At 40.5% G+C, this 143,637-nt stretch overlaps 10 protein-coding genes across 11 annotated transcripts in view; 5 read left to right on the plus strand and 5 right to left on the minus strand.

The window, feature by feature from the left end:
* Positions 1 to 20,897: 20,897 nt before the first annotated feature.
* LOC134879515 (uncharacterized) lies at positions 20,898 to 53,589 on the plus strand. Its single transcript, XM_063906062.1, has 11 exons — positions 20,898 to 20,922; positions 22,321 to 22,473; positions 25,855 to 26,055; positions 27,981 to 28,057; positions 29,194 to 29,293; positions 35,173 to 35,403; positions 45,251 to 45,321; positions 45,529 to 45,639; positions 46,340 to 46,437; positions 49,913 to 49,982; positions 50,743 to 53,589. Exons 1-11 carry the CDS (start codon positions 20,898 to 20,900, stop codon positions 50,992 to 50,994), a joined length of 1,389 nt encoding a protein of 462 aa, XP_063762132.1. The 3' UTR covers positions 50,995 to 53,589.
* Positions 53,590 to 54,999: 1,410 nt separating this feature from the next.
* Positions 55,000 to 56,813, minus strand: ascl1a (achaete-scute family bHLH transcription factor 1a). The gene is made up of 2 exons (XM_063905768.1): positions 55,957 to 56,813; positions 55,000 to 55,852 (listed from the first exon to the last, which is right to left on the minus strand). Exon 1 carries the CDS (start codon positions 56,582 to 56,584, stop codon positions 55,970 to 55,972), a length of 615 nt encoding a protein of 204 aa, XP_063761838.1. The 5' UTR covers positions 56,585 to 56,813; the 3' UTR covers positions 55,000 to 55,852; positions 55,957 to 55,969.
* Positions 56,814 to 60,065: 3,252 nt separating this feature from the next.
* Positions 60,066 to 69,171, plus strand: itfg2 (integrin alpha FG-GAP repeat containing 2). Its single transcript, XM_063906137.1, has 12 exons — positions 60,066 to 60,477; positions 61,066 to 61,161; positions 61,239 to 61,280; positions 61,374 to 61,551; positions 61,635 to 61,774; positions 62,136 to 62,284; positions 62,384 to 62,478; positions 62,626 to 62,679; positions 64,079 to 64,170; positions 64,485 to 64,602; positions 66,206 to 66,379; positions 68,274 to 69,171. The coding sequence occupies exons 1-12, from the start codon at positions 60,382 to 60,384 to the stop codon at positions 68,366 to 68,368; spliced, it is 1,329 nt and encodes a 442-aa protein (XP_063762207.1). The 5' UTR covers positions 60,066 to 60,381; the 3' UTR covers positions 68,369 to 69,171.
* Positions 69,172 to 76,804: 7,633 nt separating this feature from the next.
* Positions 76,805 to 100,066, minus strand: nrip2 (nuclear receptor interacting protein 2). Of its 2 annotated transcripts, none has more exons than XM_063905960.1 (6): positions 99,514 to 100,066; positions 86,335 to 86,625; positions 81,018 to 81,100; positions 80,242 to 80,339; positions 79,837 to 79,889; positions 76,805 to 78,908 (listed from the first exon to the last, which is right to left on the minus strand). In XM_063905960.1, the coding sequence occupies exons 1-6, from the start codon at positions 99,667 to 99,669 to the stop codon at positions 78,798 to 78,800; spliced, it is 792 nt and encodes a 263-aa protein (XP_063762030.1). In that variant the 5' UTR covers positions 99,670 to 100,066; the 3' UTR covers positions 76,805 to 78,797. The 2 variants fall into 2 exon arrangements, with proteins under 2 accessions (XP_063762030.1, XP_063762028.1); XM_063905958.1 differs by having other exon boundaries at positions 81,018 to 81,163.
* A 1,460-nt stretch (positions 100,067 to 101,526) lies between these two features.
* klhl42 (kelch-like family, member 42) lies at positions 101,527 to 105,755 on the minus strand. Its single transcript, XM_063906101.1, has 3 exons — positions 104,601 to 105,755; positions 104,079 to 104,272; positions 101,527 to 103,680 (listed from the first exon to the last, which is right to left on the minus strand). The coding sequence occupies exons 1-3, from the start codon at positions 105,362 to 105,364 to the stop codon at positions 103,232 to 103,234; spliced, it is 1,407 nt and encodes a 468-aa protein (XP_063762171.1). The 5' UTR covers positions 105,365 to 105,755; the 3' UTR covers positions 101,527 to 103,231.
* Positions 105,756 to 107,122: 1,367 nt separating this feature from the next.
* Positions 107,123 to 119,705, plus strand: LOC134879250 (endosome/lysosome-associated apoptosis and autophagy regulator family member 2-like). The gene is given in 23 exon segments (XM_063905658.1): positions 107,123 to 107,359; positions 110,076 to 110,196; positions 110,283 to 110,472; positions 110,587 to 110,734; positions 110,887 to 110,976; positions 111,063 to 111,168; positions 111,608 to 111,757; positions 111,993 to 112,081; positions 112,850 to 113,030; positions 113,273 to 113,401; positions 113,801 to 113,891; positions 114,090 to 114,192; positions 114,345 to 114,482; positions 114,746 to 114,866; positions 114,869 to 115,017; positions 115,645 to 115,818; positions 116,249 to 116,438; positions 116,536 to 116,632; positions 116,925 to 117,026; positions 117,374 to 117,500; positions 118,176 to 118,354; positions 118,894 to 119,056; positions 119,264 to 119,705. Coding segments are annotated over 23 exon segments (3,006 nt in total). The 5' UTR covers positions 107,123 to 107,257; the 3' UTR covers positions 119,330 to 119,705.
* A 696-nt stretch (positions 119,706 to 120,401) lies between these two features.
* On the plus strand, positions 120,402 to 124,656 carry LOC134879214 (tetraspanin-9). The gene is made up of 9 exons (XM_063905579.1): positions 120,402 to 120,606; positions 121,640 to 121,681; positions 121,967 to 122,046; positions 122,177 to 122,368; positions 122,518 to 122,592; positions 122,682 to 122,783; positions 122,998 to 123,129; positions 123,592 to 123,675; positions 123,956 to 124,656. Exons 3-9 carry the CDS (start codon positions 121,984 to 121,986, stop codon positions 124,025 to 124,027), a joined length of 720 nt encoding a protein of 239 aa, XP_063761649.1. The 5' UTR covers positions 120,402 to 120,606; positions 121,640 to 121,681; positions 121,967 to 121,983; the 3' UTR covers positions 124,028 to 124,656.
* On the minus strand, positions 124,223 to 129,755 carry amdhd1 (amidohydrolase domain containing 1). The gene is given in 10 exon segments (XM_063905578.1): positions 124,223 to 125,299; positions 125,575 to 125,735; positions 125,820 to 125,913; positions 126,111 to 126,180; positions 126,183 to 126,234; positions 126,828 to 127,053; positions 127,134 to 127,411; positions 127,762 to 127,826; positions 128,454 to 128,560; positions 129,491 to 129,755. Coding segments are annotated over 10 exon segments (1,296 nt in total). The 5' UTR covers positions 129,628 to 129,755; the 3' UTR covers positions 124,223 to 125,193.
* An 85-nt stretch (positions 129,756 to 129,840) lies between these two features.
* On the minus strand, positions 129,841 to 131,971 carry snrpf (small nuclear ribonucleoprotein polypeptide F). The gene is made up of 4 exons (XM_063905580.1): positions 131,815 to 131,971; positions 130,981 to 131,106; positions 130,473 to 130,537; positions 129,841 to 130,120 (listed from the first exon to the last, which is right to left on the minus strand). The coding sequence occupies exons 1-4, from the start codon at positions 131,815 to 131,817 to the stop codon at positions 130,054 to 130,056; spliced, it is 261 nt and encodes an 86-aa protein (XP_063761650.1). The 5' UTR covers positions 131,818 to 131,971; the 3' UTR covers positions 129,841 to 130,053.
* Positions 131,972 to 135,240: 3,269 nt separating this feature from the next.
* Positions 135,241 to 143,637, plus strand: part of ntn4 (netrin 4) — a 19,844-nt gene continuing 11,447 nt past the window's right edge. Inside the window, exons 1-3 of the mRNA XM_063906055.1 lie at positions 135,241 to 135,595; positions 137,246 to 137,799; positions 142,894 to 143,172. Coding sequence (XP_063762125.1) covers positions 135,550 to 135,595; positions 137,246 to 137,799; positions 142,894 to 143,172 — 879 coding nt within the window. The 5' untranslated portion in view covers positions 135,241 to 135,549. The remainder of the gene's footprint in view (positions 135,596 to 137,245; positions 137,800 to 142,893; positions 143,173 to 143,637) is intronic.

Here is a 143,637-nt window from a genome sequence, read left to right on the forward strand (position 1 = left end):
CGTCACTCTGCGGCAGATAATCACATTTGAGTTTGACAAGTCCTTTCCTCGCTATAAATGTGATGCACCTCACCTTCATGGTCAGTGCCACACTTATTTAGCATATGAATTTCACAAAAATGGGGAATAATACATTTATATTTAGAAATGATCAGAATTAGAATTCATTTATTCGTCCCACTGAGGGGAAATGTACTTTGTAACAGCAAAGTATAGATAGGGACGAAAAAAATATAAAACACTGTAAGATAAAAGATGCACATAGTATTTCAAATAATTATTATTCAAATGTACAGAAGTACACATTCCAGTAGATAAGTAAGTAGCAGCAGTATTTATAAAAAATAAATAAGTGTATCATCAGTTTATATTCATTATAAGTATCAATACTACCCATAATAACCCCTGTGTGAGTGTTAGTTTTTACCCAGTTAAAAAATATACATGGAGTATTTATTTTAGATTCAACTTTACATACGGAATACTTATTTTTACATCCTTTTGCCATGTCCAACAAGTGGCCTCTGTTGGAGTAAACACTGATGTGTTAGGGGACTCACTGTAACTCTCTCCACCAGCAGAGGACGACATTTGCCCAGCAGCCTCCCACCCATCCGCCCCCCCCCCCCCCCCTGCCCTTTCCTCCGATCCTCTCTGTCCCCAGCAACAGCCCCTCCCATCAATGCCATAACCTCTCCTAATCCCCCCCACCCGTCGTTGCCCTGGAGACGGCTCAGACGAGCAGGTGATGCTTTGACGGGGAGCAGATGGTTCCCTGTGGAGGTAAGCATGGCTGAACAATGCTTCCATATTCATCATAAAGTCTCGCTTACTCTCTGTGTCTCCCTCCTTCAACTGCGAGTACACACATAACTTCAAAGTTGAATGAAATATGCTACACACACACACACACACACACACACACACACACACAAACACACAGATATTTGCTCAGTCGTGCTGTTTGAAGCAGACGACATTCTGATGGGTCTGTCAATACAGCGGAGTGCATACGCAGCGAGGTGATAATGTTGTGACAGGTTATTCTACAGGATGAATAGACGCTCCTGCATTCATACAGTTCCTCGCAGGGACATGATGTTATTTTGTATGTAGGACTCCCCACTCTCAAAATATCAATCCCTTAAGATTTACCACTTCTTTTAAGTGTTTAAATAACATATTTAAACTTCTAAAACTATTAATAAAAAGCTTGATCAAGGACTATACTCCAAATGATTAACAATGAAATCCTATGTATTTATATATAGGATGATATATAAATAAATTGGATCTACTAGTTTGATTCATGTTAATCCAATGCAAGATAGGGTTGAATTGACACTTGTAAGAGTGGCTTATGAAGTCACAACTTGTGGAAAATGTTGAACTGATGGGTCCGTCAATGCAGCAGAGTGCAGACAGAGCAAGGTGATAATGTTTTGACAGGTTATTTGACAGGACTTGTGATGAATAGAAGCCTGTGCATTCAGAAGAAGCTAGTTTACGGTACCTCCGAGGCTATACAAGTAAAGTAAAGACGAACAATGGGGGTGCGTTGCCTCGGCCTCGTGTTCTGCAGGTGTTTTCGGGCTTTTTGCCGCAGTAACTCACTCCTCTAAAGAAGCTCCTTTTTCAGCCCCTGTCTCCCCTGGAGATAAAGTACAGACACCCCACTCTCCCTGTCTCTTTCTCTCAGCTAACTCCTGAATAATCCAGCAACAATACAGGGCTCTGAGGCAGTGTGCAGCGATTCGCCGGAGGCCTGACTTGTTTTGGGGTGCAGCGGGGGCGGCATTATGGAGATCAGCTAATGCATGTAAAACACTGCATCCATTTTATCTTATTGGAACAAGTGGTTAAGAAAAAGTAGGCACAATAGAGGTTTTGGAGCGCTACGCTTAACCCACCACACCTGGAGCACACAACAGGGGGTGAGAGTGGCTGCCCCCCCCTCCCCCTACTGCCTCACCCATCATCACCAGCACCACAGCACCTATCAATACAAGCTGTAAGGAGTTGGTTGGGCTTCAGGAGGGGGGGGGGTGCCTGTATTCAGGGCCTGACTATGATAAAGACGCACAGTGAGGAGCCATTCAAGAGCCCTGTGCCCATAATGGAGTCACTAATAGGTGCCTATTCAGCAGGGAAAGTGTTCTGGAGGAGAAAAAAAGTTTTAGGGAAGCAACAATCACTTTGTGCTGCTGCCTTGTGTATGTAAAATGTATGCAGCGCTCCACCCCTCCACCCCTTTCCAACTCTTTCTGCTGTCTTTATTTCTTTCTTTAAAGAGCGTCAGCAGTGAATAGACGACATGCATAGTTTGGAGTCTTCCTTTCATCCTTACTTGAAAATAAATTCAATGGTCTGTTCTCGAGTGAGTCCAGTCCAGTGGCAGGAGTACACTCACACACTCTTTTTCCCCATCTCCATAAAACTGTTTGCCACATTCACAGGTGGCCAACTTTTATTTATACTATCTTTGTTACTCTGTCAGTATTAAAAATGCACATTTAATTACTGATGGGTTTTATAGTAAGCAGATGTGAAAAAAATGCTCAACAGTTCATGAGGAAGCCTTTATATTTTGTTAAAATCTCAGAGAGAGGTAGACATTTGAGTTACATTGTCATCATGCACTGTACATGGAGGTTAAAAAAAAACTAACTTTAAGTATACTCAGTATATACTTCAAGTTTCCACTTTATAATATTAAGTTGAACCTATTTAAACTTAACAATATTGCTTTCAACTAACCCAATAACGTTATGTGAAAGCTGTTGATATAATACATTTAATTAGTGTCCAGGTTTGATTTTTTTCAGTGCATCAGAATTATGTTAATATTTAAAGCAGTATTTGAGTCTGAAATTAAAAAAGCAAATAGTATGTTAGCCATATAGAAGAACACATTTAAAGATCCTACTTTAAAAATGTAAGAAGTAAAAGTTTGAATGACTGCATGTTACAAAAGTTTTTCAGCATGATCAAACCCTCAGTCTCCAAATATCAATCCCTGAAGATTTTCATATTATTTAGATGTCTGAAAAACACATTTTAACTTCTAAACCTTTTGATCAACAAGCTTGACCAAGGACTTTACTAAAACTGTACTCATTTCAAACTCTTGGGTATTCATCAATATTATGACATTAGTATGGATCAGATAGGGTTCGATTGACCCATATAAGTGTGGCTTAAGAGAAAATAACTTACAGCTTGTGCAGAATTTGAACACGTTTATGTTGAAACTTGTTTGTCATGTTTAAATTTGAGAGTAAGTTATAACATAGATTAGGACAATTTGAATGAAGAGCGTTTTGGAATACAATTGTGTTTTGAAATGACACCTCTGGCTGCTGTTCAAGCCCGATTGGTGCCCTCAATTTTCTTGCTAGCATCTATATTTGCTGCAGACCCCCCAACCTCTCCCTTTGATTGGTCCCAAGGCACCATGGGAGCAGGCCTTGTTGGTGAGCTGACTAATCTTGAAATGCTGAAACCATATTGAAAAGAGGGAGAATGAACTGAGAAAATACTGGGACCATATTGTGCTGCGTGTCAAAGGGCTTAGCTGACAGATTGATGGGATGAGGAAATAACGGAGCAAACCAGGGGGCAGCAGGAGGGAGTCGAGGGAGGGGAGGGAGCTCAGCATGGCATAGTAAGCAGGGTTTGGAGTCGAAGCAGGATCCCCGCAGGCCTGCCGGGCAGAGCTGAGGCAGGTCAGCGCTCTTTGATTCTGGGTCCTGCTGCCGACAAAGGGCAGCACGCAGTGGGCTGGGCAGCTTTCCTTAGAACAGCATGAAAGCCCATGTAATTGTATTTTTATGTGTTTGGTGAGAGACTTTGTCAGCTATTGGGTGCTGATATATGTGTTTATTTGTATGTGCAAGTGAGCTGTTTTGACTATTACTTAGTCTAATCAAGATAAAAGATTGAATGTGACACTTATTAGATAACAGGTATTCAGTAAGCATGTGCCATGTGTACACCAGTGTTACTTCCACCCGCAGCCAGATGTTTTATAGTGGTCTATAGAATGGGACTAAAAAAAGACGATTTTTAAGTCTCAATGAGTGAAGAGATTACAGTTCTGGTATTTTAATTTCTTTGTTTTAGTTTTTTCTGGCCCGCATTTGTACCGTTTTGTACCAGTCTCAGCATTCTATTACTGTGCTTTGCTGTATCTGTCCAGCACCACGTTACAGGCATACAAAATGAGCCACAAGCTGATGAATAAAGTCTAAATATTGAGCATTTAGCAGCTAAATAGACAGATAAATCCTTCAGGAGGAGGTTTCAAAGGATAACAAAGGACAATAAACAGTATTTAATTTAATTTTACTGTACAATATTACATTGTACATTCTGTTCTTGTATATCTTATTCTATTTACATGTATGTAGACTCCTGCATTTACTTGGTCACTTAAAATATTCTCTGCATTATTTACCTTATTTTATTTTTCTGACATGTACATAGGTTGAGAGTTATTTCACATCTAAAGTTCACCCTTAAGAGCTTTTGAAATGTTTTTCTGACCAGTTACAGCTTGAATAGAGATGAAACACAACAGTAAATCAGGTATCAAGTGAAGCAGTTGTATTTCTCAGTTATACATGGCCTTTGCTTTAAATTGGTTTTAAATTTCCCAAATTGGGATCAATAAAGTACTTCTATCTAAAATACATATACATCAAAGTTGATGTGAATGTACTAGTGTTCTATTATTTAGTCAAATAATAAATTAGCAATTAAAATAACAATAAAACATACCACAAGTTAGATCAAATCAAATCCAAAACAGTTTAGATTTAAAATCAAGAAGAACAGAAAGTATTCAATATATGAGAAAACCAGTTTGCATTATTAAGATTATAATAAAGCATATCGTAAAGATACACTAGCTTGCACTGAAACAGGAATTACGCTGTTCTTCATAATAAAAAAAACGTTCACATCTATGCCACAAAACTCTTCCATTTCCAACCAAACATCCCCTCACACAATGCATTTTTTGGCAGTGTCTTAGCAACTGATATTGTGGCATCTAGATTACCCGAAAAGCACTGCAGAGCCCCTGTAGGGTCAAACAGAGGGAGACTTTGGAGAGAGTGTGCTTTAGGAAGGAAGATATAAAGGAGAGTTTGATCTTAGCGGGTCTCAAGAAGCTTTAGTACATGTCATAAGTCACGCTAGGATTTTCTTGTTTGTTCTTTTTATTCCCTTGTCAGTTTTAGAGAAAGCATATTCTTCTTTTTCTTTTTAGGCCCTATTCTGTAAAGGAGACATGTCTTTAAAAACTACAAAGAAGTTAAAATATTCGTTTTTGCAGCTTTAGTTGGACATGGGGTGTAGTAAAGGGGTACATGCTTGCTTCTCCACTCCAAGTGTTTGGTCTGGTCACCATGGGAAACACAGGCTACTCCCCACTTGTCCACAGCCCTTGTTAATATCACACCAAGAGCGTATTTACTCAGTTTTTCCTGCACTACAAATCTTAAGATGAAGAACCTCCAAGTCACTCAGATAATGAGCTTTGATTGGAGATAGAGAGCTGTTGAGAACGTGCACACACACAGGAGCACACACACACACTCCGCTGAGCTCTGATTTGTGGAATTGATAGGGTCCATTGTTTCCACAGAGCCCGCCACTATATGCCCTGTAATGTAATTAAGGCCAGGAGATTTATGCCGCTGTATAGCAGCCCAGAACCTGATCCATGTTGTGTCTGGAGTTGGCCTGAAAAGCCCTCTCTCTGTCCAGCTGCCCCTGGTTTCTGCTCTGTTCTCTATCACTGTACGGGGCAACAGTGCTGTTCACTTCTTAATCGAAAGCTTTGTTTATTGTAGGACTGGTTTTTCTGCTGCATATAGAAGGAACACAGTGTTTAAGTTTATTAGAACTGTGCAAATTTGCAATTTCAGAGGGGATCTTTGTCTTGTGTGCTTTTTTCTCTTTACCAGGAAACGACATGCATGATAGAGTTGTACTAGTTCAGCAGGGTTGTAATTATTAACAGCTATAAGCTATCTAAATAGAGCACATTCTTCGAGTCTCCCACCAAGGGGTGTTGCTCAGTTCCTTGATCAGTCCGCTACAAAGCGTCAAGGTATATTACTGAACTTTTCTCTTAGCACAATGGCAGTGTTTTCCTATTACTTCAGGACTTCTATTGTGTTTTTAATGAGAAAATTAGTAAAATGAAAGACTAGAGGTCATTGGACATGTCTGCTATCGGGAGAAGAGGAGCTCCGGAGCCTTATTGGGGAAACACACCATCCACAAATCAGGATTTCAAGCGACCCAAGAGGCTCCTGGCTCGGCTCATGCATCCTGTCAGCACCTGGCTGCCTGACGGTCCCCTCGCTGCACACCACACTCACAGGGTGAGTCCATCTATGCCCACCCAGCTCTTCTAAATCCACAGCTGAGTGGCCTGCTGCCGCCACCGCCCTCAACTCCAATATCCCAAATGAAAGACACGTCAAATGCTGCTGAATGTGCCCCATGTGGAGAACATGTGAGAGAAGATCCGTAAGACCCGGAGCATCTGTCCACCTCTCTGACACTAATGAATGTTAAGTAGGTTAGCTGCTGGTGTGCCACTGTCCCACAGGTCATTGTGGCTGGTGGTGGCAGCGGGGCTGTGCTTTTGTCAGGGTGCGCCAACCCCCTGTGAGACATCTAAAATGGCTGGACCGCTTACCCCTGCATACAATTCCAGCACCAATAGTTGCCATATTGATCCTCCTTGCTTGCAGATTAAAGAATAAAAGGAGCTCTGTCCTGCCAGCGGGGGTCTCCACTGTCTCCCAGAGCTCATTTCAGGGTCAAAGAGTCCTTGCAGCCCCCTGACCCGAACCCCAACGTGAACACACAGGACAGAAACCTTTCCGGGGATGAAGCCCATTAAACAGGATTGGTCGGATGCTCACATTCACGGCTCATTATAGCTGACCCCGGGCTTTCTCTCTCTCAATCTGGGTGCTCTCCTCTTCTGTCCCTGCCTCTAACCTGGCCCAAGGCCTGCTGAGGTGGTCACACTCGCCTTTTGTAGGCCATTGATAGCTCGGCCGTTTGCCTTATTGTCTTCTGAACTGGATCTGCTCATCAGTTGTGTAGCGCTGCATTGTCGAGTTCCTGTGGTGTGCTTTTAAAGTTTTTGTCTAGCCTTTAGTAACTGTATAGCTCTTTTGTCTCACAGATAGTTGGGTTATCAACAAATCCGGCAGCTGATTTATTTGTTGTGATTTCAAGCGCTGCAGCCATTATTTCAGTGGCTGAGTTGAATTGAATGCATTTATTATAAGAGTAGGAGCAGAGATGTTTGAGTTATCAGAGTTGGTAGTCTGTAAAAGTGGAAGGTATTCAGAGCGCTTGGCAGTCTTGAGTTATGAGGATGTAAAAGAGTAACTAATCAACCCAGTAGGAATTAACTTGCTAGCTCATGCTTTTAATGATGATCTATATATTTATATCAAATGAGAGGATGTGAAATTGCATACTAAAAGTGGATCTTTGGCTGGGAAACAAACCGACTTAACAATTTTGTTTCGCTTTCACTGCTATCATAATGTGGTTGTACACTGTGTGCACAGTTAGCCATAAGTTGGTAGACACTATAAACAGCCTAAAGAGACAGAAATTACATTTAAAATCAACATGTGGACAGAAAAACGATGACACTGCACCCAAAGAAAAACAACCAATCAGTTGAGTTGAGGAGTCTCCAAGGCAGCATCAGATTTTAAATCCTTAAACTAAGCATCGCTGAACAAAAATGAATCCAAATTCTGTTACTTTATTGCACGTCCCTCCACTCAAATATTGTCAAAAACACATTTTAATAAATTGGTTAGCTGCAAAGTAAAACAAATTGCTTATGTCAGTTGGCGGTGAATGGATAGGCTGAACTGTTTTCAAAATAGTGGCCGGGTACCAACTTTTCTCATAGTCACAGCAAAGTTTCAGCAAATATGACAGAAAGTGATTTTGATAAAAGTTTCCAGCTGAATTTCAAGTCTCTCGAAGGGGAAGCCCTTTAATGCATCACAGTGTTACACATGAAATGCCAACCCTGTTATGGCGCCTTGTTTGTTTTTGCCTACGTTTATGTTACATGTGTTAGTGTGTCTTTGGTGCTGGCCTCAACAGGATGCAGCATGGATCTGCGGCCCTCTGTTTAATGCCTGCTCCTGTAATTAAACGTTGATTAAATGCCTATTAATGTGCCCTGACTCCCAGACAGGGTGTAATCAGGTAAAACAGAATTAATAAAACATCCAGTGTAGTGCTCAGCAGAGAAGGAAGGGCTCCCATGAGAAAGACAGACAGATGGCGACAGGAATCGCCAGAGAGAGGAGAAAGCAGAGTGGGAGAGGGGATAAAGCAAAGACCAGTCACCACTTTGGTGATTAGCTCTAAATTGGTAATTTGATCTAGCCCGCTCCACCTACTCATTATTGATAAGACCGACCATATTTGACCATATTTCCCCCTGCTGGCTCAGCCCGGCACCACATCCCTTCCTGTCAGTCCCACGCTGCTCTGTGCTCAATGGATCTGACAGGAAGTACCTTGAGGTGGAGTTTTCGTGGGGAAAAAAAAGAGAAATGCACGTCATGGACACATCCCATCTGCTAGGAATCTCCCTAAGCTCATTATCTTAATTGAACAAGGAAAAGAGGAGCAGCAATCACTTTAGACAAACCATATATGGGATTATGTGCTGTATTGGCGATGATGGGTCAAACGATGACATCAAAGGCAGAGGAGACCATTGAGTAATGCATTTTCATTGCAGCTGACAAAACATTACCTCTGCTTTGGATGTTACTTAGATTTATTCTTTATTGTCATTAAAATTACTTAACTAATCATATTATAGTTTTAAACATTAAGATCCATTCAGTAACGTTGATGGAACTTAGGCGATAGAGTGGAAAAGCTCAATTAAGTAGTATGTCATTGTTATTTCTGAAGTTACAGGTTGCTGTACAATAAAATAATTTAAAATAAGAATAAAACTGCGAGAAAAATGTTTCCCTCTATTGAAAACATTTGGCTCCAGGCTGCACTCTGTTTGGTCTGGCCTTAAATAGTGAAAATGTCATACTTTTAATATACATAAACACTTTAAAAAATGTGTTACGGATTATTTTATTTCTTTACAAAGTAATTTACATTTATTTCCTTATTTTTGCTCACTTTGCTTTGCTGTATTTATGTTTCAGTTCACATGGGCAACCCCACCCCAAGCCCCTTCATCCTTTACTGTCTCAAAATGTACTTGATTTTACATTCAGCATATAATTAGTTCCAACAAGGTCATTGAGCAGCAAGCACCCGTGATTTGCTGGGAAATTGGCTGCTTTTCATTATTCTGCTTCAATTAAGGGGGGAGGGCTTGCGAAGTATTTCTGGCATAATGTGCGTAATCACATGTGATGGGCTTTGTTAAATACAACAGGTACGGTCTAAATGAAGCGGAGAGACAAAGGTGAAGAGATGGCCAGACCCGACGCTGCCCTCTAGCCTATCACCAGGCCGCTGAAAGGCTTTTGAGAGTCTGGCACAAGCTGGCAGAGAGCTCCACACCAGCGCACTCCAAAGGAAAGAGAAACCCACACATGTATACACACATCAAGCTCCATTGTCCTCCCACCCTGCCAGTCCCTCTTGCACCCTGTCACCCACTCTGGTCTGGGGTTACAGCCCATGAAAGAAGGGTGAGTCCTGGGAGGATCTGCTCTCCTGCTCCCTGCAGTGGCTCGACTCTGGTGCTGACTCGGGGCTTCTGGGAGCTGCAGAGAGAGATGGATGAGCCACTCTGCTGACTGCTGAGCATCGGCTTGTGATGTGTCTCCAGTGATTGATGAGTTAACACATTGCCCCTTGCTCCACGGGTCAATCTGACGCACCCTCCCCATTAAACCACCATACTGTCCCAAGGCAGCTACATGGTGAAAAGAAGGGAAATAAATGAGGAGCAGGCGTTTTTGTTAACTGAGCAGATGTTGGAGAGCAGACTCCGTCATCCAGACTTCTGCTGCTCAAACCACTGGAAGAGTTCCACAGCAGCTCAATAAGCAAGACAGATGGGTTATTAATGCACTGATGGGGGTTTAAATGTCTCTGAAGAGACTCTCACTGTGTGGCTTTGCATTTGTTTTGCCAGGCTTCAGGCATTGTTCTCAGCCTTGGGGCCCACAGAGCAGGAGATTGAGCTACTCAACGCAGTGCATTTCTGAACTCTTTAATAGATCAATCTCAATCTGACCAATCTGCTTTTTATTTCTTAAATAAATGTGTACCCTTCTTACTGTAATTTCAGTTTTTTTATTTTTATTATTAATTTGTGTTAATGTTGTCATTTTCTTGCAGAGCCCCAAATACGTGTCTTTTGTCAGCAAGGCCATCTTGTGGGATAGAGGACTCTGCCACTACACTGTGAGTGCCAAAAAACGATTTGAAGTTCATAATAAGAAGAACTTTTTATGTTCTTTTTATGAAATGGTCTTGCCTTTTTTCTAAGGCTAAATCATATGCCTATTCATATCCACCAACTTATTATAAAACATGTTTATCATGAATATCACGCTTTGTTGTGCTGTTGTGCTGTTGTGCTGTTGCGAGACAAAACCCTTCATTTGCATAGACAACATTTGTGAGCACAAACACTTTCCCAACAAGCTTGAAGTCCTGCTGCTGGAAATCAGATAGGGAAAACAAAGCAAGTTTAGCAATGGTGGAGGGATAAAAAGAAAACAGTACAATATAACAGAGGTTACCTCTGATTACCTGGACAGTGCCCTGCATAAACGTTCTGAGATCTTTTCAGGCAACAACTTAAATGTAAAGGGTTAAATCCATAATCCTCATGCCAAAATAACACAGAACAAATAACCCTTTCGTAAGTTGGTATGCTGTAGTGTACATCTCACTGATATAGTGAACAGAATAATGATACTATTTCGTTCGGTTTTATTTTACAAGTCAGAAGCCAAAGTGAAATTGTTTTTGAACTGTTTTTTTAAAGTTGAAAAAAGTCCAAAAAATCCTCACATTTAATGAGTTGAATCCAGAAACATTTCAGGAGAGGTTCCAAAATAAAACTCAATCCTAATATTCTTTCACTGCCTTCACTCTAACAAGCTAAAAGAAACACACACACACACACCCACACACCCACACACCCACACCCACACACACACACACACACACACACACACACACACACACACACACACACACACACACACACACACACACACACACACACACACACACACACACACACAAACACACACTGTTCTTCTTTCTCTCCTCTAACACTCAAATGTCCCCACCTCTCCCCTTCACTGAAAAGACTCTGGGAGTGGATGTGCCACAATTAACAGTGGGGTTGCCATGGGGACAGCAGAGTTGTGTGGGCTGGCTTCCTGTCTTGGCCTCTGGTTAAACAAACAAGTAAAGTCGCTAGACAAAGACGCTGGCTGGTCCTTCCAGCCTCATTTACATCCTCAACTGCCTTCAGCACTTCTACATTCAGCAAGTTCATCGGGCCTGGCATCTCCCTCTGCCATCTTCCATCCCTGCCACCCCTGGTATATCTAATAAATCAGGGGAGCATTGTGATGGTGAAACTGCTCCCGTCATACCGCAACACACCCTTTACAGCAAGCGGCTCCCTGTCCAAATAGACACACAGCCGACGAGAGGCTGTTGACCCAGCAGCCTGCGTTATATAGGCGTCAAAGCTCCTGTACTGTCGCCCGGGACACGAGCTGCAATGGGATGGTGCAGGTCAGAATGCACAGGGGCCCAAACAACACACAGAGCTGCAACCTAACACTTAATATATGACCCCAGGAGTTCAACTAAGGTTACAATAATGTTTTTGTTGAAATTGAGTGAAGCCTCATCTGAAAATCCTTAACAATAAACGTTGTAGCATTTATCAGACTTGTTAACACGTGTTTCTCATGATAAACGTGGTGGTTTAAAAGAGGATGAAACTTGGTGTTACAGAACCAGAGATTTTGGCTTTTCACAGCCACTAAAGAGGTGATTTTCAGTGTCAAAAACACTGGCCTGATTTTTGTTCAGCATGAGGCAAGAAACAACCCATCCAAACCCGATCCATTAAAGTGGATCCTAAACACCGGACGGATAAGGAAATTAGTTTTCAGTTTTGTAGACCTTGTGGGATATGGAATTAGGCCTTAGTGGCGGTCTGACCTCCCTGATTGGCTTTACAGTTGTTTTCATGCATTGTTTTTTTTTTTCTTTTAAAGTCCAGGCGCCTACATTACTCAGAAACCCGCAAAAACAATGCCCGACATTTTGGTCAAAAATCGAGTGTGTTATTCTAATATTAGCTAATGTAGTCTGGATCTGCTAGCCTCAGTCATAGGTTGAAGTTCTCTTAATCTATGCCTCCAGATAAAAAAAGGAAAGTAATAATATTGATGGATTGACAGTTGAATAGCTTCCTAAAGATCCACAACATGCTTATGTAATGTTACATGTGCTGCAGTACTCCCCAACATCTGTAAACAGACTTTGATGTAAAGTAAAGTATTTCAATATTTCTTACACCCCTGAAGGAAATGCTCGAGTCATGTCATCCTGTGCTGTGTTGTTTCAGAATGTGGGGGGCTTCAGGGGAAAAGTCGCTGGGCCCTCTGGGGCTGCGTGGGCCTGTGAAGGGGGGTCATTGTCTCACCATCGAAAGTAGAAAGTTGCTCTGAATGCTAAGCTGTATCTGAGCCTGGCTTCTGACACGAGCTGATAATCAGATTTGCTCCCCTGAATCCGCTGGACTCCACAATGCACCTCAGTGTCGTCGGCCCCTTCTCCCCTGCTCGCCTCTCGCCGGCCCCCTCGCCAGCATCCCGACCCCTCAGCCACCCTCCCTCCTCCCCCGCGGCAAAGCTAATTACACCCCGCAGAAACACAAATCTCCATGATTTAAAAAGTCACTCTTTTTCAGGGGTTTAACCTTGTTAGGGCCTAAGCCTGGCTTTCTTGTGCATCAGCTCTGTGAAGAATTCTCTGTTCCGGCAGACACTGGGACATAGACACACTTCTGTCTCTGCCTGTCAGAGGGTTCAGTCCGAGGCAGTGTAATTAACTCTGTGTGTGCGTGTGCATGTGTGTTATGTATATGTGTGTGTGTTCAGAGGTGAGGGGGGTTGAAGGAGCACACGCAATTCTGTCCTCTGTTTGCCATCTGGGACTCTGACTAACTAATAGACTTCCTACATTCATGGAGGCTTCTTGTACATCTCAATCAGGGAGCTGTTGACCACAAACAGGCCCGTAATGACATTAGGCAGTTCTGGCTGTGTGAGGACAGCGTGTGGGTTGCCTGACGCCAGGAGGTCAGCCTGCTTCCTGGGGGTCTGCAGGGGCCCCAAGGAGCCCACATGAGTGTGATGGGTGTGTGCAGGCACTACACCATTACCTACTGTCTGCGATGGAAAGGCCTTCCGCAATGCCATGCAGGGTTAGGGTTATTATTAATAATTGCTTTCCCTTACTTTTGGATTACCTCAAATGTATTGCAATTGTAATACTGCTCATTTTAAAAAATAATCACAAATGATCTGATAAGATATTTTTTCTTCAACTGAAAGGGAATACAGTTGCTTTTTTTTCTGTACCCTAATTCTGTAATCCTGTTACATGTGTTATGTTACCCTCGATGCCTGGTGCCATGTCTCGGTAAAAAGTAGTATATAGTATAGTATGACATTCTAATTTTGAGTTCCTGTAAATATTAGTGAGGCAACAAAAAATATACAACACTCAACAGTTAATGTTTTCCAGAGCATATTGTCTTTGGGATAGGCACTCCTTTCTGCTTCAATACACACACTTTTTTCTTTCTCTACATCTTATAATTGTACATTGATACAGTTAAGTTTACCTGACCATTCAAAGAAGCACACATTTAAAGAGGGATATGATTGAATGTAACATCCCTACACTGAAGTATTATTCTGGTTCATTATGACTGGGATATTTTTCCTTTTAGTTTAGTTTTTCTATCTATCACGAGCAAAATCGCTATTTCAGACAAAAAGACAGATGAAGTGACAGCAGCAAAAAATGTGACTGGTTGTAAACAAAACAACAGTTTAATAGACAAGACCTTTTATTTAGGTGTAAAACAAAAATGTGAGCGCACCACACAAATCAATATTACATCATGATTGTATTGTTTCTATGGTTTTGTTTCTCTCTGTAAGTTTGGCAAAGCTAAAGGGATTTTATAATCAGTATTTTTTATACAAATTCCAAACACAGTTATAGTGCATTATTGCTTGAATGCAATTAGTATTTTATGAATGAACAATTATTATTTTGAGTAATCGGTGAACTTATGTGTGGATCTTGCACGGAAACGTATCAATGTGACTGTACGTGATGAGAGACTAACAGCTTTGTCCTGTGCGATAGTGTTTGTGTGTGGATGCATCAAAAGAGCTTTTGCGTAGGTTGTAATGAGACACACACGTCAAGCACTCGTGCCCGGACCTGTTCTGCAGAAGGTCGTGAGTTTGATGACACCAGGCGAGTCTATGCTCACAAAGCCCTCCTCAGCCTTTTGACGGGCCTGAGTGACAGCTAATAAGAAGGCCGTAGGGGAGGAAGAGGATGGAGGAGGAGGAAGGGCCCCCATCAGAGGCTCATGTCGGCCTGTTTCTACCTCACTTCTCCCTCTTTACATCACAAGAATGCAAATCTTTAAAGCCTCCAGATCTGAGAAAGGGACTCAGTGGAGATGGTGCAGGGATTTAAAAGTTGATCCTCCCTGTGTGAGTCACAGACAGTGACCCCACCTTCCTCCCTTTATTTCTCCCCTTCTCCTCTCCCTCTTTTTCTCCCTCCTCTGGTCCTTCATTGTATTCAGACAGATGTGTGCATGTTCCGTTTGTTTATATAGTGTGTTAAAAGGGTGAGGAGCTGAACTTTGTGTTGGATGAAGCCTAAATCCAAGGCAAATAAAGTGTGTGTCTATGGGCCATTTATTACAGCTGTTTGCTCTCTAAAAGCTATAGAGGGACTGAATGCTGTACGCTCGACTCATTTTCACTGGCTGGCGTGCTGCCGGCAGCCGTCCTTCCCTCCACATTTCCAATATTGACCCTCCTGTATGCTTTTATCTCCCCTGTCCCGACAGTGTACAGTGTTTTATCACCCTTCAGATAATCTTCATCCTCGTTTTTTTAACGAAGGAGGAGGGTTGTGAGAGGAGTAAACTGGAGGTACTGTGTGTGTTGAGGAAAGGGATGTGTGTGATCTGTTTTCACAACACAAGGGGGCAGTAAATGCACCATGCATCATTTGAAATCTCCACTAACAGCAGTAGGGTTTCTCCATCAGGCTTTCATGGGACCCAGATGTGTCTCAGAGGGCCTTTTAGTTTGTATATTTATTGAAATCTAAATTATTTTTTTATTTTTTTTGGATCAGAATAAATGTCAATCGCCACAGTCTTTTAATAGGTTAAACAAGAGAATAACAAGAATTTAAAGCTGGTACAATCAAAATGTCAAGATCATTCAATTTGAAAAAATATTAAAGTTTAATTTAAAAGCTTTAATATTTTGCCCAATATGAGTCAATTAGTCAAAAGTGTGTTCTCTCAAGTAAATTAGAGGAAAATATAATGTTGATGAGGATAATCTTTATTTTTTAAAGATTTATAAAACAAATGTATATTTCAGATATTACAGTGATATTTTACTTTGAGCTATTTACTTACCTTTTTTACTTAAACCTTATAGTTTTTTTAATAATAAAAAAAAGAATCAATATTTATTAGTTAAATTATTCGTCAATAATTAGTTATGAGCCTATATTGACTACTTTTAAATTTTATTCTCGTTGTCTTCTCCAGGCCCATGATCGTCCAAATCATCGTCCCTTAATGTGTCCTCGGTTCCTGTCTCACATCAAAGCTCTTCCCGAGGACCGAGGACCTCCTTGTTTCCTGAGCTCCAAGTCCAGACCAGCGCCTCCATCCCAGGGGAGGAGGCTGAAAACACACACTCTCATCACTGCCCCGCGGGCACAAGCGCTGGATGGTGAGGCTTATCAACAAACACCTGGTGCTTTCACACCATCACAGCCACAACAGGAGGAGGGCTCTACCTCTTTTGACTCCACAGCACTGCTCATTAACAAGTTTTCTCGCCTTTTCTTCCTCTCCTGGAGCAGTGGAGGTAGAGGCCACCAGGCTCGTCGTTAGCTCTTAATCTCTCTATGTGGTTGTGTTTGGTTAAGTGCAAATTTCCTCTCTGGCGAGGAAGTGCCCACAGCGCCGCCCTCCTGGTGCTCTGCTGCTGGGAGTGAAAAGCCCGGGGCCGGGGAGACCTGCCGCTCCTTTCAGAGCCTGGCCTCTGATGTGAAGGCATTTCTTCCCGGCACACACCTCAGCCCACAGCAGGGCCCTGCTTTCACCATGCTGGGGTGTGTGTATGAGTGTGTGTATGGAGGAGGGGAGCATTTCTCAATACCGGGGTCTAATACTAATTATTCTGCCATATGGTGGTCGGCTCACGCACAATCGCCCTTAACCCGGCTCCCTGAAGAAACATGCTGCGCCCTACGCCTTGGCTTTGCACTCTGACACATGTCATTCACATGCACGTCGGTGTGTGTGTGTGTGTGTGTGTGTGTGTGTGTGTGTGTGTGTGTGTGTGTGTGTGTGTGTGTGTGTAACAGATGGGAATGGCAGGGCATTGTAAGAGGAGGCAGTGCAGAAATTTGCTCTCCAATGTGTTCTTTTTATCCCCCTGTGCTGACTCCTCTTGGCGGCAGACCCCCAGGAAACAAGAGCAGATTGTCTGACACCCTCCAACCCCCCATCACACATACACACACACACCCTCTCAGTGGTCAACAAAAAAATAGGAGGGAAGAGAAAGGAAGGGGTGTGCAAAGGGGGAAGAATGGAGGAGGCGATGGGGAAATGGGCGGCGCTAGTTGGAGTTGATGTTTGTGGAAGAAAATCTTAGAGGGATGAAAGGAGAGGTACAGAAGAAGAAAGAGGAGTGGGAGAAAGGGAGATAATTATTTTTTTAAGAACAGAGAAGGATGTGGAAGCGCTTTAGAAATTAGTTCTCTCTTTAGCACTCAAGATGATTAATCAAGTCATTGTTTAGGTCACTAATCCAAAAAAACAAGTATTATATATACAAACGTTGATTTTTAAGACATTCAGTTATACTTCATTACATTCCTCAAACACTTGTTCCCAAACAAAGTGTTTTAGGACACCTGTAACCGACATGATATTCTGCACACAAACTCCCCTGCCCTCAGGTCTGATTGCGGTTGTAGATATGGAGTTCAGAAACAGGCAGCTGCTCCAGTGGGGCGATTTCTCGCTGTCTTTGTTAGCAGGCAGACGCTCCCAGCTGGAAACAAACATTTACTCCAGCACTGAGCAAAGCAGGAACGAGAGTGTCACAAGCAGACTTTAAAAAAATGACCCACACCATGTTGAAAAACAATCTTTGTGAGAAGAGGCATGCTTTTATAAAGCTCTGGGTCCAACACCAAAACCTTAATCAAAGTTTAAAAAAAAAGCTTTTTGAAGAGGTTATTTTCCAGTGAAGGTAGGAAAACCTTTATTGGAATAGCCAAGGAATATATACACAGAAAAACATGTTGTTTCATATTCTGGGATAAGCAACCAGTATTTTAAGTCAATTTTAGAGAGGCCCTCTATACTAAACATCTGTTTTCCTCTTCCTTAAAGGTAACTTCCATCTTCATGCAGACAGAAATCATGTGCAGATTAGAGGAAGGCCCTCCTCTGTCATTGTTCCCTTTCTTCCACTGCCTTCTACTCCACCATCATCCACCACAAATCCAACACCTCCCCTCCAAATCAACCTTCACCCTGACTTTGAGAGACAACAAAGCAGGCCCAACTCTGTGCCAGCATCTCCCTCCTACCCTCATCTTTCTCAGGACGAACAAAATGAACTTCAGAAGGAGGAGAGCGCACCACAACCTGCTGTGGTGGAGTCAGACTGGAAGCTTGGGCTTGCTGGACCTGACCTTTCTCCGCCTCCAGCTTCCACGATTTCACATGGCTCCCTCTCAGATTTCAGTCGTCCACCGTCCAGTCTGTTCAGCCGCAGCACCAACCTCGCCAGTGGCAGGAGCAGCGTCCTGTCTGGTAAATCTCCTATCTGTGGAAATTGTTTTAGCATTAGTAGTTAGGAAACAGAGAAAAACAGAATTATGTGTTAATAATACACTTTATTATTTACAGATCACAAAACCATAAAACAATAAAACATGAACAGTGAAACCATTAAAATTACCCAAAATTAAAAGCCACAAAAAATGTCATTAACTTTTTTAAATTTCAAGGGTGTTTTCTCTCATTAAAAGAAGCTGATAGAGACAAAACACTTTCAGCATCTTCAATTTTTTGGTTCATTTTGCATCTGGTATTTCACATGGGTTTCAGGACTGACTCAGTTAACCAGGAGTCTATTTCTCAAAATAACATTTATTATTTCTTGTACCATTTTGCATCTTACAGCCTCTAGCAGGCTAGTTCTCAGATACAGTTTGAAGTTTGTTTTGATGAGTGACATGTTTCTAAATGATCTGGACAGGAAATTATCTCATGTTGCAAACAGAGCAGAACACAGGATGATGAAAATAAAGTGAAACTGGATCCAGAACTGATAATCAGTACTGATGAATTAGTTTTTCAAATGATTCTTGAATTAGTTACTTCACTAATGCTTTGTTGATTGATTTTCCTTTGTGGTTTTGCAGCAGATTTCAGAGACTCAGACCCAGACGGCGTCTTTTCTTCTTCACCACTCCAGCCTCTTCCAGAAATAAAGACACCTTTGGCTTCTCCCCCTCCAGCCGGATCCAAACATTGCCATTCACCCACAAATGCTACAACCACCCCTCCACTCTATAAACCTCTGTTTGGTCAAACCACACCCCGAACACCTCGCCCAAAGTCAGGTGACCGTCCTCAGTCAGATAAACCTCTGAGCAGGCGTGAAAGTGCAAAAGCAGAGAATCTTCACCGAGATGCGTCTATAGATCCTGGTCTCCACCCATCCTTAGACTCTGATCATGGCCTCGTCTCCTTAACTTTCCCCTCTGCTACTTGGTCTTCATGCCCGAGTCCACAGATGAACACTCCCTGCTCACGGTCAGGACCAAAGCTGACCCCCTCCCCATCTCTGCTGGAGTCTAATCGCTGGCCTGTCCTGCCTCCTATCTCCCCCGTCAGAGGTGAGAAATGAGCTCTGCCACATATGGCTCTTTCACAGCCTCCTCCCTGCCAGGCGCTACGCTCCTGCCCATGTTCTTAGGGGCCTGATTATACTGAACATGGCTGGACATCCACCCGTAGACAAAGAGGCTGGGCCAGACACAGAGAATTCAAAGCCTGCTTCCATAGTGAGGCGTTATGATGCTCCTGCCCCCATCAACACGTTGTGAAAGCATTGCTGTCAGCCTGTTTTCCCACCTCCTCCTACCCCATAATAAATAACACAGAAAGCCTTTATTTTTTTTTCTAAATCAGCAATAGAAAGGAGGCCTTTTGATGAAAAGCTGGTACCGTTTGATTCCCTGTTCAAAGGCATGAGGCCCCAACAATAGAAGTCGTGGTGCCTACCTCGTGTGCCGCGGCTACCCCGTGCCCTCACTATTCTTTGGGCTATGAGAGGGAGACGTGTAGCCGATGGTCATAAATCCACACTGACCAACGCTCGCTGACGGCAGAACACTGCAGAGGGACGCCACAATAGAATACCTCTGCAGCTTTCCTGCGGACACTAATTTACCGTTCCCAATAGGGATAAAGGACGGGGCCACTGACATCTGACTCCTCCTGGAACTTTATGAAAGACAGCAAACAATGTGGAAATTGTGTAGGGATTTTCTCTTTTCTATCAGAGATATGTACTGTTCTCTGTGTGGTGCTGTACTGCGGGAGGGCCCGTGCTTTATCGTAGCACGCTGTTCTCTTCACAGCACACACAGTGCGAGTGTCACTGCTTCATTTATTTCCCTGCAGATGGAGGCACCTCGACTTAATATGGCCTCAATGTAGCAGTGTGTCAAGCTCAAAGGAATCTGGTTAATCACAACTTGGGTCTATTTTCATGGTTTTGCCAATCATTTCTAATTGTTATGATGACTAAATTGGGCTGAGATCTCGGAACATAGCAACACAGCGAGACAGAGAAATGAAAGAGAAGGAAAAGGCAAAGTCTCTGTGGATACAGAAACCGGCAAACACTTCTAGTGGGACAGAAGTGATTATAGGGAGGGATTTTCCCTAGGGAGTCCTTGTGTTTTTTTCTTTAAATCACAATCAGAATACCTTCATTAGTCCCACACAGGAGACATTTAAAAAGTTACAGCAAAGAGCCAAAGACAGCTTAATATCACTCAAGAAAATCCTACTCATTGTACATTTAAGGCCCAAGTTCTTCTTAATCAAAAATATTTAAAGAAGTTTTCTAGAGGGATATTTGTGGTAAAATTGTATTTTCTTAGAAATCAAAGTCAACTTTATTGTCAATCTTTCAGTTTGTGTGTACAGCCAGAGAGATCGAAATACTTAGAAAATACAAATGTATATATATTTTTTAAAGAAAGAAGATATACATATATGTATTTAAACATACACACCTGTACAGCCACTTATATAAATAGTAAATGTAAACTAAATACTCCCTGGAAAATTAGAAAAAAGCAGTAGTTAAAGAAGTTTCTGCAGTAGCAAATAGGATAACATTTTAACCCTACGTTCAATACACACTGTATATGTCTGATGGGAGTCTCATAATCTCACTCAGCCCTTTTTGACCCCCGGCATGGTTTTTTCAGACCCCCTACAATGTACAGCATGACCCTGAGCTGACCTGTTTTGAGCAACATCTCCAGAGTGTAACTGTCCTTGACAATGAAGCGGGGCCCTGTCCTGGCCTGGCCTTTCCTCTCCACTCTGGTCCTTTTAGCCCCAATACAGAGAAGGCCTTGTTTGCCTCTAACTCTGTCATATCAAACGCCCTGACCCCCCCACCAGAACCTTTAACCCCCCGAAAAAACTCTCCCTGAGTCGGTTCAGCCTTCCTCATCTGCTGCGAATGACAGCTGAGTTGACGGCAGCAATATGCTTTGAAGTGTCAAGTCAAGTCCCGCCATTGTCTCCCTGAGTAGAGCACCGAGCCGCTCAAGTGCACAATAGTGCAGCGGTGTGTGTGTCGCTGTTCAGATACTTGACTGCGTGAGGGTGGCTCCATGTGTACATTTAAACTTGTCCATGTGGGCAGACACCAAGGAGCTGAGTTTGCCTTTTCCATTTAGAGCTTCTGTATAAATTATCCTTTTGTCCGAGCCTAGCTGTTGTGCATTTCTAAGTGAGAAAAGCCCAGACAAGCCTCTTTCAGGAGAAATACAAAACACACCACCCAGTGAAACAGTTTCTCCCACTAATCCTCTGATTTCTAAACCAGGCAGAGGGAAAACGTTTCTTGTTTTGATGGTTTAAAGGAGATAGGTAATCACTGATTAGCCCGACAGTTTTAGCATTCCTTCGAGTGGTAATTTGAGTTTAGGTAAAGAGTTTGTGTTTAGTGAAGGTGAGGTGAGGTCTGACTAAAGCACTGTGCTACTTACCTGGCCTGGGGGCCACACTCAGGGAGGTCCTGGGCTTGTGTGTCCACTTGTCAGAGTGTAAAACCTGGAAGGGACAGCTTTAACTAACACACACAACAACATGCAACCCAGATTTAAGATCTGATAGCTGCACCAGGAAACGTCCCGCTTTAGCTCTCTTCTTCTGTGGTATCCTTAACTAATTTCCATCAACTCTGTAAATAATCCAGTCTACATCCCTGAGATTTACTGAAATCATAACAATGGGATGCAGAGCAATTTGAAACATTATTTTTCAAAATATAGATTTGAGTGTCCTGCAAATAAATATTGAATTATTACAATCTTACTAATTAAATAAAAAAAGATATCTGACCTCACAGCATTTAAATCTATTTATCTTGCATAATGAAAAATAAGATATATCATTCATATAAGTATATAATATGTCTTCCTGAGTTTCCCCTGTTGCATTGTGCCAGTAAGTTCTCCCAGTACTTGTATTATTCATGCACCTCTTTGCTGTTTCCTATTATTTCCTAATGAAACAATCCACTCTGCCCACATGTGTCGTTAAAGCTGCATCTAATCCTCATCATTGTGTTTATCATCATGAGTCATTACTCCCACTCTGTGCAGGTCGCTGTGTCTCAGCAGCATCTCGCTACTCGGAGCTCAGCTGCAGTCAGTCTCATGCGTTCGATGAACTGGAGGCCATCGCCCCAGGGTCCCCTAACTGTCAGTCACTGGACCTGCCCTCAGACTCATCCTGTAGCCCCTCACCTAACACAGGTACACACACACACACACACACAAACACACACACACACACACACACACACACACACACACACACACACACACACATACAACACACATGATTTCGATTTAGCAATACTTCTGTTTATAACAAATTCCTGAGAAACAAATGACATCAGCCTCAGTGCTATTCTGTTGGTTGTGTCGTTTGGTCCTGATTAGCAAACGTTAGCGTGCGAACATGCTACGCTATGATGATTTTTATGGTAAACACTATACCTGCTAAACATTGCCATTGTTGTTGACAGCACAAAGCATGCTGACATTGTTGTTTAGCTCAAAGCACCTCACAAATTGCCAGCTCTGTAGAGTTTTAGTATTTTCCATTATTATATGATCTAAAAAAGACTTTTATTTTTTATTTTTTACCAAAACTCCAAACCTGAATAGTATTTCATTCACAATGATATAATACAGAGAATACTAGCAAATGTTGGGGATTGTTGCCATATCAATGACAATAATATACAAATTATACCTTTATTGAAACTGTTGATAAAGGTTGGCATTTTGTACGTTGATTAATTGACTGATTGTTTAGGTTCATAACGCGAAATCCCAACCTCTTCATTATGAGATTAACATTTTACAGGAAATCTACTATGTTGTTTAATTAAATCTATGATAAGACAAAACTATTTGTATAGTTAGAAAGTGATTTTATTTATTTCTCCTCTTTCAGTTTTGATTAAGGAAAGATAAATATAAGATATACTTTATTGATCCCGAATTGGGAAATGTTCTCGTTGCAGCAGCATGTAATTAGAAATGAAAAAGTATAAAACAATTATACAATATAAACATCTCAAAATAGAAAATAAAACCAAACTAAAAGAGTGAAAATATAAAAGTTGACCGTGAAGAAAAATATGTAAACTATATGACAAATAAAACACTATTGAAGGGCTAAATTACAGCTAACACAATACAAACGTTGGATATTATTTACGTTTAGTGTACAACCGTGTTATTAGTCTACATATTAAATACAATCAAAATGTACCGTGAGCAGTTATTAGTCCGGTGAACAAAACAGGAATTATAGAGCAGTGAGTTCTCGGCCAGCCAGAGGTGAGTTGTTGTACAGGGTTATGGTAGTAGGCAGGAATGTTTTCCTGTATCTGTCCTTGTGACAGCATTACTGGAGCAGTCTGTTAGAGAAGGATCTCCGCTGTCTGTCCAGCTGCTGGTGGAGAGGGATAATTCTGACAAAAAACAAAACATAATGTGACTGAGTGTCTGAGCTGCCAACAGGGTGATGTAATCAATGTTTTAAACGTTTTGCTGTTTGTTTGTTGCTCTTTCCATCTCTTTGTGGCTCTAAGTAAAGTCTCAATTAGACTCTGACTTCGGCCGTGTTACAGACGGGGACGGGCTTATCTGAGCGCTCACTGTGTCAGCTCTTTGTGTCGGCCCATGTTGCCCAACAAAAGCAGAGTAGATGCAATGTGTGTGTGCATGCCTCTGATAGATAGCATGTGTATGTGTGTCCTGGAGGTGCTTCAGTGAGCTGCAGAGAGAGACATTAGCCAATGAAGACTTCTTCCACCTCCCTCATAGCCCGCTAATCCCTGACAAGGTGTTTAACCTGCTTGCTTGACCCAAACCTCCGTCTGACCCCGAAAACCTTTGCCTCGAGGATGTGGAGGGATCAGGGCGACCGCTGCCGTAGCAACCACATAGCGATAACATCAATCCAAATGCTCTTCCCAATGGAAGCTAATGCCTTAGACTGATTGTTATCAGAGAATAATTTGCAATTCTATGGAACGAGGCTGATTTAAAGCTCCACTGAGCAGGATTTGCACTGAAAAATACAGATACGTTATAAGCCAGTCAGTCACAAACTGGCAGAACTGAGACCTGACTTGACTTTCTTTTCTGGATCTTTTTTCTCAAAGCTCTCTTGCAGTTTACTGATTCCGGTGCATAAACTCTGGGTATTGAACTCTGAAGATTTCAGACGTTTTCACATGCTGCATCTTCTCAACGTGTAAAGCATTTGAACTACAAGTGCGACCGTGCTCTTCTTCCTGTCTGACTCTGAGTGGGTGGTAACAGTGTGTCCAACACCTCAATCAGAAGATTACTTATTTGTTATCTGCCACTGTATTTACTAAGTGTCTTTCAATCTTGTGGCTTCTTCTGCCTAATGATGGTCTAATCACCGGCCTAACTGAAAGTGTGTGCCGCCACATTATGTTACATCCGCAGTTATCCCCGGGATTTCCTCTTAACAACTCCTTCATTTATCAGTTCCTCTTTCAACTGAGGGATCACCTTACCAAGCGTCAGCACTCCTTCAGATATGTGTGTGTGTGTGTGTGTGTGTGTGTGTGTGTGTGTGTGTGTGTGTGTGTGTGTGTGTGTGTGTGTGTGTGTGTGTGTGTGTGTGTGTGTGTGTGTGTGTGTGTGTGTGTGTGTGTGTGTGTGTGAGAGAGAGTAGACATGTTGCATACCAATGTTTAGGTCTGCAGGATTTCGAAAAAAATACAAATTGTGATTATTTTTGACTGATATTAAAATTATGATGGTGTTATTTTTTGAAGAAGATCTGTTCATGTCTTTATTACATCTGTAGATTACAATGTGTTGCCAGGGATATCTCTTCGGCTCCACAGTATTTCATCCAAAATGGTATTTTAACCAAGACATTAAAAAAATATTGTGTTTTCTGCATTTGAATATTGCATTATTACACTCTTTATATTCTAAACTAAACTACAATAGCTAGCAGATTGGACAGGTTGCATACCACAAACTGGAAACTTTCTTTATTGGGAGCTGTGTTTGTGTGTGTGTGTGTGTGTGTGTGTGTGTGTGTGTGTGTGTGTGTGTGTGTGTGTGTGTGTGTGTGTGTGTGTGTGTGTGTGTGTGTGTGTGTGTGTGTGTGTGTGTGTGTGTGTGTGTGTGTGTGTGTGTGTGTGTGTGTGTGTGTGTGTTGTGTGTGTGTCACGGGGTACCTGCAGCAGAGAGTGTTGAGTGAAATCCCCACATGGAGGAAAGGCATCTCCACACCCAGCCAGCGTGGGCCGGGGATTTGCATGAGCAGCAAGCCACACTGTCACTGATCCGCTTTTAATTGGGTGTGACGAGGAGAACTTTGGAGCCTGGGGGGAGCAGGGGAGGCGTTCGGGGGTGAGTTACTCTGGGTGGAAGGGGGGTGGGGGGGGGGGGCGAGACAGGTTGCTTTGAGAGAGAACACAGTGTTGTGTACAGTAAAATCCAGTTCAAAAAATTAATTGTGGTGAGTAATTGCTTGTAAAGGTCAACTGTTGCTCTATATAGAGTCTCTGTTCCTGTTTTATGTACAGGATATTTTCCAGTATTTCAGACTCTTCTGTCTCCCTGCAGAGCTGTCTCCGGGCCTGGCGGCACTGACGGTGGGCTGTGACTCGGGGAATCTGGGCTCCCTGTCCAGGGTCCAGCTGCTCCTCCTGGACCGCCCGATGCCCGAGACCCTGCTGAGCCCCTTCCCTCCGGAAGAGGAGCTCTCACCGCTGCAGGACTGGTCCGATGTCAGGATGCAGAAGGAGCAGGGATTGAATTCAGGAGGTAAAGCTCTTCATGAGAAAGGTGTAAAGAGAAATTGAGAGCAACTTATAATAACGTAAAAATGAAAGCCCATTTTTTAAAACATAATAAAGAAAATGATCTTGCTACAATATCACCCAAAACACAATAACATAGATGTTTTTTTCCCCTAAAAAATACAATTTGAGCAATTAAAGTTTTCTTTCTCACTATTGAACTTTGTTATTCAGTCTAACATTTATTTGTGTCCTTATGAAATATTTTTTTGTGATTTTATTCACAGTATTTCATCGTTGACAGGCAATCTCAGTTCTCAGTTCAGTTGACAAATCTCTCTTGGCAGTTTGAATGAGGTCGTTTGATAAGCAGAAACCGTCAACTTTAAAACAACGTGCAGTCAGACAGGTGTGTGTGTGTGTGTGTGTGTGTGTGTGTGTGTGTGTGTGTGTGTGTGTGTGTGTGTGTGTGTGTGTGTGTGTGTGTGTGTGTGTGTGTGTGTGTGTGTGTGTGTGTGTGTGTGCGTGTGTGTGATGTAAAATCCCAACATTGTAGGCCGTCTTTGAGAGTAAGCGATGCCTTTATGGCTTCGAGCGGCTTTTCTTTTAATGAGCACGATACCGCCTCTCCTCTGCTCCCAGGCATGCCGCTGCGAGCTTTAACTGCCTTCACCTGAAGGTGTGGCCGCTCAGAGGATGGGGTTTACAGGGATATCACGGTGTGCCATATTCATAAAGATCAAACCGCAAAAGTGGATCATTAACTGGGAAAGTCCGACCAAGATATCCGGAGACACTTAGAACCAAGCGGTGCTTACATAAGAGAGGATAAGAAACTGAGACGAGTGTGTGCAGAAAAACTATTCAGTATAGCGCCTGTCGTTTATAGGCTGATAACATGAGATAAAAACTGTAGACGTTTAAAGGTTCAGTGCAACCACAATACATCTCTCACTTTGAGATATGCAGATGGTTTAGGGTTTATTTATCCAGGTTTTAAGATAGGTTGCAGAGATTTATCACCAATTCCATTGAATATTGACTCTGTCAATTCATCTAAAACCAATGTGAAAGAAAAGTCCAGGGACTGATTTTTAGTTCTTGTTTGTTAATCCAAAAAGTTTTCATGATTTGCAAATAGAAAAAGCTGATGCTCTGGGTTAAGAAAATGGAGAAACTCTTCGATTATTTGTTGACCTTTTTACAAGTGTCCTCAGGCTGGAATAGAAGCCAGGACATTGCTGTAATTGTTTTTGCACTGATGGCAAAAAAGTGTCAGTATACTAAAATTGTTTTTCAGATGGCAAAAGAGCGTCACAGAAAATTCCCACAGTTTTCCAAGGTTGGACAAACAACTTCAGCAACTCTCAGATACCTTAAAGTCAATACTCAATGAACAAATGTGATAATCATCCAAACCATTGGCATTTCATTTAGCGCCATTGTATCGGCATAGCTGCAGAAATCTCTGTGGCAAATATCTCAAAAATAAAACGAAATCCATATGCCTGTCTAGATTTCACCAGAATTGTTAAATGTTTTTTTTTTGGTAGAGGGAAATTTGATAACCACAGTGATTTGGTGTTATTCAACATCTGTGCCCCCCATGTTTCAAACTAAATCTGTCTTTCCATCTCTCTGTTTCTCTGGAACAATGTTTGCACCTGGAACACGTCTGTAGACAGGTGCTGCTCCAGGGTTTTGTGGCTCTGTGTTTAGCCATTATTTGCTCAGAGGTTAAAACCATAATTGAAGCTTATACTTGACATTACTCATATCTGTGCACACACTCAAGTACAAAAGATAAGTGCAGCTTGGTGTGCGCCGGGGCTAACACTTGTGTACACACATGCACAGGAGAACGCCTGCCTGCCGACACCGCCACTGCAAACACACAAAACAGCTTCCTCTCCTTTTAGCCTGACGCTGTCTCCTGTGTGGCTTTGTCAGGTGTACTGAGGTCCCTTACAGCTGGCAGCATCTCTGAAAGGTGTGACTCTGCAGGGAAAGTCCAGGAAAACAAATCGGTGAGTGCCGCTGCCCCTTGTGAAACCGCTTTTCACTCTCTACCCCCCTCCTCCGTTCATCTATCAGATTTCCTCCAAACGCAGGACGTCTCCTTGTCGTGAGCAAACACTAGACCTTGGAGAATCAACTCCTATCACACAATAACCTCAAACCTGCCGCACACTGCCACACAAAGACCCCCTTTTAGGAACCTTTACTGGCATGCATTTATAACTGTCGTTCCAGTAAAGCGAGCCAAATTGTTGTTGATAATTGAGACACAATATAACAGAGGGCATGCGGCGTGCAGCAGGTGTGTGGTTAATCAGTCACGGGCTGCAGGAGTTGGTAGGGGTGGGGTGGGGGGGCGACTGTACAGAAGCAGGCAGGCTTTTACACCAGCTCATTGCAGGGGGGGTTCACTCAGCTCAATGCTCGGCACGGAAGGATTCTTTCAGAGGATGCACCAGCAGTAGGATCAGACAGGGGCTGAGGGGTGAGAGGTCAGGGGGGCAAACAGGGCCAATGCATGCTGCGCTGCAGTGGAATGGACGCAGGTGCTCCACGTGATATACGATTAATCTCCCCTTTATGACGAATGAGAGAGGGCCCCTGAAAAGCATGAATGAGACTCATAAGCCCCCTGCAATTATGTCAAACCACAATGACGGGCTGGAGTGCTCAGAGCAGGATTCATACCAACATTTGCATAATGCACCTCACTGAAGCAAGTATCAACACACTGGATTATTTATAAAGAAGAGAAACTGATGAACCAGGGGCATGTATGAGATGGGGAGTGGGAGGAGCTGCTGGTTCTTGGTCAGGCTAAGGAATATTTGTTATGTTCTTTGAAACCCTCGATGATCTGCAATATAGAGACTCAGGAAAAAATGGTTGGCATGAGAGAAAATAAATATATATATACAGTTTATACATATGCAGAGTCAGATAGGTAGATTGCTACTCAAGGATTTAAGAATCATTCATTTTCATTCAGGGTCGCGCAATGAAAAGTCCATTAATGCACAATACAAAATTGTCTTGTGCATTTCTGTAATTTATCTGCAGAACATTGGACACAAACAAAATTAAAGGCAGGCCATGGTCCATTATGGTTTAACACTTGCTACAGGTTCAGTCTGTCTTCTTGCAGGATCGGTCTGACGGGGGTTCTGGGTCCCCATCATCATGGATCATAGATCTGAGTCCATCCTGCAACATGTTCACATCCACCTATCCTCCCTCCAATCCAGGTACTGTATCCCTTTAACCTACCTAGAGAAACTGTCTCTTGATCTGTGTGTGCTGCTATGAAATATCGCCTCTGTTAAAACGCTGTCTTTAGAGCTTTTGACAACAATAGTTAATCAATACAAGAGCCCCTCTTCACCATTAGCGTCTGATCCAGTAAAAGCCCACTCAGTCCCGTTCAGCTCTGGTTTTGGAGGAGCCATTGTTTCCTCACTGTCAGCGCTGTGTTTGGTGTTCCCTCGCCTCCGGTACACTTAAGCCCGCTAATCCTTGCTAGGGCCAGCTGGCTCGCAGTATCACCTATACCTGTGTGGCCGGCTTGTGTACACTCATGAATGATGGTTCATAGGAAGCGCTTACTGTACGGGCCACAAACACTGGAAAGCTGGCAGCCAAACGCAGGAAAGATGTTGCTGACGTACCACATGGAAGTGGAGAGCCATTCTTTAGCTCAGGGGTGTCAAACTCTATTTCACTAAAGGCCACGCTAGGACTTGAGAATCACATCAAGGGCAATAAATATATATTTTATTGGCATTCTTTCATTTAAATGTAAAGAAATCAGATGCTGTTAAACTGAAAAGTTGCTATGCCATCATAGCATTTAGTCAAGCTAATATGATGCATCAGTGTTGGTAAATAACATTTACAGCCACCACACATATTTGCTTTGGATTTATGTTGAGCCAAACTCTATTAAGAACCTAAACAAACCAAAATTAGCAGATTTGCTCCTAGGGCCTTGAGTTTGTCACATGCTTTAGCTGATAGCTGTGTCTTTTTCCTCCCATCTTCATTAGACCACATCTGTCAGACTTGTATCTCTCGCTGGTGAATCACTCCAGTATCAGTCATTGCCCTGTATCGCTAATGGTCCGTGCTCTGCTTTGTTCCTCGAGGATATTACAGATACATCCATCATGTCCAAGATTGATATGTCTGAGGGCCAAGCAGCAGCTAACCGTTTAGGACAGAGGCTCTGCGATCTGTCTTTCTAATCCAACATCGCTTATGTCAAGTTTCAAGGCTTCTAAACTTAATGATTGTATTGCTCAGTTATTTTTGGTGATAAAATACATCCAAGAGTGGAATTTTAAATCAGGCTGTGTTGTGGTAATCTATCTTTATATTTATATTATATTTTTAAAACATTTTGGAATCAGGGATCAAACTTTGTTCCTTCTTCACTGACCTCCTTTCGTCATATTTTATGTTTAAAAACGTTTGATACACTTTGATTAGAGTTTCCCCCGTTATCTCGATCTGTACTGGTCCCTTCTACGACAACAGCCTTTTTCTCCCCTTTGAGCCTGGCAATTGCGAGCAGCTAGAAACACTTTTCCTCTTTGGTAGACACTTAACACGACTCGGTTAGTTTGAGCCCATTAGAGATTTAAATTCAAGGTCAAGACTTTCCGCCTAAACATAGCAATTCAGATATTTCCAAAACAATATCACAGACCCTTGAAGGCCTTATGCAGTGTCTCGGCTCGTCTGGTTAGATGGTCAACAATAACTGTTGCAACTTAATACTGTACAGCTTAAGGGGTGCCTGGATCATCGCATCACAGGAAAATATTAGTTTCCAGGGCTGCTGAAAGATGATCTCCACCAATTTAAAGGTCAAAACCACTTGACTAGTCATAGCAATTATTACTTATCCGGTCAAAGCAGTAGCTATATTCATATACTGTAGAGGCCTTTTTACTATTCTGTGCAATATGTTTCTTGATTCCTTGTGTGACCATGCCTCTGTCATCCCTGTAACTAGGAATGAGCTTTATATGTTCGAAGTGTTTCTTCATTAGGGAGAATGATTGATTTATCAGCTTGTTAAATGAATACAATGTACATCCATTGTCATGGCACACAATGTTTTAAATTCCCTGCAGCTTTAAAAAGCTTTTTTTTCAGCTCCTTACGCATTTTACGACAAGGCTTTCCCTGTTTAACTGCCCAATAAGAATTAGGCAAACCTCGTCTAGGGAAAAAAAGATGTCCCTCAGAGGATGGCTTGTGTGCTTTGACCCTTTGTAGGCCAAAGGCATGGTCACACTCTATGTGGGGCAGAATGGATGGGTGGGGGTCATCAGCAGGGCGTGTAGAGGTCACGCCTGAGGTCACACCATCTCTTAAAGATGCCCAGTGTGTGGCATGTCTTTGTGTAGAAAGGTGAGATTTGGTTTCCCTGGAGGTGCGAGCAGTTCAACCTTTGAATAGATCTTCCTAGTAATGGAGGGAATGACCCCATCATGTCTCAATGTATATGAGACGGTTGAGCAAATGGGACTGAGACGCTGTTTGCATCTGGAATAGTTGATCAGTTCACATGACCAACTGCTAATTAATATTTAAATTTAGGGAAGATAGGTTGAAAATGTGTTTTTGTGTTGAAATGCCTGAAGTTCAGTTAATCATTTGGATTAGCAAAAATATCAAGAATTTGCTTTCCTTTAGTTGTATATCCTTTAGTTACTTAGTTATCCTTTAGTTATACATCAAATGAGTATGTATCATGTTGAAATTGGTCACTTGGTGAGACAAACCAACAGAGAATTACCTACTAACTTGATTCCAAATTGCCCTGGAGAGCATTTCACTGTCAACAACACCATAACAACTTCGTAATGGGTCAGTGTTGTGTGAACAGCATTGAAAAAGGCCTCTTTGGTAAAAAAAAAAAAAAAAGAAGCAATTTCAAGAGTTTTTTCCTCTCTTTTCACTTTCTGTGAAATATTGCAAACTAAACGATTAAAGTTGTACTTCTATGATTCATTATTGCAAGTTGGGGAAACTCACAACTAATTTCTTAACATTTTGGAAAGCTTCTCCAGAGTCACAGAAAACATTTTGCAATGGTCTCAAAGGGTGAGAAATAAACCTTGTCATGTCAACTGAGCATTGTGTTTGAATTCACCAGACTGACCCTTCCAGAAGAAGAAGAAAAAGAAGAAAGCTGACTTTAATATTACCCAAGAGGGTTCAGGTTTTAAATCATATTTAGTTATTTCATTTTTTTATGCGATGATAAACTATTTATCTGATGGCTGTTCAATTTCAATCAATTGCCCCCCTGTCTCTAAATATATCGTCAATTGTCGAGCAATCCTGAGATTAAAACACAACCAGGAATCAGCTGTGATTAGATGCTCCTGCTCCCCAGTGAGGCTCATGTTTAGACCTTTGTCCGTTTCTGCTCATCAGGAATTCATAGGTAGAGTAATCCCTCCCCTCATAATTGTTTCTTGACTGTTTCCCCGCTGCCCCGGTCACTCTGCCTTCACTCCAGTGTTTAGCATTCAGCTGCTACTAAAGATGTTAGCATCCAAATGAATGTAGCGATGTGCGTGGTCACAAAGAGCACTAATCTGAACTGACCCTGGTGGATTGTTCCAGAAAGCTGAGGAAGCTACGGGACAGATTAGCCTCCAGAAAGACAGATATGGTGCAAGCAGAGATTAGTCGTGTACTAAGCAAGGATCGTTTCCCCCACCAAAGGACCACACACTGACAGTGTAGCCATGTCACCATTGTCTCTAAGCCACCATCACTGTGGACTCATTGGCTATTGTCTCTGAAATCCTCCAGCGTTTCCCCAAAAACCCGGACTCAAGCCCTTTGATTGGCACTTGTCAGGGCTGATAGAGAGAGTGACGTGTTGGGAAAGGCTTCGATAAAGGAGCCCTGAAAGGAAAATCCCCTCCCCATGAATAATAAATTGGTGAGGATTTTCCTTTTTACTCCACCCCATTTCTATGCTCCCATTCTTCCATCAGATAGAGGAGTGAAAGCTCTGGGTGGCATCAGTGAATAGCCTCTGCACGCTGATTGTCTCGCTGATGCTCATCCCTTTCCCAAACATTGGAAGAAAGAGATACAAGTCCGACCTTCTTGCCTCTGCCTGGTGCGCTGGATGGTAAAGGGCAGGCAGTGTGTGTGTAGCAGTGAATCGGACGTAGGGTGGGCAGTGTGTGTGTGTTTATTGTCCTTGCCGGCCTTTTCGAGATCAGCGAGGGGATTTGACTCGGCCGCTCGCAGCCAAATCCAGCTATCTGCTGTGTTCAGATGCTGCTGTTGGTATGGTAACCTGCTCTGTGTGTTTTAACTGGGCTCTTGTTTCCAGCTTTAACTGACCAGTAATCACTGCTGAGCATTCATGGATTAGGCCGCGGTGGAGGTTAGGATAGGAGGGTTTCAAAAGAGGGAAATCAAATCCGGAATAATTTGAGTTGCGATTTTAACCTGCTTTAAATTGTACATGACAAGATCTGTTTTGGATTTTTACCAGTGCGAGAAGACAAATTGTACAGTTTTTTCTGTCAGTTGTTAATTGATCCAGAAACTATTCCCTTTTACTTGATTAATCCTTAGGGTCATTGTATTGAGAAAAAACTCCAAACATTTGATGCAAAAAGCTTCTGACGTGAGAGAAATGAGTTGTTCTTCTCTGTTTAATGTCTGCCAAATGAATAGCATTGGATTCCCTTTCTTTTTATCAGACAGAACAACCAATGTGAAGGTGTCACTTTGGAGAGCTCAACACAATACAACCAAAGAAAAAAGGAAGACGTCTTCACCGGTCTGACACTCAAGTACTGCATATATAGAAAACCCAACCAAATACAGAAATGCTGCAAGTTGAACAAGTTTACAACAGACACTAAAAACTGAGTTATCCTCTTTGATTGTGGCTCAAGGGCTGTGTCGAATTTGCATACGGACATGCTTTTCATACTAGTTTTGAAGTAGAATTACACGGCATAGTATGTGGATGTTGTGTACGTGAGAAAAAGCTCCTATGAGTACTTAAGAAGCAGAAGTATGTGGCGAAAACTTACTGCACCAACTTAACTGCCCCACAATGCATTCTAATTTGTAAAACTTTCAATCAATCAGTTGTAAAATCCATAAACATATCAATATAAAAATCTAAGTAAAAGAAAAAGATTTCGATTTATGAAAAACTGTTTCTTCCCATTTGTCCTAATTTCATGGAAGATATCCTAGACATTTACTTTATGTTGCATACGAAAAGACATTTGGAATTTCCTGTCAAAAGATGAGTGCATTTGTCATCCCGTCGTCTGTTTTGGTGACATTGAGACGTGTGCAGGACGTGGAGGCGGGTGCGAGCGTGTGATTATGTGCAGCCTGGTGGAAGACGGCCTGTCAAATGAAACATGGCTGCATCAATCTGGGCTGCTGACCTCTGTGCGCTCGCTGGCGGGATAAATGAATCCACTCCACCATGTGGGGAAGCCTCAATGAATCTGCTGCCTGTCAGCTCCTCCACCGGTCAAGCTTTCGCCTCCTTATAAATGAAACCATAACAAAATTTGAATTATCGCTCATGCGCATACACAAGTGCCACTCACATTTGCAAAAGTAACAGGAAGAAAAAAGTCCAACACTCTGAAGGAGACTGTTGCAAAACACAATCAAAGCCCTCCTTAAGCTCAAGTCTGCATTGCTGGCTCTTTGTCTCGGCGCTGCTACACCTAGAAGTGTATTCTGTGGACTTTATACTCACAGATAATGGGACTCTTAATTGGCTGTTTAAGTTTCAGGGAGGGCGTCCGTTCCTTAGTGAGACCCTGAAAGGGCTGAAGGGAAATGTGACTGTGGCATTTAGGAGAACAATGTGATGAGAATTAGTGTTTGTTAAAGGAACTGAAACTTAAACTGAAGGAACTTAAAGGAGCTGAAAAGTTTTCAGGGCTAGTGGCTACCTACATCCATGTGGACGACCATGAATACAGATGTGTTTCTCTTGTTCAGGACAGTATTGATAACCCCTGGGCGATGCAATAAGAAAAAAGACTGCTAGATGCAACACTATTAGATTTCTTAATGTATTTTATGCTGTATCTCTCCGCCTCAGATTCAGATGAAGGGGGCCCAACCGATGAGGAGTCCAATTATCCTGGACGGGGGGAACAAGTCGAGTCCTCTGACGGAATAAGGAGGCCCGGGAGTCTTGACATCAGAACTGAGGAGATACACAGAAGGATGGAGGAGAGGAAAACAAAGGTGCTGAGCATGCTTTCCAAACTGCAGGACGAAACACCTCGTCAGCAAAATAGCAACAAAGGTCACTCCAACTTTGAGGACTGTGAGTTTGTTACATTATTATTACATGGTTATTTATTGCTTACTCAAAAGTGTGTCCATTTTAAACCCTCTTCCTATGTTTTTAATCATATTCCTTGAAGCTTAGATGTTTTGAATTCTTTAAATGGTCACATCTTTACATTTTTCGTACTGGTTTTGCAAAACATCTGCTCATATTCGTGCATTAAATGAGACATGACAAAGCAAAACAAACCTTTTTAGACCTTGCGTAGACTAAATCAGATTAAACCTTTTAGTAAACCTATTGACCTTAACCTGTCTTACATGTGTAAACCCAGATCTGGCCGCACTCCAGAAGACAGTTAGCTGATAAAACCAAACTAAATATACGGAAACTGCCACATTAGGTTGCAACACTTCTGTCTTTCTTCTCCCAGTGTTGATGCCTCACAGGCTATTTCAGTCAAATTTAAATAATACTGAACATGGGAAGTCATTTTTCAACCTCTAGCCACCGCAAGTTTAAACAACCTCTCTTATTTCATAAAAGTATTATTTGGAAGGCTTCTGGGATTTGTTCATAACTATAGGCTAATTAAGACTCCTGCACCAATCAAACAAGGCGCTCGCTGATTCATTCAAACATTCCCTTTTTCATTTTCAATATTTATTTTGTAGGAATTGTTACTAAATCCCGGGTTCTCCTTCTCAGCCATGTTTGAAAGCTGGTTCTCTCTGCTTGCCAACACTCTTCTTTGCCCCGTGGTTCAAACAATAGACCGTGGAGGGAAAAACACACCAACACCTGACACTTTTACAAATACTCCTCTCGACTCTAAAAATGTCCCCCTCAATTACAACACTTGATTTTTTTTTTTAGAATTGCCTTTTTTTTTGCAAGCAGGACTTTAGCCAGGAGTTCTCCAGTTTCCCTCAAGTGCCTAATTTCTGGCTTCACAGCCTTTGTGAAAGCGCTGGGGCTGGTGAGTCCGACAATAAGCATCCACACCTCGGGTCAAGGCTGAGGGGCCGGCCTCTGCAGGGGTCAGTCAGGTTAGGGTCCTCCCAGTGAGTGCTCGGACCATGAATGGGACTGATTGGACTGGTTTGTTCAGACGGTAATCAAGCAGGATGAAGAACCCTGCAGCTGTTCTCAGGTTTCTACAGCAAGGTTATTACTATTGGAAGGCTTTTGTTGTGTTACAGGAGTATGGGCCTGGGTTAGTGTATGTCTGTCGGTGTGTTTGTCTAACAGCCAGGTTGTTTTAGAATGTCAGCTTCTGGTTTAAAGTTAGAGAATTAAGTGAACAAAAATGCACAATTACTCAGGATGGGATGCAATCTGTTGATGGATCCATTACTTTGGTACAGACTGGAACATCTATTGGATGGATTGCCATGAAGTATGGAAAATATATTCTATTCCTCAGAGGATGAAAGGACTTTGTGGAATTTTTGACTTTTTCTCTATCTGTATCTGGTTGATATTGGTGGATTTCAGTTTAATCTAGAACATAAAGTTTCATTACCACTTTACAGTACAATTTGGTTCAGACATTTATTTTCCCATCTGGCGAAAAACTGTAAGTTTTTTCAGTGCCATCTTTATGTTTATACAACTGTAACGTTAAAGACACTCCCATCAGCCTCAGCAGTACTTTGTGTTGAATAATCAGCAACCATTAGCACGCTTAACTAGTGAAGTGAACATGGTAAACAATAAACCTGCTAAACATCAGCATGATAGCATCCTTTGTTAGATATGTTTTCTCATGCCTATTAATTATAAACTTTGCTAAGATGTTTTTGGGAGTTCCTCATAACACTTGAAGTACAAGGACAATTGTCAGTGTGTGTTTTTTTTGTGTGGTGCCCTTCAGAGAAAGACTCACTGACTGCTTGTGTTGATGGGTGTGGTGTATTTCCAAGCTGTGTCCTGGTACAATCTGTCATTATTCACCATTGAATATTCCCCCGGGTGCTTTTGTTTTATTGTGTGAGTCTCAGAGCAAGCATGTACACACACCTGTAGTTTGTGTTAGCACAAAAGTGTTTGTGTGTGTGTGTGTGTGTGTGTGTGTGTGTGTGTGTGTGTGTGTGTGTGTGTGTGTGTGTGTGTGTTTGTGCTGACTAGCTCTTGTGTAGACACTTGTAACTGTGGTCCTCATTAGGCTGTGAAAGGGCCTAACTGGTCATAATTGTCCCTTTTTCGGTCCAACGCTGAGCACTTGCCAAAGGCTTCCCAAAATAGAGAATCCCCCCTCACACACCCATGGACACACTCACCCAACGCTAACTTCCTGTTCCCTGCCGCCATCCATCCATTCAACTCTGTGACCCTCCAGGTTGTCATCAGTCAGCGGTCGCTGCCATGGGGCTCGTGTCTGGAGTTAACAGAGAATATTTACATAAGCACAAAGAGCAGATGAGCTGTGTGTGTGTGTGTGTGTGTGTGTGTGTGTGTGTGTGTGTGTGTGTGTGTGTGTGTGTGTGTGTGTGTGTGTGTGTCCCAAAAATGACAAAGAGAATAAAAATCACTTTCTAATCTTCAGTTTCTGTATATGTATTTCCTATTTTCCCAGTGATTTGAATTCGCTCTGTTTTCAACAAACTTGTCTTCTCCAGTGTGTGTATTTGTGGATGTTTCATTTATTCTAACCCACAGTGGTTTATGTGAAATCTGCGCTTTTTTTTCTATTGCGGGCTGCTTGGAGACACATCGCTCTCACAAATCAGGTATGGTGGCCCATAGTGGTAATTCAATTTAAGTGCTTATTGTCCCTTTTTACCTGTGGTTCTAAGTTCTCATACCTAGATTTCGTGTTATACAGTTGTCATGGCAATATATTAAAAATAATTCACATCCTTAAATCTGAAATAAAAGGACATAGATTGTTTTAATCACTGATTTTTATTATAAGATTGTTTTAAACACATGATCGAAAAAACATGACATTTTAAATCAGAAATGTGTCATTTGTGAAGATAAAAGACAAAGTAAATAATTAGTAGACTTACATATTAAACAAAGACGAATGCACATAAAGTACATGATAAAAATAGGAGCAGCATTATGAAGAAAGTCATAACATTAATACATTGTAAAAGAGCTTTAATCAGTATTAATATAACGTATAAACAGATCAGGTGATCAGCTTTTACTGATCTTTTTATCTTCTTTCAGCTAGTTGTTTTGGTTTGCCATTTTATTCATTCCCTTTCCAAACTTTTAAATGTGACAGTTGTGTGCAGGCACAGGCTGATCGGACTGTAGGTGCGTGGAGTACAGGGCGACGCTGATGTCAAGTAGCTGTGGTCTCTTTTGTGTTTCCACAGAGCAGCAGCTAGCTTCTGTTAACCAGCGCCTGAGTGTGGTGTGAGGGACGCTGTGGGCTGCAGTCTCTGATGAATGTCAAGGTTGATACCAAACACCTGGCGGCCTTTAAGCCAGCCTAGTGTTGACCCCACCCACCTCTAGCCTATTTTCCACCTGTGGGCACAGACCAGGCCTAATTGATGTTGAAAAAAAACAAGAAAGATAAGTCGCTTGAAAGAGACATGAAGGGAGTTTACGGGTGTGTGTGTGTGTGTGTGTGTGTGTGTGTGTGTGTGTGTGTGTGTGTGTGTGTGTGTGCGCAGGGGGGGTTTCTTCTCTGCGTGTTTGGGTACAGTGCCTTTATGTAACCCCTGTTTGCTCAGCCTTTGGTCGGGAATACCTCTATGTATTTACCATCAGTCCAGAATGAGTAGGCAAACAAACAGCTTGCCTATTGATGAGCGGCGGCGTGGAGTATGCACGCTGTATTCACAAGAGAGAGAAAAAAGGATGGGGTAGAGGCAGAGAGAGCAAAGTAAATCTGTCAAAGAGTCTATTATACGATGTCCAAACAGAGAGCGCCCTCCACAATGGCCTTATTAATGGCACAATGTCAATGAGCGCCAGGCAATAATAGCAGATGATTTTGCTTTGTGAGGTTATCTCTGGAGATCTGGTATTGCAATAGATGATTTGGGCTCTCGAGGGCGTATCAGCGTGGATCTGCAGAAAGAGTTGATTGGGTGTGTGTGTGTGCAGTATGTTGTGGTTTGTGGTGAGGCCGATGGCGTGCAGCCAGACAGGAGTGTGGCCGCTATGGTGTCTTTGTTTGTTTTTCAGCCAGAGATGTAACCCCCCTTGAACACAAACACACACACACACACACACACACACACACACACACACACACACACACACACACACACACACACACTCCTCGTTCTTTTTGAAGAAAGTGAGTGGGAGGAGTCGTGTGTTCATGGAACAACAACAGCGCCAGCAGGAGAAGGCTGCAAACACTGTTTACCACTTCACATTGTGGTCGCCACTCACCAGCACACGCTCCCTATTGCACTCTGAATACTGATGTACCAGTCTTTGTAGGAGTCTGGATCTTTATAGTCATTTGCTGCCTTCCAATGGATGTTGTTAGATGTGACATCGTAAGTTCATGGACGTTAATGATGCCTACTAGAACTCATCGAAGACAATAAATTAGCAAGCTACTAAACAGGTAAAGTAATGCAGGAAATGCAAAGGCAATGGGACACAGGCAAAAAATTAGGCCCAGGGTAATATCAACATTTACCTCAGACATATTATACAATTAAAAATAAAAACTTTATATGACTATAAAAATAACAATATAATAACTTACCTTAAGGAATGTTAAGAGTCTGGAAACACTGAGAATCGGTTCCTTCATAAGCTGGGAATTGATGGAAAATACATTGATATGTCAGCTGACAGGTGCCTAGAAAGAGGCATTTACTCCCCAGTTGTAATTTCATGTTTTTTTGTTTTACAAAATGGAATAAAATACCAATTATTACCTCTTTAATGACAGAAAAATGTTCTTAAACACAAGCAAAAACAGATATCTTGAAAGTGGTCTCAATTCATTACTTATCACACAAACAATATAAACATTAGTGAGATTTTATAAATGTGTGAGAATCACTTTACTGTGACAAGTTCTCAGTTTACTTATCCTTTAATCTTAATCCTTTAATCTTCATAGGCTCAGTTAACTCTGTATGACATACATACTATACAACATAATAGCATCACACTTTTAGTAGAGCAGATAGAAAAAATAAAAGTAGCTCATTGATAAATTGATCATTTCCACTTCAGTGATGCGTATAGTATTTGTTGCAGGTGTTTATGCTTATACTCATATGGGTTGTCAGATTGCTTCATCAGTCTAGAAACCTGCTCCGTCACTCCTCCTGCACCTCCTGCTGGTCTGCAGGGCCTCTCCTGTAACGCTTTTATCAGATAAGATTTCGATCTTTACCTTTGATGTGGAGCATGTTCCGAACGCGCAACAACAGCTCATTCTATACTATTGTGAAATGATACGCTTGGCATGGTTCACAGGTCTGCTTTGGCACTCAAGACCTCTCACCTTCTTATATTACATCTCCACACATCACACTTGACGCCTTTGTCTTGCCGTGTTGAGGCATTATTTACAGCATCATCACATGTTTAAGGACTTAAAAGCATCCCACAGACCCATTTCTCATCGACCGGCTGAAAACCGTTTACACTCTTTTTATCTCTCTGTGTGAATGCTATTTGCTCTAAATTCGTGCTCTTAATCACATATTTTCGGGCCGAATATGTGGGACATGTTGCACTCTGACATTCTCCTGCTAATAGGAAAAGGGGTCACCTCCTCTCCACCGCTGAATGTGACCTTTGTTAAAGGAATTATGGGAGACTTTATACAGTTTGATGATGAGCAGAAACAAAAGTCTGGGATTAAGCGGGAAGAAGAGAAACAAACAAGTGAACTCGTTAAAAACACAATAGACCCCTGTGTGTGTGTGTGTGTGTGTGTGTGTGTGTGTGTGTGTGTGTGTGTGTGTGTGTGTGTGTGTGTGTGTGTGTGTGTGTGTGTGTGTGTGTGTGTGTGTGTGTGTGAGACACCATTTGACAAGTCATTTTTGGTTCATAAGTCCACAGTGTTTTATTTTGAATTAAAGCAGTCAGTAGAACTGTGTAATAATACTTTGAAAACTGGGTAATATTTGAGTATTTTTTTCCTGTTGTTTTAACACAAACAATCAACAAGAATTTTGCCCAAATTAAATGCTGTTAAAATGTATGATGTTACGTTTTTGGGTGTGAAAAGTCATCCAAACTACAATGACTGCAGCTAGCATCCATTTTTCCACGCAAGATAAGTCGTTTTTTAGGTTTATATGTAGCAGGAATATCTGAGCCGTTGCTAGGAGATTCAGCAGTGTTGCTAGGAGACATGCCTTTAACTTCCATGGTGACCTCCTGACTGGAGCTCCTCTTAGTTCCATAAAGCCTTTTAAAGTTGATACAAGATGTCTTTTAGACTTTTTTAAGAACGATAATGCTGGTTATGTTTGTGCCCATTATATGTCCCTTTACAAAATTCAACTTTCACAACTATTAAAGGTCATTTTTATTCATTGTTTTAATTTTCTATACTTTTTTATAACATTTCGGACAGCAGTGGAAGTTGTCCATTCAAGTTCCTCAGAGCCAAAAGTGATGTTCAGTTCATCTCAACTAACAAAACAGAAAGAAAGTTCGATTAGATTTCATCTAAAATGGAAAAAAGCAACAAATTCTCACATTAGAGAAGTAGATTACACATATTTTGGGCATTTAAGATTAAAGAACTGATTTAGACATCATGATAAATGTTTCAGAGGGTTATTTGATAATTCGCTCTTATGTTGCTTTTGACATTTTGGCCCACTAGTATTTCCAGTTTATTACTTTTGAGTCCTGCCCCGTGGAGAACACTAATTTAACTAATCGCTGCATTTAAACGTTTTCTTTTCCTGTACAAAAACAAACCAAATATGAAATGTTTGTTGCCAGCTTTCCATATGTTGTTACTCAGAGCTACGGTCAATTTCCAGTTGTACCAAAAAAAAGCATTACAAAAGGAAAGATAAATCATAAACAGATGACTACCAATAGTTGTCAGAGGAGCAGTCAGCAGTGTTTTTCATCTGTCAGCTGCAGACATTGAAAATGACGTCCAAGTGTGTGTTAAATGAGTTGTGACCCGCGGCTGTTTGCAGACCGGTGCAGGAGCCGCGGTTCTGCAAGAGAAAAGGAACAAAACAGAAAAACAAACGCCAGTGAAAGAGTGAACCTCCCTGCTCATCATCATCATCATGGCCCCATTCTTCGTCTCTCAATTGCAACTGAATCACCTCGGTCTCATTACAGATTATGGCCTCAACAGAGTGACTCTCCCCTTTCTCTCTCCTCTCTCCACACAGTCCTTCTCTTGATTAACATTTTCTGCTAGGCTTCACACCAAAGGCACAACCTGTGCGCTTTAAAGGCAGGGTGAAAAAAAAGCCATCAAGCGCTGGAGTGGAATCAGATAAGGCTATCAGGCAGGAGGCTTTACTGCCTCCGCTTTGTCCTGCTCCTCCACCCGCCCTCGCTTCCTCCCTCAATCTCTCACTCCACTGCACCTTTTGTCCGGCTGATTCCCTGACGGAGTGCTCCCTTCAGTCAGGACCCCCCCGACCTCCACCACTGCACTTTGTGTGTGTGTGTGTGTGTGTGTGTGTGTGTGTGTGTGTGTGTGTGTGTGTGTGTGTGTGTGTGTGTGTGTGTGTGTGTGTGTGTGTGTGTGTGGGACTGATGTTGAACTTCCTTACACTCTTCGTTCAGCACTTACTCTTCACTTTAGTTCAAAATGTAAAATCAAACTTTCTAAATATGTAAAGAACACCAAAAGCATGCTTTTCAGACACTCTTTCAAAAGATATCTTTGTGTATTTCTGTCACTTCATTTCTTGTCATTTATTGGCAGACATATATCCAGGTTAAATCAACATTTCTACAGTGAAAACACAATACATTCAATATAAAAATGGCCCTGTCATATAGCACACGCAAACCTGTCTAATGTCGGCCTGAACCCATGAACTGTCAGACAGATTGCTTGAGGAAGATGAAAACAAAACAAAAAACAAGTGAACTTGAAACTTTATGAATAACTACTAAAGACAATACAAGTGTACAGACATGTTCACGACCAACTGTACAATTTAAAGAAGAGCATATGTAGCAGTATCTGTTTACCATCAATGTATGTGTTTATCAGGTCAATTCCTAATCTGCAAAGTGACGTATGCACCAAATGGAAAGAAATCAAAGTATTGTTAGTGCAGATTCTCATAGCAGAGTCAAACAGTTGCAGCAAACTTTGGTTTCCAAAGTGGAAAACGCCGTCTCTCCAAAACATATTGAACAGGAAATACGTAACAGGCAAGCGACCGCCATCAGACAGGAAGGCTTTTGCATGCGACCTGGACCAGTGTTACAATTGGACTACTTGTAACAAGTAGTGTGTATTGCATTACGTTCTTTGAGAAACTTCCCCAACACTGATAAAATATATGTTTTTCTGTATCTGTGTTGCTGGCCCACCACTTCTAACTTTCCTCCAGATGGTCATTGAACCTCAGTTGTAAAAGAGAGAAGGTGGATCTATTCACTCTCACATAAGCTGCCATTTCACTTTAGCAAATTGACCGGTGCACTGATCCATCCAGCCACGGTGTCAATGTGTGTTGGTGTCTTTTGAAGAGCGAGGACTTAAAATCTGGGCCCATGCAGGCTTGGCAGCGGCTGCAGATCTGGGTCCTGCAGCCCCTTCTCATCACAGATATTTGCAAACAGATGCGTGAAGCAGACAGCAGGTTTTTTTGATCAACCAAGCTTTAACAAGTCAAGTTGACTAGATGCGAATGTAACATTTTGCATGTGAAAGGACGAGGCCGGAGAAGGCCTGGTTTCGATTAGGCCTAAGCTGATAAATGGCGGATTCAAACAGCCCCCTGCTATTGGGGAGAAACCCCAAAGGTCCAGGGGTTTAAGTCCAGACTGATATCAACTCTGTGACTCCTCTTTCTTCTCCAAACCAATGAATAGATTCATTATTCAGTCGACTCATTCTCATCTCCTAAATTGAAGTGGTAGCAGCTTAAAAGCCCCCATTTTCTAACCCCCTTCCTTTTTTTTCTCCAAGTCACTCTCCATCCCAAATTTGCCTACTGAAATATTCATGGATGTGGTTAGCCTCAGCTTGCTCCCCCTCGGGTAATCATTGTTTTTATATCCTAAATATTCATCATTTGAGGTAAAGAAAGCGCCTTTATTTAGCTTGTATGAAATAAAAAAAGGCGGTAATACAAGATTAAGTTGTAGTTGTTGAAAACGTAGGACTGCATCAATTCAATTAAAGATGAATTATTTTGCCAATATTTTTCTCAATTATTTATTTGGTCAATAAAATGTATAATATGATGTTTAAAATAGATGTAGATTAGATTATAATTGGTCTTCTTGTTGCTTTTTTTAAACATCTTTAAGATTCAGAATTACTTTGTAGTCACCATTTTTTTCTGTTCATGTGCTCTTCAGTTCCCAGAAGAAATTCCCTCAGAATAAATATTTTTTTCAATCTCTTGGATGCTGTGCCGCCATCATCTATTCATCTCAATTTCTTTCTTTATATAAAAAAAGAAAGACTCAGCAGCCAAGTGCCACTCTGCCCCCCCTTCATTATGGCCAACTGGACGCCTGTGAACCCCTCGCCCTGTATTGTCCACACTCCATGACCCTGGTGCGACCAGAGGAGAGAAATATTGCTCTAATCCACTCTGCACACACAGAGAAGCCTAATTCTGTTACTCAGGCTGAACCTCACTGTTGTGTATGGTATAAAATGTATCGCACAAATGAAATATTGCTCTTGTGCAGTCAGAAAGTCCAGTTTATCTGCATTCCACGATCTCTAAAGGTTGATCTTTGTCTTCTCTTCTGTTTGCAGTCGACTTTTTGGCAAAGTATTGCATTTTCAGTCAGGAGAAGCTGGCTGAATACAAAAGAGCTTTTGAAGCAGTAAGTGAAAAGGCTTTTAAACCCTTTTTATTCTTGATATTCTCTTTCACTCACTGTAATGTGTTGCACTCCCCTATTACGAGCGATGAGACTTTCGACGATGATGATGATAGGGCTTCAACCAACCATTATTTTCATTTTTTTTCTTAAACAATAAATACATTTTGGATCTTATATTGAGATTTTTTATTTTGTCTTTCTTTGCAGGAGGACAGTGATGGTGATGGCTACATCTCCTGCTTTCAGGTTCTACTTGCTCTTAAAAATATCATCCCACCAGAGCTGCTTTCTGATGAAGAAGAGATCTACGTCTACAGGGTACGCCTTACAGTATAATAGCAATACACACATTACATACATACACACACACACTGCCTGTTGACACAGTAACCAAAACGATTCATAAACCCACAAAGAAAAGATTGTTAATTGTCTTTTTGACAATTTTACATTACATTCTAAATGTTATTACAGAAATGTAATGAGTTCTAAGCTTTTACATGTCATGTATTGCATATAAATCAGACTGAATAGTCCTTTAAAAGGAAGTAACATTTGCAATGAAAATGTTAAACATGATTGGGTCTCTGTAACAGCATGCTAACATGTCGCTATTGAGCAGGTGAAATGTTACCATGGTCATCATCTGAGTGTGTTAGCATGTTAAAATTGGCTCAACAAAAAACAATGTAGTACATCTTAAGCTGATGGCAACGTGTTAGTTTTGCAGTCATGAAATTGGACAAGTCTTACGGTGCTATATTGCGCTATAGGTCAAGTCAGAGGATCACCCAAGTACAGGTAATCAGGAATGTGTGTACTAAGTTTCTTGGCAATCCATTAGGACTCAAAACCATAAATGCTAACCTCTTGTTGGGGCTCAAGGAAAGGTCAGCGCATCACCAAATCATCACTCATCTTCTGGGGATCATGAATCTTTCTACAAAATTTCATGGCATTCCTTCCAATACTTTTTGAGATATCTTAGTCCGAGCCAAGGTTCTGCTCTCTGTTTTAGATCCTGGAGATGGTGGACTTCAGAGTGACAGATGGGCTGGTGGACCTGAGGCTCTTTGCTGTGATTGCGAGCCTTGCACACAAAATAGCCACCATGGAGTAAGTGACCTTCAGCAGACACACTCTGAACTCCTCAATAAAGCAGGAAGACGAGTCCACGACCTGCCATAAATAAGAATAAGTGTGTGTGTACACACATTTGTTCCAGTGATTTTGTCGACGTGTGTGGTGCTCCATTTGATCCTCTTCTTCTTGCGTCTTCAAACGTTTCATACAGTATGACTTCAGAAGTCAAAGTCATGAGATTGGATGTGATGATAGCATATGCCTGAGCACTTTAAATAATGTTTTCTAGCTTTTCTAATGATATCTATTTTGTGAAGAACACATTTTTGGAATAGGTTTCATCAGGGAGTTTTGTTTAAAGTCTAACATTAAAAAAAGGCCTTTCTTTCTCTTGTGATTTTAGAAATAAATGTGCTTATTGGACTGGTGCTAAAACAAACCAAACATTTGATGAGGTATAAATGCATTTTTGTCCATTTTCTATTTTTTCTCATCAAAACAGTTAATTTAATAAAATATTCTTCAGATTAATTTATAATAATAATCCGTTGCAGCCCTACATTGAACCCAGAGCAGACAGAAAACATGATTCCATGTTGAACTCGACCTCAGCGTTGCAGTGTCTCTACATTATGACCCATATGCCGCAAATTCCCACACACATCGCTTTTTTTGCCTGAGGGTGTATAGCTTCCTACAGACAGGAGTGTGTGGAGCCAAGCCTGCTCTGGAGGTCTCTGAGGGTCAAAGCCTGCTGCCGAAGCCCTCACCCCAGAGTGAGAGCTCCCTCTCAGCGAGGATGGGGTCAGGGTCGTGGGTCCTCTGATTTACGGCCAGCCCTTTGTGTGCCGTATTAGAGGAGGACTGGAGACTGGCGCAGAGAGACCAGGGTGTCTGCCCTCTATGGAGGCAATTATAGTAATGATAATGAATGTCCATATTAAACCTCTTTCCACAAAAGTCCTTTTGGCAATTTAAATAATAATAAGAGAGAAGATCACGGTTCATAATGCCGGCTCCTATACAAGAAGAAAACAATAGCATCCTTCTGTCATCTCATCCCAACTGAACTAAATTGATCGTCTTACCTGTTTCAGTTAATCCTGTTGTCTCTAATCCTATTTAAGAAATGAGATGCAACAGTAGTTATATAATCAGATTTTCTGATTATGTAAGACTTTGAAATCTGAGGAGGCACTTCCTGAATTCTTTCAAACATTTATTTTTCTTCTTTCCATTTTACCTGGCACTAATTGCACCCTTCCCCCCGTCCCGGTCCCCTTTTCTTTACAACTTTAACTGTCCTCCCCTCTCATGTCTCTAATCTCCCCCGGCTTTCTTGTTGCCTACCTCTCGCCCTTGCTGTTTTGGCCCTTGACTCAGCCCATCTGTCCCTGTGTAGCATTGTGCTCCCCAACAAGTCCACCTCACACAGCGCCACATTCCCTCAGGGCAAGTCACATGATCTGCCAAGAAGCACATTGCCATGCAGGATTCCCAAACGGCATCAGTGGAGCCGTCGATGTTATTGTCACTGTCATTCGTTAATCGTGGTGCGCTTTGTGAGCGTGCATGAGTTGCATGAGAGTTACTGTAGTGTCCTCGCTCCGGGAAATTCTCCGGACTAAATTAGTCAGGGAGAGAAGGAGCGCTAAAGTCGACACAAAATACTTACATCTTTTACTAAACTGAAAGTAGAACAACTCTGACACATGTAAAAGTCCATATTTTACAGATATACTAAAAAAGGAAGAACTCAATCTGCCCAATAGCCCAATAAAAAAAAAAAAATTTGATTATGGAAACTTGCAGATTTTTAATGTATGTGAACAGCTTGGTAGCTTTTGTATTTCAGCGAGGTATCAATACAATTGTATTGGATTAACCTTTTATCCATTATTTGTTGTTTATGTTTCATATAGTTCATCTCAATCTGAATCTCAAAGTGACTCAATTAATCAAATAAATGCAATATTTGCTTTTTATAATTTGTTTACAAGCAGAAGTATAGAGTAGCTGGAAGTCTAATTACTTAAGTACAAGAACTTCAAAATTGTAATTTAGTAAGAAACTTACATTTACTCAATTTCCCCACCACCACTGAATGTTGGTTAAAACGTGACACAGCAAAAACTAGAGCAGCTCCCCGCCTCTTAAACTGTCTGACAACACGAGTCCCTCCTTCTCCAGAAAAAGTTACTCAATGAGCATTTCTGCCCGCTCAAAAATATCCCAAAGTAACTTTCAATTCTGTTAAGTCAAACTAGGTCAGAATGTGTTTGCATCCCTTTACCCCCCGCAGGACTGTTCACTGGCTCCCCAACGAGGAGAGCGCCAAAATGTTGGGGATTACGTAAGCGAGAAGTCTTCTGTGTTGGCCACAGCAGGGTGCCAGAGGAGGGCCGGCCAAAGAAATTGGGTTAGGCTGCTATTATCTTCCCCTCAGTCCATCAGCGTTCCCCAAGCACCTCGTTTACGCTCGCCATTATCACGCCAGTGTCCTTAGCACACCAGCATTTGGACTCTTTTTCTGCAAACCAAGTGCAATTAATGATCATTAGCTGCCCTGTCTCGCCTCATCCCCGTCAAGCCCCCGTCAAGCCCCCGCCTGCACTGTGGTTGGTGGACAAGGGCCAATCAAAGTGCAGGGAGCAGTCATGTGTGCGTTGCACTCGTTGGCCTAGCGCATGGCTATTCTTCCCTCTTGCAGGCCATTGAGCGCACGGCGAGGAGGGGCTCATTAACACCGGGCGCTCGTTAGACGGTCGCTGGGCCGCACGCTGCAGAGGAGAGGACTGTCCCAACACAATTGATCGTGTCTCCCTCCAATTATCCCAGTGGACCTACATTTTGTTGGTCTGCCAGTGTTCACATTGCACCAGAGTGTGCCCCGGTCACCTATTCCCCTCCCTAAAGAAACTTCCACATGAACCCCCCGCTCACCCTGCTCCAGCACCCCCCCACCACACTGCCACACCCACTGTCCCAAAAACCAGAGCAGTTTTATCCGTTACTGTGGCGGGATGTCCACGTGTGCCCACGTATTGTTTGGCAGCCAGGCCACTGTGAGCAACCACAATGGGCTCAGAACACTTTACCATCAGAGCGCTCTGCAAACACAACATCGCACGGGACCGACCCGCCAAAAATCACCCGCCACCGCAAACAGAGTGTCCCCAATATGTCTTCAGTGGCAGCCAAGTGTTTATCGAAACTTGTTATTATGATTCACAAAAACACTGTTTGGACAATCGTTTGATTGTTAAAGTTTCATCCCACCACTTTGAGGTGAATAGAGATGCATTATGGGAAGTGTAGAAGCCAGTTTGAACAGCACAAGGGACAACATATATTCACCTCTGCGTCCCATTCTTGATTTATCCTCTGTCTTCCCCCTACTTTATGAAAATGCAACCCTAAATCAGTAGTGCACTTCTTTAAAAACCATGCTCACATGTTCATGCAGTAGCAACTTCAGCCAATTGATCAATTTTCTTTCTTATTCCAGTGAGTTTATGCGATCACAAATCACCAACATGGACTTCCGCTCCTTAGAAGTGAGGCTCTTCAAAGCAAAGGTAATGTAAAGGTTTGGCTTAGATTCTCCTGAACTTCATGCTGTTTTATGTGTGCTGAAAAGAACTCCACATGTTTGCTCTCTGTTTTCACAAGGTGCACTTGATTACCTCCGCGCAACATCAGATTAACTCTCCCATGAGTCACATTCATGACACAAACAATGTCTCGGCCTCTCTTTCAAGGCTCCGCGGGTATAATTATAATGTAATAAATACTAGTAAACACTTTGAAGAGCAATTCCAAAGCAAGCTTTGTAAAGCTAGCTTTTTTTTCAATGAAAGACACTCAGCCCTCATGCATAGAAATGAGGGAAGCAAGCCAGAGAGAAAGAGAGGGGTGCTTTTCCCTTTCATAGATTAGCAAGGCACTAATCTCATTAAAGTGCCCAGCAGTGAACATGCCGTCCACTCCGCCCAGCCCTGTAATCAGCCCGGGACACATGGCTCATCTCAGATGGACCGGGACTGGCTAGCAGCTGGCTTAGGCCCGGCCCTCTTTCATGGAAGGAAGTCCTCACCAACTGAAAGGCAGGAGGAACATGAGAATCGGCAAAATGCCAGAAGGATTATTCCCCCTCCCCTAACAATTATCACCTAGACTGCATTAACAGTGCAAACAGGTGCACTCAAACAAGGCAGGTTGAGGTAATATGAGGCTGCCTGAGTCGCACACAGAAACACCCCTCCTTCTGTGCTTGGAGAGAGGCCAATTGACGTTGTTGTACTGTTATTTATGAAAATGATTATTATTATTATGCAGCAACTGTTCCTGTTCCTCCTGGAGGAGCAGCAAGGAGACACTGGATCTCAGCAGGGCTTCATCAGCACGGAGCAGCTTCTTCTGGAGCTGAAGGCCGGAGGAATCCATCTGGAGCAGGAGGAGGCCATCAGGCTGGAGCTGCAGCACACCCCTCCCCTCGACATACTGGACTTCCTGGCCCACCTGCCCCTCTTCATGCTCATCCACAAGTCTGTTATCGCCAACCCTCTCGATGACTCCAGCAAACTCTGAGCTCCGTCACTGCACCGCCAGGTATCAGCCTCACCTCCACTATACAGTCAGTACTTTACAACCAGAGAAGCTTAGATGAAAGGGAATAAATAAGGCACTGTGGTAATATGTAACGCCACATTGAAAGTATTCATCTGTCATATTCTTAGAGGCCTAGACATTCATGCATCTAAAATAAAAATAAAAAATGGTGGAAAAGTTCACTCAATTCCAATAGGATCACTGTGTCATATGGTCTGAACCACAATTTTGAGCAGCAGAGTGGAAGAAAGGTTCACATCAGCTTCTCTGATCTTTTTCCTATTTGTGGACATCCACAATATCTCTGACTTTGAGAAAAAGAACTACAGGAATGTCAACAAAATGCTGAAAAATGGCTGCAAATACAATTCTGCCAAGACCCAAAATAATCAGCTTTTCACATATCTGATGCTTTTAGAAAGTATTGCTATAAGTTACTGCAAGCTTGTTAGCAATGCATGCTAACGGTTGCAGACAAACACATTGTAATCTCTCAAAGCAAGTATATTTATAAAGCCTACTGTACTTCAACGTGAGTCAATTCAAAGTGGTTTACAAAAAAACTTGTTTTAGGCCTGGTTTGCAGAGTAACTGCTTCCAAGCTATGACTTGACAAATGCTGTTTTTTGGCCGGCTTTTATTTCCAGATGAAAGATGGGCAACACTACGGCCCCTAAATTAAATCCATTTGTGTGTCTCTTTGAACTAAAGTGTGTATTGAATGCATCATTTTTATTTTTTTTTTTCCCACATCTATTTATGCACATGACATGTTGTGCTCCCACGTATGGGAATCCTTCATATTTGGATCATCAATGGGATGATAAGAGATGTGTATAGAACAATTAAAAACATGAAAACGCAAATAAAGCTGTTTCCTTTTGCTACATTATCTTTCATGTGACTGTAAAGTGCTGTCTATGGTCCTGAAATGTTCTGCAGCACTGAACAAAGTCTTGCTCTGCAGTTGGAAACAGCTTCAGATGCACCACAGAACTATTATATTATTTGCAATAGATTAAAAAAAAACGTGCTGCTTCGGGGGGAGGTTTATTTTCTGATGCAACAACTGCTTATTGTTCTGCAGGGGAAAACAATATTTGAGCCGCTCAGACTGTTGTTCTCTTCTATCCAACTTAATCGACACTGATGAATGATATTCGATAAGATATTCATCTGATATAGTTTGAGCCATTGTTTTGCTTCAGCTTTGCCAATTAGATACGGCCCTGCTCTCCTGCGGTGCATACACGCTCGACAGACTGCAGCATAGGAAACATGATGCAGTGTGACAGGCAGCAGAGCAGGATTGTTGAATTAGGGCGTATTGTACACAACATGTGTCATCATGGAAAAAACATTCACGAATGTTAGAGCAGTTTTTTTTTAAATACTCTTATGATGAACCCCTCCTAATCTTTAGTTTCACTGCAAGGAACTTACTTTTATGTCAAATGTATCACAATCAGATTTCTTCATTTATTTCCGGGAAGTTTTGTGACAGTTGTTCCATTTTAAAATCTAATAAAAAAATCGATAGATTAAATAACATTACATTAAAATTGAAAACAAACAATTATATAAACATAACAAGTTAAAGTAGGAATGTTCAATGAAAAGTTTAAGTAAAGTTAAGATATTTATAAAAACATAAGAACTCTGACACAATTGAAGTCCCCAAAGTCTTGAACATTATTCAGATATTTTTGTTTGGGCTCTTGAGAACAGACTTTTTGTTTATTTCACCAATTTATTTACAGCTACATTCTTGTACTGCTAAATCTACTGCAGAAGTGAACATGTTGCCCTAACTTGCTCCTTTAAATCTGCTGCTATTTCTAATGATGTAATACAGTAAAATGTCATTTAAAAGTGAGTTGTATTCTAAGTCATTGGGAAGAACGCATAACAATTCCAGTTTTGTTTTTGCCTCCAGGAAAGATGTTCACATGTCTTGCATACTGACTGATCTAACCCCCAAATAAAAATCCCCCCCAGGACTAATTTCATGTTTACAGTGTGTCTTCTACATCATAACAGCAAACATGTTTCTACATGACTAAGTGTAGCATATGAGTTGAATCTACCTGGTAATATTCTTAACAACTAAAGTATTTTATCATCACATGTATGCATTCACTTGGTCAAATACTCACATTTGTTACAACTGTACTTACTAAACTTGTGGTTTGTGATTCGTATTCATGTGTATGTCACTGACTATTTGTATTTTGTCTTTTATTAGAAAAAATGTGTTCAATCATCATTTATTTGTTTATCCAAATAAACTTTGAAAAGTGCCAATAGATTTGAAGGGTGTTATGTTAAAAGGCTGACTGAATGAAAAGGTGTTTCAATCAGATTGTGAACACAGTTTTTTTTTTAATTTAAGATGATGAATGTACTATTCCTAAAGATTTTGAACATCAGCAAACCATAACGCACTTCAGAAACCAGTCATACTTGAAGATAATACATATTTTTGTGAGCATGTTCATATCATAATGATTTGTACTGCTGTTATTAAATGACTCTGGGACAACAATGGTAAAAATAAATAAAAATATAAGCCTAGTTTAAAAGGTAATTAATAAAAATGTGCTAATGTTTACTACTCCAACTAGTTCTGCCTTACTTTCCCTTTGCCTTTTCTTAAATTCTCCTGGGACCTTCTTATGGCCCCCTGTTGGCCCATGAACCATCCTTTGGGAAAAGCCTGAACACATCACGCATTTTATTCAGCTGTTTCTCTGACATGGTTCATCATTTTGCTAACATTCCACTTTATGATCGAATCAACAAGAGTCAAATGTGCCAATTTCGTAAGTTTAGCTAGGTAAAAAACTTGTCATAGTACTCTGACACACACACACACACACACACACACACACACACACACACACACACACACACACACACACAAACACACACACACACACACACACACACACACACACACACACCACCCCCCCCCCCCCGCAACTTTCCAGGTGGTGAGTTTTGGTGTGTTCTGCCTGCTGTCAGGAGGCACACGCCATCAGCCAGTTCAGCTCTGTGTCTCCTCTCGACCACCACACAGACCCGTTCACTCATTAGAGCAGACACGCGTCCGCCGGCAGCCTCCGCCCTACCTGTCAAACTTAGTTTTGCAGAAACACAAGCTCTACCTCCAAATCTGTTGGTGGTCCCCAAAGTTTCGTCATTCCACTGACATACCCTCTGTGTAATGTAAAAGATACTAACAAAATGTCCTTACATTTTAAATATGTGTTTTTCTTTTTTTATCAAAGTTTCATTTCATTTGCGAAGTTTTGATAAAAAATAGTTCCATCTCGAGATTACTACTTTGGTGCTTTCTTTTAAGTTTCATCCTGTTTGTGTGCACGAACATTATAGATCGTGAATTCGCTTTATGTATGTATTGTTATGCGAGAAACAGTTAGTGCCCCTTTTAAAGCCGCACCAATGTCTTCGTGGTATGCAGATCAAACTACGAGGACATAAAACCCAAATGAAGAATTACGATTTTTTTTTAAAGTGAAACATTTTTTGCTAGGATTCTTAATATGTCGTCAGGTATTGCATCTTACGGCGATTGGTTTATAGGATTTAATAACTTTGCATACTTTGAAATAAAGAGGGATGTCTTCAGTTGTACGAAACTTGTTACACTAGATTTACTTTTTGCTCAACATGGTTTGATTCTGTTGTAGATACTGTCCAATTTAACAAAAGGGATTGGGCAGCCTCGGACGTTATGACCGGAGACTGTAAGGAGCCACTATGTTGTGAAATCGACTAAATAGAAAGCAGATAAAGCGTGCGTAAAGTTTGCGTAACTGTGCGTAAAAGCTATTTTCATAGTCTAACTCCATCGTTCCCTCTCGCTTTTTTCTCCAACTACCTGCTAACCACATGTTGAAAGGTGTAACCAAAAATGTACCCCCTTCTTTGAATTCACCCAAAACAAGACATAGAAAGTCATTCAGTAGCAAATCATTTTTATTGTTGGACTAGAGTGTAGAAAATATGCTTATAAGACTTTTCCAACATCTGTTTATGTGAAGACAATAAAGAGCTGGCAGTGTAAAGAGACAATGCATGGCCATCGCGCTCGGTTTGGACAATAGCTGCATAAGTTTTGATCATTGTGAACTTCATAACATAATGCAATAACATGGTTTTGCTATTAAATAAGACACATCGGTGCTAGAATAAAACTTCGGAGTGTCAAACTCCTTCTGGAAACCTCATGAACAGAAGAGCCAGAGAATAATAGACTACACGTCTACATAGGCAGGAGGTATAGAAGCAACTTCGTAATATATAGACAAAATATATACAAAAAGATGTGTACAAAACATCTATAAATCTCTTACATACAAAAATATCTTAATATATTTCAAAAAAGCGTTTGATATAGACATTTATAGAATAAATTCTCGACTTGGAAGCATTTTCTGAATTGAAACGTCTGCGAGGTTTACCAAAGGGTTGGAGTTCTGTGATTGGATTTAGCATAGTTGAGTAGCGACATATTAAATAATGTTTTTAATGTGAAGAGCAGGATTTCACTTTTTGTTTATCATGGGCACAGAAGCTTGGATTCCCACGCTGTCAGCAGACCCGTCTTCCTTTAATCCTTTGGCGCTGATCTCCGGCCTGATTTCCACAGTCTTTAGGACTTTAAGGCCGTGTTTGTCATGCTGTCAGTCTGGGAGAGCCGGGGGTAACCCGGGACGAAAACACGTTTAGAGTGCATCTTGTTCTTGAGGACAGTCAGCATCCTCCAGGGCCATCCCAAGCTCACCTCAGTAAAGTGAGTAGAACTATAAATCTGTGAGGAGAGAAAGGAAATAAAGGTTAAGCCACTGTTCAGGAGTGTTATCTTGAATCATCTATAGCATGTCTGTTATTAACTCTGATATGAACTTGTCTTACCTATTATAGATGCTCAAAACCAGTTGGTGAAGTCTAGCAGCTCTTGCTCCTCCGGACTAAGGGGGTCGTATGAGCCCTCGTCGGATGAGTACGAGGACACCGGTGAACCTGCCATTGAGTTCATGTCAGCCGTGTATCCCTGAGACATCGCGGGCGACAGGACGCCGGACTGAAACGCCGCGCTCACCGCGTCGTGTTCGTCCAGCAGCTGCTGCAAGGCCCGGATGTATTCCACGGCTGAGCGCAGCGTCTCCACTTTGCTCATCTTCTTGTTGGCGGCTCCGTTGGGGACGTGCTCGCGCAAAGTGGCGAAGCCGTTGTTGACCAGCTTCACCCGGTTACGCTCCCTCTCGTTCCTCCGAGCCACTGCGTGCGGTTGCTGCGGCGGAAGATTGTAGCCGAAACCCACGAAGTTCAGTCTCCGCTTGCACCGCAGCAGCTCCGGGGAGGATGAGCGCTGCCTCTTGGGCTGCTTGGAGCCAGACTTCCCGCTGCTGCTACTGCTGCTGCCGCTCGGGCTCAGCGGGACGCTCTGCGCCGAGGAGAAGTAGCAGGCAGGCGGCATCAGCTGCTGCTGGCTCACGTTAATCTCCATCTTGGCTGTGTAATCCATTCCAAGTAAAAACATAAATAAAAAAGATTCAGCAAGTCTCAAGGAGGTGCGTCCAGCTCGTGCCGTTCACGTGTTGACGTGCGCTTGTTTCAGTGGGGGCAGTCCTCTGGGATGATGCCTCGCACACTCCTCAAAGCTTCTCTGAGTCCTCGAGGAAAGACGCCACTGCTTTTCAATGCGTCTGGATGTGGGACTGGCCACGCCCTCCGGTCGCGTGGATTCACCTTGGGCTCCTGCCCCGGTGCCGGTGCATTGCGCGCGCCGGACGCGTGCCACTTGAAGCACTAAACAAACAGTCAGTGGTGAGTTTTTTTCTTTTCTTTTTCGTGAGGTGAGCCGCAGAGCGGAGAGGAACGTTTCCAACAAAGTTTCAGGACAAGAGGCAGAACATTAAAACAGAAAGAACATTAGTGTTTTGTCCCAGACCTGTTCGTGTTCATTTAATGAGTGAATTTAATCATAGCGTTTTACAACTTATTAAGGGTTTTATTTCCATTGTTGTCATTATTTTGGACGACAAACATCATTAGGCAAGTTACGGATTCTGTGAACATTTAACCAAATATCATCCCATCAGTAATCTATGCTGAAAAGTCAGATGGACTTTTTTTTAATACATTAACATGAGTGTGAGGACTACTACCATTTGTACCACGGTAGGCTACTGACGTAGACCGTTTTAGATATGTGTAGGGGATTAATAAATAAGTGTCATGTCAACAGGTGACATCAAAACAATCACACTAAGAAAGTGTATTCAAATCCATTCTGATAATTTAAAATATGGGAAAGGGTTTTGCCTACTTTAAAACGTTCCTCGGAGTAATCGAGCTGAAGAAATTAGGATCTGTGAAAAAAATGTGCATAACTCATATTAAAATGTAAAATCTATGTTTATCCTGTATCTTTTGACTTGCCTTTGCAGCTGTGGACCAGGCTGTGGTGCTGAAAGAAGTCTCGCCTCTCTGCGAAACATCCAGATTTTACATCCTCCACCACGCTCCTCAAGCTGGAGTATATCTGAGAGCTCTCTATGTAAATCAGATGCTCGCTGGCGTTTCTACACAAACGCGGTCTAATTTTATTGTTAACATTACAGTCGAGTCTGAATAACGCTCATTTGAAGGACCATTGTGTATCAGAGGCCGAATTTTCCACTTTGATTAGAGCAGATCCTTAGCCTGGAACAGGCGGAACGGAGGGGCGCAGATCTGCGGAGGGGCCCTCAGAAGCTGTTGGGAGGGGCTTTGTGTATGATTTGATACACTCGATAATGTTACTGTAGCGTGGACGCGGCGTGTTCTGTCCATTATTGTCGCTTTGAAAAGTGCATAATGATAAAACACGTCTGTCAGCGCGGAACAAACCCAAGATCAAACTGTATTACCCTCTCTTCTTTTCAGTGTGTGTATGTCTGTGCGCGCGTGCATGTGTGGGTGCGCGTCTATGTGTAAAAAAAGCTCTATAACGAAGGAAAAAGTAGTTGCTTTTTAGTTTTTGCGCAATTGATCAGTTGTTGCCCACTAGGCTCTTCCTTACCTGCGTCGTAAGATATTCCATGCGTGTGTACAACTATTGCATGTGTGTGAGTGTGATTGCGCGTGCCAATTTGAGGCGTGTAAGTGCAGTGACAGAGAAAATACAGACTGTCTTCCCTTCCTGTGCATTTATATCAGTGTGTAATTCCGTGCGTGTGTTTAATATATTCTGTTTCAGGGTGTTTGCGAGCGCGCGCAAATGACCTCTGTTCCCCCCTTCCCCTCTTTATTTCTGTGTGTCCTGGAGAGGGGATTGTAATAAATTGTGCAATTTTTCAGTGGCATTCAAAATCAAGCTTGCATTGAGGAACCCCCAAGTCCCCCTCCCTCCACACACACGCACACACCACCACTACCAATACTTCTCTTTTATATCCCTCCCCCCTTATTCTCCCTCTCGCCCCCTTTTTTTTAGCCCAGCAAGAGAGTTTAGAAAAGAAGCGTGGGTTCTATTCAGCCTCCCCCTGCACCCCTTCACCATCGCCCGGCTTTCTGAAACCTATCCATGCCCTGTCAGTGTTCTTCCAGAGTCCAATTAGCGCTTTGTGAGGACTCTCTCTCTCCCTCCCTCTCTCTCGCTCTCTCGCTCTCTCTCTCTCTCTCTCTCTCTCTCTCTCTCTCTCTCTCTCTCTCTCTCTCTCCCTCTCTCCTTCTTGAGGGGCTTTCCAGTCATAGCTGAGTGTAATAATTAATATGACATCTGGGCGCCCAAGTTCTCCTTTAACCAGTTTCTTTATTTTTCTCTTTTCTTTAGGGAGTTCACTTTGTGGAGACAATAAAACAAAAACTCTTAAGTACCCATATCATCCATTTATGTGTGATGTGAGGATAAATCTTACATTTATTTGTCATTAAAAACTGTTTTTCTGACTGTTTTGTTTCTTTGTGCAGGTGCACCATTAGTAATGGATTTTGTTAAAAGACTATTTTGCGTTATTTTAAGGCAGTTAGTCTTTTTATCTATAAATGCATGTGTGTTTCAACTAGTATACAAAAGTGTGTATGAACTTTTGTAGCAGAGGCAAATGCTGTACATTTATATTTCAACTGGGTTATGTAAATATAGTACATTTTGTGTACAAATATATAGTTTTAGATGCATGAGTATACATTTCTTCACTTCAAACCTCACTAAGAATTCGATTTATTTTTGTGACGAATTGTATCTATAGGTCTACCATCTAAAATAAGTTACACTTAGCTTTTAGTGACCAAATTGTTTTTTTAATTGTTTTTTACACCAATTATATAGAAGGGCACAGGTATACTGTGTGTTTATAATCTACAACAACAATAAGCGTGAAGAAATAAATGGTGGAGGTCCATGTCCAGGTATTTTCCAAAGAACCATATTTACAATGGACCACTGCCTCATCTGTGATGATAAATGAATTGTTTTCTGCCTGACTATAAAGTTGTGATTGAACGTCTCCCTCTAGAGGACAACATTGGCTCTTAACACTGGGAGATAAATACAACTTTCCGCCCATTTTGCAAAGCTATGTACTTCCAAAAACAATTATAGTAGAAGTATGAGTGTTAAACGATAAATAAAGAAAAAATGTTAAAAATTAAAGCATTCAACAATTCCTGCACTGGACAAAAATAAATGATGGACTTGGTTTTGGAAAATAATCAAAATCTGATTTTGCAAAAGAACAATTTTGTAATTGAGTATCCACATGACCTAATCCGAAGTATTTGTAATGGCATGGATATTTTAAAGAAGAGGAAAAGATCAAGAACATTTCTATTTGCATATAATGTTGACCGTACACACAAACACCGCTAGTAATCGCTCTTTTAACCCCAATTGAGACAACATATGAGTACAAATCAAATCTTACTACATCCCAATTGTTGAATTTTGTGTGTATCATTCTTACACTTTCAGGAAGAACATATTTGTGTTAGAATAACAGCGCTACATTTTGCGAAAGAGACCGTTTGACTCTCTGAGCTGCCGTACTTTCTGAGGTCACATGATTTTGTTTACAAGGAAGTAGCGAGTCACTATACAACTATTAAACATCCACGCCTATCAACAATGTAACAAAGATATATTTAAAGAAACGGTTTGGTTAATATGCGGTGTTAAATATCGTTCTTTATAAGAAGCAAGGGGTTCATTTTAGCCTCATAGCATATGAGCTAAAGTAAGCTGAGCTAGCTTTGACACTCAGGAGCTGTCTTTGCCTTTTTCTAACTGTAATGTTGACAGCAGATCTCCAGATGTTTAAGCTGGCTTTTTAAATACAGTTCTCATTAGAAGCTATGCGATCTTTAAACTACGTCCAACGTGTCAGCTTGGACTTTTCAGGGACCCTGTTTCCTCATGCTATCTGTCTGGGAGATGCAGACAACGACTCGGTGTGTAATCTCACTTTATTTAAGCTTAATCTGTTTATTGCTTATGAATTATAATGATCAACGTTACACAGAGAGCTGCATTTAAGTTTGTTTACTTGTGGGTATCCAGCAACGTCAACAAACCAACATGGAAAAGATGCTTGAATGCTAAAATGACTAAAACCTGCTTCTACTTTGGTGTAAAGGGGTGATTTACTTCTTTCTCAATTTTATGAATGTTTTCTAACTAAATTATTAAACAACTAGCCAATATTGTATAGTGTTTAAAAGAAATAGCCCTAGATTTTATTTGATGTAAAATGAGTAGTGCTTGTACTTTTTTTTATGAGGTGTAGTCTACATATGAATATGTAATGTCAAAATGTCATAGCTTTACTCAATGTATTGTTTTGTTATTTCAGTGTCCATGCATCTTTTCTTGATATAGATTTGGTCTCCTTGTTAAAACACCTGAAACACATGGTTGCTACAAAATATCAGGACCTAAACCACTATTAATATCAGTTCTTAGATCATTTTCTTGGTTTAAATAGTGGTGGTTCCATATAACAGTAGAATAAATGTTCATTCTGTCTCTTTTTACTGCAGCTGAATGAGCTGGTTGTAGGGGACACCAACGGGAAGCTGTTTGTATACAAGAATGATGACTCAAAACCCTGGGTCACCAGAACCTGTGTGGGCATGGTCAGTACAGAAACCAGAACACATTTACTATTTAATAGAGTGTATTTATTTGCCTTACATATGTCTTGGTTTGCCAGCTGACCTGTGTTGCAGTTGGAGATGTCTGCAATAAAGGAAGGGTAAGTTATAAAGTAATAAATGATCAGCAGCGATTATTGTGAATATTTTGTGGGTTATGTTCCCAACATTGTGCTTTGCTCCCTATTTGTCAGAACTTTGTGGTTGCCGTCGGTGCGGAAGGCTGGTTCCACCTCTTTGACCTGACAGCTTCCTCTGCTAGTAAATCAGATTCATCCAGTCAGCATGAATTCATGTCCTTCGATGACCAGAAGCCCCTCTTCACCCAACATATTCCCGCCAACACTAAAGTCATCCTCATAAGCGATATTGGTAAATAACTTTCTTATAAGGTATATTTGTATCAAGTTTGTATTGCTTTAGGAATTTGAGTACAGAATTTGGCTGCGCTGTAGATGGAGATGGCCGCAGTGAGCTGGTGGTGGGATACACAGACCGGGTGGTGCGTGCTTTCCGTTGGGAGGAGCCATCTGAGGGATCGGAGACGGGATCCGGTCAGCTGGTTCTCCTGAAGAAGTGGCTTCTGGAGGGGCAGGTACACGACATCTCATTATATAACTCATAAACTAAGGCTTCAAAAATAAATAAGTACATTTTTCTTTTTCCTTTTCTTTTTTAAACATGAGAACATTTTGAACTTAGCTTACAGTGAATTTTGGATAACTCCATCCTAAATTAATGAACATCATTTGGGTTGTTCACTAACTGTCAATCATTTAATCGATGGAAGTCATCACCTTGGGCCTTTCTAAATTGTTGTGGACATTTTTTCACTTTTTTAAAGACTATTACATTATTAATAACACCTTTATCAATAATCGAAACAATTATTATTAATTTATGCTCCATTCACACAAAGTGAAATTCAGTATTTATTGTTACTGTCTGTGGTGCAGGTGGACAGTTTGTCGGTGAACCCGGGTCCGGAGGGTTTACCGGAGCTGATGGTGTCTCAACCTGGCTGCGGCTACGCCATCCTGCTGTGCTCCTGGACCCAGCAGGACTCCTGCAGCTCCGGGGAGGAGGCCCCCGCCACCCCCGGGAGGTAGACACTCAAAACAATACAAACAAAACCTACAGACGTGTTTACGTGAGAAACTTTGATATTAAACATGCTTCGATTCCTTCTGCTCCTTCTGCACAGTGAGGGACCCTCCAGAGATGTGGTTCTCCATCTGACCACCGGGCGGATACACAACAAGAATGTCTCCACTCATCTTATCGGCAGCATCAGTAAAGGTACTGACCAGAAACCTACTGTCAATTAGTCATCTATATGTTCGTTTACTATAAACCACTCTTCATATCAATTACTCATGAACTATGTATGTGTTGTGAAAAAGTGGTTAAACTATAACCTTATTATATTTCTCTGTTTTTCATCAGGCTCAAAAGAAGAATCTTCTAAATGTGGGCTGTTTGCTCTCTGTACGTTAGATGGTAAGTCATTCATTTTGAACTCATTTCCTTTTTTTTTGGCTAGAAGATTGTATTTTGTCTTGTTTCCTAACGCAGCTAGTTCAGTTCAAATGAACTCTGGTAAATTTGAATATTGAGTTGATTTATTTTTGTCTTTTTTTTTGTCACACGAGTGAATATAGATAATGTGGCTACAATGATTAGTCAACTGATTGATTAGTTGATCCACCGAAAAAGGATCTTCAACTATTAATCATGATGTACATACATATCTTTAGGTATTGTAGTGACAAAACAGACAGTTAATTATTAATCCAATAAACTAGAAATCCTGCAGATTAGCTAACAATGGAAAAAGAGTTTGTTGCAGCCCTACAGTAGACATAATACACAGTAATGTGCTACACAATTGGCCATTAACCTCCAGATACATATTCCTTATGCCACACCGGGCTGATGCTGCAGGATAACAGGCATGGAAACTGTCCAATTAATGACCTGCTCAATTTGTATGACTTCATGTGTACTAAATCTAAAATATATCCTATAAAATAAATATTTCCCCCTTTTTCCAATCTCGGCATGAAGGTTTTTGCTTAGCAAGGTAATATATATATAGACATTCTGCACATATTAGTAGGAGTTATTTTCTCATATTATTATTTAACATAGTTATTGTATATTTCTCTATATAACTTGTAATTATTGATTTTTTGTTTTTTATTGGGTATATTTGCTCCTTTTTACAACTTAATTCCCCTTACTGATTTGATTTATACAACATTTCACACCAGAATAAATTCCTTGTGTGTTTAAACCTACTTGATGATAAAGTTCAGACACATTAGTTAGAGCCATACGTCTGTGAGCCTCTTGCTGTATTTGCAGTAGTAGTGATGCTATTTGTGGTAACCACCCCCCCCCCCTGCAAACATCAGTGTCTGTCAGTGTAGATCCACCAGCTGGAGACTGCATCAATATTTAAAGGAGAGGATCCAGACGGATTATCATCACTTAAGACTTTGGCTGCCAATATAATTCTCTCACAACTCCATCTCACTGACAGCATGATGAGCCATCACAGAGAAAGGAAATTATAAAAACATTTGAGGATGAAGAATCATTACCAGAGGAGACAGATGTGGACTGAACTCAAGAGTTAAATTAGTTCTCCTGCGTAATTTTTTCAGAATCATTTAGCGCCGTAATTATAGATGTCTAGTCAGACACATCCGGACACAAAAACAACACTTAGTATTTGCAGAAAAATGAACTGAAAGTGAATGTTTGTACATTTAAATACTCTTTTCCTACTTTGGAATTGTTGTTGTTTTCTTTATTTGCAATAAATGCACATACAAATTGATACAAACCGTTTTTATATTATACTTACCTCTCTGTTGACATGTAAATGTTGCAGGCACCCTGAAACTGATGGACAGCTCCGAGCAGCTGCTGTGGTCGGTCCAGGTGGATCATCAGCTGTTTGCTCTGCAGAAACTCGACGTCACTGTGAGTCTGTGTGTATTAACATCAATTATTTTTCCATTTTAAACTTCTTATTTAAAATAGACTTTAACAGCAGCTGGAAATCTTAATTTGCAGCAGTTAGGTTTAGTTTTATTCTCTGACTTAACTATTAAGCACATGTGACCACACAGAGGCTTGAACCTTTCTGAGAGGGCAGTTAAACAATTTCAGCCTGCTGTTATGTTCCTCTTTAACAATTCATCACATTTAAATCGCTCATTATTGTCAGCAGTTCAAGTAGTTTGGAGAGGCTCTTCTTGTTTGGAAAATCATGGTGAGTATGTGTGTGTTGTCAGGGAGACGGCAGAGAGGAGGTGGTGGCGTGTGCCTGGGACGGCCAAACATACATCATTGACCACAACCGGACTGTGGTGCGCTTCCAGTTCGATGAGAACGTCAACGCCTTCTGTGCGGGTGAGGGACCTCACGCATTTCTATGTTTCATAATCAAATGTTATTTATACTGCCCAAAATCCCCAATTAAACATTTTATCTCAGGTGGCTCTACAGTGTGTACAGCATATGGCACACTCTGTCTTAAAATGTATTTGAATTACATTTTATTTAGTTGGCAATTTTGTATTGTCCAAATTTCAAACACAAATCTGGGGTATTATTGCAATAGATGTATTAAGCTTTTCTGGAGTAATGTCAGACACCAGGAGGTGGCGCCTTTTGCTTTGGTTTGACCCAGTTCTTCTTTCCTCTCTCTGTCCTTTCCAAATGTCTCTGCAGTGTTTGAACAAGCCACAGTTTATTTTAGGGAGCTAATGTGACACACAGACAGTAGTTAGTGGATTAGAGAAAGAAACAAGAGACTTTCTTTGATCTTCCCGATCCATTGGGTTTCTTTGCAACTAACAAGTGTGTGTGTGCTTGTGTGTGTGTGTGTGTGTGTGTGTGTGTGTGTGTGTGTGTGTGTGTGTGTGTGTGTGTGTGTGTGTGTGTGTGTGTGTGTGTGTGTGTGTGTGTGTGTGTGTGTGTGTGTGTGTGTGTGTGTGTGTGTGTGTGTGTGTGAACAGTTAACCCCTCTATCCTCTCTGCTCCTCTGTGACCATTAGAGCAGATTGGAGAGTGTTTTCTGTGTTTGTCTGGGAGCTGGCTCAGCCACAGAGACACATTAGCTGCAGGCGCTGCTGATGTGTTCATTGGATTCACACAACACTATATCACAGCCTTGCTCCCAACAATTTAATCAATTACTTTTTTCAGGACAAAAGCAGTTGTATTTCCTCTGCCGCCCACTGAATTTTTTGTCAAAAATTGATACAATTGTACATTTGGAGAGTTAAATGCACACCAGGGCAGTAAACGTAAAGTGAAGACTTGATAGGAAATGTGGTTTTTTTTTACAAAACATTAACGGGATAAATATTTGATATAGTATACAATCCGACCATTAAAGTCTTAAATATTTCACCCAGACAATGAGACAAAATATTTTTCATAACATAAATGTTATTTACAATACTTTATACAGCATTATCCTCCGTACGGTGTTGCATTTTACATTCTGTTTTACCTCATTCTTTCTAACATAGTATACTTATTTATGCATTTCGCTCTCCCATTTTATCACTTGCACACATTTTTTTATTGTACTAGTGGACTTAATTATTCCTGGATTGTGGAGGTTCACAAAAAAATCAGGGCCCTGTGAGTGTTTTATGATATCAAAATACCCAAAACATATTTATGATAACGTGGAAGAATTACGAGGGCGGATCAGTGTTATGTTATGTAGGCTTGTCAGTGCCTTCTGAAACTCTGCCCAGAAAGGTTTTATCAGTGGAAACTCCCCCCAAAAAATATGCCAGTGACTGACTCCCTGAAACCCAAATTAGGTATCTCTTCCAGCAAAAAATACCACTTATTTGCTATAATATATAAATGTGTGGGCTGTAAACAGGTGCAATATAAAGACACCTCACAGAGTGTACAGAAACAACATTTGCACCCTGCCTGCTACATATTGAATACTCACATCGTTAAGAGGCTCCTGTGTGATTGTCTGCAGGTCAGTACACCTGTAAGGAGGGGAAGAACAGCCCCTGTCTGGTATACGTGAGCTTCAATCACAAAATCTACATCTACTGGAAGGTGGAGCTGGAGCGCATGGAGTCCAGCAACATGTTACGAGTCCTGGAGGACAACCCCGAGTTTAAAGACCATCTGAAGGTGCTGGGAGTCGGTGAGTAGAGTCAGTAATTAGGCAGCTGATTCAGTCCTGATTAGAGCATCCTTCATCAGACTCACCCTGACAGCTCCTCGGTTTGTGGTTGTAAATTGGAAAACACACCAACTGTGGTTCGTTGTAGTGAATTTGTTAAACATCCAGTTATACTCAGACTCTGACCTAAATACTAATGAGGAGGGAAGAGTAAAACAGTCCCAACATGACAGTTTTGTACTGCTAAATGATCCTAATGGGTCTCACACAGGAACAATTTACCCCAATGTTTTTAGATGTTATGGCACTAAAGCACATTTAGATTATTAGAATAATTTAGATTATTTAGCCACTTGTTTTTCTCTCGGTCCAGACTGAAATATCTCAAAAACTATGAGATGAAATTTGGTTTAGACATAATTTTTTCTTTATTTAATTATAATATTTATTAGGTTTTTGATTGTGTGTATACAACCATAGGTATTGTGACATAAATGTGTGACTTTTTTACAATCAGAAAAAAGGAAGCGCATATAAAGGAAAACAGCCATGGTAAGAAGTGTCCCCATAAAGAAGTCTAGTATCTTGTAATATATATAAGATAGTCCAAAAGTATTTTCAACTGTAATAAATCCTACAGTTCTTCAAGTGAGTTCTCTCGTTTTGAGCGGATATTGTTTTCAATTTCTCTTGTAATTTGAAGATGAATTGTAAAAACGTTTCCATTAGCAACGGTTTGTGCAGGGTTTTGTGAATCTGACACGGAAAACTCAAATTAATAAGGTGTTTAAGATAAAAACACGGACATTTTGTTGCATTGTCTGTCTTCTCCTTAGCGCATCTACACACAATCGCACAGGACAAGGTCAAGCAGCAATTTCAATTATGAACCCCAAATCCAAAGACTGAAGTATTCTTAGAGAGGCTGTAATCCACCGGCACACAGAAGCTGCTCTGACTCTTTCATCCATCTCTATCTTTTTGCACTTCGCTCTCTGGAAAATTGCATTTCTGTCACCCAGCTTCTTTCCGAACACAATCCTCCTGACAGACTCAATGTTTAACTAAGTCCATAAGTTGGTTAATCATTGTGAATGCACACAATGGCTATTTATTTCCTGTTGATTTTGGAAAATGTAATTAAAATTGGTCTACATGGATGACCAGCTAGCGGAACGCAACATGTCACGAAAGCAAAGTTAAACGAGTGGAAACCAATGTACTGTGGAAAAAATGATGATGACACACCATCACATGATCAGCAGGAGCTGCTTTATGATCGCAGTAGAAAATGCACGCTCCAGCTGGTTTTCTGAAGCCTCGTGATGGTGTTAGCGAGCTTCCTGCTGCCTCTGTTAATAATTCAACCTCTGGGCCAGTTATGTTTCTGTTGACCCGGATTTCATTGGCTTGTTACCTAACCCAGGGTAGAAAATGTGTGGTGTTGCAGTCCAGAAAAAATGAGGAGCATGGGATATTAGGACATGCATCTTAGATGAACAACAATAAGAAATATCAACTAAAGGGAAATAAATGAGGCTTAAAGCGCATTTAGTTTTATATGCAGTCTTAGTAGCTCTCAGTTCCTTCCCTGCTGTTTTTTTACCCTGTCACAAGGATTCCCTTATTAATAAATCAGATTGCAAAGTTTAATTTGATTAGGTCATCCCATACAGGCAGAATAAACAGCAAGCTGGTTTGATCAGTTTGATTCAACTGGCAAACTGAAGTGTGGTGGCTCTAGACATAAAAACACTATTTTTTCAGTTCTTAATTTGTTAATTTGGGACTCTAATCTCAGAAAGGTATAGTTTTCTCAATACACCATCGCAGTTTGCCCAGAAGAAGAAGAAGAAGAAGTTTATCTGCTCACACAGTCGAGGGTTTATGTTAACGTTTGTGTTTTCCTCCACAGATACTGAGGGCCCGGCAGCAGTTAGAGCGGTGGTGACAGATGTTCTCTACAATGATTCGCACACTTTACACACTGCTGTCCCTGTGGCCCCCTGACTGTAAATACCCTGTTAATAACCACTGAATGAATGTCTCTTGTGCTCTTGTTATTCGTGTTCCCCGCAGACGGACGTGTCAGGTTCAGGTTTCTGATCCGCTCGCTGCTGGCTGTACAAACTGCCCGGCTCATCTGTATTCATTAGCCCAGGTTGCTGAAAGAGGATAACAGCATGAGGTATAGTGCAGGGGAAATTAAAAAAAAAAAGGTTTACTGATTGAGGAGAATCAGCTTTGGCATTGTGGTGCTGTCTAGATTGCAGATTGTTACTTTGAGTACATTTTTTCGTTAACCTTGTAAAAACCAACACTCCTCTTGCATCAAGTCCTGAGAGCTAAGAGTGTAAAATGAGTCTTCCAGGTGAAAAATTAGATCTTTAAAAGTCTTAATTCTGCTGTAAGAAGCATGAGTATGCCGACAATTAGAGCGTAGTTCCTGGTCATAACTAGTTTATAACCTTGGACTTTGGCCTTCTTGATCATAAGGCCATTGCAATTACTAGCGCGAAATATGAACTAAAAAGTCAAAGTATGCCATTTTAAATGCAGCTGTCACAAGGTTGTATTTTGCCTTAGCTCTGTCCAGCTCAATCCATGTGATGTGACTGATTGTGGGTCATAAATAGCTTGAAAATCATGCAGTCTGGTTTACTGAAAAATGTGAACGGATGCAGTTGTTATTTGTGGGCAAAATGAATTTGACGTACTTTGTGTTGGGTGGTATAAAGAGTGACGGTTATCATGATGTATATTTGCTTTACTATTACAGTTGGAGAAAAAAATAAAGTACAAACAAAAGTAGACTGGCTGTCTCACACATTCTGTTTGTATTTGTGAATAATCAATGGACATTATTTTTCATTGTGCATTTAATGTAACACGTATTACAAGGAAGCGTACCCGTTAAAGTTGCAGGCTATTCAAATACTTGGCCCCCGGGTGTTGAAGAACACAGAATAGTAGAGAAACATAAAATAGGAGAATTAGATCATTTGAAATTGTGTTTTTCAAATGTTTAGTATTGTGCTCTCATTCCTCCATTGTCCAATATGGTATGAAAAATGTAATACCATGAAACCGTGACAGTTTCTAAAATGCTTATCGTTGCATAAAAATCTGCGACCCTTTGCTGGTGAAAAAGATCAAACGTATATCCAATTACCCGCTTTCTTTCTATCCTGTGTAGTCTCTTAGCATTTTCTTTTATCTGGTGCAGGCTCTCAAAGATGTTACATAATAAACATTTGTTTACATGGCAGAATTACGGCAGTGTTGTTAGTCAGTGCCTGCAGGGTGTGACAGTATGAGTTATTGAGGGATTCACCCACTGTTCCCAATGGGGGATCCTATAACCATCCATGTACACTGCCTCTCTTTCCCTCATGCAATATAAATTAGTGTGTGTGTGTGTGTGTGTGTGTGTGTGTGTGTGTGTGTGTGTGTGTGTGTGTGTGTGTGTGTGTGTGTGTGTGTGTGTGTGTGTGTGTGTGTGTGTGTGTGTGTGTGTGTGTGTGTGTGTGTGTTTGTGTATAAAGGGTAAACACAGTCTCAGGTGTCCTGTAGCCTCTCATCTCTCTGGTGTTTCTGCCCTTTGGAGGACTTGCTGGGGGAAGGCTTCACATATACTGTAGGATGACTATCACGAGTCACTTTTTGCTGGACCCACTTGTTTTTTGGCAGAAAATATCAAAGCAGTTAATCACATAGAAGTCTACAAAAATAGTCTTTACTATGTGTTTTTTTCCGGTATAGACTTAGAATCTTTTGACTTATTTCGTAATATACTGTATGTCTTAATAGAGCTCAAAAATTACCTATACAATTATTAGAACATTGGCCCTAACAGCAGCCTTTAAAGGATTATTAATAACTTCCCTAGCTTGTTTTGTGATATACGCTGTGACAAAATACGATTCACCTCACAAATGTTAGTGGCCTCATGTGAAGCCGTCTTTCACATTAGCAGATGAAAAGTTAACCGTGTTACTTCCTGTTGTACCACACAGTCAACACATTCAGCTGCACCGTGTCCTTATAAGTGCACTCCTGTGCAGTAAGCTAATACTGCTGTGTGTTTATAACCATTAATGGGCACGCAGCGCCAGGCCATTGACCCTTTGTTGTTCTTAGGGATTCTATTTGTTTTGTTTGGATTTAGGTCTGTTTGTGTGGACTTGTGTGTGTTTAAATTAACCATCCGTCTCCTGGTTCCCCAGAGTATATGTTCGGGATGCAAGATCCTGGCTTGTTTCCAGTGATGAATCCTGTGTGACTTGACATAAAACCCGTCCGACCTTTGACCCTGGGCTCCCTGTGTGTGTGTGTGTGTGTGTGTGTGTGTGTGTGTGTGTGTGTGTGTATGGATTTGTCTGCAACTATTTCAGCCAGATCATTTCATATATTGACTGAAGACCAAATTGCCCTTCTTTAGCAGCGTTTTTCCATCTGGAATCTGCCCACCAGGGATGTTTCCTCTGGAGACATGTTGGTTATGCATCAATGATCCTGTTTTGCACTCAATTCACCAGGCAAATGAAATGCTCTCATGGTACCAGAGCAGATTTCAACTTGAGAAATGGCACACTGACACAATTACTGTGGTGCGTATTCTTTGGGAGTTTTCTAGTGACTTGTACAGTATATATACAACTTTTATTTTTAATTGTATTCATTTTCTTTTCTCTGAAATATATACTTTGACTTTACTTTAAAACATGTTTTCTTTTATTCTTTGTTTATGGCGTTAATGTTTTTTTCCAATATCTCTTAGACATTGTAATACCACATTTATTCGTTTGAATGATTAGCTTGTTCCACTTATAGTCTGAATTAGCGTATTATGTGCACCTGAATATACACTGAATACCTGTTTAAAAGAGGCTGGACTGTAATGTTTACTCCAACATTCATCAGACCCTTAATGTGTATGCCTGTGACTTCTCTGCATCATAAAATAATTTAGATGCAGCAAATATGAACCTCAAAAGAGTGGAATAGCATGGAATAGCTTTTTGAAAATGACCTGCTTTAGGGTTGGAAATACAAATCATACAAAAGGGGGAAATAAGACGACTAGACTACAGCCGTCCATTGACTCCATGAGGCAGTACTTTTAGCATCACGGTACATTGAGCTAAATGCTAATGACAGCATGCTCACAAAGAAGATGCTACCATGCTGATGTTTTGTTTTAGCAGGTTTGTTTTTTTACCATGTTCTTACTTTGTGTTGACCATCTTAGTTTAATAATGTGTAAGCATATTAGCATAGTACAGTATGTGATTATTAACCTGAGGTTAATTGGGAATGACATTAGCTTGGAGGTGCCGGGTCCTAAACAAAAGTATAGAAAAAATAAACGTCAAAATCTGCACAAAATTTCATGGCATTGCAAAGCTTCTTTTTCTATCACAAGAGTCAACAGGATTCATCATCTGTTGATCATGAAAGTCACACATTTCAATTTCAATCCATCCACCAGTTGTTGAGATATTGATGTTTTTCCGGCGGACAGATTGACCGAAATCCTGGCTTCATCCGACCCAGAGCCGCGCTGCTATCATTTAAGGTATGACTTAGTGTATGAAGGCCACAAGCCAAAAATGTTGAACTCCAGCATGACCTCAATATCTAAAAATGACCACTGCCATGAGACATTTACTGAGAAGTCAACCATCATGAGGAGCCTGTCTATATAGCGTGACAGCATGAAAGCACACTCCCTTGAGGCTGCTCTCTGCATTCTCCACTGTCAGATATTACACAACCTTTTATTTAAAATAGGATTTAAAGCATCTGCTTTGGAGGATAGTATTGGCACCTCCCCTAAGGACTAACATAGTTTTAATAAGAATATAAGATCAACTCAAGACATCAAGTTAGGCTTCAAAAATAAAAATACCCTTTAATGATGTGAATAGAGAAGGGATTAAAATGATCACATTGAACTTAAAAGGAGCTTTATAAACGTATTCTACAAAGTCTTGAAAGCCTAATCTACTAAAACGAAATCTCCTCAGTAATTTGAATATAAACTGACAGCCGGTCCCTTGCAAAGCACAAAGCGATAGTCAGTAGTGTAATGGTGTACTTTGTTTTTTTAGAAATGTTGCTGTAAGGACTGAGACGGACATATATGCAAGAAGGTCAAAGTGTAGGGAAATGATGAAGTAGTACGCTCCAATTGTTTGCATGCTTCTAACAGGTTCAGTGAGAATACAGACTTTTAAAGATTTATTTCTCCACCTGTAAGAATAATTTTACACACGATCTGTTAGCTCTCTGGACTTTAATGCAACAAGCATTTTTTATAACTATTTAAAATAAAACACTTTTGATGCTGACAAGAAAATAATGTGCAGATCAATTGATAATTGCGTTATTTGTTATTTGCAGTGGAATTTTGCATGATATTATATTGTGCAGTGCCATTCATAATTTGTCCCCACCCTCCTGCCGGTTTACATAAGCCAGCCTCTCCTCACTCTCTGCCCGGTGCCCATGCTTGTCCGTTGCACAGTGGGCGGTTGGCGTGGTGATGTGGATCTGATCCTGAGTGACAGACAGCTGGACCCCCAGCCTCCAGAGTGTGGGGGTGGGGGACTTGACATGAGCTCCATCACGTTCCCTCAAAAGCTCCAAGCTGGAATGCACTGACACCACTGATTAACAGCTTCCAATTTTGTGTGGAAGCTTAAATCTGCCCTTCATCATCCCCTCATGGTCTCTGAGGGAGAGCTGCAGGATGAACACCACCACAGGCTGCATTAAAGCCACTGGTTTTATCAACAGAAGATTTCAATCTGATTGGCTGCTTTTGTTGGATTTTATGTAATGTATTTTATAAATGCAATTGAAAACATCAGTGTTCTGACTGGCGGAACAGCACAGCCTTAGAAGAGGTGATAATGATTCCTTTTAACTCAAAGGCAGCGCTTTGAGATTTAGTATGAAAGGAAGAATACAATAGAAAAATAAGGTTTTAATTAATCCCCACATTATTTTTCAGTATGTGGGATTTACTTTTCTTTTTTGGAGTGCCTTATAGAAGTGCAGCTCAGAATCGATTATAACAAAAGGAAGTGTAGCGCTGTTGATTTCTAAGATGGAACCTTTTATAAAAAGGTTGTTGCAGAGGTTCCTGCTAAAATATACTTGTTTATTTCCACAAATAGCCTGCAACACTTAACCTGTGCAAGATCCCATCTACTGCTGGACTTTGATATGTAAGCTTAGCATGTGCCAGCATTTTCTGATGTTAAATCCATAACAAACATGCTAATGTTAGCAGGCTATATGCTGGTTTACACTCCCATGTTATTTATTGGTCAGATATATCATAGTTTAAAGAATAATCCCAGTTTTCTCATAGTTATGAATATGATTTGAATAATGAAATGAATGCTAATAACGTCAACATAACATTTCTCTTAATCTGCCCCTATTCTCAGTCAGCCTAGGCTTCTCTCCAGTTGTATATCAAATTCCATGTGACTCTTTCTGGGAAATATATGAAATGTTTTCCACTGTTTTGTTTCAAACCCTCTCTGGAGCATCTCCCACTCACTGGCCCTGAGTTACATAACATCACCATAGAGGACTGGTCAGATCAATATTCCCTGAAACACCCCAACTTCACTCTCCGGGGTTCTGGCTTGCAGGTCATTCCCACTGTGTGTGTGTGTGTGTGTGTGTGTGTGTGTGTGTGTGTGTGTGTGTGTGTGTGTGTGTGTGTGTGTGTGTGTGTGTGTGTGTGTGTGTGTGTGTGTGTGTGTGTGTGTGTGTGTGTCTGAAACCCCTCCCCAGATGGAAGGAGGAGATGCTATTGATATAGATGAAGGACAGAAGGAGATAGATGGCTATTTCTGGTGACAGGAAAGTAAATAAACAGGCTGTGATGAGGAGTTGGCTGCGCCTGTATCAAAGGTCCGTGACAAAGGGACAGTCTTTCTGCCCACACCAGCAGAGCTTTGCACGGACTCTAACTGCAAATTGCTCTCATATGCAGTCTTGAAATGTTTTTAAGGGGCTGAATCTTCTACTGATTTTGGCAGTTGCCCTCTTTTTTATTGAGACTTCAAATGAACAAATAGGATTAGGTGAGGACATTCATTTCACACATCCACGTTCCACTCAGGATGAATCATAACAAGGAAAACATTCCCATCAAATTCAGCTTTGTGTTGGTTGTACTAATTAGCAAATGTTGCCACAAGGCTCACCGGGAGCCATTTTCTTTAATAAGATCACAAACACACCATAGTTCTCTTTGAGTAAATCCCACATAAACCATCAGGCCACTGGAAATGCTGATGCTGGAAATAATCCCTTTGTGCTCAATTTATTCCAGTTCTTGCTGAAAACTACGTTTCCCAGCTGATTGAGGGAACCACTTGGCTTGGTAGGGAACTCATAACATATTGAGAGACGGCCCAATACATTGTTGATTTTGGTCTTTTCATGGGGTTTGCTGATGATTTAAAGAACGACAAGTTGGCTCGCTTTGAAAACACTGCATTGAAATTAATCAGCAATTGTTTGTTTATTTATTGTAAGGGCATTTCTAAATTTGACTCTAACACTTGACCATGCTTGCCAATAATTGTCCATAAATACGAAAGCATGGGTGGTTATGCACAAAGACAGTTTACTATAAGCTGTGTGCTTTTACTCTTGTGGTTAGAGATGTATTTCCCTTCTACTGTCATCTCTACATCTGCCCTCTGAATGAGAAGAGACTCTAAATAAAGGAGGATAAGGCTCGCTGTTTTATGCAAATGTGTTCTGCACAGACAATATCAAGCATCCGCTGCTGCCTTGTGCTCAACTTAAAGGTCTTTCTTTAGAAGATGCATGAAGCGATCAGTTTGTGGTTTTAATAAGTCTATTCCTTATGCATCTGCTGTGCATTCGTCTAAAGACCCTAACACAAATGGAAAAGTAAACCACAGTTTCTCTGAGAGAATGTGTGTGAGAATAGGGGCTTTCCTCTCAGCGGTGTTACCTGCAGCAGAGTTAACAGGAAGTGTTGTGCAAAGTGACTCAAAACAAGACAGTGGGCGTACAAAGGAAATCTTCTCTAACCAGGTTTGCTGTTAGGCTGTTTCCCCCTCTATTCCCTACTAAGAGCTTACCAGTGCCAGAAGCTGTCAAACCAAGCGTAACAGAATAAATTGCACTGCGTGACAGCTCTGACAAGATGAATATAGTTTGTGGGGAAACATCTGTGACAACCCAGAAATTAAATACAAACTAATGCAGATTTTGAGAAGAATTATGCAAGTTGAGGACTTGATTCGTGCTGACGCATTTTCTTTTGATGTACACCTGTAAGTTCACTATCTGGTCCCATTACTTTTGTTGTGTAATTTAATGTTCATGTGGTTTCCCAGTGGTATCCGTAATATAATATAAAAAGATACAGCACAGGGGGAGACTCATGATTTGTGTGGGATTTTAAGAGAATTACTTGACTGAGCCATGCATGGAATTCATTCAGGTCTCAGTTGTGTGAAACAAAAAGAACATAGTTATTGTCCGCATTGAGAGACATGAAAGACATCCTGATTATACAAATCTAAGACCTGACTTGGACTGTATTCTGTCTGTATAGCGAAAGGGCACTATGAGAAATGAGAGCCTTTAATGGTCAGAGGGTGAACCCTCTGAGCCCCTGGTGCTGTGGGAACATGTGCTTTCTCTGTTAGGACTTGAGCGGTTCCTTATATAGCAGCATGTACCAGCGAAGGGCACAGGGGGGTGTATTGTGAGCGCAGACCATGGGAATCAATGTGATGTCCAATAGACCTAGAAACTGGCTGTTCTAGTAGAGCCCACGCACAACCAGTCTACTGGTTCACATCATTCAGACAGGGACTAGGGAATTTAAAAGAAAATATATCCCCCTAAATGATCATTTTCATCAGTCATATCACTGTGAAAGTGGGCTGCGTGTAACATAAGTATATCTATTTCAATACCTTTTTTGCAAACTCACACACAACTCGTTCATTATAATCCAAGTCTTTTTTACCTATTTGTATGCTCACTCCTTCCTAAAAACATGATTATTTGCAAAAACCTTCCTTTTCAAAACACTTGAGACCTGCCGAATGGTTGAATAGCCAACCTTGCACATGACAGATTTTTCAAAGAGTAAGGTTTTAGCAAAACATTTATATTTTGGGAAGTGCTTACAACCTATGTTTCAATTCATCAAGAACATTCTCAGGTTTTTGGATTCTTCTGTAAATATAACGGGGTTTTTTCCAAACTCAAGGTAGCACAGCGTAGGTTTGATAGACAAAGGATGACTTCGGGTGATAAGTACTCCTTTAAATGTCTACCCTTTCACATTATTTTTCTCCCTTCTTACAATTAGGCCCGTCACTCCTTGGGTTTGTCAATTGATATTTAGAGTATGAATACAAACAGAGCTAGCCAGAATACATATTTTTATTAGGCAGAGAAAATACTGTTCAGAAGAAGAGAAACACCAAAAATAAATTTCTGTCATACATTGATTTCTCTCATACGGCGCAGGAAGATCACTAGTACATCAAAGAAAGACAGATCTATGTGTGGAGGACCTCCGTGGAGAGATTTTATGGATACTGTAGACCAGTCAAAACGCACGGCACGACTCACGTGTCATTAAAGCACAGCATGATCTGAGGCAGCTCTTGATTCTCCACACTATGGAAACACTGAGAGAGGCAGGTGGCACCTTAATGGGGAGCTCTTTATATCCTTGTGACAAACGTGAGGAGGCATATTGAATAATAAAACAGATGATAAATACACAAGGAAGAGTGGCCTTCTGAATAAAGAGGAAGATGAGTTTTAGAGAAGGGTCTTGGCACAAAGCGCGGCCACTGTTGATGAGAATCTCTTGAAAGCGGCGGAGAGGAAAGGCAGCCGGGGTCGGCTTTTGGCAGCTTGTTCTGACCGGAGCTTGGTGGACTGGTCTGGGATAAGATTATGAGGTACTCCTCTTTTCCCCGTGTGAAACCAAAGTAAAAAACAAGGCATTAACATCCCTGGCTTTTGACTCCCATACATAACACACACACACAGCCCCTGCAAACACTTCAGACTAGTACACAAACATGCAGACTTATACAAAGGCAGAATTTTACAAAGTCATGCAGATGGAATGTTTTTGATATTTCTGTAGCTGAGTCAAATATGTTTTTCTGGCTGGCCTGAAGTCTATTTTTATTTGAAAGGACTTATAGGGAACTATTTGTAATTCGGGCAAGGCGGTTGTGACAGTCCGGAAAACTTCCCCTCGTCAGTCTTTTGATAGGGACAGAAAGAGTAGAAGGGTTTCATAAAGCAGAATATAATTACATCAGGAAAGGAGTTTTTCCTCTGATCTCTCGTTTGAAATTCTAGATGAGAACCGGTTTTTGTTTCTTGGAGAGGTAGCCTGATCTTAGCCTAACCAAGACTTCAAAAAACTTCAAGGCATCTGAACATTTCCTTTAACACACAGGACACACAGTTCCTGAGTACCAATACTTGTAAGAGGGTTCACGTTGGTTTTAAAAGGAAGAGTTGCCATTTTGGGAAATATGCTTATTCACATTCTTGACAAGTGGATACTGAAAAGATTGATACCTCGATCGTGTCTGTAAGGTAAATGTGAAGCAACAGCTAGCAGCTGCTTAGCTCAGCATAAAGAAACAGCTAGCTAGCTCTGTTCCAACGATAGTCTAAAAAAGTTCAGGAGGGACTGTTTTCTAACTTTGTTTTCACTAGTTTTATGTTAGTATGCGAGTAAAAAAAAAAAATGTGTAGGGTTTTTTTGGTCGGACCCAGGCTAGCTGTTTCCCCGTTTCCTGTTTTTATACTAAGCTAAGCTAACTGGCTACTGGCTGCATTGTATCCCATACAGACATGATCGTTGGAGCTCCTCATGTCAATTGCTAAGAAAATGAACTACCATGGCTTCCAAAATGTAAAACAATCCCTCTCAAACCATCCAAACTGAAAAGATATACACTTAACACTTTTTTATTTATTTGATAATTAAAAGTCATTTTTGTGCAGCCAAATCACAACCTATTCCCCTAAAATTCCACTTAAATGATTATAATGGTTTTCCACTTTAGAGAGCATCATTGTACCCTAGCAGCTCAACAGAGGATAAGTTTGAATAAACAAGATAATCATAAAGAATTATTAGACCCTCAGAATGGATCTGCACAAAACAGGCTTACACCTGCTCTGTAAACTAGACTAATTTAATATAAGAGATAATCAAAGGTGAATGTCTTAATTCTACAAACACAATGATGTAAACTCAAGAAAGACCGTAGCTCATCCATGTTCTGGCAGTGGGACGGACACTGTGATCAGACTCTGCATCGCGCCACGTGGCTGCAGCGGGTCGAGATTCAGAGGTGGAAGCCTCGGTGGAGTCGGCTCACAGGTTCTCGTTGGTGTCGTGTTGGCACAGGCTGTCGGTCGAAGGGTTCAGAAAGGGCAGCTCGTCTCCCTGCAGCTTCAGGACCCGGCTGCTCAAGTCCAGGCAGCACTGTAAGGAGACACACAGTGAAATATATTCACCGTTAAAACGTTAGCAAAAAGTTAGCATGGCAAGGGCTTCCTTGACAAAAAGCAATGTAATTTTTTCACTGGATAAGCTCTACGGCAAACACACATGTATGATATGTACAATTTATTTTCAACAGGATAATCCCTACATGTCATCACCAGCAGTACAACAGTACAAGCATAAATTAGATTAGTTTGTTCAAAGCTAACATAATGCTGTGAAGGAACCACATTACCGTCAATGACTTCAAGTCACCACTGCTAAGCTAAAGGCTTATTTATATCCAGCATATATACCTCAGAAGTCTCTGTTGAACTTTTCAAAAACCCTATGATATTTTAAGTCAATACATATAAATAATTATTGTTCTGTTTACGGAAATGTACAGAGAAAGCTCAGGCATGGGGTGAGCTCGATTAATGCATACATTACAAAGCCCTAAATGGCACATTTACAAAACTAAAGAAAAAAAGAGCTCGTGTTTTTTATGACTCCAGCTGAGTCCCAAACTAATTCGATTTTTAAGAGGGATAATATAAGATGCCGCAAATGTAGTAATGAAATACACCGGGCACTAGTTCCAGATTGCCTGTGAATCTCTTAATGGGCTTTGAATTGCATTTTCTACCGTCCAAATTCAAAGTCTTCTCTCACAAAATGTGCTCAATTCACTCCATGGTGGGTTTTACCTGCACAAAGAGGATCTAGTGCTGCTGATATAACACTCTCAGCATTTCCTGATTACATAACACCACATGCATATCTGGTACGTCTTTCCCTCTGAAATGGTAATTTTTCTTCTATGGAAGCATTTATATTTCCTATTTTTAGAGCCATGTGACTGTTTCAGGCAGCTCTTTTTCTACAAGATCCCCAGATGACACGATAAGGCACATGTGGATCTTACTTTAAGTTCCAACAGAGTCTGAAGACCCAGGCACAGCTCAAACGCCTCGTCCTCTAAAAGAGAAAAAGGAAAAATAAGGGGGGTAGAATGCTTTATGAACACCATCGTCTAAACATGCATCAATAAGCCAGGTTAAGTCATCAATACACAACATGAATGTGTTATAGTGTCGATAATTGTGAGGATGGGTATGAGCTTTTAAGCGGGGAAGTGAGCGTTTTGGAGCTGAGTGAGAATGTATGTGCGTTCTTTATTGTCAAATTGACAATAAAGACAGCTAAAATGACCCTTCACTGTTTTTTCAGTTCATGAAAGTTAATTGTAAGAATTTTGTCACCTGTAAAAGCGTTCAGCCAAAACTGAAGATGGCTACGTCCAATATGCCAAACACAAGGCTTATCTTACCTTTGACATATGCTGAACACTGGACAGTCTGTCTGCCCAGCTGCAGCTGCAGATCCGTCACTGAGCTGCTCCCACCACATGGTGAACTTGGCACTAGTCTATTAACACACACACACACACACACACACAGTATTTCATTTCATTGTTTAAAGTTGCTGTCCACCATAATTGGATTCCCTCATTAAATGTTAATCTCTTAAGAATGTATTAAATATCAACCAATAGTTGGAACAGCTTTCTAATAACAAGCTTTTTGGAGACAAACAGTACAACAATATTAGCAGCTTTTAATGTTTGCTTCTCAGCTTTATTTTGGCTGATTTTAAATTAGCAGAGAACAAACTCTAACAGATTTTCAGCCAGTGCACCGAATCGGACTGTGCTTCATTTGCCATTTTAATATCTTTCCTAACAGATCAAGGTGCTGACGGGTCTTTGAAGATCTGGAAAAATCTGCAGATGTTATGCTTTCATTGGTAAATCCCCCCTAAAAAGCATTTTTTAAAACATTTATTCATACCCTGTTGCCTTTTCTTTCTTTTACTTTAACTTTTTTGTATCACTGTGTAATATGTCAATGCTGTTTAAATGTTGGATTATTATGGTTTATTTTGGCATTTTAACCTAAATCCTTGCTTTAAACAACAAATTTGCCAGAAATCTTTGACATCTTTTCAACTGTCCAGCTCTCAGTTGTATTGTGCAAAAGAGGCTGTGTCTGTCCTTGTGTAGTAGAAAGGTAAGTGCGTGTGTATTTGTAGTTGGGTGTTTCTTACCCCAGCCTCTGGCAGCATGAGCTGGAGATGTGGTTGTGTTGGCAACCGGTGTTGATGGATGCCTTCACTTCTGTCTCGCAGCACTGTGGGGAAGACAGGGGGGTGATTTTGGTGTCACATTGTGATTTTTCCACTTCAGTTTGGCACTGAAACCCATGAGGAAATAACAAAGTCACAACATCACATTGACTCTGGGGAGGCTAACAAAAGCATTCATCTCCTGTTTTTCTTTTGAACAAATCTTTTCAACTCCCACGTGCATGTGATACTGCCAAACTGAAAAATAAGTTAATTAACTTAGCACAAACAACACAAATCTCCCCAATCGCTTCATGTTGCTGACTGTGTATCCTGACAGGATGCTGAATCTCCAGTTTCTTGGTTGCGCTTTGATTTTTCTGACTTAATGAACTCTAATGCATCACCAGAGCATAAATGATTTACCAAGTGAGTCATCCATCTATTTAACTCATTAGTCAACCGAACAGCAAGATCCACACTGACAAGTAAAGTGATCTCTAACAAGTCACGTGATAAGATGATTCACATAAATTAATGGTTATGTCTTATCTTAAACCAGCTATAATTAACTTGTATAATATGATTGCTTGAATGACATTATGTGAAATGAGTCGCTCATGCTGGCAAACTCACAGAACACATACTCCACTCTGCAGAGCTTTTTTATTTAGCAGCTTTTACTGGCTGCTTCTTTACTTTAATTACACTGATTTTAAATTCAAACGAGAACAAAATAACGCATCCCCCAGCGCTAGTGCAGGGATGAAAAGACTGTGTTTTCTTTGGCAGTTTAATATGTTTTCATAAAGAAAAAGGTCATGTCAACTTGTAGGCCGCCATTGTGAAATCAGTCCTAAAAGCTTATTTTTTGGCCAATTCTTTTAGGGTTGCTTCTATTTCTAGTTTATTTGTACCTTTTTCATGCATTTATATCAAAAATACATCTAAAACGCCCATCTCTTTCAACGTTTTGCTTTTGTAAGGGTAAGGATAGCCCGTACCAATCTCTTATGTATATCAAGAAAATAAGACCCTGGGAACAGAGGATTACCATTTAACAGAAGGACACAAGCATGAGTCAAAATGAGTACTTCTAACACACATTATGTCCTAATTCCTCTTGACATTTCTCTCCTTTTGCATTTCTCAGTTGCTCTGATGCCTGCAGGGCACTTCATGTCACACAGAAAATCTACAGTGCAGCAGATTGTGATGGGTTACGAGGACTGTCTCTAATGGCCCTTTCTATTCAGCATCCTCTTACTCCATGCCGTGCAACTAGTGCACACAAGTAGGAACATGTCTGTGGGTAAGAAATAAATAAGAGTGGAGAATGTGTAGCGGCGAGATAAGAAGCATCCTGCACCACCCCCGCACTGTTAACAGTTTGTCATGTTGTGTGCAAATGAATATTCTTCCATCATAGCTGCATCCACAATCTTTACTATTTTTTCATGAATTTGCTTTCAGATAATCTGCAGTTCAACAAACAGTGATGTTCTTGGTTTTGTAATATACTTATGGAACAAATCTTTTCAGGCAGAGAAGTCAAAACACTGCAGCGAATACTGATATTATAAGCCAGCTAATAAAGAAATGGTGTTTTTTTATCCTTTGTAGTACTCAAAGTGGCATTTATTTGAGAAGGAGCAGATAGAGTCCTATAACTATGTGTATTATTTTCTCTGTAGTACCAGTTTTTGGTATTCATATATTTTTGCTAATGCATGTAATGACCTTCTGTTTTTGAAAATGTACCCTGAAAAATACCTGATTTGAACCAAACATTGTCCTTTAAATACAGTATATGTTGGGTTCAATATGCACGTCTTTTTCTTTAAAATATTTTTAATTTAAAATCTTATGATGATCTTTTTTTCTGCCCTTCTTAAATCAAACAGTTGCCTTATATTAAAACTAGCCAACAGTATTAAGCTCATTTTCAGCTTCATGCTTTATGTATTTTAGGTTTCTACTAGAACATGTTTAGATGCTTTAATATTTAAGACAAAATATGTGTTTTTCTTATAGTGTCCTGCCAAAGAAAGGACCTGCTTTCATCAGCTTTCAAGAAAAATTGCAACGTTTTTTTTCTCAAGCTGCGGAGATCTCAGATTGGGGGTCAAAGAAAGAGAAGACAATTAGTGGGTTGGTATTACTCCACATACTCAAATGGATAAGCACAGCAAAAAGTCGTTTTTGAACCTATATCCCCTTTTAGAAGTATAATAACCTCTTCTTTAGTGTCCAGTATCCACCAATGTTCCAGGGAACATCTCTGTATATCTTTCTCTCCCCGTCATCTCTAATAAATCAATACCTTATCCAATGACCCTGGGATATTTTACCCCTTTGGATATAAAAGGTTCAGTTTCCATGAGCCTTGTTTTCATCTCTCCCACATTCTGTTTGGACTGAGCTCAACCTCTTTTGTCCTCACAGGCAGCGCTGCTTATCAGCAGGAACTCAAACCTGCGCTTTGTCTCATCCCAGCAGAGCAGAAATCCTTAAGTTTAAAAATAGCCACACAATGAGTAACTGAGGGACATGTTGCTTTCAATAAGTTGATGATAAAAACCAAGCAAAGCACAATGAGTAATAGGAGAAAACGCTGAATCTACCACAAATGTCTAGAGTGGCCTGCTAATGTTAAAAAACACTGACACACGGGGAAGCTTTTTAACACTACAGGGAATAGCAGTGGTTGATCTTGTATTGATTTCTAACAAAGGATAAACAATGGCTTGGTCCTTCGTGTCAAGCCCTGCTGCAATTCTCTATAATCAGAAAATGACAAAATATTTATTTGTGTTGATGTAGGTTAGCCATTAAATATTGGTACTATATATCTAATATTTTTCTCCTTGATGTGTGGATTTACTCGAGAATAAACTTTATTTTCGTGAACAATTATATCGGTTTGTTATTGTTTTGATTTACAGTAAAAAAAAAAGATTACTATTTGCTGACATTTTGTAGTGAAGTCCATGAAATGGTAGAAAATAGTAAAAACAAACATCCAAGAGCCCACAGATAATCAACGGGAAAAGCAGCACATGTTCCGCACTTTTCCTAGTTTTATGAATAAGTTATACATTATCAAAATGACTTTAAATGATTTATATGATCAGGCTGATGATTATTTAATCTGCGTATTGTATCAGATCATGATAAGAAAGTAGACATCTTATTATTATTATTTTCTTATACTGAGACTAAAACTAATATGAGGGAAAGAAACTGCCATCTTTCCAAATAACTTGATTTTATTAATGGTATAATGTTTGTTCATGTTGGTATTTGAAACAGATACTCCACTGAAAACATCCCAGGAGTTGTGTTTAAAGAACACAAGTAATCATCTCTGGTGGCTCAATATGAAAATGTGGTAAAGGATGAACTGAAGCACCTTTTCTGCATAGATTAGTCATTAAAGTGGTGTGTGTGTGTGTGTGTGTGTGTGTGTGTGTGTGTGTGTGTGTGTGTGTGTGTGTGTGTGTGTGTGTGTGTGTGTGTGTGTGTGTGTGTGTGTGTGTTTTGCTTAATGTGTTTCAGACACGTTGTAGAAAAAGATAGTTAAAAGTACACTGAGTCACTGCATGCGTAATGCTGCAGAGCATTTTTAATTTCTCAGAAAACCTGAGAAATTAAAAAAACCTGCACACACGATGTACTGACTGTGTTGAAGGCACACTCGGGCTTCACTGTAAGTAGACTGATGTTTACCAGTGTTGCGATGAATATGAGATTTAATATTTATTTATCTAAAAGAGTTGTGTAGTTTATGTAAGCATTTTCAGGGGCAGTGGGTATCACTACAAAATTATTGCGCTGCATTATGGGAAATATAGGATCAAAGTCTTGACTCAAATTAGGGACTCTCAGCTACTACCCTTCATTTTTATTCTTGTTTCTCCCAACGTTACTCAACCAAAATGCAGGAATGACCCCTTATCTTGCGTCTTATCTTAAATGAAAAGTGTTTGTGCCTTTAGTCATAGCCGCTAGTAGAGGATTGACAGGAAGTGACGGGCGAGAGATGTGTCGGCTTGGTCGTGCACCAATTCCTTTGCGCACTTGTGTGCAATGTACGCAACCCTTGATGTGTAAATATTGCTGTGCTGGCGTCTTTACAGGAGCTGAGGGCTAATCTGCAGCAACTAACCAAACGCTTAACGGCAGGCCCTGACTTCGTTGTCCTTTACACTAATTATCACGTATAATACTGACTGGGTGCCATTCAAAGCTGAGTTAACTACAGTCTTGTGGAAAGACCAGGATACATCTTAATGTTTGCTCTGTAATGAATGTCCACAAGATCTTGTTATTAGGCAAGTTGGACAGAATATTATTATGCAATGTGACCACCAGCTGATTAGAACTGTTGGACACATAACCAAAGATGGAATCATCAAAAAATGATCATGTATCCGAAAAATTTATTCCCATATAATAAAACTGAGGGTAATGAAATCCATCCTAACCTCCTACCTTTTCAAAAATAAAGGTTATGCTGAAAAATAATGTGTTTCCCTAAAAGAAGGTTATTGCCAGTACGGCTTCATCGTATGGACATTTGAATTTTAGGAGACAATGCATCAACAATGACTCACAACAAGTCCAATGAAACGTTGTTTTGATTTGAACAAGCCACACTTTCTAGTAGAGGTTTGGCAATTCAGTTAGTTTTTGAGCGTGTTAAATTGCCACTTGATCAGTACTTAAGTCAAATGTTGTCCACAAGCGGGTTCAAGAGCCAACGTGGTGGAAACACCAGACCCAAATGAGGGAGTTAACTTTTGGTTGCTGCTTGAGTTGTTAGATAAGCGTCTGCACGATGAATTTTAAAGCTCATTTATGCATATCTTGTTCCCTCTCTATATTCTTCTGCCCACACAGATTTTTCTTTTGTATCCCCTGTTCACTTATTGAGCCTGAATCCTACATTTAGTCTGTTTGGGCCCCATGTGGAGGTGTTAACCAGGTTGCACTTTCGGTTCCCATGACTCAGTTATCTGTTGTTCTTTTCGAACCAGACAGCCGCCGAGCTTTTTGTGTTTGTAAAAGGAGAATAAATGAAGAGTGGGCTTTGAGCGGTGAGTCATGGGAGCAGAACGTTGCTGTCGATGTTTCCTTGTAGCACAAAGTGTCAGAATTAGGGCTGTCAACTTAAACACTCGCAATCAATCTCAAAACGTAATTAAAAAAAAAATAACCGTGATGATTAACTTAATTATAAAAAAGTATCAAGTGGCACCACTAGTCAAAATACGTCTTGTAGGCTACAGTACAGTACCTTGCATTGAACAACCAGAGTGCTGAGCAGGGTGGGGCTCTTCTGTCTGGCTCCGGCCTCGCTGCTGTCGTCATCATCGTCCGACCGTAGGCTCTTCTCGCTCTCCTCCAGAGACTCCCTCTCCTCCGTGGAGTCGTCGGCAGTGCTCTCGCTCTTCTCCTCGGCATCCGCCACTCCGTCCTTGCCGTCTGCCAGCGGGGATCGGATCCTGGCATTGGCGTCCCGGGCCTCGCTTCGAAGCCGCGTGATGTTTCCCTCCATCAGGCGGCGCTGCACGATGCTGTGAGGTTGCTAGAGGGGGTGGGGAATTACAGAAATAAATGTTAGATTGCAGAATTTATTTGAAGATAAGAACAACTATACAACAAAAAACATAAAGAAAACAAGTTGTTTGTAAAACTTCACAGAGGATAGTTGCACAATCGTCAAATCATTTTTTTATACTATTCAGCATTTTCTCAATATTTCAGTCTTTACAGAGTGAAATCTCTGCTACACTGCCAGCATGGTACACGGATTCATTAGATTTGATCAATGTTAGTAGGCAATCGTGTATAATAAGTAAATTCAATGTATGTCAGAGGATAGGCAGCGTCTGCTTGCATGGTGAATAGGCTAGATAAATATTATGGCACTATTATCTCACAGATAGCTTGTTGTGACGCAAAACACGTTTAATCTGAAAAAAACACATGTAGGTCATTGTGTTAAAGGAACATGTCAGATTATCTGATCGTTCAGAGAACTTGATGTGTTGCTCTCATAGCAGCAATGATAAAGCTTTTTCATACGCGTGTAAATGTTGAAATAAAATCATATACAAAAAGGACAAATGATAGAATTAATAAAGTGAATTACACTTGGTAATATCTGTTCCTAATTCAAGAGAAATGTTGGCTTCATTACGCAAAATGGGCATTCAAATATATTTTTATATTTGTACTATTAATGTTTTTGCTTTAGTTGGACCATTACACACCAGTATTGAGTACCATTGAAAAATATTTCTGGGAAACACAACACCTTTACTTATTTCTTAGTAATGCCAGTTTCTTGTAAATGTATTAAAAGTTAGGTGTCAAAAAAAGAAACGGTATGTTTCCTTCCTCAAATCAAAAATGTACAGCTGCTGTGTTAGGTACAATATGTGGTGAAGTTTAGATGGAAATTCTGCCTTCATTTACAGATTCAAACAGATCATTTCTGTGCATTAATAACTAGTTATAGAATTATTATTTAAATTCAAGGACTGGCATTGAGGATAACTAAAGCTTTCAGAATTGGAAAAACCCATTCAGATGGAGTGTAAACCTCTTTGGATTTTATCCTTCAACATACTTTTGTTATTATTCCTACTTTACAGTCTAAGGTCAAAAACAAGCATCCGGCATCTGTGTTGCAGGTGAAGTGTCCTCTGTTTTCTCTGGAGACACACTATAGGTTATGTATAGCTTCCTCTCAGTTTTGGCATTTTATCTCATCGTCACCAAAAATGTGCACTAGATGAGTCACACAGAAACGTATTTTTAAGCCAAAAGCTATCACACTGCAGCAGGCACACTCCATTTCAACTGTGAATGCTGAGTTGGGTTACTGGTTTAAACAAGCGTAGCATCAGCCGTGACATTTTAGATACAGCCCCCGCCCCCACACAAAGTAACTCACACTGAGATTTAAATTGCTAACTTTAGAAATTTGAAGGGAGGCTTCCAGGTCATCACTTTCACCAGGTATTGAGATTTGTGGTATGACGGACATTTTGTTCACTAAAACACACATAACATATTTGGACAAAAGCAGCACACCCTGGATGCACAAAGCACTTGTTCCTCGCTACAGAAACACTATTTTATATACTTTACATAACACATGGTTTACATACACATGTGTTACTATACTAATCTATACATTTAAAAAAGTGTGTTGATCTCAACAACACAACAACACAACATGCTTCCAGTGACTGGCTGTTCTTTCGGGAAAATATATAAAAGTAAATTGTATTAAGCTGCCTGTTTTCTCTATAATCACATTTGTGTTCACCAGAACACAGTCTGGGTTCAGACTTTCAGACAGCGCGCTTTAAGAAGAGACGGTCACCCACAGAGTCTCTGCTTTATTAAAACACAAAGCATTTGCTTTGACTTTCTAACACTAAAAATCCCCTGGCTTTAGTTGAAACGAACAAAGATGAGAACTTTATTGAACCCTGAGGGAAATAGTTTCGCAGTATTCTCAGTACAAAGTAGGAAAGTGTGCAAATATTAGGAGTTCTATAAATACATATTAAGACCTGAATAGAATGAATGCAGCATTCTGAAATTAAACAAATGTAGCTCTTAACATATATATAGTAGTTTAAGCAAATAAATTATTTGGTTACATCCTTTATAAAAACATTTCTTAGACTTGGACGTAATGAAAACATTTAGGGCAGGTGGATGTCAACTATTTACATATGTAATAATGCATTTTACACGTCATTTAGCATGTCATTTTATATATATACTTATTTTTGATATAGTCCGTTATTTAGATTTCATTAAATTCTGCATTACATATTTTTAATGCCAAAGTTTTGGATTTTTTTTCTACTTCATTTTATAAATTTTGTAGCAGCAGTGTTTAAAGGAGCCTTAAAGAAAGGCTCCTTAAACACTGGAACTATACATTCAGCATGTTGGTAATAACCCGACATACAGTGAAAGAAGGAGGAAGTTCATTCATCTTTTTTTTCTTCATCGTTTCGGTTTAAGATGAGGAACTGTTGCACAAGTCCAATTTCCTTGAAACTCCCCTGGATCAGAGTGTTGAGTAAATAACTGCCCTACCAGTCAACATTGGTATCTGTAGAGCCATAAAGTCTCAGTTGAAGTATATTTGGTTGATTGCCAATCTCCAAAAGTCCATCTCCATCTGTCCACCTGTTACTCCTGCTCTGTGATGCTCTGTAACACAGCCTTGGATTTCGACAATCATTGCTCTCTTCTGTCCCAATGCAATCAACAGGCCTGCAGTGGATCCACTGAAATCAGAAAACTGATTCACAATCCGATGTTCCTATTGGACGAGATAACCCTAAACATGGCTGCTGATGGCACTAAGATATAGCAGTGATTTTCTACAGACCTGAGAACCCTTTCTGGGTAATTCCAGTCATTGGACCGCCATCAGATGTGCAGACATTGGCCATCTTTTGCTAAACATTTCTTAGAGCATAATAATGGTGGCAGAATTGAGATGTGTCCGAGGGCTCAGTGAATGAGACAGGATTTGTTTTTAGATGACATATTCTGAGAGGTATATTGCTGTGTGCTATAACAACCTTCTTTTGTCTGTGAGGGATCTCCATCCAGCAGATGCGATTGATATTAAGGGGATAGAAAAAAGGGATAGAAAAGATTCTCTTCCCTGTTTTTTTTCCCCACAGAACTGGTCATTATTTGATGTTCTGCTCTGATTAACATGTGCATAGAAATGCTTGATTCAGCTGTTAAAGTATTCCTGACCGTGATATGAACAATAGACAATTTCATGGGCTGACAAGCATTAAGGAGACAAAGAAATATGGACAACAAAAATAGGGAAAGGCATAGAGACCGAGGCGATCTATATCACCTTCAGACGCCTGTGAGAATGTTATCTCTTTTATGGACATGTCTGAGGTGTTCATGGTTTCAATCCAACACCTCTGAGGATAATCTAGGAGTCAATTCAAGCTGTCAGGTCGAAGAAAACTGGCCATGCAATGCTGCTTTTAAAGAAAGAAAAAAAACCTGAGGTTTCTCCACAAGAGTTGTTGCTATTTATAGCCCTCAATTCACTATCTCCGTGTCCAGGCTGCAAAACAACAACAATTGAAGCTAATCACCACCCGTGTCCATTTAGGCCATTCGTTCCGATCCGAGCTCCAGCTGTGTCCGAGCGCTTAAACAGGCAGTTAGGATCCTCTCCTCCTCATAACAACGCCCCTCTTTTCATCTCTCCCTTTTTCATCCTTCAACTCTTCTTAACATCTGCTCTCCTCTTTACATCTGTGATGTTTTCATCTCTCCTCTTTTCATCCTTCTTCTCTCTTTCACATCTCACACCCTCTTTTTCTGTACATCCCTCCTCTCTACATCTGTCCTGTTTACATATTTTTCTGTTCTTAAAATCTCTCCTCCTTACATCGCTCTCCTCTTTACATATCCTCTGTAAATCCACATCCCTCTTCTCTTGACTGTACATATTTCTTCTTCTTTTACATATTTCCTATTTACATATCTCCTCTCCTTTCTACATCTCTTCTCTTTTCATCCTACCTCTCTTTTATTTCTCCCCTCCCTTTTTGATCTCTCTCTCCTCTGCTTTCATCTTGTAACATCTATTTCATCTCCTCTTAGCTATATCTTATCCTTTACATCGCTCATATCTGCATCTTCTCTTCTCATCCTCACATCTTTCCTCTCCTCTTTACGTCTTCCCTTCTCTACATTTCTCTTCTCTCCTGCCTTCCTCCTCTTTCTCTTGTTTCTTTCTCATCACCTGTCCTCATTTCTCCATTTCCCTTCTGCCCTAATTTCCATTTCCCTTCATTATATCCTTGTCTTTCAACCTTTTTTTTAAGTGTTACATTTTGTTTTTACTGTGTTTTCTTTTATATCCTCCTCATCGTCTCCACTATTATTTATCTTTCCTTATTAATATCCTCTCCTTCATTTCATTATATCTATTTTGCAATCAGTAGAAATCACATTGCTAGCATTTATTCCCCACTCCAACCCAAACCCTGAGCCTAAGATAAGAGTAATCCCAGAAGTAATCCCTCCTCTCTGCTGGACCTCTTCACATTGAGCTCCTCAAGATCACAACTAATCAAATTGAATCAGGAGCATTTTGTTATTATTGTAAGTCCTCAACATTGTCCACTTCCTCTGGCCTCTCTGTGAGTGTTTGTTCTTACAATACTGTGCAAATTAGATCCCTTCTCCAACCTGGGGAATGCATTGGCTGAATCACACATTTATTATCGTCTTCTGCAAATGAGAAAAGAACAGCTTGTCAAACTGGGTTACTCACAGTCAGGGTTTACATGCATATGCTAACGTGTGAATCAGCAGGAGTGGAATATATTATCTTAATGAAATGGCTTATAAAGTTTGGTGGCATAGCACAATTTATTGATTCAACAGTAGGGAGGAAATAATGTCAAGATCGGACAGTTTGGAGAGGAAGGGGAAGAGATCCTCTGTGCTCTCATGAGACTAGAGAGAAGATTGAATCTGAAAGACACACTGAGCCCAATGTAATTTCATTTCAAAGGTTGGCGTCTGTTTTCTGCTGGGCCCAGACTGCTCTGAGGTCAGCTTGAGAGCAAATCATGGTTAACACTGAGCTGCTAACAGGTTGGCATTCAGTGTTGATGCATGTCCTCCTAAAGGGTGCACATCAAGTGTCTACTCTTTGGTGTAGATACTATATTTGAAAAGATTTAGAATGAAGGAGAAATTGAGGTAATTAAGGTACTTTAAAACCCTAAGCGCGTGATTGCTGTTATTTACGTCATAACGTCAAATACTGGTGGTGGTGGAAGTCCGTAGGGACTTGGTCTTGGGAACCAAAAGGTCACCAGTTCAGTGCTACCAAGGTTTTCCTGAGCAAGGCGCCGTTCCCTACACTGCTCCCCAGGCGCCGTACATAATTTCAGCTCACTGCTCCTAACACTGGGATGCTGGGACGATTAAGGGTATATTCTATTCTAACTCGTTAAAATATGAACACATGATAGACACTTTAATTTATTTAATGCTTACAAACCAATAACTGTAGAATTTGTCTGACAATAATGAAGTTTATAAATTTGATCAGTATCAAAGCAATACCCTGATAGTTGTTTGTACATCCATTGGCGCATTGGTAACATAAACTTTAAGTAGCTAATTAGGTACACTTTCAATTTCAAAAATGATTCACTTTAATAGCCCAGACATGTAGGCAACAGCACTTTATCCATAATTTCTGTTAACTATCCCAAAAGTATCGAGGGGACTGTCATTTCAAAACATTGAGGCTGATCACAATACAATAATCGTTTTTTGTCAGACAAATTATTATTAGGACAATTTTTATTTCTTTCCTCATGACACATCAACACCAAAGTTAGCGGACTGAGAATATGTGAATTGGCATCAATCATACTGCATGCTGTTGGATTTCAATATGAATGCTAATGAAGACAGCAGGCAGCAGAGTCCCATAATGAGTTCATCTATTATACATGATGCGACCTGCTGTCTAAGCTTCCTTTTACACTGAATTGTTTTATTGTTGAAGCATCTGAGGTGAAACTGGCATTGTAGAGGTGTAATCTGCCTGTTAATTTCCACAGCATGCAGAGTGATTTTAGAACCATTTAAGTTGGGGCAATTGTTGCTCCTGAACGGCTTTCACTATCATGTATCACCCTTAACAAAGACTTAGAGGAATTACTTTAACACTGAGGCTACCAGTGTCTGTACTCTATTTTATTATTTAGCTTGTGAAGCTCTGAGTTAATCAAAATATGTTACCAGTTTGCCAAAAGGTTACTTATTTCCCATGCACCAAATAAAGACGCTGTTTATCTTCTGTATTCAAGTCATTGCTAAGAAATTCCAGAACAAATAGTGCTTCACATCACAGGAGCACCTAATGTGTATTAATCCTCGAGTAAAAATATTCCCCAATAAATGCATTATTTCCTCATGTCTATTCCTTTGCGTAACTTCCACTAGTTCGGTAAAAAGGAGAATTAATGGAAATTGCTTTGATTTAGATCTTAGTGTTTTTTTCCCCATTATTCTTTACCACATTAACTTTCAGGTCGCTGCTTGTCTCAAAGGAAAAGTGTGCAAAAAAATGGTTCTATTGCTCTCAGTCTGACACAATGCTTCCCTGTGTGATACCTTTACATTTACAGTCTATGGTATGTTGCTGATGTGAGTCCTGTTGTGACTCAATAACCAGTCCAAAGCAGTTGGACAGAAAGACAACTGTTATTGTATGATGCCTTCATCATTCTCCTCCTCCTCTTTGTCTCTCCTTCTCTGTATTTATCCCTCTGTGAGTCAGATTATGTGCTAATTGCCATGTGGACTAATTATTCGGCTGCAACAGGCTGCTCTCTCTCATCCAGTCAAATGAGTTTTCTGATGCCATCCTTCTACTTCTGACAGAGATCCCAGCTGCTTACTTCCTGTTGCTTATAGCTCCAGCAGCTTCACATCTGCTGCACCTCCACTTCCTCTTCACTTCTTACACCTCTGTCCTTCCTTTTGCTTTCTAACATCAGTATCTTTAATACATCTGTCATTAGTTAATTTTTCCATTAGTGGAACAAAAACTATTTTTATAATTAATATAATGGTTAAGGCATTCATTCATTTATCGAATAAAGGCAAATAAAAGCCTATATTATTTTTGCTGTGTATATGATGGTGTTTATGACTGAATACATTAAAACATTTCTGATTAATTGTCAGCCATCATTCTTCCAACACCACCTCCAGTTTTATATTTTGAGGGCTCTCCTGCATGTAAATTATCTTTAATTTCCAGTTTAGATATTGCTTCCAGATGTCTTGGATTTTACTTTCAATTCAAAACACCGACACTACTTGGTTAATGCGTCAGAGCTGTCCATAGCAAACAAATGAACAAAAACATTTTCTTTATTCAGTATGTTGTGTTCCTCTGTTGATGGGGTTGTTTTGTCGTTTTGTATTTTTAGCCTCCCTCCTTAATACTGTACTGTGGGAGCAGCTGAGGGAGTGTTGCCGCCCCTCAACAGCTCCAGATGACACGGAGAGAGACAAGTTCACACTAACCTCTCTCCAGCCCACCTAATTGTCCCGGGGCTAATAATAAAGCATCTGAAAAGGATTTGAAGCGGAGGGAACAGGAAGAGCAAAACTCCAGAGAGCCTGGCGTTTACACAAAATGTTTGCTCTTCACTTTGCAATTCAACTTTGCCCTTTGGGTAACATTTTACACAATTAATTTTGGAAAGGAAATCAGGAAATGTATGAATATAAAAACCTGCCTCCAGATGAGAATATAGACTACAAATTATATGAGAATGAAGACTGCAACTTAGGGTTTGACAGAAGCACGACTCAGTCTTTCTAGTTTATCAATATTTAAGAAATGTACAGTTTCTTTGGCTTGGATTAAATGATTAGTAACTCAGCATTGAAGTTGTACTCAATGCTCACAGCTCACTTTTTCCCATCCAACCTTTCCCTCTGTCACGTTTCCACATCTTAGCCCAGTTCTGTAGCTTTTGATCATCTTCACAAAGTACCTAGAGACTCCGTTCTCTCGATTAGACAGGCCTTCACTCACACACACACACACACACACACACACACACACACACACACACACACACACACACACACACAGCACACACACACACACACAGCACACATACACACACACACAGGTTTCAGACTCACTCATCTGTAGGAGAGGGACATGAGCAAACGGACAGCTAAGCTGCAGGGCCAAAAAAAGAGAGAGGGTTTTCACCAGCAGGCTTATAGGTGTTTGCAACACAATGGAAGCACATTTTGGATTTTAAAGGACACTATACCTGTGTTGAAATTGTATCCAACCAAAATGCATGTCTTGCTATTATATTTCACTAGTTTTAAAACCAGGGGTTAGCAAATAGACAAATGTATTGTTTTAACTGAGTTTGAAGTAGGAACACTCTTCAGGTCTCAAATGATCTAATATTTTATATGATGAAGAAATACTTCAGCATTTGATAAAATATGCTTATTTGCTTTAATGCATACTACTGTCACATCTGTAAGGTAAAAGTAACCAGCTACAGGATAGCTTAGCATAAAGACTGGAAACCCGGGGGAATGGCTATCCTTGCTCTATCAAAAGGTAACAAATTCTGCCTAAAACCTCACTCAAAAACATGTTATATTTTGTTGTTTAAGTCTTTTGTTTTTCAGAATTACAGCTCAGTGTGTAAGGAATTTGCTTTGGTTTGTTTTTAGTGTAACATAGTGAGAGAAAGAACAGAAGAGGATAACAATACAGATGAAATATGTCCAATATATCTTAAGGTAAAAATAAATCTTCAAGATCAGCCTGCAAAATAATAAAATGTGCTTACTTTTTAATAAAAAGTTGGATGGCCCAAATGCTTTTCTGATCTATCCTGATGTAATGTATTACTTCAAATCTTTGGGATAGAGAGAATACCAAAATGTACATAGGTAGCTCCAACCCTGACATGATGGTATGGCGCTGTATTTTTGCTGCAGCCTTGCAAACATTTATCTCCCTTGTGTGTCTTCAGAATAAAAAACTCTGAGCTGCCACAGTGGTTACACAATAACCAGTTCATCCTGGGCTCAGATGTTGATGAAACTGGGCTCAGATGTTTCCAACCAAATCCTCCAAACACACACACAAATACATTGGCTTTCCCTCCTGTGTACTCCTCTTATATTTCACACTGATGTATCCTCTAAAGGCTCTGCGTTGTGTTACATAAAACAGCCCCGGTAAAACCAAGAGTCCTCCATTGCCCCCTTTCCACTCTTTCTTTCCCCTACATCGCTCTGGCTTGGATTTTGCCCTTTTCATGTTCCCTGCTCCCCTCACTCTGCAGCATGGCTGAAGTGATGCTGCTGCTGAGACTGAGAGGACCTCGGGCTAAAGAGCAGCAAAACAAATGCAGTCTTACGTAACAGGCTCTGCTGCTGAATTACACACTGGTCAGGGCAGGCCAGCAGAAATTAAGAGGAAGAAAAATAAAGCTACAGCCAAAATATGTGGGGCATAAAGGCATACAAACCTTTATGATTCAGAAGACCAATATTTAAAGGAATAGCGTGACATTTTGGAGTGAGACTATGGGGACGTAGGGAAACAGCTTAGTAATGCCTGCTAATGCCTTTAAATGTCCGAAAAATAGAGAAAACTACCAATGACGACTTGTCAAACCCTAACCCTAACCTTTTCCTCAAAGTGACATTTTCAAATCCCTGATTTTGTCAGACAGAGTTTCCAGAATCCAAAAGATCTTCAATTTAAAATGAATTAAAACAAAGACAATCAGCTAATCTGCACATTTGAGAAAATGGAACTAGCAAATGTTTGATATTTTGCCTGAATAATGACTTCATTGATCTTCCAAATTGTTGTCAATTGAATCTTTAGTTGTGTTGGTTTCAATATTCTGCAAAAACTAACACTATGTCATCTTCATTTAAATTGACATACCTCACTTTTATTGTAATGACTGGTATTGATTTTCCAGAGAATGGAAAAATGATAAGGCATTTTCAAAGCTCACTGTCTGACATTTCTGGTATGACCTTTTTGTTCAACAATGGTATGAACCAAAGAAAACAAATCATTAGTCAGCAGTTAGTAGATACAAAGGCTAGGATATAACTGGAAAATGTAAGTCAGGCTTCCTACAGACAAACTAATGGATGGACAGCTTTATCCAGATCGTATTTCAGAGAGGAGTCCTCAGAAACACACCATGCTTTATTTTCATTTAATGTGTATTCACAGCCTGAGTGATTCTGCATGGTTTCTACAGAGAAGAGACACAGGGATTATGGAGGACTGCTGGCAATTTCCATTCCTTCTCTCAAGTTGTCAACATGGAAAATTACTTATACAGATTTCATTCAAATCATGCTCTGCTCCCCGTGGCCATTTCTCGCCACAGATTAAGATAACTGCTGAGATGAGCTTCATCTACAAGAAAAGATAATAGTTTAAAGAGGCTGTTCAGGCCCCTGCAGGTTGAATCACAGGCAGCCAATGGATGATTTGAACTCCTTGAAACGACTAGTTCTGGGGAATATGGTCTTGACTTAAATTATCTTTTAATTGTATCTTTGATGGTGTATAGATGTGCAATTTTACTGAAGTACGGAGCCCCCAAAGTCCCAAAAGATGATGAACATGATCCTTGTGCTTTCCCACTATGTTAACCATTTGAGTGTAGGCAGTAGGCATACTGACAGATTATGATCATCACTAAATGCAAAGTACATCTGAGGCTGGTGGGAATAGTGTTGTTTTTGTAGTTAACCATAGTGTGGGATAACTCAAAATTGTACTCAAAACTGAACTTGTATACATGTATACATACGGGGATCACAATAGGTATCACAATTCATTCTTGGGGCTTGAATCAAATCCAGAAAATGGAGAGATTTCACTCAACACCACTGAAAGTCACCAAATTCACTAAGATTTAAATTCTCAAGACCGTACACTTTTATGCCAGTGTTCCTGGCAATACAAATTAGCTTGTCTGGAATGATACCACAACCTGTTAATTCCACTTTCCCATAATTGTATCATCGGAACAAGGTAAAGAGAAAACATATCTATCATTGCATTACAAAAAGAAGAGGAAGAGCTTACAGTGGTTTTTCTAGCAGCAAATGTTGGTATTGAAAGCTGGCAGACATAAATGTATCTCAGTGTTATATCAGAGCACTGCATCAGAGGGATTTGTGTGTCGAGTTTCTTGGAGAGCTCTGGGGATTCTGGGAGGCTGCCATCAAACCAGAACTGTGTCACAGGAGGAGGTGGGTAATAAATTGTTAAGATTATTACAGGGAGTTCCTCCAGAGCTTATAACAGCCTCGCTTTATGAGGCTTCTGGAGGAAGAGGAAGTGCAGAGGGGGAAGATGTCTTTCATCCTATATGTCAACCTTTAAATATGCATGTATTTCTGGGTATATATAACAACCTTTCCCTCTGTACTATACTTTAAGTTGACATTTTCCTTATGTGTAAAGTGCACTCTAAATCTTTCATGGTTTCATGACCTTTTCCTGTCATACTCCATCTTCAAGGATACACTTAACAACATACAGAAGATGTAGTAGTGCATTAGTGCAGGAAATTATGGTTATACTTCATCTACTGTATATTGTGACTCAAAGTTCAAACAATCAAAACGTAAACAGCTAATAAGCAGCTGTCCTCTGTAGTGCTAAAACAATTAGATGAATGGTGGAAAAACAAATACTTGTTTTTAAGCAATGGGAACAAATCAATTGTTGCATTTTCTTCAATGTTAAGGTCTTTTAAATCACACCATAACGGCATTTGCTGACGTCACCTTTGACTTATAACTAGCATTGCACTTTTTAAAGTTTTTTCTGACCGTTTAAAATCATAGTCCCTTAGTTTCAGCTATTTGACAAATGTATTGCCGTTTACAACCCACACATTTGGTAACTGCAAACAAGGGTTAGGGTTAGCTTTGGAATCTCAGTAACAAAACACTCTTTTTTTTCACAAACATGTCAAAGGTCTTGGGATTTCATGTCAAGTTGTGTTTCAATTTGTGACTTGAGTCAGACTCAAGTCAAGTCATGTTGCTTGAGTCCATTATCTCTGGCCAGAGTCGATTCAGTCTCCAAAAATAAATGTTATAAAGAAGTGCGTCGAACAAACATCTGTATCCAGGCTTAAGGCTACATAAGCCACTACTAGCATTGCAAACCTAAACCCAAGTGTTGGGTTGCATTGTGGGTAAGGTAGGCGCCAGGTTGTGTCAAGAGGTGAAATAATGTGTGTAGTAGAGTGGTGAAGTGATGACGTGTTTTTTGTAGTCAGTCCACAAAGTTAGCATCGGCTAGCACGGTCACATGACTTCACGTTTCCACCAGTAAGCACCTAATATCTGGCGTGATGACGTTTAGTAGTCTCCTTTAGCCACTTGTTAGCAACCACACATTCTTTGAGACATGTAAAAGCTTTAGACATTTAGGTATTTATGACGTATTTTATGTCGTAGCACAAAACCTGAAAAGCTTTTCAACTTGTACCAACCACATATCTTATTTCAGGCATCAAATCAAAGCATATCAAAAAAATGGTTGACTCCAAGACAAGGGAACAGGAAGTGCTGAATTGATAACTTAATCCACGTTCAGAAATCATTGTACCAATCTATATAGAAGATATGTCTGATTCTGCTGCATCAATTATAATCAACTTTCCATCATTAGTCGAACATGTGTCACATTGACACATGCTGCAGTACTCTTTGAAACATGACATGCTGCTGGATACTCAACCCTTAACATCTGCTAAGCAACAACACACACAACAGCCACTCCAATCAAATCATGACCTGATTGTCCACTCACCAAGTCCTTGGATGTGCCGAGTCTCTTCAGCCCGTCCAGGGGCAGGAGGTCAGCTGAGTCCTTGTGTGTGAACTGGGTGGCTTGCTTCAGACGCCTCTGCTGGTGCAGGATGGCTTTATCTCGGATGGCAAGCTCACCTTTCTTTGCCTCACTCATATTCTTGGTCTGTAAAGCAGTCTTTTGTGGAGACTCTAACCTCAGCAGCAGCAGCAGTGAGCGATTTCTGCAGACAGAAAGAGACAGAGTGTTCGTACTGTATGCAGAGAGGCTGAGAATCCTCAGAAGGCAGCTTTTTTCGGATTGCTTTCGGTCCTTTTTAAGCACCAGAATAAACCTTCCGCCCTGTTCTGCCCTTTCTGAAATGCCCTTCCCTCAGGGCTCTGTCTTTCTCTCTGTGTGTTTGTAGTCCTGGCATGTATTTGTCTCTGCAGCTTTAGGAGCTATTGTCCTGTCTTCTGATGAAGACATGCATCTTCCTCCTCACACTGTCAAGATCTGCCTCAGTGTAACAGAGGCTGTGAGGCTGTGTCGAAGGTGTGAGTGAGTATGTTACTCCCCCTCCCCTCAGTGCCGTCTGTCCTTGGATCTCTCTCTCTCTCTCTCTCTCTCGCTCTCTCTCTCTCTCTCTCTCTCTCTCTCTCTCTCTCTCTCTCTCTCTCTCTCTCTCTCTCTCTCCTCTGAGCCCACCTCTTTCCGTCACACACTCAACAGACGCCTGCTCACCTCCTAAATACAGAGCACATTTCCTCATTTGACTCTCAACTGAAAAAAACATAGAAAAAACACTATCTACTGTATTTCAAATAAATACACTCCACTTTAAATGTGAGCTGTAACTGGCTATTGTTTTCACTGTCAAATAATCTAGATTTATAGATTATTTGTTTGATCTTCCAAACTTCAGGAAATAGTAAAAAAAATCTCCATCAGAGTTTTCAAAGGTCCAAGGTAAATGTTTTATTTTGAAAATCACACAGATTTGCAGTTTAATATGACATAAATAGATTTAAGCCACAGACATCAGCATCTGAGAGGCTGCAAACTGCATGTTCTGCCAAGTGTGCATGGAACATCACAATTATATTTTGTAGACCGACTCATTTCTATTATATATCCCTGAAAATACTGTCATCCATACAGTTACATAAGGTTATCTGTATCTCTTATTCTTACAGTGATGTTTCACCTTAGTCTGTCACTCTGCATCTTGTCTCTCAGCTGGCGCAGTTTGAAGTATTGCTCCCTGAGTGTTGCTGTGGAGGTGTTGGGAAGATCACTGTGGTCTGACTGCCGGATCAATCTCCTCTGATTGATGACAACAATTGATTGCCTCCTCCCCCGTTGCAGCCACTGTGAATTAGAGAAACCCAATTTCCAACAGTCATCCAACTATCCATCCAGGCTCACCAACAAAAGCTAAAAATATTCCATCCATCAGTGTTGATGACCTCCAGATGATGAAACATTTTTAAGATGGTGATGATTCAGCCTACAGGTGTGAAACGCTTTATGTGATACAACAAATCTCAGTTTATTTTACTGACTTTCATAACATTAGAAGAGAGTTTTCTCAGAAAAGCCATGTAAAGGCTCATGTTGAAGATTATTTCCCTTGATTTAAAATATATGCTATTTTATTGAAGGAGGGAGTCCTTGTGAAGGTGAAACGGAAAATACTGTTCGCATGCTGATTGTGTTTGAAAAGCATGGATCGCCCCCTGTTGGTCACTTTCTTTCTATTCCTTTTACCCTAAAATTCATCAGCCATCAAATTATGTATCAAGAGGATATTTCATAGCCATACAGAGACACGTGTTAACTATTTTCAACAATGTAATCTCAGTTTAACTGTTTTGGATTAACAGTATTATAAATGTTCCTGAGAGGAATATAGTTGTTAATATCGGGTTTTTTATGATGATTTCCCAAGCAAAAACGTCACATTTTTATTACTGTCCTATACTTTACTACACACAAGTGGAAAATGGAGGAATGACACAGTTAAAAGCAAAGCAGAGCCCTGAACATTGTCTTTATTATCATGAACTAAATTTCCCAAACTTTCAAACACATAAATAATGCAAAGACAATCTGAAATGCACCAAATCCCACAGTAAAAGTGCTGCATGAACACACAGAAATCTAAAGTTTGTGAAATGCATTTTTGCTCATTTCTGCACACCACAATATTTAATAAAGCTAAAAAACTAAACTAAAAAGTACCTTAATGAAAACAAAAAGCTTCTTCTAGCAGAGAGAAGACAATCAAACAGCAGTTTGGTCAGTTGCTGGCAATGTAACAAAGTCTTGCATGTTGTGCTAATTTTGTATCGAGTTCCATTAGCTGAGGTTGCAGAAGGCACATGTGCATCGTTCATTTTATGGAATTGCGCTTTAAGCTTTGCTTAGTGTTTCTCTGATAAATGATACTGTGCAAGTGTACAAACATTAAGCTCCCTCTGAGTCGCTTCTCCTCACAAACAATAACTTTCAAGGAATCTTTTCATTAGCCTGGCAGTGTAAAACCAAAGCCATACATATATCATGATTACCTGCTATGTAAAGTTCATAGAGACAAGAAATGTGTTTTGTTTCCAAGATATTTGAAGGTTTGTGTGAGTTATGGATAAACCTGGACACTAATGCGATATTTGGAGTGTAAACATCAGGAATATTGTGTCCCATAGATTTAAAATCATGCGGCAATGTAACCCCAGTTTGTTTGTGTGTCATGTATTAGCATTAGGTCCAACAGAGGTAGTCATCAGTTACATAAATAATTACCTTACAGTGTTTGAAAAGCCGAGGCCATTTCGTAGGGCTCCTAGTTACAATTGTTTTCTGTTTCAATTACTTTCTAACTTAATCAATCAATATTTTGGTCTGTTAACTGTGAGAAGGTCTTAAAGTCCAGGAGGATGTCTAAAATGCCTTATGTTATCCGAACAAAAGACACATATATTCAGTTTGATATCGTATTAAATAGAGATAAGACCCCTCTATATTTGAGTGGCTAAAAACTGCATTTTCTGACTTTTTTCTAAAGAATATAACTTATAGATGATAGATCATCAAAATAGTTGTTTTGCTGTCGATCGACTAGTCAATAATGGGCTAATCCTTGCAGCTTTATCATTAAATTACTATATTTACAGAATCCTGAAAGACTCTTCTAACCATCTGGACAGTTACATTTCTCCTGCACATTAAAATATTTTTAGGTTTCAGATCTGTTTCCAAATAAAAATGGCAACCGGCCAGAAACCACGTGAGGAAACAAGTAAAAAATATTTTGAATTGTGCAGCAGAGGGAATATTTTATCATCCAGAAAGTTCAGAGAGTTCAATAACCTGAGGAGCAGAGGTAAGGGATGGTTAATGACTCTTTGCAATGCTCTAACTGTTCCGGTAGTTATTCCTCAGATCATTTCCACTGTGACTTTAATTGTAATACATGAGAGGAATGAACTGGGGCTGGCTGTTATGATGTTGTTGACCTACCGGCCATGGCGCTTCATCACTTACATACTTATCATTGCAGCTGTGTTATGCATCAACAACAGTATGTACGATGTGCATTTCTTGTTTTTGAGGCACAAAGGTCACTGTTCCCATTAATGCAGCAGAGACCCATTCTGTGCAAGAACCATCAAGCCACACACAGGCCTATATTAATGCCTCATGGGCTCCACTCTCTGCTTCCCATCAGCCCTTTGAATCACAGCACGTTGGGCAGGTAGAGAGAACAGAGCAGCATGTTCTGACCCAGCGCCGGAAAGCGCCTGAAGGCCTCCCAGGCGTCAGAGAAGATGTTATACTTGAGGAAGACACGGTGCTCCAGGCTGGTGGGCAGGCTGACATCGCGGCTCATGATGTAGATGCCGTCGTTGTGCAGCGTGCACGTCAGGTTCAGGCCTGACTTGGACGTGTTCTCCTTCAGCTGGATCCACTCTCCGGTGGTGACATTGTAGGACTGCACCGTCAGCACATCCTCCGTCTGGCTTGGACGCCGCTGGCCAAACTCCAGCTCGTGGGTGTAGCCGCCCACCAGGTAGATGGTGTCCTCCACAGAGAGCATCTGCTGCTTGCGGATGTGTGCCGAACAGGAGCGAAATACCGTCCATGAGTCAGAGGTGGGGCAGTAACGCAGGACATTTGTGTTCCTGTCTGTCAGATCAAAAACAGAGGATAAACTGAATAAAAGTAATAGATGTTATGATAATCTTAGTCATAAAAAATGGTTAACTTAAATGAAGAAAATAATATAAACAAAGTTAGTAAAATGTTTGTTTTTCTGGTGTTGGCTTAGTTAAATCATATAATTTTAAAAATAGTCTGCCTCATGAGAGCAGGCAGAGGCCAGTGCAGATTTTCTCAATATGGCATTAACTGGCCAACCAGTAGTTTTTACCTCATGGAAATAGGGCTTATTAACAGTCTGTAGGACACACAGCAAGTGGCCATCGTTATTGTGGTTCGAGCTTTTATTGTCTATTGTTTATAACTGTATGTGTGAAGCGATGTTGGTGACAATGTGACTGTATACCCAGCTGGGCCATACCAACCTCTTGCAGTGTATCCGCCCATGACGTAGATCATCCCCTGGCACTCACACGCTGAGAACTCAGCCAGCGGGTCGGGCATTGAGGACACACAAGTCCACCAGTCATGCTCCGGGCTGTAACACTCAACCGTGCCCAGAATCTGGCCTCCTACTGCGTAAATCTTCCCCTGGACCGCCAGTAACTTGAAGTTGGACCTGAGAAAAGGATGCAGTAAGTGAAACTTGACAGCACATAATGATACTTGAGAGGAAAGGTGTAGATATCAAGGTAGATATTGTTGATATTGGCAGTGATAGAAGGAGTTGGACCATGGTAAGTATACAGTTAATTTGCATATTTAACTGCTTTAAAAGACTTTTGTAAGATATTTTGAAGTATAATGAGTTTGAATAGTTACATATTTCAAGGTTGTTTTACTATCTTAAGATCAATAGCAATCTATAGCAGTTTGGCCCCTTTAACTTGGAGCCCCAGGCGGTGCGAACCATGCCCACTGATGCCTAAAGTCCCTCTGTTTTTTACCTCTTCTGGTTGAGCGGAGCCACCTGGTTCCACTCATTCTTGCAGGGGTTGTAGCAGTGCACCGCAGAGATTTCCTGGCTCGTCATCCTGTATCCACCCACTATGAACAGGTAGTTATCGAGCACAGCTGAGCCATATCCTCTGACATTTATCATATCTGAAGGCAGGTTGTTTGCCAGAGGTCTCCACCGCTGCTCCATCTCTCCATACCTCAGCATGGACCAGGGCTCATCCTGATCGGGCACGTCCAAGGAGAGGCAGGTGAAGTCCCCGATGGCTACCAGGGTGGCGGTGCCTTTCATGCGCATCTCCTTGACCTGGTCTCTGACAGCAGAAGGGAGGCTGCTGAACTCTGGTCGCCTCAGCATGGGATGATAGTAGCAGCTCATGTATTTCAGGCAAGCATTGTGCAGATCATGAGTCCCGTAAACTTCAGAGAGGCTGTACAGCTCAACGCAGTTGTCAAGACGGATCTCCGAGGTGAGGAGCTTGAGGATGGAGGTCACCTGTAAGAAGGAGGCGGTCTCAATCAGGTCCTCCAGAGTCTCGTTGACAACCTGGACCTTGGAGGTGTTGATGAACTCCAGGACGAGCTCCAGGCCGGGCACACTGAGCCCCTGCAGCTGCACAGAGTCCTCTGTGGACTCCCTCATCCCGGAGCTGTACAGCGCACGGAAGTAATCGCTCTTCTCTATCAGCTTCTTTTTATTTACCTCGTAGATTTTATCATCCATGACGATGGCAATAATTTGCTCAGATGACATGGTGAAACTTTTTTTTTTCGTATAGGCTGATTTTTGTTTTAGCCTGCTTGTTTCAGCCTCCTCTGGGAGCCAGTGTTTACATTTCACCGGCGAGGGAGCTCTGTGGCCGGGCTATATATGGTAATGTCCAGCCCATAGATAGCCATGGAGCAACTTTCTATAGCTGTAAGCTAACCAGCTACCTATTTACACTGATAAAGCTACCCAAAAGTACCTTTTCCTCGGATGAACATTCCTTGACAGTCGCATAGAAAGTCTGCCTTGTCTCTAAAGACGTTGTTTAAACAGTATAGTTTATTTCTGAACTTGGCAGTAAGAGTTCCCATCGCATTTTATCAGCCTTTTGGGAGACAAGTGCCGAGCTGTCAACAATAACTGTTTTGATTCTGCACTTTACGTCATTTCCTTTCTTTAATTCTTCTTCGTGGGGATATTTTTGGCAGACCTCTTATGTGCTGCTGCCACCTTCCGGTGATTAGACGAAATGCTTAACATAATGGATAACCTTACATTTATAGATATAACACAACATACACACTACTACCTGGATTTCTGGGAGGTAATGCAAAGGGAAAATAAATTGTTGTTGTTATTATTATTATGAAAAAACATCTAATAACATAAAATTACACTTTTGTTTTAAAATGTATTTACAGTGATGACAGAAATGCAACATTCTATTTATCTGATCGTCCAGATTTTAGTTTAGCTTTAAAACGTTAACATTTTTAGTTCACCAGTTACAGTGTATAACATCATTAAATCACATTGCACTGCAGTTTTTTGTCAACGTTAAGTGGCATAGTTTGAATGCATATTAACATTTCTAGATGTTAAAACTTGTACCAAATTTGGTTGACAAAAATGCTTTTTTTATATACGATTGTTGTTGAGTTACATTTGGCATGATTCAGAAAACATGGAACACTCTTGTAAATAATGTATTTTTAACATCTTAATCGCTAAATATTGACACGTGATTAGCTATAAATCTAAAAATGTAAGATTGTTATAGGTGATTTCAGATACTTTTCCAGATAATACAATTATTGTATAACTGAACAATAAATGTATTTATTGACCCTTAAACCTTACTACACTGTTATTGTCACAATATGGTTTAGTATTTTTTAGTGCAAAGTAAATATTGTCTAACTTCTCTTATGTCAGGGGAGGGCTAAAATAAGCTCAGCAGCCAGCAGGCCTGTCGTCCATCTCCAGCTGTCAATCAAGATAACGTTAACGTTATCACACTTGTGGCGTCACGAGTGACGGTTATCTCAGAGAGACGTGAACCACACAGTCATTCAACAAGCTCAGACAGATGGCTACGCCTTCAAACTAAAAGCAGGTAGCTTAAGCTTTTACTCATAAACAAGCCGATTGTTTTATAAAATCAATAAAGTTTATAGTTACATTTATTTGAAATTGACAAAAGTAATCTATGAGGCTTGGAGCTGCAATTATGGATTATTGTTTATTGATTAAGCTGAGTTGTTTATTTTCTGGTTTAATTGCCAACTATTATTTATCACGGCTCAAGGTGAGTTATTACCTGGAATCATCAACAGAAACATTACTTATTACATATTGTAAAAACCTGCATAAAAACAATACAGTTATGTAAACTAAATGTATAACAATTAACCATATGACATCCTATCGTTAAATTGTGTTTCAGTCTTTATTCTAGGGCTACAGACGATTTAATTTGACAACCGGAAGCGGATGTATTCGTTATTCACTGTCTGTCTTGACGATGGTGGGGGGTGAGTAAGAGACAGCCAGGCATCAATGAGAGACACGCCGACTCACAGACCCTCACTGCTCCGCCTGTTTCATGTTTCAAGCTCCAGGCAGCGGACAGCCGTCTGTTTGTGACCCGAGCTGAGGATGCGGGAGCAGGTGTGGGCCTCCTGGTTCCCCGGCTGCCTTGTTCTCATCATCACCGCACACACTTCATCTGCGTCCGCCGACCTGCGGCCGTGCGACAGGGTGAGTGCATTTATTATTTTCTCCATATCATTTGATGCTACTTCTAAACACAAATGTGTTGCTTCCAAACAAGCTGCAGTCTTTTTCAAATTAGTGTTCTCATCTAGAAATTGCAAATCTATTTTAATGGATGATCAAGTCAATAAAAGGGCATTCAGAAATAAACAACCATATTATGGCTTCTCATAATGCACAATTAAATTGAATACAAGTCGTTTTCCAGCTTTATGTATTGGTACAATTGTTTCTTGAGCGATGCCAAAAACACACGGTCCCCCCAGCCCAATGATCGACCTAAAGTGCGGTTCATGTTGACCATTCAGACGCTCCATGGCAGAGGACACTGTCTGCTGGCTTCCATCCCTCTCTGAGCAGCCTCCTGCCGGCTAGCAACAGCCACGACTGCCCGTACAGGAGAAGGTGCTTTCCCCCCCCCCTATCAATTTTTTGTTCATTTAACAATAATAATGTAATAACATATAAGACATAGCCTACTTCGTCACAGGTAAAGTTATAGCATACAAAATAAATACCAAAACTCAAAGTGCCAATTATGCAGAATGACCTATTTCAAATGTGATATTGCATTAATGATGTGTAAGAGCAGCTAACACACCTTTAACAGCTATTATGATAATAATTACAAGTCATTTTTATTATTATTTTCATTTTTAGATGATGTTAGATGAAATCTAACTAATATTTACAGTCAAGAGACTATATGTGGTAATTGTTTTCCTAGTTTCCAGTCTAACTTATCCAAATGTAGGTTCAGACACGCGCCCCGACTATCATAATATTTCTTGGTGTTTTTTTGTGGATTTGTTTGCCATCAAACATTCAACAATACAAAATATCAGTATTGGAAGCCCAGAAGATTTCCATCTTTCCTATTGTGTTTAACAGCTCCTAAACCTCCTGTCCATTATCTCCTGACTCAGAGTATGCATGGTGGTGAGTTTTATCCCGTGTCCCTCCTCTTGCTTTTTCTCATCAGTCTCCATGACAACTAGTGTGAGTCACCCTGGAGACCAGCGCAACACATTAGCACATTTTTATCAGACTCACCTTTCCCCCCCAGCCCTGTTGTTTGTTCAGCAGGTGAATCTGAGCACAGGTTGCCTTACTTCATGCGTATGAAGTGCTCGTCCTCTCACATTTTGTACACAGATTGCATGCTTGTGTGTGTGTTGGGGGATGGGGGGTTCAGTATGAAAGCCATTTTTTTGTTTGGCAGAGAGCTGAAGCTTATCTGTACTGCACACACCCTGCATCTGCAAACCATCTCTGATTAGTTCCCCCGTGCACACGCCACAGGTCAATTCTGTGATTGTTCCTGTTTAATTAGCTGCTTCTGAATGTCAGTGCTCTGCTGCATCCAGCTTCCTGCACCCTGGTGATACTCTGCCCAGTGCAACAGCAGATTCAGGGGGGAGGAGATGGATATCTGCCAGATGGAGGCTTTGAGAACTCAAATAAAAAAGGACAACTCAAGCCCTCCTTACGGGATGTACTGCCTTTAAGTTATATAAATAAGGAAAACAAAATGATAAGTCAACAACTTGTAATGTATGAGGTGAAAGGATAATGAAACAAAATACTCAGCTCTTGAATTGAACACACTCATAATTGTCATCTTTAGCTTCTTGTTTCTATGGAGATTATAAGCCCCTCATTATAAATTGCCTTAAACAAAATGTTCCTCTTAATGAATGTGCAATCATTCTTAGATGAGCATAATAATGTCACAAGCATCCGTCCTTGGAAAGAAGAGTGCATACAACCCGCTGCCGTGCCCTTAATGGACCATTAATTAGGTTGGTTGCCCTTGGTGATTGGGGTCGGCCATCACTATTGCACTAGCTTTTGTTTTCCTATGAAATCAGCGTTATGCTCATAAAAAAAGTCATGTTGTGTCCAGTACTGTATGTGACTCGAGATGAAGCACTTTGTTTGCCTTGTATGTGGCTGTAGTGCAGTAGTCAGGGTATGATAAACAGAAATAAGGATGTAGAAAATAAATAATGTTTTATGCATATCTGTGTCCTGGTTGGATAAAAGCAGTCTACAGTTTGGCTGTACATACACCCATTGGTACTTTGAACTGCAATGTCAGCTAACATCAGCATGCTAACATTCTCACAATGGCCACACTACCATGCTGATGTTTAGGAGGGATTATGTGTGCCATGTTCACTATCTAAGTTTGGTCTGCTGGCAGCCTAAACATCGCTAAACATCCTGCTTCATCATTTATTTTACTCTTGGGACCGTAATATACACAACGTTCAAGCTTTGTTAAAGATGCACTTTTCTGGAGGTGTCCTGCTTGATAAGCAATGAACACAAATTAGCATTGAGGGTGTTAGGATTGAAATATGTTTTGCAGGTATATAGTCATCAACCAAATCATTTGACTGTTGTACCCTGATGGTGGTGCAAGAGCTAACTTCAAAGGATCACCAAAGTTCTCACAATTCATCCTGAGAGGAACATGAATATCTGTTTTGAATTGCATGCTCATCATTTTAAAGGTTTTTGAGATATTTCAGTCTAAACCTCATGGTTCTGCGAGACAGAGGATTACTTAAATCAGTCACAACGTCTGTGAAAACGTAATGCCATTCCTTTCAATAGTTGCTGAAATGTTTCAGTCGGCACCGCAGTGATCCATTGGATTGTGTATTGATTTTGTTGTGTCTCTGTGTGTCTTCAGACAGACTACAGCTACCAGTACACAGAGTGTGACAGTACAGGGTCACGATGGAGGGTCGCCATCCCCATCACTCCCAACTCCTGCTCAGACCTTCCACCTCCAACCAGAGGAACAGACTGCTGTAAGTGCTGTGTGTGTGTTTCTGTATGTGTGTTCATAGCTGGGTGTACATGTCAATACAACCCTCTTTCCCTAACTGTCTTACAGCTTTCTCATGTCCGGCTGGGAAGTTTTTGGAGATGAGCACGCAGCAGTGCACGCCGTGTCTGGCCGGCTCTTATTCTCTGGGCAGTGGTCTCCGTTTTGACCAATGGGACGCCATCCCTGCAGGCTTCACCAGCATGGCCAGCTTCTTAGACCCCGGGCTTAATGGAGAGGAAATTCAGGCCTGTAACAGGTGACACAGACACTCACTAACACTACTTTTCTCAAAGGTTTACTTAGAGTTCAGTATGCAGTGTTTCAGGGAGGACATATTATGACATGTGGTGTTTTTTTCTCCTTGCTGCAGCTCATCATGGACGCCACAGGGTGTGTATCTGGAGTCAAACCGCGATGAGTGCACAGTGTCTCTGGTTTACGCCGTTCATCTGGAGAAACAGGGCTCCGTCTCCTTTACCTACCAGTTCCCCGACAACAACATCTTCTTTGAGTTCTATGTAAGCACTTCTAACTGCCTTCTATAATATAATACATAGTGATATATTCATTAGCCAATTATTTGGGCTAATAATGGCTTGCCTAAATAGGTCACACATCAGCTCAGTATCTGGAGCTTTTATCCTAAGCTCCCTTATCAACTTGTGTTCAGGTGCAGAACGAGCAGTGTCAAGAAATGGCCCAGACTGATGACCAGAAGTGGATTAAAGTCACCAACAATGGTGAATGGGAGACGCACACAGTGAGTATCTGACTCTGCTTCGATGAGAAGGGACATTATTTAGTTTTTTGTGTAATTCCTTATGTGTATGTCCTTTTTTTTTTAAGGTGAGTCTAAAGACCGGTACTAACATCCTGTATTGGAGAACCACCGGCATCCTGGTGGGAGGAAACTTGGTGAAACCTGTGCTGCTCAAGAACATCCAAATAGAAGGTAAAGCTCACATTAGGAATTAATGAATTTAACTATTGCAGCTTCCTTTCTGATTTACAATAAGCCACTATAGATGCCTTTTAAAACAGACAGTTCCATTACGTTGTCTTTCAAGTTATTTGTTTACTGTGGTAATTCACACCTTCAACAAAGAATATAGGCCTTTGCAAGAGTCAAATCAAGACAGAAGATGAATGAATAAATTAATAGAAATGGCTGAAAACTGTATCTTGTTGCCTCTTTTTTACACAGGTTGCTCATATCTGTGTTATTGATCTTTTATCTTAGAGGTCAAACCCTAACAATATTTGACCTTTTCACAAAACAAACACTGGCTCAAACATTAACAATACTATTTAAAATATATATGAGATGAAAAAGGTTGAGATGAATCGATGATCGCTTTCCTGGATATACATTTAAATACGAATACTTCCAGGTGTTGCCTACACATCAGAGTGTTTCCCGTGCCGGCCTGGGTGGTTCAGCCCGGCCCCCGGCTCTTCATCCTGTGAGCCTTGTCCAAGCAACACCTTCTCCATAAAGGGGGTATCCTCCTGCACCACTTGCCCTGAGCACCACTACTCACGTACGTTGCATTTATTTAAACGTAAAAAAACGGTTAAAAAGAAAACCTTTAATTGTGTTGTTTATTTAAATAAATATCTGCTGTGTTGACTGACCTCTGGTGTTGAGTTTGCTTATTCTCCTCTGTAAAGAAAAAGACTAGAACATCTGATTTACCAAATATCATATTCTGTCTGTGCATGTTTTCTCTGCTTCACTGTGAGTTGGATCATCATTTTCTCCTTCTCCTCTCTCAGATGAGGGGTGGGCAGAGTGTCAGGTGAGGCCGCCGTGCTCCGAGAAGGATTATTTCCAGATCCACACTGCCTGCGACAGCGAGGGGAAGGTCAGCAGCATCCACACGATACACACTCACACACATCCTTACTTTTTGCTACACAAGGACAGACACACCCTCTTTTGTACAGGGTTTAAATTCAAGGTAGACTTACTCAAACTGTTTAACAGAGAGAAGTTTGACATGTCTGCACAGATTCTTGACTGTTAAGTTGTTTTGAAGCTGGGATGATTGACTTAATAAGCCTAAGTAAAGCAAATAAATCTAATTACAGCAAGACAATTTGGAGGTGTTTAGAGTTTAAAAAACATACAAACAATAACAAACACCCATGGTAGGTTTTATATTTTAAGGTGATCAGCATGCCAGTCATTGTTTTGTTTAGGGTTAGGGTTATTTGTTATGTTCACACTTAAAAAAGGCCAATATCATCTGTTTTACCTGCATCCCATCCAAATTGATCATAAAATAAGAAGACGTTTAGTCAGCTCTCTCAGGATATTGTGTGTCAGGAACCAGAGAAGTCACACTGTGTGATGAGAGAGGAAATGATAAACAGCTTAGTGGATGCTTTGCATGTCACTTGATCCAAAGTCAACTTCATCAGCTCTCGTCCACGACCTTGGCCTGTTTTGATTCACATCTCTGAAAGTGCTGAGTAAGAGTGATGCTGATCAAAAAACAGGAAAGAAACACAATCTATCTGTCCTTCCTTCAAGACAAATATATGTCTGTATTTCTCCAGGTACTGTTTATTTAAGTACAATTTATTGAGAATCGTAAATCCCCTGACCTCTGTGGCATTGTGGGTTACAGACGCAGGTGTTGTATCGTTGGGTGGAGCCAAAGATCTGTGTGGAGAATGTGACGGGGGCAGTGGAGCTGCCTGCGACGGGGCAGAGAGAGCCCTGCCCTCCCTGCAACCTCGGCTACTACAACAGCAACGACTCCACCTGTTTGCCCTGCCCACCGGGAACCCACTCAGATGGCACCTACGGTAAACATGCTCACACCTGGCCTCTGCTGTTACTGACGCTGCCGTGCTGTATTCATACAATCTGAGGTTTTTAGTCTGCATTTATCTAATAAAAGTAGACCAAACATCTAAACAAAAGCAACCCAGATGGATTAGCCACTCCTGAAAAGAAGGTTCTTGTGCAAACATAGTGTTTGACCACAGAGGAAAATACCATTGTTGTTGCTAAATAAAGCTTGTGTGTTTGTGTGTCTGTGTTCCAGTGTGCACCAAGTGTCCTGCAGGTACAGAGCCGGTGTTGGGTTATGATTACAAATGGTGGAACGTGCTGCCCTCCAACATGAAGACTTCCTGTTTCAACGTCGGCAACTCCAAATGTGATGACATGAATGGTAAACAGAACAAAGTCAAGCTTGAAAGACTCTCTAACTTGACATTAAAGAATAAAATGGTTCAGAACAGATGCTTAAACGGCCAGATTGTATTCCTAAAGCTTTATAAACAAGGTTTTCTGTACACTTGAAACCACTACTCACATACACACACTAGTTTCCTTTGTGCAATATACTGTATATAACCTTTACTATTTCATACTGTTATTACTGACTGGCGTATGCTTTTCTTCATCCCTTTTTCTGTGTCTTATCTGTATGGTCCCCTTTGCTGTAACAATATACATTTCCCAGCTTGGGGACAAATACAATATTTCTCATTCTTATAAATGTGCACAGATCTGTTATCTAGATGGAGTGAAATTGATTGTGATTCTATCATGTCTTCTTTTTCCTCAGGATGGCAGGTTGCAGGGGACCACATTCGCAGCGGAGCAGGCAGTTCAGATAATGATTACCTCATCCTGAGCCTGCACGTGCCTGGCTTCAAGTAAGAATTTATGCTTTTATTTGTGACAATAAGTTAAGAAGATCATGCAAAGTAGGTACATATGGTGCAGGCTGTTGAGTTTTATTTGGTGGGTCTACCCTTGATTGTGCAGCCTGATGGCTACTTACACAAATGAGTGGCAAGGTGCTCTTTCCATATCTTCTAATTCCCTGCCTGTGTCTGTGTTTTTGGTTACAGGGTCCCAGCCTCTCTCTCAGGGATGACAGGCAGTGAGTTTGGACGGATAACCTTTGTGTTTGAGACCCTGTGCTCTGGTGACTGTGAGCTCTACTTCATGATGGTCGGTGCTTTTATCTGTTTGTTTTAGAGTAATCAGATGACACATTTTACATTCCTCTCAGTCTTTGTGTTACCATCTATGACAGTGTTCTGCATATTGTTGCTCAGTTAGCCAACCCGTGTTTTCCCATTTCACCGTTCCGCCCCCTGCAGGATGTGAACAGGAAGAGCACCACAGTGGTGGAGTCATGGGAAGGCAGTAAAGGGAAACAGTCGTACTCACACAGCATGACCAGGAACGCCTCCGTCGCATTTACATGGGCCTTCCAGAGGACCAACCATGCTCATGATGTAAGGGAACGCACACACACTCAGAGTACCTTTATCCCTTTGATATAATGCCTGTGCGTGTCACTCTCAGTAATAATTATCCAGAAGAGGGAATTGTGTTTTCAGCAAGAAATATTGGTGTTTTTAAGCCATAATAAAAGAAGACCTCCCTTCAGATGTATTGTATTGAATTTCTTTATCAATTGTAACCATTACTTGCTGAAAGCAGTAGCAGATTTCCCAACATATGTTTCTATCCTTGTGGTGTGTATGTATGTGTGTAGGTGCGTCAGTATGTCAGTGACATGGTGAAGCTCTACTCCATCAGCGTGACAAACGTCCTGGATGGGGTTGCGTCAGCATGTCGGGCCTGCGCTCTGATTCCTCAGAACTCGCAACGGGCCGGTTCTCCTGCGTTCCCTGCCCCGCTGGCTTCTACATCGACAGAACCACCAACCGGTGCCAGGAGTGTCCTGAGAACACACACCTGGCAGGACGCCACACCTACGGCCAGGATGCGTGTGTCGCCTGTGGGCCTGGAAGTATAAGCAACAAGGTAAAGAGACTTTTCCTCCGCTGTGTGTTACTGATACAAAAACTCAATTGGATACTTTCCTTGAGAAATTGAAGCAGCTTATTTAACAAGCAGTTGTCCTAAAAACAAGTCTAAGATATACTTCTATTTCTTCAAATCAGCAACCACTGATCCCATCATTAGGATAACAAACCTGACTTTGTGCACAGACACATTTTAGTCAAACTTTTTTTTCTATTATATCTGATCACAAAACACCAAAGGCTAAAAGACCAATATGTTATAGCATTTATCTGAATTGAATCTGTGATATAATTACTATGTAAACCCTTTGGAGTTCTTGCCATGATTCAAAATTTTTAAATTTGAAAAATGTATAAAATATTGTAGAGAAAAGGGGTATAGAAATATGTATCTAAAGAATGTAGAGAAAATGTGTAAACAAAAATGTAACAAATCACATTGTTGTTCTACAAATATGGGTTAGCCAAATCAATAATTAACTAGCTCCATATTACTTCCAATTTTGTCTATATTTTTATAACTGTATTGCTCCATTTACTGATTATGATGAACTGAACTAATGATCTGCCCATAGTATAGTCCATAGTACTTTAATTTGTTAATATGTATTTCCTTTTCTTTCAGGAACACTCTCGTTGCTACAGCGACTGCTCCTTCTCCCACACAGAGAACAACCGTACACTGACCTTTGACCTCAACCCCCTAAACGACGTGGCCTCTGTGACCATCGGCCCCAGTTTCACCTCTAAAGGCACAAAGTACCTGCACCTGTTAAACATCAGCCTATGTGGCCACGAGGTAGTTCACACATACTCGAAAATCCTCTCATATGTTTACACGCTCACATTCTTCATACAGAGATTATCCTTCAGATCAGATACTTGTTAGAACTTATATTCCTCATGGTTAGTTCTCTTTGATGAAAGTAGTACATTTTTATGTATTTTGGTTATATTATAATGCTGGATTTTTAAATATTTTTGGCAGTATTACTTTCTTTTTCTTCACCTGCACTTTACAAATATTGTATATTGACCTTGCATGCCCACCAGACTTCATTAAATATTCCAGCTATCATACTATCAGATATTTTCTATATCTTTTTTCCATGCAGGCCTGTCACTCTGTGTGATAAGATTGTAATTTGTCTTTCTAAATACAGTGGAAGATGTAGCGTAACCATAGCAACTGACAGATATGTTTTACGCTATCTGCATTTCTGCTCCAGGGTAAGAGAGTGGCTGTCTGCACAGATAACGTCACCGATGTGTCGACCAAAGATGAGCAGAGCGATCCGGCGCAGTTTGTTAACTCAGTGGACAGCTTCATCTGTCAATCAACCATCATCCCAGCAGATGGGCGGGGCTTCAGGATGGCCATTTCCTCCCAGTCCATCAGCCTTGCAGACAATTTCATCGGTACAATGCTTGTTAGATGGCAGTATATGGATCTGTTATCACTACATATATATAAATATTTTTAAATTCATTAATATCTTCATCATGTTTTTCCTAGGAGCAACAGTGGACTCTGTTCTGGATGGTGTGAAAGCTCAACCCGATCTTTTTCCAGATAATTCAAAGGATGTTCCAGATATCAACTTCTTCTACAGGTACAGTTAGAGCAGTGGTGGAAGAAGAAGCTTGCAGCTTAAGTAAAAGTGACAATACTAAATTGTAAAAATACTCAGTTGGGTCTCGCATTTCAAATCTGTACTAAGTAAAAAGATGATGCATTACTGTGTTCATCCCAGCTGGTAAAGGTGTAGCAAATGTTAATTTATTTGAATATACATAGCTTCATATAGTACAGTTCTTTATTAAATGTACTTTTTAAATGAGTGTGCAGAGGAAGTGTTTGTAGTTTTTCTGTTTCAGTCCCAACTGTGTCCTTTTTTCTTTCAGGTCAACGCAAGTAACGGCTTCATGTGATCAGGGTCGAAGTTCAGTCATCACCGTTCGCTGTAACCCTGAGAAGTCTGAACGAGGAGAGCTCTCTGTGCCCAGGTATGTTAAATGTAGGGGGCGACTGGTTACGCTACTGTACTGTGCATCAAAAATGCACTTGAAAATCTGGGAAAAAACTGGAAAGCACTCTTAAATATAAAAACAAGTATCTACATGGTACCAAATGACGTAAAATATATTAAAAACGATGTAGAAAAAATGGCTAAATATGTGTAAATATAATTCTGAATTAAGAATTGTGCTGCTCAATAGATGCCCCAGCCAACAAAATCGAATTATACAGACTTAATTAAATGTATTTGTTCCGACATTACTATATGAACAACATTAAATTACACTAAAAACTAAAGATAATGTCTTGTGAAACTCCCTGTGTGTTTGTGCAGCTCCTGTCCTGAGGGAACATGTGATGGATGTACCTTTCACTTCCTGTGGGAGAGCGCCGCCGCCTGTCCACTCTGCACTGAGGACGACTACCACCGGATAGAGGGAGCCTGCAGGGGAGGCGTCCAGGTAACACACTCTTTATGCTTCTGTAAAATGACCCAGACCTAAAACTAATCAAACCAGGGTTGTACATTCGATAGTTTCAAATAGCAAACAGGAAGAAGCTGGTGAAATACTTTATTTGTATATTCTTATATATTTTATATTATCTACATATAATTAAGAGAACTTAATAAACAACAAGGAATAGTCTGTGGTATATTTATTATGTTAAACACTTCATTTTGGAGAAACCTAAATACATTTTATAATAATAATAACAATCACTTGGATTTTTATAGCGCCTTTCAAGAAACCCAGGGACGATATAAGAATATTCTGGTTAAATGTGGAGATATAATTCTAGATATGAATCCCATAATAATCCCTCAAACCACCACCTTCAATTTCTTCTTTTTTGCTATGTCTAAGATTGACTGAATAATGCTGCATAACTCAGTTTAAATTACTTTTATAATGTCCTCAGATAAAAACAGCATTAATAATTGCTTCCTTTACATTGCCAGATCTTCCTTGTGCTTCGCATGCCAATTTGTTCAGAAGTAAATAAAAATAGATACATTTGTTCTTCTTTTTATCAGAAATCAGTTGGCTCCATCATTTGATTCATTACGCCAAGTCTCTGCTTTCACAAGTAAAACAATTGAAAGTTCTCCATCTGTCTCCCTCCACTCTCTCCAGGAAACTCTGTTTGTGTGGAACGAGCCAAAGCTGTGCACCAAAGGCGTGCCTCTGCCTCCCCGGAGCTCCTCTCCGTGTGAGGCCATCGCTCTGTGGCTGAAGGTCGGGGTTGGAGGAGGAGCCTTCGTGGCCGTGCTGCTCGTTTCGCTCACCTGCTATTTCTGGAAGAAAAACAAAAGGTGAGGCGCAAATACCAATCATACGCCACCACCAATCTCAACATGCTTATTATATCACCTTAATTTGTTTTGTAAAGGGAGAAATGTCATGGCTGTTTGTCAGCGACAGTAAAGTCTGTATACATTTTATTTATCAGACATAGATACTTTGCCTTTACCTCCTTTGTTTTTTTAGATTTAGTGAGATAATTATTAATAACTTTGTCACTAACTCTATAGTAAATTAGCACAAATTGCGTCAACCATATGAGTTAATTGTTCTTAGACTGTTTTGAATGCATTTTAAAGGTGTTGTGCAACAGAAATATACTTTTTTGTTCTTTGTATCTCCTTAAACATCTTGTTAACCTTCAGATTTATCTTGAGTAAAATGCTCATTTGAAATAATTACAATTTGGTTGAATTACTTTTTGGGTTGAACTACTATGATAAAATATAAACTATCTGCTTATAGGTGGAAACAAGTTATATTGGTTTTCTTTACTGCGCTAAAGAATGTGTGGTATCACCATGACGGGGTCCCTGTGTTCTGTGTGCAGGCTGGAGTATAAGTACTCTCGTCTGGTGATGTCGGCCAACAAAGACTGTGAGCTGCCAGCTGCAGACAGCTGTGCTCTGGCTGAGGGGGAGGAGCCCGACGACGACGTGGTCTACACCAAGAAACCCTCCCTGCTAGGGAAACTCCGCGCCATAGCTAACAAGGTGTGTATCTGACTGATTATAAACTTTATACATGTATGCATGCTTTCTTCCAGTAAGGCTTACCTTACTTCACATATCTTTACTTGCATTAAAATAGGACTTCTACACCCGGGTCTTTATAGCCTATTCAGTTTTAATCCTACTTGTCAATCCAGCACACTGCAAAACGTCTCTTCTATCTCTAATATCTGTGTCTTTCAGCAACAGGGTGGAGAGAGCAGTGAGTCTGTGCAGCTAAACTCGTCCAAGAGGGATCGATGGGTCCTGGGATAAACAGATGCAGACGGAGAAAGAGGTGAAATAATGGAGGAAGAGTCAGTGACAGTGTCAGTCACTCCCCTGCTTCTGATGTGTCCTCTACCCACCCTACATTGTGTGCAGGGGGGGGGGGGGGTGCACTTAAAAGATCTCATGATTGCCACCCGGATGCTCGCAGAACTCAACTTTTGATTCCTGTAATACCCAGGAAACACGCTCCTCCTTTAATGCCATGGATGCTCACGGGCGGCACCTGAAAGAGTATTATGCTTTTAATGGTTTATTTTTTATTTTTTGTAATTTAATTTGATATTTTGCTTTCTGTTCAGAGTCATGTATTTATATCAATGTTATAATGATGAACCTTTATTAAACTCCTATTTGACTTTCAGATTTGTGTGTGGCTGTTTAAACTTCATACAGTACAAGTCATGTGTGACAGGTATAGGCCTTTTATAATAGTAAGAGTAAAAATCTGCAACTTTTTTAATAATCCGTTGTCATTTTAATGCATTTCCTTTTGTGGTTTCAACTTGTGAACGATTTACTTTTCCTTTTTAAAATAATTTAAAATGTATAATTGCAGTCAGGACGATGAACTTAATTAAAACTCTATGCAGAAGAATGGCTGTTGTGATTGTTATACTGTATTTTATATTATTTATTCATTGTCATATTTTCTCAAAGTGACAGAAAGCTAGTTTTGTCCAGGATATTAAAATATATTACAATTATTCAAATGAAAAGCAGCTAATATTAATTTGTAAAGTTTTCTTAAGATGTTGTATAAATAAAGTGCATTAAGATGAACACTATTTCCCTTTGAGGTTTAAGATCAAGTATATCAGTTTTGTATTTTCACTTGATTACATGTCCTTTTTTTTGTAACGTTACAGCAATGGAATTGAAGTAATTGATGTTCAAATTAATATTACTTAATAAAAAATATGTGTGCTATTTTTAACAGCAATATTTACACTGCCAGGGGTCTTTGCCCGTCTGGTCCCTCTCTACAGCCCACAGACACGCCTCCTCTGTCGAGTCCGACCTCCGCAATGCTCCGCCTCTCCAAAGATTTTACCCTCTCCTCCTCCTCCTCCTCCTCCTCCTCCTGTTCTCCAGCCATCGAATAAACTTCAAAGCCCACTTCACAATCATTTACAGCCGTCGGATTTATGTTTTAACACCGAGGGATGCTGTGAGGGGAAAGCATCTGAAGTTAAGCCGGAATGCAGAAGTGTTTACCGGCTGAATCCTGAGACGTTAGCGGGGAGATGCGTTCATAGCACACGGTAGGAAACTAGCCAAACTATCCCTATTTTTCCTTCTCTTCGTCGCATGGACAACCAAACAATCACGGCCTGTTCCTGCGGTAGAACGTTTTTAGTTTTCTGTATTCAAACACTACTGTGTTTTATGGTCAATAAGGTTGAAAATCAGTGGGTGTAGCAGTGATTTTGGTGTTTATTTTTTCGTAAATTAACGCAAACTTTCCCGAAAACCGCAAACTGAAGTTCAGACCTTTGACGTCACGTCCTCTGGAGACAGAAGACACCGCTCTGTCTCATAACACAAATAAATAAAAACAATAAAAAGGCATTTGAAGCAGTTTCATTTAAAAGTCTTGAAGCAACCTATTTAAAAAGATATATTCTATTAAAGGTGCATGTCAATTAATTTCTACGACCTAGGCAATGTCTTCCACTTCCAGTTCATTTATTTAGCTCTAACCTAAACTATAAATCTATTATCAAAATACTTTCCCATTAATATTCTATTAGTGGAACTCGACAACTGATATATACATATATAATCATAAACAAACATTTCTGATAAAGGTTCTCTTGAATTAGTATTTAAAGAATTTGAACTTTGATTATGTACTGAGCAGGACATTAACACGTCGCTATTTGACTATCTCTAATTAATCTCAAACGTAATTTATAGGATTTTCTGTACTGCAATTAATTATTGGCTAACATTTGCTACTTTATATTGTATTTATATATCGTTTTTAAAGTGTAATATTTATAGTGTTCTTGAAATGTACATTTGACACTGGAAAACTAGTGGTGGTTAAAAAAAGTACCTTTATCATGTAGCTGTTATTTTCAGTGCACAGTTATTCCACAAAGTCTATGTTATGCTGGTGTACGTAACTTGAAGATGCATGTTTCTATAAAAGAGTTTGTAATTTCACGAGGGATGGGCCTTGTTGGTTCTTAATTAATAAAAAAAACCTAAAATTGCCATCATTTAATAAGCAAAACATTGTACACAATGTACAGTATGGTGTAACTGTTTGTGTACACTGGTGTGTTACAGGTACACCACTAGAGCTCCTCTGTTCTCCTGCTAATTGAAGTGGTAAGTTTGCCCCCCTCTTGTTTTTTCTGGGTAGTTTCAGCATGACTTGACATGTAGAACAGAGTCTTTACAGTAGGTGGGATTTTTACGGGAAACTAAGAGGTTGTGAACTTCAGTTGGATGTCTGGTTTGTAGGGACATAAACAACCTGCAATAGAGGAAAGAAGACCTTACCATAGCCAGTCTTTGTGATGTATAGTCGATTTTTAAATGAAGTCAATCTTTATTAAGTTACCTATTTTTGCGTATTTTTTCTTTTTACATATATACCATTATTTCCTTCAGTGCCTGGCAATTCAATCATGGCTCGAGGTTGCATCTGCTGCGTCAAATACATGCTCTTCCTCTTCAACCTGATTTTCTGGGTAAATATTTCACACACTCAGCCAGAAACCTATACTAAACATCATGAAAAGATCAGAATGCCAGCAAAAGTGTTTTATTATCAATAAATCAACAGGAAGTTTGTGAGTTTCCTGTGTTTGTGTGTTTTAGTTGGGTGGGTGTGGGTTGCTGGGTGTGGGCGTGTGGCTATCGGTGTCTCAGGGCAGCTTTGCCACCCTATCGCCCTCCTTCCCGTCGCTCTCTGCCGCAAACCTCATCATCACACTTGGTACCGTCGTCATGGTGACAGGTTTCCTGGGTTGCCTGGGGGCCATCAAGGAGAACAAGTGTCTGCTTCTGAGTGTGAGTATACTACACTACCCATGGTGCATCAGTCATGGTTAAGCTTAAAATGAACAATGTTTTGGATTGATATGAATGCAACATCAGTGCATCCTGCTTTTACCTTCTCCGGTTGAGTTTAAAAGACACTGTTCTTTTTTTTCCTCCAGTTTTTCATCGTTCTATTGATCATCCTCTTGGCAGAACTTATCCTCCTCATCCTGTTCTTCATCTACACTGACCAGGTAAGACTCCCATGAAAGAACATATGTATTTAACAAATCATCTCATGCTGTGGGTGAGCGTGACCACCTCTTTATCTCTGTTTGCCCAGGTGAGTGAAAATGCCAGACGGGACCTGAAAGAAGGCCTGGTGTTGTACAACACTGATAACAACGCTGGCCTGAGGGATGCATGGAACACCATACAGGGAGAGGTATACTATTTACCATTGCCATTTCTTTAATTTCTTTGTAACTGAATAATTTGCATTGCTTAAAGTTTGATCTTTCAAATGACAAACTAGACTATGACTTGTTTTTCTTTATGTGCAACAATGATTTGTCATTTTTACACTATGGCTTTTTTATGCCATTGAATTGTAATTGATATAGTATTTATTTATTCCTTCCCTCCTGCCTGTGCACCAGTGGCGGTGTTGTGGTGTGAACAACCACAACGACTGGTACACTGCCCTGCATGATAACGGGGTTCCTGACCGCTGCTGCCAACAGGTTTACCAGGGCTGTGGACGCAATGCCTCCAATACCTTCTGGACACGGGTCAGTGTGTTTATGTGTGTCTACAAAGTCCTTGAAGTTGTGATAAAGTTGTGTAGTTGTGCGTTTTTGTCATTTAACTAGCAACTGTCATTCTAACTGGACAGCAACCATTGATGATTGCTATTATTACACTTGTTATTATTATTGCTTCTTCTGGTTGAAGTTTGATTCAGTTGTTGGGTGTGCATTGCAACATGCATGTCCAAATCTAATCACAGAAAATCCATCTTAAGACATCACTTTATCCACAAGTAAGGACAAGAAAGAAGACAAGAATAGTTTTAAAACAGTTTCAATGTTTTATTTTACTTTTGACAAACAAGGTATTCATTGAACATAAGCAAAAACATATTATTGTCTGAAATATGTAAAAAAGTCACAGTGTGTTTGCTTTAAACTTGATACTTTTTCTGATTAGCCATTTGTTTTTTATTCCTAAACGCTGTGGATGTGGGTTTTCAGGGTTGCTATGAGAAGGTGGAGCAGTGGCTGGATGATAACAAACACCTTCTGGGAACAATCGCCATGTGTTTGTTGGTTATACAGGTAGGCAGATCTTTGTCGAAGGCTGCAAACGGCACTTGTGTTTTAGTATTGTAATAACATTAAACAGACATTAAATAGTATGTATGTTTTCATCGTAGTTTTTGTCGAAAACAATTAATAGGATAGTACATAGAAAACATTATTTTATGTCAAAAGTGTCTTAAAAAACACATACGATTGTGTGAAACATTTTTAATACATACTGTTTCATAGAAAAATAAAAAGTAGTAAAGTACAAATCTTTATTTTTCTCTTCTCAACACGTTTCTTCTTTTTCCAGCTCCTTGGTATGGCTTTCTCGATGACACTTTACCAGCAAATCCACAGAGCCGGGAAGAAGTATGAAGCCTGATCGTCCCAGAGTGTTAAAATTGGTTTCATGAAAGAGTTGTCACGTGTACCACTATAGCCTTACATCTCACATTCTCTCTGTCTATTAAAGTAGTATTCCATGTGTTAGTTTTTAAAAATCATACTTTAATGCATGTTTTTATGTGTAGTATTTGCAAGTTGTCTCTGACAATTCAACACAAGGAAAAAGACTGGGAAAAGGAAGTGGGGAGAATTTATTTGTATGGGTTGTTAAGCTATGCCTGTGAACACATATATGGTGTGTACATTCAGATAAAACAAGCATTGTGTACTAACATGTTCAATAAAAGCACTCTCACATTTGTGATGTTTTTGATACTACATTGAAACACGTTATATTATGTTGAAAAAAAGGTCATATGGTAAATTGAAAATACCAGAAAATTAACGTATATTATGTTCAAAAGGCATTGTATAGTATTTGGAAAGAATAGGAAGTATAACACGTCGGAAATATCCTAAAAAACGTGATAATATAGTATGTCAATAAAAAGTCACAGTATTGTTTGTCCAAATGATCAGGAAATGTCCAAGTATAGTTTGTCTGGACAAATATATGACGTATGTACATAGTGTACTAACACGTTCAATAAAAGCACTCTTCACAGATCTGATGTTTCTGATAATTCTCATTACTTTGGTTTTCTGGTGGTTTTAGTATCAGCCTCACCCTGACGGTCATACAGCAGCTCTGAGATTGCAAACAGATAAAAGCAGGGTGAGCATCAGGTCGTGTCACACATTAACAAAGGTCACATCATGCCGATCAATTACCTGTGTGATCACATTACTGGAAATATTTCTCCTGTTTGTGAAGTGATAATGACACTCCTGTAGTCGCTTAACAGCTGAATGAAGGCAGGCTTTGCACTTCATTAATGAAATAGAGATGGATGAATAGAGAGGCAGATTTTAACATGACATTTATCTAAAAACAGTAAAAGATTATTCGCCATGGTCACATTCTTTGACAGGCAGCAAACACAACAACATCTTAGTCACAACATTTTGGGAAATACTTCTTTAAATGTTCCTAATGTCTTCAACATGAGCCACAGCAAGCGGCTGGTTATCTTAGATGAGCAATACATTTAAAGTTTGGGAAAGCCCAAGTTATTTCCAAAAATGTCACTTGTTGTCTTATGGTTACAAGTCCATAGTTTTGTCATTATCAACCACAATGTTTCCCTTGATGACGACGTAGCGGATCAGCTCCTGATGTCCTCCCAGCTGGTAGATCAGATGCTCCCATCTGCAACACAATTTAATAGAAGATAATTCAGTTTTTTTCCAATAGATTTAATTTCATATGACCAAATGATTCCAAATCAATGCAACATTTTTTTATTACACAGGACAAGTAAAACACACCTACATTTTCTAGATTTGGGTGCTGTTTCTTTTTTATATTAATATTTAATGAACATTAAGTATGTTTATATCTAACTTTACTATGTAGCAAACACACAGTGTCCCTATGCTCATAAATAATAAACAGGTGTGTGTAAATCTTGACTTTAGATGTACCGTGTGGTGTTGAGGACCAGCAGGTCTCCATGTTTGTCGACTTCCAGGGAGCCGTGTGTGTGGGAGCAACCGAGGGCGTAGGCTGCGTTGATGGTGGATGCAGCCAGAGCCTCAGGCATGGACATCCTCATGTTGACACAGGCCAGGTGCATGACAATTGGCTGATGGAGGAGAAGAGGCAGAGAGAGGTCAACACAAAAAAACACAGCATAGAAGAGTTTTAACCATTATGCAACACTACTCACCATGGAGCAGCAGTAGGCGTTAGGGTTGAAGTCGCTGCCCAGGGCAACGATAACTCCAGCTTCCAACATGTCCCTGGCTCGAGGCTGGGGCAGCCTAAACACACACACACATTTGTCAAAAAAATTGAGTGTGGTTTTAACCATCTATATTTCAGGTCTCCTGACTAGGAAAACCTACTTGGTAATAAAAACACTGATGAGATGAAAACCAAATACTAAATTTGCTAAAGTTTTTACTAAAGTATTTGAGTAAATATACTCAGTTATTTTCCAGCGCTGGTGATACAGTACCTTAGGATGTAAGCTGTCGTTGGCAGAAGGACGGCGGAGGTTCTCGCTGTTGCCATGGCATCGATCCCTGGTCTGTGACCTCCTCCAGGTGACTGATGGCTGAGGCTCCGAGCTCTGCACCCAACTGTCTCACACACACACACACACACACACACACACACAAATGATGAAAAAAATCATTATTTTAGTGCTCAAAACCTTGTGCAGTTTAAAGTTGAAAGAGAAAAACAAATCTCTATGTTCATATGTTATTCATCATTAAAGCAAGTTAATTAGACAAATGTGACATTAAATAGATTCTATAATTGTCATGACCCAGAAATATCTTTGAAGTTTTGGTATGATGGTCTTGAGCTCAAAAAATGATTCACTATTTTCACATTTCCCCTTCTTTCTTACAGCATTGTATGTCAAACACATATACACAAATCACCAAAATGTTGACTTTACAACATAACTGAGAAAACAAATTCCATGAATATGTAGTTATGTTCATGGAATGTGAAATAAACTCTATAGATCACCAGACGTGAAGTCAAACAGTGGTTGAATCTGAGCTAATAAGCGGTTAAAATGTTACAAATGCTATTTAAACTATTTGTGGGTAGCATATTCAACTACAGTTTTACCAATAATAAAAAATACAAGATGTCTAAGATGGGAAGTTTCTCTTTCTTTATAGTGGCCAAAAGAGAAAAAAAAAAACCTCTGTGCTACCTGAGCAGAGTTCATGGGATGTAGTTCATCCCCATGGAAGTTGATGTTCAGGCCCATGTCTTTGCCGGCCTGCAGGATGCGGCGAGTGGAGCTCAGGTCGAACACTCCCTGCTCACAGAACACGTCGATGTTGTCCACTCTCAGAGTCCCTGCAGACATCTGCTCCTTCAGCTTCGGCAGCTGCACCTGCAGGATGTCCTCTGTGGCTTCCTCTACTGTTTTCCCTCTGAATTAAAGAGAGATAGTGTGAGCTGGAGAGAGTTATTGTCAGGTGAGGTGAAATGGGATGTTGATTGGCTTCTTCACTTGGGCACTGCATGGGCTCCACAGTAGGTTGAAGAGATGTTGATGGGCAGGGTGCGTCTGGCCTCCTCGATCACCTGCAGCATCTTCAGCTCCATCTGCAGATCCAGGCCGTAGCCGCTCTTACACTCCACCAGGGTGGTGCCCGCTCGCTGCATCCGGAGCAGCCTGCTGCTGAGGGAGGAGAACAGCTCAGAGGGGCCGGCAGCCCGAGTGTGCTGCACCGTGAAGTGGATCCCTCCGCCGGCCCGGTGCACGTCCATGTAGGAGGCGCCTGCCAGCTGCAAGAGTTATGAGCAGATCAGAATAGGTTATACGTTTTATACTCTATCCCAGGAGTAATTGGGATTTGTGACAGTTGCTCCATTTTAAAATGAATGAATACAAGTTAAATACATTTGTTTAAAAATAATATAAGCAATAGAAATGAAGATAAAGTGTTTAGTAGATAAAAGGATCAAAAATAGAATAGAGTATTAAAAAACATAAAGAAAAAAATAAAATATACATCGTATTGAAAATGATAGACTGTCATGTTGTGATGAGTGACGGTGGTAGGCACGTCATCTTAATTTCACCTCCAGGCCTAGTCAAAAACACATTGTTAAACATATTAAACACAAAGATTTACCTTCATTGCAAATTCATGCACCCTGTCACCAGCCCAGACTGGATGTGTGTGAGCGTCCACCAACCCTTGACAACATCAAAATACAAATCACACATGGCATGTATTTGTAGAGAAACTGCAAATATACCACTGCCCTGTTAAACTTAACATCTGTCATTTCCTTACAACTGTAAATAACAGATGCACTTTGCACCATGTGATTGTAAACTATTTCATATGGTGTTAAATCTCTTTTCTTTCTGATGAAATAAATATCGAGACTAACCCAGCTTGATCTGCTACTCATTTTTGTTAATTCAATTTATTTAAGTTGCATAAAATTGTACCAAAATATTGGATCTAAAACACCAGCTTCAAAGATATACCCTCCTTTTATACTTTTAAAGATACCAATTTTAAAACGTAAAATGTCTGACTTTTATTGGAACCCAAATGTATAAATTGGCAGAATCTTTTATATATTTTACTTATATCATTCTTTAGCAGGCCACAATGTTTGTATTACTCTTCTTACCTGACCCTAAAAGTTACTTATTGTACAATTTATAATATTTTTGTACTATGAAACATATTAACTGCAATTTTCATTAAAAGAAACTGGAACATGTATGCTGCATATAATGCATATCCTCAAAACTGTTGAAAAGACCCCTAAAAACTTGCATATTAATCTGCCCCGAGCTGATACTCACCAGGCAGGACACACATCCCGGTTGCATCAATGACCTTATCAAAGGTCGCTCCTGCATACTGCTCTCTGATGGTCTCTGCCGGCCCCACAGCTTTGATCAGCCCGTCACTGGATACAGAGTTTCTTTAATACCATCTTCAAGCACAGCTTTAATCTGAACATGCACCAAGTACCAGAGGTGGGAAGTACATTTACTCAAGTACTGTACTTAAGTAGAATGTTTAGGTACTTGTACTTTTCTTGATTATTCGATTTTATGCTACTTTATACTTCTACTACATTTCAGAAGCCGAAATTGTACTTTTTATGCCACTACATTTATCTGACGGCTTAAGTTACTTTACTGATTCAGATGAACTAATAAAAAACAAGTACATTATTTAATACATGATGTATAATTATAGATCAACATATCAGCAGTGTTCTTTATTTAAAAGATGAACCCTCAGGCAAACATGGTGTTCTGCCCCACTAGTGGTAAGTTAGTTGTAACATAAAAAAAGTAATAGTTGTATAAAGCACATATATTCCCTCGCTATGGTAGCATGATCATAACCACAAGTCTATTTTTTTATTTAATAAAACTAAATTTAACAATATGTACATTGTGTTTGCATTTCCCTTTGTTGGTGTCATTTTGTACGTTTGTTCATTTGTATTAGTTTGCTATTCCTGATGTTTTATTGAGCTGTAAATAAAAAATAATTTCCTTAATGTAGAGTAAACTCTGTGATTAACATCTTTGTTAACATACATTAATAAAGTGAAATAAGATGAACGGTAATGGAAATGTTCCCCGAGATTTGAGCGATCCAACATTTTCGCCCCGGTGTAATAAGTCACTACAGCTGGGTCGAGTGTGACGTTTTTTTAAACAATCAAACCTGCAGCTCAAATAGGGCTGTGCCGACACACAGTTTGCAGGTATTAATGGAAGTTACACATGTGAGAATGTAGATTTGCTTCATTAACCTTTACAAGATTTAACAGGTGACCAACTCATGCTCGACATAGTAAGGAGAAACCTCAGATGCTTACCTTCCTATCACTATGCTTCCATTTTCAAGCACACAAAAATTTGGCATCTCATGTTTAGTCATGAACTTCTCTCCGTTGTTGCAGATCAGAACCACCTGTTTGGCATTTTTCACCAGAAGTCTGTAATTTCTGGACATGTTTAATTCCTTCAAAGTAGACGCTAAGCTTCAGAGTGACTGGCTTCAAACAAGTTGGGGAAAAGGCAAATATTTGCAGAGTTTAAAGTGCACGGAGACAGGCGGTGCCTCTGTCACAGACATCACAGAAAACCCATAATAAATTACAGAAGGATTTACATAAGCTGCTTCTGTTACATTTCACATGCAAGAACCACAACAACCACGTTTAAGAAAGGTTACAATAATCATTTTATTGTGTCCGTATTACAAAGTCACAACATAAAAATTGCCTCACAAAGTAAAAAAAAAAAAAGGAATATTCAAAACTGCTTGAAAAATAACCTAATCCGCAGGCGTTCATTTGTTTCACATGGTGAAAACACAAACACACATCAACTTAACTATGAGGTACAATCACACAACAGGGCTGGGTCCTCTTCAACATCACTCCCTCATTTCTCCATCTTCCTCTTCCTCTTCAACACCTCGGATGTACAAAACATTATTGCACCTGGGGGGTAAAAACACTGGTTAGAACTCTAGGCTGGCAGAAAGTATGCACAGGGAAAATTCAGAAGAACAAAAGTTTGAATGTGTGGTGCCTTCCCTTACATCATTGATTTTTAGAAACATGACATGTTAATTATTAACACAGGTTAGTTACAGTAGTTAGGAATCTTAAGCCATAAAAAACTGAATAACCCCCCCCCACAAAAACAGCTTTTTGAAGGCATTTATATGTACTGCTGCGTTGCATCAAAAACCATCATCTTAAATTAAATATCCTTAATGAAACAATATTCTAACTGAAGAATGAGAATCTAGTTGTGGAATGAAAATGGAAAGATGTTTTAGATTCATACCTGATAAGCACTTCACCAAGATGACCTGCCAATGCTCCATCCACAAACTCCTCTGTGTTTGCCAGCTGTCAGGAAACATGTACATATAAACAGGTCAAGAGAAGCATGTATTTGAACGGTTATGGTTGATACTAAAGATACAATATTGATATAAAAACCTAAGACATCAAGCAGACGAGAAAAGAGCTGTCTCAACTAAACTAAAATGCAGAGGCAGAGATGGCTGCATCAATGTGATGAACATAGAGTGTTACTAAAACAGCCCATGAAAGTATATTGTGAAGTATCTAAAAGATACTACTTTCCTGAGTCAGGTGTGCAGGCAGTACCACACACAATATGTAATGTTTTGTTGCCTTGGAGAACTGCAGGATTTTTTATTCGGCCGTACAATCAATCAGAATTTTTTTGAAATCACAACTTTGGCTCTGAGCGATGATAGCACATATCTGTGTTTAATAAATAACATCTGTAATGAAACAAAGCATATCCAATAAATTGTTCTCACCTGCATATTCATGTATCCATCCACTGACACCAGGTAGCCCTTATACTCCATACCCCACTTCAGTTTCACCATCACTGGCTTTCCTGTCAAACCGTTCAGGAATGGTTTCGGGTTCAGAGGTAAACTCTATGGAGGAACAAATATGAAATGGTTACTATATGCTCATTTTGGCTGTGTTAGTTGATTACACATACATAATGTGACACAGCTTCTGCCAGATTTGTACCTTAGTATATAATGTGATAGTAGTATAGAAGTAATGTATACATAAAACAGCTGTTTGAGATAATGTAAGGCAGAACAATTCTTATTTGTTCTTCATCTAAAATGCTTTTCTAATCATGTTTTGAAATGTACTGAAAAACAGCAGCCAGTCAATGTGTACAGGCAGAAAACCCAAACAGACAAAGGCGTTTTTTTGTGTTATAAACCTTAAATCAAGTTAGTGTTTGAGTTGAAGAGAGTTCTGCAAAGTACTATTTTTTACTTTTATTTCTTAAATGCACTATTTACATTTTCGAGTTTTCAATGGAGTTTGGTGTGTCTCTCCATAGAGATCAGGCCAAACACAAACAAAGGGTCGAAACATTTCACAGTGATATTAACTTAAACTGCCGAATAAATAAACAATCGGCCACATTAATCTTTGCCTGTTTATTTATTACATTTTACACACAATGTAAGTAAAACGGGGGATTCATTCATTATCGTGAAGTCATGAATGAGTAGCTAACGTAGCTAATGCTAACTAGCAAACACGCGACTATCTTTGCAAAGACAATGCCATAAAATATCTAAAGACTGAAAAAACAAACATTTGTAAGAATAACTCACCATTTCTGTTCTACTTAATGCTGTCTGGGAATGAATAAATGTGATGATTGTTCGTCACCACACGTTTATACTTCGCACAGCTGAGAAGCACACGCTTTACCGCCAAACCGGAAATACAACGTTGTGACATCCGGGGACTCTTCTTGATTTTACACAATGCCCCCTGGTGGTGGGAGGGGAACACTGGCGTATCAACAACTGAATGCTCTTTTCTGTGTGGTTTATTCTTTAAAATAATCAATTCAAAGTAATGTTGGTACTATTGCAGACAATACCATAGTTGACCGTTATAGTATTATGTATTTCATAATTAGATTACTGTTGCTATTGTATTTATGTATGGAAAGTGGACTGCTACTTGGAGAGGTCCCAGTTCACCTCCTAGGCCCTGCTGTGGTACCCTTGAGCAAGGCACCGGACACCTCCAATCCCCCCTCCCCATTGCTCCCCGGGCAGATTACTGTTGCTATTGTATTTATGGTGAGAGACGATGAGGACTTGGGTGACTCATGTTTAAAGTGAAAGACCAGGTGTGTTATTTCATATTGCATCATGATAAAATGCCCTAAAGGAAATTCTTTTAAAATGTGTCATATGATTGAATGAATGTTGGGTCCAAAGCAATGAAGTAAAACAATTAATCTTCTGATGTATATCAAGCGTCACTGGTAATATCACTCTCAGCCCTAAGCTGAACCTCTGTACTTGCAACAGCTGCTCTAGAATGTTTCACTTTAACATGAACCAATAGTTAATATATTAGTATTAAACTCAATAATGTCCTGACTTTCATGTCAGGGTGGTGCTGGCCCTCTGCAGTTATTTCTCTCCAGGCTCAAACTGTCTGAAGATTTCACTCGTTTTTCTCCATTGAGGCATTCAACTGTTACTAAAGGATCCAACAAGTTCAAACCTGATACTTTGAATACAACTTACATCCGACTTCCAACGGTGAAGGGCTGGGTTTTTGTCAGAAAATTCCTCTGAAATTGCACTAAAGCTTTTTTTGGATGTTTCAAATACTTGTGCCCTTACATCATTTAGCCTATTTCTTTTCTCTCTCCTTTTGAGATGGCCTACGTGTCGGTCACTGTGTTAGTTATGGCATGATAACAAAGTGTGTGTGGTTGTATGTTGAGAGCAGGGGCAGAGCAGTGGTAAGGGGTGGCAATGGCCAAAAGAAGATCATAAAGAAACAATCGAAGGCCACAAAGAAACACAAGATTTTCACAAAGCGGATTAAATTGACCACAAAGAGAAGATCATTTACTATAAAGATGCACAGAACAGCCAGTAAGAACCAAAACAGACTACATAAAGATGCAAAAACAGTAACAAAGTCATGAAAAACTTGCTCAAATAACCAAAAGATTATCACATTAGATGTAAAGCAACCACTAAGACTTGGTATTGTCGTTTGGAGGAAGACGGCTGTGTTACTGAGCAATTGGATCATTCCAGTCTGATACCAGATATCTCTTTGAAGTCTGCAGAGGAGAGCTAAGAATCAAAGATAAAACTGAAAGGGCCTGTGCGGTGGATGATCTGCAGGAAGTGTAAAGCATGGGACTCACAAACCTCCTCAGCTGTGTGCAAAATCCACTTTTGCTACAATGTTCAACTATGTCTGTATAAGCCTTATATAAAATGTATAGTTAATCAATAAAATGCAGTCTACAAAATGTTTGGCTATTGCTTATATACTTATCTTTACAAATACTGTATCTCTTTTTCATCAGAAAGATGGATTAAACATCATCACATCAAACTCATTCATCTCAACCATTGTTGCTTCTGTATTTGTGTGCAGGCATGTTAACATAATAACTGTATATCTACAAATGTTTATTTATTTTTTCTTTATAACTTCACTTGAAATTGTAGTGTTAATTTTGCATCAGAGTTCTTATTCATAAGTGTATTGCACATGAGAATGTACAAAAATAGGATTTACCATGTGGTTATTTTATAAAGACTATTTATTTTTTGAGTAAGATAAAATGCTGCACCATAATATTGTGACTGAGATAAAGAATGTTTCAAGAGTTCAAATCTCCACAAAGAGTAGGAGCCTGAAGCAAGAGAGAGAGCAGGTGAGATACGTCGTTTCATTTGGCTCACTGCTTATTGGACTCGGGTCAGATGCACAGAAAGCAGGCCACGGTCCGATTACACAGCAGACAGAGAAGCTAAAGCCATGCTGTGTTCACTGGAGCTTCAACCAAATGGGCCAGAGCGGAAAAAAGTTTTACAACATCCATGTTTTATTTTTACCATTACTGAGCACATGGGGGCACACTGCTGCCTGGATTGTTTCATATTGTTCATACAGGCTGGAACCCAAGCTAAAGTTGTATGACTATAATCGAAGATTGAAGTTTTAATATCAAAACCAGAAACAATATCATTTTTTATTTGTGAATGCCTTTTTCCTGCATCTCTCCATCTTTAGTGTGGCATTAAGCGGCTTTGTTAGGAGCAGACAGCCTTGTTAGCAGAATTAAAAAGCTTGCAATATATTTGGCTTGCATATTTCACTGGTTTTCTATGGATACCAACAATGATGTCAACAAAGGCAGCAGCAGAGCAACCATTCGGTGTAATTTGAAGTGCGTCAGCGTCTGTGTGTGCGTCTGTCCATCCAAAGCCAATTAGTCAGAAATGTGGATATGAGGCTGAGCACTCACTTACGCCCCACCTCAGCTTTTCATCTGGCGCCACGTGGTCAGCACAGGGGTCCCAAACCACGTCATATCATGAGCAACTGCTATTCATATGGTACATTTATTTAATAGTATGTTTTTATTAGTATCAATATATCCTATAACCTATAATATTTTAGTATTAATTTAACTAACGTCTTTTCCCCCCTGATTTCCTTATGTTTATATATTATGAAATATATACATAGAGAAATTGTCATACTGCTACCACTTAGAAATTAAAATATTACTACGTTTTCTTTATTTGTAATGCGTAACATGTGAGGAAAAATATTGTTTATACATACACCGAAATATAAGACGTATAGATAATATTAGTTGAATTTAACAAAAGGATGTTAATGCAGTGTTGATGCTATAATAATTCTACTGTAGTATTTATACTTAAACTAACTTTCATTAAAACATCTGAACACTTTCAGATACTCAGACAGATACATTTAAAAGTGTGTCTACTGTTGGATGAAGCCAATTTTTCCATCATACACACCTTTAATCTTTATCTTGATGAACCCCTTCGAGAAGGCCCCCTGGAAGTTCCTCCTGGACCCTCCCGGTGTAAGGAGCAGGTTGTTTGCTCCATCCATGTGAGCGCTGCTGTAATGTTCCTTTAAATGAGGGGAAAATGTGGAGGAGAGGCGGAGCTGCTGCTGCTGCTGCTGTCACTACACCACTCTGCGCTCTCTCCTCAGAAATAGATCTGCGGGCAGAGCGGGCGCACACTGTGGGGAAATGAAACACACTGCAGGACCCGAAGCACCCGTACTCTCCACACACACTGTACTCCAGCTCCTCTCTCTGCGGGACACCACGCACCGTCCAGGATCATGTTGTTTCTTCACGACTTATTATCGGCTTATTGGATCGCAGCTGAGTGAAAGAGAAAGTCCACACTGGATTTGAACCCTATACGCACTACTTTTGCCACTGTGGATGAAATCTGTGCATACTTTGTCTGAATAACTCCAGAGGATTCTTACATATTTCGGATTATTATTTTAAACATTTAGATATGTTGATTTTATTTGTAATCAGCCTGGCCGTGTTGTCAGATGCAGGTTAGTAGTATTTTCTTTATTACTTTTTCATTTTTTTTAAATAAAACTGTTATTTTCACAGGTGCAACAATGCAGAACTCGCTTGGATTTTTAGACAATTTAATCTCTCACTAAAAGAGTTTCTACTTTTGACTTCTAAACAGCCCCATCTTTAGAATAAGAGTCGATTCAAAAGCAAAAGCTAAAAAAATAAAACACATTTTCCACATTTACCTATAGAAGACAGATTTGTTGCCTAGTTGCTGTTTACTGCCACAGATTTGGATGGAAATTTGGTGTTAAATAACACAAGAGCTGAACATAACCCTTTTAAACTCCTAAATTAGACAAATCAAATGTCTTTTAAAATTAAATACATTTTAATTTAACACACTTTACTAGATGTAATCATTAATGTCTAATTAACCTCCACAAAATGATTGATTATTCAGTTTAAAGCTTCCCCCTATGACCTCCCCTCATACAGACAGTTATGTAATTTTATTCTAACAAAGAACATCCCTCAAGAGAAAGGTTCCTCAGTGCAAAAGTTCAATAATTCAGCCTCTCAGGTTTAATATAAGTGAAGGCATTGCCATGAAAAACAAAGCGAGCTCCAGGTTTAAGATAATAAATCCACATGGAAGATGACACTGTGCCCTCAGGGGGCTGCAGAGCGTCTGGGAGGCGTCTGAATGCTGCTCATCCTCTGAGCTGCCAAACTTTATCTGTGTTAAAGTCCACGCTGGCTGCATTCTGCGGCAGGCAGGTGCACAATGCCCCTATTATCCCTTTTGCATAACATTTCCGATCGAGGGTAATCACTTGACTTGTGCACACACACACACACACACACACACACACACACACACACACACACACACACACACACACACACACACACACACACACACACACACACACACACACACACACACACACACACACACACACACACACACACACATACACACACACACACACACACACACACACACACACACACACACACACACACACACACACTGAGTCACTATTTTTCTTCACTCAACCTCTCACTCTCACACATACTCTGTTACTTAGATTCAGGTGTTTCTGGACCCTTCTCCAACACCTTAAACATTCTTAGAAAGTAAGTGTTAAAAAAGTTTGTGGTCATTGAACAAAAAGTGGGGCTTTGAACAACAACTAAAAAGACATTTTATTGCTTAATGTGGTCAATAATAACACAAAAGTGTTTTTCTATAGTATTTTTCGTTCAGTTATAGCTTCTAAAATCTCCACTTTTGGAGTTAAATAAAATAAGTTTACAAAAAATAACATTCTCAATTATCTCAAGTTATGCATCTGTTTCGTCCTTACAACCCCGTTATCCCAAATAAATCATCCAAGTGTATTGAATGTATAATTTTAGTGTTATTTTAATGCTTCAATGCTGTGATAAAGTCTAATCCCATTGACCTTCATTGTATTGGGCTGAAGGAAGAGATCCCAAATAGGGGATGAATGTTATGAGGTTTGCTAAATACCACCCATAATTTGGGTGACCTGACCCTTTAAGCGGAAGTAAAATGATCCATTTGACACTCTGGATTCCAAATGTTTTTGTCTGTGTTTTGTCACGTCCCATATTTGCAAATGGAACAGTGACTATTTTTTTTCTCCATCCAGGTCTTTCAGCTGAGGTTTTTCAGGCCGGTGTGTCCCCACGCTGTGAGAGCCGGGCCTGCAACCCCCGCATGGGTAACTTGGCTCTGGGTCGGCGTGTTCTAACGCAGACCGTCTGTGGCAACAACGGCACTGAGCTCTACTGCTCCTACTCCGAGCCCAACGCCAACCTGGCCTGCAGCGCCGCAAAGTGCGCCAAATGCAATGCCGGCCTGCTCCTCCTGTCACACCTGGCCAACTCCATGTCCGACTCCTCCTTCCGTCACCCCAACACCTGGTGGCAGTCGGCGGAGGGAGTGGAGTCTGAAATGGTGCAACTTGACCTGGAGGCACAGTTCTACTTCACGCATCTCATCGTCGTGTTTCGCTCTCCGAGGCCTGCCGCCATGACCCTGGAGAGGTCACAGGACTTTGGGAGGACGTGGAAGATGCTGCAGTACTATGCCAGAAACTGCAGCGACACCTTTGGGATGGAGGAGGGAAAGGCAGGTGTCAGCCGGGATGGGGCCATCTGCACATCCAAATATTCTGGGGCTTCTCCGTGTAGCCGTGGAGAGGTCAGTAAGGAGCTTTTTGTCTCTTAGCTTATACATTAGTTAATTAAAGGAATATTTTAACCCCTCAAAATAATCATAAGCATATAAATTACTCACATGGTGTTACCTTGAAATATTTTAGAAAGCTAATTTTTCCTGCATGCCTCCACGGAGAATGAAGAATCTAAAAACAGAGAAAGGTCTTTAAGAATTTAAGCAAAACTGTATCGACACATCTGTTTACAAACTCTCACACCACTAGTGCAATATAATCCATGTCTCATTTATTTTTATGTGGTCAAACCTACCAAATTTCTTTCGCTAAAACTGTACAATTTAAAACACTTCCATCCTGAACGCACGAGTAGCCTGCCTCACAAGTGTGACACTTTTGATGGGGAAGTGTTAAAATAAGGGTTGGAGCCTTAAAAAAACTCCAGAGGTTGAACAAAGTTGAGGAATTAGCAGCAACAGAAAATAATATGTCAGATATATTGCCCCCAAGTGGCCAAAAAAATCAGTTGATGAAGGTGAAAATAAAAGAAATCTTGAGAAAAACAACGGGGGACTGTAAAGGTACAAAGATGAAGCGTATATATACTGTATGGATAGTACAAATGACATGTTGGGTCAAAATAACTTAAAATTACTGGAAGTTCAATAGTATACGCATCAAGTACACCAATAATGGCTCTCTTTTTAATCATAACAAAGATTACTGTGCTTTTAACAATTAATGACTGCGTGCCAGAAGAGCTTTGGGTGATCCGATTTAAATCAAGTCTTGGTTGAATTCCCACCGCTTCTCTTAATATAAATAGTCAGATTGCTCAGAAAGCAGGTTGACGCAGGTGGGAAAGAAGGGCGGACATACACCTGCAGAGAAACGCTGGAGGGGGTGACGGAGAGTTTCCTGCTCAGGTTTATCTTCCTCTATGATCGAATTGCTAATTATGTCATATCATAAATGGGCATGACAGGTAAGCCCTGCTACAGAAAGACGGTCATGCTCTCATAAACAAATGGTTTTAAATGTATTATTACCCTTCCCACTGGAACAAATTCAGTCCTGTCTGCAGCAAGTCACACAACATGTAAGAGTCATCCAGTCATAGGACCGAGTAGAATGAAAGCAGGGCTCGGCCAGGTGGGGGAAGCTATGTATGTGTGTGTGTGTGTGTGTGTGTGTGTGTGTGTGTGTGTGTGTGTGTGTGTGTGTGTGTGTGTGTGTGTGTGTGTGTGTGTGTGTGTGTGTGTGTGTGTGTGTGTGTGTGTGTGTGTGTGTGTCTGTGTGTCTTTGTGTCTGTGTGTCTGTGTGTCTGTGTGTCTGTGTGTCTGTGTGTGTGTGAGCGTGCATGAGTGGGTGTTTAATAGGCGTACTTTGACTGTAGCACGTGAGGGCTTCCTGAAGTCCATTGATGTTTAATTGAAGCAGTGTGTGTCAGGAGCTGCTCTGCAGATGTGAGTGGAGGTGCCTGCCTTGTGTGGTGCTGCTCCGGACTCCCTGCAGAGCTCTCAGATGTAATGTGTGTTTACGCCCTCTTTGAAGAGCTCCACGGATACAATTCCTTCCAAAATATTCAGCAGTTATCACCTTATCTGCGGCTGGTGTTGTGGTGTGCCTTTTTTGTGCATCTATTTTATGATTATCCCTAAACATTTGGTGCATGAAGGTGTGAAAAGTAGCAACAGCTTTTTCTTTCTGTCTGTTCCTAACTCTGTACTTCACATCTCAGCCACCTGTGCTGAGAGCATGACCTTTGACCTCTAACGCCTCAGCTGATGACCCAGAGGTTAAAGGGGGCCAAGTAACCCTCTGACAGATCAGGAGCTACTCAACTGTTCTCACTCTTTCCATATTCAGTGTGTTCATAGATGTATAGACATACATCCAGTAAGATTACTGGTAATTGAGTTTAACCAAATCTAATAAAACCAAACTGTATGTTTCTTAACAAAAATCTGTCTAATTTACACCCAATTTTCTATTGCTCAGCACTGAACAGACTTGACTTGATGCACAAAGGAGACATCATACCTGTACTCTGGGAACTTGAATAAGGACGTTTTTCATCAGTTGATCAAAGAAGTAACAAAAATAATGTTTTTGTTGCAGCCCTATAATATTCAGTATGATCCTTTTGTCATTTTACCACCATTAATTAAGTGGTGATCAACCTCCACTATCTCAAAGTAAGACAAATACCTCAAAACTAAAATTCAATATCGAAGCTATGTAAATAAAACATACGACTGACTTTATAACGTTTGCCTGCATGCATGGAATTGTTGTGGGCTAAGGTTACCAGACGGCAGGTATTCTCAGTTTTCTTTCTCCAGCAGCAAACATAAAAGCATGTCATCTCTTGTGCCGAAAGCTTTTCGTGTTCACCTGTAATGTGGGTAAAAGGTGGTGTGTATGTGTGTGTGAGAGAGAGAGAGTGAGAGAGTATGTTGAGTTTCTTGTCTTATTTATGAGGTCAGCTGGGCTGGAAGAATGTGAGTGTTTGTTGTAGAGACTGACCTCCTTAGGGAAGAGAGCAAGACCAGCCAACACACATTCTCTCTCACTTTTCCACAGTTCCTCGAGCACACACACACACACACACATACACACACACACACACACACACACACACACACACACACACACACACACACACACACACACACACACACACACACACACACACACACACACACACACACACACACACACAACACAGACTTGTCTGTGCCCTTTCAGATAAACACATACAGTCGGCTCTCCGTCTGTCTGCAGGAAAGGAAGTGCCATTGCTCTGATGGATGTTACTGATGGCTAGACACCCATCCCCCCTCTCTGTTTCCCTCTCCGTCTTTCATCTTCAATCAATGCCCATTGTGCCTGTTTACCAGATTACAGTCCACTGTTCTTTGATGGAATTACGCCTGTTTAAACCAGACTTACTTTTAATTTTCAGCCTTAGATTAGACACATGGCCTCACAATAAACCCACTGCCTCAGTACACAGATTCATTTTTTTTCAATGTGGTGCAATTGGCCTGAAACTTGATATATATTTTTGACACCAGGTATTAAACTTAAAAATTGCTCTGTTGTTTTCAACAGAGACACGTTTCAAATAGCAGATGTGCTAGCATTTGTAAGTTCAATTACAGTTAAAGGCACCCTATGGAGTTTTCTAGTAAACTAATGCCAGTATAAATGTTAATAATCTTTTTATCCCCAAAGCACATTGTGTGTCTTGGAGCCCAACAAACCCAATTCATGCATGTCCTTTCTCATAACACATTTACAAAGTATTTTGAAACCTGCATCATTTGGAAACGATGCTGACCGTCCTACGACTGGACATTGCCAGTTCTTATTTACATGTTATAAATACCAGATTTAGATCAATAAAGACGCTTACAAATTCTACTAAAATGTTGCATTAGTAGCGAAAAAGGGAGGAAAACCAAATAAGAAGTTGAAATTGTACCATAAAACTCTGGTAATTCCATTTCCAGCAAAGTTCAGTCTGTTGTTTTCTCTCATTAACTTAAAATGAACACAGATACAATCCTAGATAAGTTGAACCCTTCTTCCTTTTGCTTGCCCACCTGATAAACCCCTAAGGTACTCCTGGGTAGACTCACACCCGGTCAGGCTTCACATTAACATAACGGTGCGTCTCATCGTCGTAGGTGCAAATAATAATAATTTGTTTACACATTCAGAGGAAAACTACGAGGCATCCTTGGGTAGTAAAAGCTGCATAAAGGCCTTGTGTGTAATATATGTTGTGTAAAGCAGAGCAGGACACTGATGTCTATGTGCATGCCAGTGTGTTAGTGTGTGTATGCTGGTGTTGCTGTGGTGTCCCCAGGCTGTCGTGGGCCTTTTGTGCGGCCCTGAGTTATGTGAATCTGGATCTCCGTCCCCGTCTTTGTCTGGCCCTGCTCTCCGTGCTCTCCCGCGGACCGGCGCCCCTCGTCCTATTTGTCGTGTTCTCTTAATTGTGGACCACAATGCCGTGACCCCGAGACCTTTTCCAACAACAGGGAAATTAATAGTGCTCCTCCCATCACACTCTGGGCCAGTCATCCAGCCAATGAGGGAGCAGCATGGGGGCTTTTTGCTCACATCTTGGTTCAACTAAAGAAAATACACTCATATACACACACACTACTCGTCCAATGATATCAATGACGGACAGCTACAAAATCACACACTTTGTAAAGAAAAGGACACATTTCTTTCACAGCAAGAGTTGGGGCACAACTTTTTCACCTCGACAACAGCAGCGGTGTTGGTAACTAGTGGCAGCAGTAGCTGTGGCGATGGCAGGCATCCCATAAAGGGATCTTCCATTTGAAAGATGTCCAAGGGATCAGACAGGGAGGGAAACATAGGGGGAGAAAGGTTGCATTTAAGGACACCCAGCACTGCCATGGTCACGTGAGGACGCAGTCAATAATCGCGGGGTGAAAGGTCATATTAAGTGCACAAATTATACCAAAAATATCCCCCCCCCCCATTAACATGACAGGTGTACGGACATGAGAAGCATCAATGAACCAGATTGTGCCATAAAATACAGCGGGCTAATCCCTCTAAATCAGGATATTTGTACCAAAACAGAATGGCTTCCTATCTCCGTAAACCAAAGAGGGGGGAAACCATAAAGCCTCATAAAACAACTTCACATCTTCAAAGTCATATATCAAGTTTCAGACATAATAAAAAGTGGCTTTCACAAGCCCAAAGTTTGTGATCCACCACTTTCTTTCTCCCAATACTCTATTAAACTCAAAGGGACATCACTCCTTTACACAATCTACTTTATGTGTTCGGCTTTGTTACCATGGTGTCATTGTTGACTAGAACAACAGAAGAACGTAATGTGAAGAATATAAATTATGACACTGTTTCTGCTTGTCTGGTCTTTTTGTGCTTTTTTATCATTATCATTATCATATCAGTAACATTTTTATTTTGGGTTAAAGATTACAATGAGCAAACAAAAAATGACTGAATTGTGATTTATGATCGAATTGCAAGTATCTATTAAAACACAGAACTGATTTGTTTCCAAAATGTGACAGCAGATCTCTCTTCCTGACAAATAGGTGATCTACCGCACCCTCCCAAAATGGGAGTCCCTGGATCCGTTCGGGTTGGAGGGTCAGCAGCAGCTAAGGGTGACCAACGTCCGGATCCGACTGCTGAAGCGTCAGCCGTGTCCCTGCCAGGCCAAAGACCTTGCTTCCGCCCACGTAAATCTCCCCACCCGACACTTTGCCCTCTACGACCTGATCGTAAAGGGAAGCTGCTTCTGCAACGGACACGCCGAGCAGTGTGTTCCTGCCCTGGGGTACCAGCCCATCAGAGACCGCACCAACCATGTGGTAAGAGAGGAGCAGTGAGTCTTTGTGTTAGAGTGTTTGGCTATGAAACTTAACATGTGGAGACTTAAATATTGAGTGATTCTTTAAGTCAAGATTTGTTTTTTTCATTTGCTAGGCATGTCATCTTGTTTGCAGCCTTGATGCTGTGCTACTGATTGCTCTTCCTTATTTTTTTTTTTGATATTCTGACACTTCTTTCGCTTTGATATTTATTACACAAGTAATCACACCCCATGTGCCGGCTTCTCACTTGTTCTGAGGAAGATTATAAGGCTTGATACTTTCAGACTAAACAACTTGTTCACTTAGTGTTGGCATTGTTCTTAATAACAGACTCCACTTCCTCTGTTCGTCTGGCTCTGTCTGCTCAGATAAGCATCTGCATTTCCCATCCATAACAAACCCAAGAGGTGTAGATATTAATTCAACTGAGCGTTAATGACAGTGCTGATGTGTCTGTTTAGA

Source organism: Eleginops maclovinus, chromosome 17 (assembly GCF_036324505.1).
Source record: "Eleginops maclovinus isolate JMC-PN-2008 ecotype Puerto Natales chromosome 17, JC_Emac_rtc_rv5, whole genome shotgun sequence".
Lineage (NCBI taxonomy): Eukaryota > Metazoa > Chordata > Actinopteri > Perciformes > Eleginopidae > Eleginops > Eleginops maclovinus.

Excerpts from the sequence above, each read along its gene's own strand:
- LOC134879515 (XM_063906062.1), top strand. The coding sequence starts at position 20,898 with ATGGTTTTTTCAGACCCCCTACAAT. Across the intron at positions 29,294-35,172 it reads CTATCCTCCCTCCAATCCAG|ATTCAGATGAAGGGGGCCCA; the intron begins GTACTGTATCCC and ends TCTCCGCCTCAG. Across the intron at positions 45,640-46,339 it reads AAGAGATCTACGTCTACAGG|ATCCTGGAGATGGTGGACTT; the intron begins GTACGCCTTACA and ends TCTCTGTTTTAG.
- ascl1a (XM_063905768.1), bottom strand. The coding sequence starts at position 56,584 with ATGTTTTTACTTGGAATGGATTACACAGCCAAGATGGAGATTAACGTG.
- itfg2 (XM_063906137.1), top strand. The coding sequence starts at position 60,382 with ATGCGATCTTTAAACTACGTCCAACGTGTCAGCTTGGACTTTTCAGGG. Across the intron at positions 64,171-64,484 it reads TGCAGAAACTCGACGTCACT|GGAGACGGCAGAGAGGAGGT; the intron begins GTGAGTCTGTGT and ends GTGTGTTGTCAG. Across the intron at positions 66,380-68,273 it reads TCTGAAGGTGCTGGGAGTCG|ATACTGAGGGCCCGGCAGCA; the intron begins GTGAGTAGAGTC and ends TTTCCTCCACAG.
- nrip2 (XM_063905958.1), bottom strand. The coding sequence starts at position 99,669 with ATGAGTGAGGCAAAGAAAGGTGAGCTTGCCATCCGAGATAAAGCCATC. Across the intron at positions 81,164-86,334 it reads CTCTGGTTGTTCAATGCAAG|TGCCAAACTGAAGTGGAAAA; the intron begins GTACTGTACTGT and ends CATGGGTTTCAG. Across the intron at positions 80,340-81,017 it reads TCATGCTGCCAGAGGCTGGG|ACTAGTGCCAAGTTCACCAT; the intron begins GTAAGAAACACC and ends GTGTGTTAATAG.
- klhl42 (XM_063906101.1), bottom strand. The coding sequence starts at position 105,364 with ATGTCATCTGAGCAAATTATTGCCATCGTCATGGATGATAAAATCTAC. Across the intron at positions 104,273-104,600 it reads GCTCCGCTCAACCAGAAGAG|GTCCAACTTCAAGTTACTGG; the intron begins GTAAAAAACAGA and ends TCCTTTTCTCAG. Across the intron at positions 103,681-104,078 it reads GGGCGGATACACTGCAAGAG|ACAGGAACACAAATGTCCTG; the intron begins GTTGGTATGGCC and ends TTGATCTGACAG.
- LOC134879214 (XM_063905579.1), top strand. The coding sequence starts at position 121,984 with ATGGCTCGAGGTTGCATCTGCTGCGTCAAATACATGCTCTTCCTCTTC. Across the intron at positions 122,369-122,517 it reads ACAAGTGTCTGCTTCTGAGT|TTTTTCATCGTTCTATTGAT; the intron begins GTGAGTATACTA and ends TTTTTCCTCCAG. Across the intron at positions 123,130-123,591 it reads CCAATACCTTCTGGACACGG|GGTTGCTATGAGAAGGTGGA; the intron begins GTCAGTGTGTTT and ends GTGGGTTTTCAG.
- snrpf (XM_063905580.1), bottom strand. Across the intron at positions 130,538-130,980 it reads ATGGATACATGAATATGCAG|CTGGCAAACACAGAGGAGTT; the intron begins GTGAGAACAATT and ends GTTTCCTGACAG. Across the intron at positions 130,121-130,472 it reads CTTGGTGAAGTGCTTATCAG|GTGCAATAATGTTTTGTACA; the intron begins GTATGAATCTAA and ends TTTACCCCCCAG.